This window comes from Strix uralensis, chromosome 19, assembly GCF_047716275.1.
Source record: "Strix uralensis isolate ZFMK-TIS-50842 chromosome 19, bStrUra1, whole genome shotgun sequence".
NCBI classification, from domain to species: Eukaryota; Metazoa; Chordata; class Aves; order Strigiformes; family Strigidae; genus Strix; species Strix uralensis.
Genome location: NC_133990.1, coordinates 2,141,297 through 2,280,898, shown reverse-complemented (window position 1 = coordinate 2,280,898; position 139,602 = coordinate 2,141,297). Strand labels below are relative to the sequence as shown.

Sequence of the window (139,602 nt, the reverse complement as noted above, 5' to 3'; positions counted from 1 at the left end):
CCATAGGCCTTGAACCAAAGCCTGAACCATAGACCTCAAACCAGAGTTGACTTCTGAGTGAACGTTCTGACCAGCATAATTTCAGCATGAAATATGACCATGGCAATATCCTCTGAAAACTATAGATAAAGAATATATATTTTTGGACCCTAAGCCAGTTTTTTCCTAGAAGACAGGATCTCCTTGGATGTGCCCAGGATCCTGGCCAGATCTGGGATGCACCCGAGTGAAGTGAAGCCAATCTACCAGATGTTTTCGTGCCTTTTTTTTTTTTTTTTTTTTTTTTATGATATGTTTGTTAAACTATATAAAAGCAGGACCCTCTCACAGTGAAGATGGAGACCTCACCTGTGGGTGGACGCACTGCGTAGGACTTCGCAGTTGCTGGGAGTGGTTCTCTGATCCTTCGCTGTGACGGGGCTCCCCAGCTGAAGCACGGATCTGGATGATGGTAAAGTACTGGAGCAACTGGTGATGTATCTTTCTTAATCACTATTGTTAACTTTATGTAGTAATGATCAGGTGCATTACCTTGCTTGTTCTTTATCAGGGGCATCACCTTACTTATTCTTTCTGCTGCTTTAAACTAAAGTAAAATAAGCTTATCTTTTTAACTTGGTGTCTGTGTCCTTTCTGTTGACCCTGTCAATTGGCAAAATGAGAGGTCAAGACTGGAGGTAGCCAGGGCTGCAGCAATCATGCCCTTGTGCAATTCTCAGTCTTGAGGGGTACAGGATGGGTAAAAAATAGAGTGAGAACCCTAAACCTCAGAAAGGCAAACTTTCAGCTGTTTAGGGTGCTAGTGCATGAGATGCCTTGGGAAACTGCCCTCAGAGATAAAGGAACAAGTGAGAGCTGGGAGATATTTAAAGACATTTTTCTTAGGGTGCAAGAGCTCAATCCCAATGTGCAAGAAGTCAGGAAGGGGAGGCAGAAGGCCAGGTTACTAAATCAAGACCTCTTAGCCAAACTAAAACACAAAACCAAAATGCATAGACAGTAGAGGCAGGGATACACTTCCTGGGGATTTTATAGGGATATGATCTGGGAGTGCAGGGATGGCATCAGGAAAGCCAAGGCACAGCTGGAGCTGAACTTGGCTAGGGACATAAAAAAATAACAAGGGTTTCTTCAGGTATGTAGGACAAGAAAGGAAGATGAAAAAACTGTACCCACCCCCTCAATGGACCCCAAGTAAGAGAAACAGGATACCTGGCTACAGTCAACATGGAGAAGGCTGAGGTACTCAACAGATTTTTTGCCTCAGTCTTCACTGACAAGAGCTCTAGCCATGCTGCCCAATTCACAGAATCCAAAGGCAGGAACTGGGAGAAAGAACTGCCCACTGTAGGAACAGATGAAGTTTGAGGTCATCTAAGGAATCCAAAGGTGCACAATTGTGTCCATGGGACCTGATGAGATGCATCCACAGGTCCTCAGGGAACTGGTGGATGAAATGGCTGAGCCACTATCCATCATATTTGAGAAGTCATGGCAGACAAGTGAAGCTCCCACTGACTGGAAAAGGGGAAATATAACTCCCATTTTTAAAAAGGGAAAAAAGGAAGACCCGGGGAACTATAGGCCAATCAGTCTCACCTCTGTGTCCACCAAGAACATGGAGAAGAACCTCCTGGAAACTATGCCAGGGCACATGGAAAATAAGGTGATTGGTGACAGCTTCACTAGGGTGAAGACACACACAAGACTGGCTTCACTAAGGGCAAATGGTGCCTGATGAATTTGGTGGCCTTCTACAATGGGGTTATAGTGCTGGTGGATGAGGGAAGACCAACTGATGTCATCTACCTGGACTTGTGCAAAGCGTTTGATACTGTTTCACGCAGCGTTCTTGTCTCTAAAATGGAGAGACATGGATTTGATGGCTGGACCACTTGGTACATAAGGGATTGGCTCGATGGTCACACTGAAAGAGTTGCAGTCAACAGCTCGATGTCCAAGTGGAAAGCAGTGATGAGTGGCATTCCTTGGGGGTTGGCGTTGGGGCGAGTATTATTAAACATCTTTGTGGGAGACATGGACAATGGGATTGAGTGCACCCTCAGCAAGTCTTCCGATGACATCAAGCTGTGTGATGCGGTTGACACGCTGGAGGGAAGGGATGTGCCATCCAGAGGGACCTGGACAGGCTGGAGAGGTGGGACCTCATGCAAACCTCATGAAGTTCAACAAGGCCAAGTACAAGGTCCTGCATATGGGTCGAGGCAATCCCAAGCACAAATACAGGCTGCGTAAAGAGTGAATTGAGAGCAGTCCTGTGGAGAAGGACTTGGGAGCAGTAGTGGATGGAAAACTAACTACAAGACAGCAATGTGCACTCACAGCTCATAAAGCCAACCGTACCCTGGGCTGCATCTAGAGAAGTGTGGCCAGCAGGTGGAGGGAGTGGATTCTCTCCCTCTACTCCACTCTAGTGAGACCTGCCCCTGCAGTGCTGTGTCCAGCTCTGGGACCCCCAACATCAGAAGGACATGGACCTGCTCAAGTAGGTCCAGAGGAGGTCCACAAAGATGCTCAGGGGGCTGGAGCATCTTCCCTGTGAGGACAGGCTGAGAGAGTTGGAGGTGTTCAGCCTAGAGAAGCGATTGCTCCCTGGAGACCTTATGGCCTTCCAGTACTTAAAGTGGGCTACAGGAAAGGTGGGGAGGGGCTCTTTATCAGAGGATGTAGACATAGGATGAGGGGTAATGGTTTTAAACTGAAAGAGGGTAGATTTAGATAAGATATAAGGAAGAAATTCTTCCCTGTGAGGGTGGTGAGGCACTGGAACAGGTTGCCCAGAGAAGCTGTGGCTGCCCCCTCCCTGGAAGGGTTCAAGACCAGGTTAGATGGGGCTTTGAGAAACCTGATGTAGTGGAAGGTGTCCCTGCCCATGGCAGGAGGGGTTGGGCCTAGATGATCCTTAAGGTCCCTTCCAACTCAAACCATTTCATTCTATTCTAAAATATTTTCTTTTTTCCCCAATGCAAAAAAAGCACATCATCAGTGGACTTAGTTTCTTTACCATTTCCAGTGCACATACATGTTCATTCAGACTGTTCAAATTATCGCAAAAAACTTCCTGGTCACTAAAAGGAACCCCCAAAACCATCACCACCAAAAAATCAAAAAACCCTGAAGTGGTTAAGGATTAGTGGGGATCATCTCACACCTGCTGACCCAGATAGAAATCTGTCGACACCTTCTGCCACATCTTCCAAACATGTTATGTGTGAGGAATGCTGACATCGATGAATCACAGAAATAAACCAAACAGCCCAGAAGCAGAACAACAGAGACCTGCACAATGAAAACCATGTTCAACATCAAGTAATGTCATAAATTCCTGTCCCCCTTTATACACAGTACACAGAGCTGTCCCACATGCAGTCTCGTTCTGTCTTTCTGTAAAAATGAAATAAAAACTGTTAATTTCAATATTAGACAAATTTTAGTCAGAGATATGAATACTACAAAGAGTTTAAAACAAATTCATACACACTGTAGAAACATGAGAATGTGATTAGTCAGTAAGAAGTGTTAAACTGAATTTGAGCTCCTCACCCTCTTTATTAGCTAATAATTTAATTCCAGTGTCCACATATGCCATCACTGTTGCAAATTTTTGTGTGACCAGGAAATACCCTGCTCACCCTCCGCACCCCATCAACTGTAAACCCTGTGGTGTCCCTGATGTCGGGCCCCGGGCCCCACGCCCCGCCACTGCCAGCACCAACAGGGTCAGGCCCACTGTGTGATGTGCAGTTATGGACAGGGCTATGGGAACGGGAACCACCCCCATAGATGCTTGGGCAGTACCAGGGGTGCCTGTGCCTTTTCATGTGAATTTTGGTGGTGTGGGAGTGGGAGTGCATCCACTGTGTGTGTGCGTGTCTGCGTGCACCCTGTGTGTTTATCCTGCCTGTGCATGCTCTTTGTGTGTGTGTGCGTGTGCATGGTACATGTGCACTGTGTGTCTGCACATCTTCTGAGTGTGCATGTTCATCCTGCATGTGTACATTGCACTTATGTGGTGCGTGTGTATTGCCTATGCATGTCTGTATGTATTGTTTGTGTGCAAACATCAAGCGTGCATGTATCAGTGATGTGTGCATACAGTGAGGGAGGTGGGTACACTGCTGATGATGCCCTTTGTGTGTGTAGTCATGCATGTGGTGTGTATGCACTCTGTGTGTTTGTGCTGTGTTTGTATATTTGTGTCCTCTGCATGCATTGTGTGAGTGCACACTGTGCATGTGTATGAATTGTGTGTCTTGTGCACATTAGATCTGTGTATTGCATGTGTTTGCACCGGATGTGTGGACCTGCAATGTGTGTGCACAGTGTGTGTGTGTGTGTCTGTGCACAGGACTAGGTTGTGCATTATGTGTTTGTATACATGCACTTTGGGAGTCTGTGTGCACAGGGTCTGTACGTATTTGTAAAAGGACATGGGACTGGCAAAAGCTTGTGAGCAGACTGTTGCATCCCTGGGATTGTCCTGGGAGCAATAAGGACCTGATGAAAAGACTAGGAGAAGGGCCTTGCTGGGCAGCATCATAAGTTCTGCCCCAACAACCCTGTTTCCAGCTTCACAAGCCATAGCTATCTGGATGTTTCTCTTCTCCTGTCCCTGTAGGTGTTGGGGACTTGAGCAGAGCTGAGGAGTGGTCTGGAGCAGTGGTGGAGAAACAGAGAGGGAGTCTTCAGAGCAGAAGGGAGCATGGCTACACATGCCTGGACCACAGCAAAGAGTTCAAGTAGCCAACCCACCTGGTTTCCCATGAAGAGATCCACATTGGTGAGCAGCCATGTACATGTGGGGGCTTCTGCAAATGCTCTGACCACAGCTCCTTTACCAGCACAGTGTTGTGTCCACGCAGGCAAGTGGCTGCATGCATGTGTGAACTGAGGCAGGGTGTTCACCTGTGCAGATGGCCGATGGCGAATAGTGGCTGCAGGTCACATGGCATATGCCTCACTGATGCTTCCATGCTGGGTAAACACAACCTGGTGCATGAAAAGCAGAGGCTGCACTGGTGTCTACAGTGAGGGAGGGGCTTTTGACATGGCTGTGCAACACTGCATGCATGCTAGTGAACAGCTATACAGTTGTGGAGAATGTGGGAAAGCCTTCAGGGTTGGTCTTGGCATTCCATGGTCAATGGCAGAGCCACTTTGGGGAGAAACCCTGCCTGTGCCTGCTGTGGCAAGTCGTTCACTTGCACCTGTGGCTCCACACCTCACCCAGCACTGTCTCCCCTTGAACTATGCAGGGATGTGTCCCCTTATCACATCCCCCTCAGATGAGGGAGACAAGTGGCTCAGATTCGCAAATCCCCAATGGAGCAGACAACGGTGAGACAAGTCTCAAAGTCCATTTATTAACTATCCACAATGTACTAATTGGACACACAATAATTGGCTAAGTATATAACAAGTTGTGGCAAGCAATACAGTATGCCTTGCATTTCTTAATGGTAGTAAAGGGGAAAAAGGAAAGGAGAGAGATAGAGGGAATAGGGAAATAGAGATCAGCCGTCTGGGTTTCTACGTTGATTCTGCCAGCGAGGGTTCCAGGAGGCATCCGTCTTCTTCAATTCACTTCACTCTCCGGACCACCCCCCCATTTTGCCCCCCCTTGATTTATGCACACTTTCCTTGGGCTTGTCCCCTAGGTTGACCCACATACCTACGTATCCCATGTATGTTTCATGGGATGATGTAATTAGCATGATCTTGTTAGTCTTTATTAGCATATTGAGGGGTGTTAACTTTAATATGCATTTTGTGGACAATGAATCAAAGGTCATTCAACGGACAGATGGCCCTTGAAATTTGTCCAGGTGCACCAGAGCAGAGCCGTCCTGTCTCCACAGGGCTCCCTCCACCAGCTGCATCCTGCGTTATTGGCGCAGCCTTATCAGCTTCGACCTCCACACCATCCACCTCATGACTATAGTTTCGTCTTGCGAGTGTTTGAGGCATTCCTTAGCTCAGAGGACTTCAACTTTTATCTCTTAGGCTGTTTTTCTCAGTCCGTGTTTCTCGCAGGCCTGGTTTTTCATCTCTCACACTGCTGGGGACAGAGGCATCACATTGCCCCATTGACAACCCCCGCCATCCCTCAGTGGCACACTTGTGTTTCCCTCAAGGAAGCCAGGTATTGAGGACCTCCCAATGACATCCAAGGGATGAAGGGGCCCCAGAGACCTCCTGCCCGCAAGGAACCCAGGATGCTTTGTGGTGGCTTGCTGTCATTCCCTGGTAAGTGCCACTCAGGGAACAGATGGTTGGAGACCCCCCACTGGCCCCCAGAGAACAGAGAAGCCAGCCATCCAGGATGTCCCCCGCTTTCATTGCCACCCCTGGCTCTGAGCTTCCCCTTGGGTAAGTCTGGCACCCTGGACTCCTCCCATTACTCCCCTGCCAGGAAACCTAGTTGTCCAGGACTTTATGCTGCTTCTGAAGGGAGCAATATGTCTTGGGCCCCCCACCTTCTCCACTACTGCTCTCCAGAAATGCTGAATGCCTTTCAGGGAACCCAGGTGTCTGAGACATGTTCCCCACAGTGTCTCCCAAGGATATAAGCCAGAGAAATAAATCACCCCTCAAGTTTCTCTTGTATTAACTTGCTTTGACTCCAGGGCAACTGGTTTCAGGGCCAGACAACCATCTCTGTTGGGGCTTGTACCAGACATGTATAGAGTCCTTCAGACACACTGCCTGCTCAGAGTCCCTTCCATCTGCCTCCGTCCTTGCCCTCCTCCTCTGCTGGTCCAGAAAGCAGCCAAGAGGCACTTCTAGGTAGACAGAAGGATGTCCCTCAGTGCTGTCAAAGAGCTGAGGGTCCATGCAGATGTCTCAATCTGTTTCCAGAGCAAAAGAAGAGGGTAGGACACCAAGCTAAGGTGATAGAAATGGCTGTGTTCATCACAGCAAGGACTCAGGATGTCTTTTGTGGCAGTGAGACATACCTGAGGCTCAAGGGTGACCAGAAGCATGTGGCAGATCCAGACTTCTCTGGGTTGCCTTAAATGTCACTGTTCTGTTAGAGCAGCTTGAGTGGCGCAGACTAAGTGTGTTCTTTAAGATAGTTCTCCAGCTTGCAAAGTCAAGATCTTCCATGGCTACAATGTGATCTTTATTTCCCTCCACATACATCCTCGCATGACATCCAGGAATTGTCATTCAAAGCTCCTCTATTGCCTGTTGGGCCAGAGCTGCTCTGTCCTTGTAGTTGGCTTCTGTCCTGATGTGAGTGAAGGCCCTGTAAGACGTACAATTGTCTGTGGTGAGCTCAGCTCTGTCCAGGGTGACTGCTAGCTTGGGTACAAACAGCATATCTCCAGGATACACATTCTAAATGTTCTGTCCACCACACCTTTTCCCCGGTGGGCTGAGACCACATGAACCTGTTTGTCTCTTGTGGGTTGTCTCCAAGGTCATCTCAGGATACTCCTCGTCCTGGGGGCTAAGAAATTATATCCTCCTTTGGGGACAAGACTGGGCTCGTCTTATGCTTCATGGAGGCCCTGCTGAGCTTCTCTTGTGTTACCTGACTGACAAGAGATGCACTAGTGGTGGACAGAGTAGAAGGCCTCATCTTGTTGAGGGGGTACAGGACTTATGGAGGTCTCTGCTCCAAGCCCATGTCAAAACAGGTGTCATCTGGACCAGATTGTCCAGGTCCTTGTGCAATCAATGGTTGGATATCTGTCTCCAAAGATGGGTATGGCACCATTTTGCTCCAGCATGTCAATGTGTCTTGTGTACTCGAGAGCCTCAAACTGGTCCCAGTATCCAGATGTGGCCTGTTCACACAGTGCTGTTCAGACACCAGTCCCCCAGATCAGATACTGGGTGGGCATGCAGTGCTAGGAGTGGGGGCTGTGGAACCCCTTTATTGGCCAGATCATTTCTGCCTGGTGACTGGCAGCCAGACAGGGCCTTGCTTTGGTGGCAGGGATGGCAGGTCCAAGGGAGCCCTGAATCCTGATTGTTCCTTGAGCACCTGCTGGGTGAGAAGACCTAAGAGGCCTCTGCAAGGTGGAAGAGGTGGGTACAGGGGGAATGTTGGTGCTCCCAGGAGCCTGGGCTCCTGGTTATCTGTGAGGCTGAGGCTTGGGGTCCTGGTCCCATCAGCCCATGTGACCCCTGATGCCAGCACCAGGTCCCACAAGGAGCACAACTTCCCTGCAGTACATGCTGTCATGTATGCCACCCCCACATGGCACCCATGTCCCTCACACCATGTCCCACTCCAGTGAATGTGCATCCCCTGCAGCACACACCCCCTGCACACTTCCCTTCCATTGCACATGTGTACACTGTTCCTCCTGCAGTCCAAGAGGTGGGGTGAAGAGGCAGAAGCCAGGCAGTGGCTGCAGGATCCCAGTACAGGGGCACCAGCAGACCCAAAGCTTGGGACAGGGACACCCCTGTTCTGCTCAGGGATTTGCCAGGGCAACCTGCAAGAGTAGCTCCCCAAACTTCAGGTGCAGACCTGGCCATGGGGTGGTGGGTGCTGTGCTGTCTGTGAACAGTGTCCTCTGTCAGGGGCACAATTGCCTGCACAGTGCCAAGGGGAGCTACTTCCAGGCCCCTCATTGTCCATGGAAACTGGCTCTGAAGGACTCTGTGGAATACAAGAGTTTGGTGGATTGGGGTATGGATAAAGACAAAATCCCAAAATGTACAAGCTGGTGCCAGTGAAGGATGCAAAGCAGCCCTTTGAACATTTATGGTGTGTCTTCCATAGGCAGCCTGAACAGAATGAACAGGCAGATGAGGCCCTTTACACACAGGTAATAGTAGCACCCCATTTTCAGCCCCTTGGTCATCATGGGGGACTTCAACAACCCAGGTATCTGCTGGAGGCAGAACACAGCAGAGCATTAGCAGTCCAGGAGGTTCCTGGAGTGCATCAGTGAGAATTTCCCTACCCAAATGATAGAAGAGATGATGAGAAGAGATAATCCACTGGACCTTATACTCACCAACAGGGAGATGCTAGTTGGGAATATGAAAGACAAAGGCAGCCTTGGCTGTATTGACCAAGAGATGGTGGAGTTCAGGATCCTGAAGGAAGGAGGAAGGAGGGTAAAAAGCAAGATCATAACACTGGACTTCAGGAGAGCAGTGCTTGACCTCTGCTTGGAAGAGTCCCATGTGATAAGGCCCTGGAGGGAAGAGGAGCCCAAGAAAGCTGGTTGATATTCAAGGATCACCACCTCCAAGCTCAAGAGCAGTCCATGCCAACAAGCAGATAGTCAGGCAAAAATGCCAGGATGTCTGCATAGATGAACAAGGAGCTCCTGGCAAAACTCAAACAAAAAAAGGCAGCATACAGAAGGTGGAAGCAGAGACAAGTAACCTGGGGGGAATATAAAGATGCTGGCCAAGCATGCAGGGATAAAATTAGGAAAACCAAAGTCCAATTGGGATTGAATCTTGCAAGAGATATCAAAGACAACAGAAAGAGCTTCTGTAAGAACACAGGTGACAAAAGGAAGACTAGGGAAAATGTGGGCCCATTGCTGAAGGTGGCCAGGGCCCTGGTGACACATGACATGGAAAAGGCCAAGGTTTTGAGTGCCACTTTCACCTCAATCTTTAGTAGGAAGACCAGTCTTCAGGAATCCCAGGCCCTGGAAACCAGGAGAAAGTCTGGAGCAAGGCAGATATAGCATTCATGGAAGAGGATTGGGTCAGGGAGTATTTGAACAAACTGAACATCCACAGCTCCATGAGCCCTGATAGGATGAAGTCACAAATGCTGAGGGAGCTGGCTGATGTCATTACAAGGCCACTTTCAATAATCTTTGAATGATCAGGGCTACTGGGAGACCTGCCTGAGCACTGGAGTAAAGCAAGTGTCATTCCTGTCTTCAAAAAGATTATGAAGGAGGACTCAGTGAATTATGGGCTGGGCAGCTTCACCTTGATCCCTGGGAAGGCAATGGATTAACTAATCCTAGAAACCATTTCCAGGCACATGAGGAACAAGAAAGTCATCAGGGGTAGTCAGCATAGCTTCACCAAGGTGTTTGATGAACTTGATGAATTTCTACAATACATGACTGGCCTGGTAGACAAAAGGAGAGCAGAGGATATTGTCTACCTTTACTTCAGGAAGGTTTTCAGTGGTGTCTTCCATAGGATCCTTATAGATGAGCTAATGAAGTCTGGACTGGATAAGCAGTGAGGTGGGTTGAAAACTGGCTGAATGGCTGAGCCCAGGGGGTGGTGATCAGTGACACAAAGTCACTGCTGGAGGACTGGAGGACTGTCCTCCAACTGGAGGACAACAATTAGCAGAGTACCCCAGGGGTCAGTACTGTGTCTGATCTTTTTTAACATCTTTATTAAAGATCTGAATGATAGGGCAGAGTGTGCCCTCAACAAGTTTGCAGATGACACAAAAACAGGAGTAGTGGCTGATATGCCAGAGAGTCATGCTGCCATCCAGACTGACCTTGAAGTCACTTTTTTTTCTGGACAAATGAGCTGACAGGAACCTCATGCAGTTCAACAAGGGGAACTGCAAAGTCCTGCACCTGGGGAGGAGGAACAACCCTCTGCACCAGTATATGCTGGGGGTCACCTAGTGGGAAAGCAGCTTTGCAGAAAAGGACTTGGTGTTCCTGCTGGATACCAAGTTAACCATGAGCCAGCAATGCGCCCTTGCTGCAAAGAAGGTTAACAGTCTCCTGGGCTGTATTAGGAGGAGTATTGCCAACAGGTCGAGAGAGATTATCATTCCCTTCTGCTCAGCGGTGGTGAGGTCATACCCAGAGTACTTGTTCAGTTCTGGGCTCCCCAGTACAAGAGAGACATGGACATACTGGAGAGAGTTCAGCAAAGGACCACCAAGGTGACTAAGGGACTGGAGCATCTCTGCTATGAGGAAAGGTTGAGGGAGCTGTGACTGTTCAGCCTGCAGAAGAGGAGGCTCATATCAGTGTATATAAATACCTGAAGGGAGGGTACAAAGAGGATGGAGCCTGCCTCTTTTCAGTAGTACCCAGTGACAGAACCAAAAGCAACAGGCACAAACTGAAACACAGAACGCTCCCTCTGAACATCAGGAAACACTTTTTCACTGTGAGGGTGACTGAGAACTGGCACAGGTTGCCCAGAGAGGCTGTGGAGTCTCCTTCCCTGGAGATATTCAAAAGCTGATAGATGTGACCCTGGGTAGCCTCTAGGTGGCTCTGCTTGAGCTGGGGTGTTGGACCAGATGGCCTCCAGACAGCCCTTCCAACTTCATCAGTCTTATAATTTTGTAAATCTGGTTTAGGAGAAATACAAAATCCAGGGCCCATATGCAGACTTGAAGTAAAGAGGTGGAAGTATTGTAAGGTCACCTCTGTTACTCCATCCTGCAATGGTCTAGTCTCTCTAGGAGGTCTAAACAGAGAAGAAGTCATCTTAGGTACAGGGAGCGATCACAGACGCACCTGACAATCTTGAAACAGCTGAACACCATCCCATCCATTTTTTGCTGTAATGCAGTGCCATTCCTAAAATAATTTTCTGTCCCTCAGCCCCAGCTCACTCTGTTATCTTTACACTTCTCCTGAGCTGACTCATCCCTTACAATAGCTCTATTTTTTAATTTCCCACACATATCCACCTGGGAAAGCATCCAGGAATCCACCCTCAAGGAGTGAGGTGACTCTTCCTCTATCCTACCCATAGTGCTCTGCTGTAGGGATTCATCAGGAGAATGGCTCAGTGAGTTGGGAAACAGTCATATTTCCTGAAGCTGAGCAAGAAATCTTGGGCTTAGATGTCAGCCTGAATACTTCACTTTGACTTTAGGGGACTGTCCTGGGAAGGCCAAGGAAGCAGGAGGTGAGATTGCTGTGGAGGGCTGCAGTAAGACTGAGTTCTTGATCACTCCAGCCTTGTCTGTGGTCTCTGTAACCTCTTGGGACAGGGCAGGTGACTGGGAAAGTTATTAGCTGGCTCACCTTAGAGACTGTTTCTTGCCTGTGTCTGATTCAATCAATGTGATTTAGAGTGCCAGTCATCTGACTCAGTGGAGATGTTTCCTTTATAGAGAGAAAAATGTCTCTGTGACTGCACTGACTAGACTTGCTATGAGTATACAGGGAACATCGATGCCCAGTATCCCCATTGACAATCCCCTTGCTCAAAGCAGGCTCAGATGAAGTTGCTTGGAGTCATGTCCAAGTGTATATTGAACATCTCCAAGGATGGCAACTCCACAACATGTCTGTGCAGCCTTTTTCAGGGTTTTGCAACTCTCCCAATAAAAACATTTTTTCCTTTTTATGTTTAAGGGAATCTCCTGTATCTCGGTTTTTGCTGATTATCTCTTGCCCTTTGATTAGTCACCACTGCAAAGAGTCTGCCTCATCCTCTTTGCTCTCCTAAATGAGGTATTTAAATACATTGATAACATGCTCCCTGACTCTTCTCTTTTCAAGGCTAAACAATCTCAGCTCTCTCAGCCTTTCCTTGTATGAAAATTGTTCCAACTGCTTAGTCATGTCTGTGACCCTGCTCTGGACTTGCTCCAGGATGACCGTGTCTGTCTCGTACTGGGGAGCAAAGAACTGTACGCAGCACTCCAGATGTGGTCTCACCAGTGCTGCACAGAGAGGAAGGTTCACCTTTCATGAACTCCTGGCAATGTTTTTCTTAATGCAGCCCAGGATATTTTTGGTCTTTGTTGCTGCAAGGACAGATTGTTAGCTAATGTCCACCAGGACCTCCAGCTCCTTTTCTACAAAGCTGCTTTCCAGGCAGCCTGCCCTTTGCATGTACTGATGCATGGGATTATTCCTGCCTAGGTGCAGGACTTCATCCTTACAGCTAATGAAGTTTCTGTTAGTCTGTTTCTCCAGCCTGTCATCTGGCCCTGTCCCAGACTTTCCTACTGATCTCATGAGCCTGGGATTCCTGAGGAAAAATCTTACCAATAAAGACCAAGACAAAGGAAGCATTCAGCATCTTAGGCTTCTCCATGTCCTTTTTCACCAGGTCATCTGCCCCGTTCAGCAGGAGGCCCACATTTTATTTAGTCTTCTTTTTGCTGCTGACAAACCTTTAGAAGCTCTTCTTGCTGGCCTTCAGTTCTCTCATCAAATTCATGTCCAGGTAGGCTTTAGCTTTCCTACCCCATAGCTGCACACTCAGACGATTGTCTATATATTCCTCATGGATGACCTGACACTGCTTTCTATTGTATGTTTCTGTTTCATATTTGAATTTTGGCAGGTCCGCCTTGTTCATCCATGCAGGCCTCCTACCACTTGTGCTTGTTTTCCTGCTTGTTGGGATGAACCTTTATTGAGTTTAGAGGAGGTGAACATTGAAAATCAACTGTCTCTTCTGGCTAAACTCTCTTTTCTCCAGGATGGTTTCTCATAGGATTCTTTTAAACAGAGGCCCTGAAGCCGCCAAATTCTGCTCTCTTGAATCACAGGATTAAGATCCCGATATTTGCCTTCTTTCCCAGTCTTGGGATCCTGAATTCCACTAGTTCATTGTCACTGCAGTTATGCTTACTTAAGGAAGAATATCTATCACTAATAGAAGCTGTCTGGTATAGCCATGTTTAAATTTCAACGTAACTTATTCTCATTTTTCACATGAAGTTGAAAAAAGGTGGGCTTAAAGTGAGTGTAAGTAAATCTCTTCCCTCTCTCTCATTGTCTCTTCTCTTGGATTGGTATTGATTTCAATGAAGGTAGGTCTAAATAATCCCTTCAACCTGCTCTGACTGACTAAAAGAGGAACAGGGTGTGCTGCAGGTGTGCAAACTTACACATTACTGAACTTGTTCAAAGCAAAGCAGCTCTGAACTACTAATGTCCTGTGTGGCTTTCAGCATCAGTGTTGTCTAGTTCACATCCTCTCATCATTCATGAAGAACAGTACATTGCAGCCTGGATCATGAATGCAGTGCCATCTTTCCAGGTGCTTTAATACGTCGTGCAGAAGGCTGCAGTTCGAAAACTGTCAAAACTATTAGAAATAGGTTTTAGTGTATTTTTTCCTCCTTATCAGCAATGGCAATATTGTATTCCTGGGCTGCACTGCATGGCTCAACTCTGTGCTGAGGGCTCATACCCTGCCAAGATACCTGTGGAGAAGACAGGGTGGAGGGCTGGTGGTGTAGCAGCACAGGGGGCTGTGGAGAACATGAGGATCACAACCATCTTGACCTTACCAGAGGTGTGGGTTAGGGTGTCAAAGGGGTTAAAACACGTGAAGAAATTTCAGCACAGGCCAGAAGCTTGCTGTGGAGTCACCAGCCAAGAATTGTGCCACTCAGGTGTGCCCACCAAGCCCTCAGACTAAACTAAATACCCACATGTTCTCTATGGATAAAAAGAAAAGCATGAGAGCAAACCATGGCCATGATTGCCTAAAGGTGTTGACAGCTTAGGAGCTCCAGAAGAAGTTTTAGCTGAAATCCAAATTAAATGAAGCAACGTCATGTTAAAGCAGTCAAAGTCCCTCCTCCTCCAGGGTGAAGTGTGGTGAAGGTTTCGAAGAGCCAGTCCTTTCTTAAGTGAAGGGCAGGGAGTGAAGATATCTCCCAGACAAGCTATCTTCACTCACAGAAAGTGGTGTCCCAGCAGCTTTCCCAGTTTGCTTTTTGTCCTTTCTAGTGTGAAATATTGGAATGTTGTCCATGAGCTGGGGCCGGAGAAGGGGCCCTGTGTATAAAATCATGGGGGGAGGGGAGGGAAGGGGAGGGAAGGGGAGGGAAGGAGAGAAGAGGCCAATGGTTATGGAAACAATCATAAAAAAACCCAAGGCCTTTTTAGGCCACAGAGCATTGTTAGGGCTGTGGCCACTGCTTCCTGCCCTAAAGTTTTCCCAGGCACTAACCCCAAACTGTCAGGAAAAACCTGTTCAGTCAGGGGTACATGCTGGCCCTCTCCATTCCCTTCACCCTTGCTTACGTGCTGCAAAATTCAAGCTCCCCCTGTGGCACCTTCTCCTGGGGAGGCAAGTCCTTGGCTGGGAGCCTGGAGGTGACTGGGGGACACACTGCTGGGCCTTACAGGGTGACCAGCCGAGCTGGGAGACAGCATGCCTGCTGTTCTTCAGCTGGAAAGACCTGTGTTGTGCTCTTGCCTGATGGAGAAGAAGACGAAAAGAGAAAAGCTGTGTCTGCCATCTCTGACAGGATGCTAGATCAGTTGCTGGAAGGGACGGCAGAGGGAGAGGAGAAGAAAGGCTGCAGCCTGTGTGCTGCTCCACATCTTCAGTCTGCACAGAGCGCTTGTTAGAGCACTTGTCCTTTAACCACCGGCCAAGAATTCAAGTTCCATTAAAACCTTCATCCTATTACATCCTATTACATGCTCTAACCAACGATGTTTGCCAAGCACCCAGTGCCAAAAATGCTGTGGGTAAGGGTGGAAGTTACATAAAGCCCTTCTGCTCTTCTCTCCCTCTGCCCTCCCTGCAAAGTGCAATTCAGGAACCTCACAGAGAGGTAAAAGCCAGGACAGAGAGATAAACGCCAGGACAGAGAAACCTTTTCTTGGCCCCTTGCCTTTCCCATTGGATGAGAGCATAACACAGCTCTTTCTACCTCAAGGCCAGCAGGCAGGCAGTGCTGTATCCATGCTGACCCAAGCTTAGATTGGCTGTCCAAGGTCAAACTGCACAAGAAATGCCTCAGAGAGCTTTGGTTTTGCTGAGGCTAAGCAAAGCTGAGGGGAAAGGAGAGAGCATGCCTCTCTACCTAGCTCAGCAGGCTTGGAGCACCCTGGGCACATGCCCAGAAACCCTTGAGGGCAGCATGCAGCTAACAAGGGCCTGACTAAGTTCCCAGACATCTTCCCCTTGGCATTGAGACTTAGCAGGAGGAGGCTCTGAGAGAGGCAGGTCTGAAGAACAAAAGAGGATCACAAGTCTATGCATGTTTCTCCTCAGCCACTTCCTTGTCAAATCAATTGAGGCAATTTCATACCTTTAAAACTAGAACAAAAAGGCCCAAATCAGGAAGACTGCACTCTGCAGCACTTTGGATTTGTTGTCTGGTTTTCTACTTCAGCTGCTTTAGGGCACTTGGCATAACCAGCAGCACAGAGCACTGGCAGATGTTCCCCTGGCTTCTTCACAGGTATTGTCAACGTGATAACTTCTGCTGAATCTACACAGACCCGTTCCCACAACATGCAGAAAATTATTCCTGCTTCAAGAGTGTGTGTGTGTGGCAAGCAGACTCAAGGTCCATGTATCCTTAGCTGAACAACCATCATTCCAATACTAAAAATCATGCCTGTAGTTCAAGAAGACCCTTGGCCAGGTGAAGACCCTTCCCCGAGCATGCATAGTAACAGAAGTATTGTGTCAGCAGTATTATAATTGTATGCAAATTACTAACAATCATCGTAGAGAGGATGATCTTGGAAAATTACTAACTCTGCAAGTTTTGTGTATAAATATAGCAGGAAAAGTCCTGTTGGTGTGCTTGATCTGTGGGAAACCACCGAGCACTTAGGTTTGTGCAACCCTAATAAGCAACAAGCAATAATAAACAATAACAAGCAATGTCTCTCCTCAGTGTGTGATTATAGACCTATTGCACACTGGGCGATGAATCTGCTTTTTAGACAACAGTCTGGATATCGGTCCTGCTCAAAGGAAGGCCAAAGGCTAAGCTCAATCAGGTTACTGAAGGCTTTGTGCAGCGGAGCTGTGAACGATTCGCAGGATGGAAACACTGCAGTCCCTCTGGGAACCTTCGGCTCCTATTGATCGACCTCTCTGGTAAGAGCACTTATTTTCTCATGCCCTTCCTGCAACTTGCAATCATTGCCTCTTGTCCCTTTGCTGTGCACATCTGAGAAGAGTCCGGTTCCACGCTCTCTCTGCTCTCTGTGGGCACCTGAAGGAAACCACATTGTCCTGTCCTCAGCTTTCTCTTTTCAAGGCTCAACAAATACCCTGGTGGGTTTTTGTTTGTAACTTAAGGGTGATCCCAGAGGGTCTGTCCAAACAGCCTCTTGTCGCATGCCATGTGCTCCAGGCTCCTTAGTCATCTTGATGACCTCCTCTAGTGGCTGACCACTTTGTCAGTGTCCTTCTTACACTGGTGGTAACAGAGCAGACACAAGACATGGAACATCAGGCTGAGAAAACCCAGAGTGGCAGAGGGGGTCAATGATCACTTCCTTTGACCTGCTGGTTGTGCTCTCCCTTTTGCAGCCACTCTGTGAGTGGCCTTCATTGCTGTGAGGGTGCACTGCTGACTCCAGCTCATCTCTGTGTTCACCAGGATGACTCAGATCCACTCCTGCAGGGCTGCAGCCTGGCCAGTCTGACTGTCCTGTACCATTCCGTGGGTTTCCTCTAAGTAGACTGCAGGATGTCACACCTGTGTTGCTGAACTTCGCAGGTGCCCTGTCAGCCCTCTCTTTTGGATTCCCAAAGCCTCCCTGAAGGGCAGCCCTCCCCTTGAGCATATCTTCTACCCCTTTGGATCTGCCCCAGATGACTGTTTGTTGTCCATGAACTTGCTGAGAGTGTTTTCTGCCCCATTGTCCAGACTGCTGCTGAAGACACAAAAGGGATCAGCATCAGGCTCAGCACCTGAGGAATGACACCTGTAACTTGGCCTGGAAAGCTGGAATGGTGTGCAGAAGTGCAGCAGCTGTAGCCAGCCCCAATTTCTCAGGACAGTTGGTGAGATCATCAGGCAGAGGCACGCCATGCACAAGGCACCTGTGGAACTGCTCCCTGCAGGTTGCTGTGGGGGCCAGAGGCCTCTGTGGGGAGAACAAGGGGAGAGGGCACATCTGGGTGTTTTGGAAGAGTGATCTGACTCTCAAGAAGGAGAGTCCAACCCTCCCCTGGGCCACTTGCGTGATCCTTGGAAGCAGGAAGGGTGATGGGAGTGTGGTTACAGGAGGGGCTGACACAGCCCTGACTGTGTGTCACGTCCCGCTCAGACGAGGGGGACAAGTGACTCAGATTTGCAAATCCCCAATGGAGCGGACAACAAGTCTCCAAGTCTAAACATTTATTAACTACTCACAATGTACTAATTGAACACACGATAGTTGGCTAAGTATATAGCAAGTTGTGGCAAGCAATATAATATGCCTTGCATTGCTTAATAGGAAAGGGAAAAGAGGGAGATAGAGGGAATGGGGAAACACAGATCACCGGTCTGGGTTTCTGCGCTGATCCCGCCGCTGAGGGTTCCGGGAGGCACAGGAGACATCCGTCTTTTTCGCTGGCATCCGTCTTCTTCGCTTCACTGCACTCTCTCTCCTCGGGCGTGCCACCCCCCCCGCCCCCCCTTCTTGATTTATATCCACTTTCCTTGGGTCCATCCCCTAGGTCGACCCACATACCTACGTATCCCATGTACGGGGAGGGGTGAGGTGTTTCATGGGATGATGTAATTAGCATGATCATGTTAGCCCTCGTTAGCATATTGAGGGGTGTTAACTTTAATATGCATTTTGTGGATAATGAAGCAAAGGTCATTCACCGGACAGATGGCCCTTGAAGTTTTGGCCAGGTGCACCAGAGCAGAGCCGTCCTGTCTTCACAGGGCTCCCTCCTCCAGTCCCATCTTGTGTTATTCGGGCAGCCTTATCAGCTTCGACCTCCACAGAATGCACCCTGTGACTCATAGTTTTGTCTTGCGAGTGTTTGAGGCATTTATTTGATCAGCCTCAACTCTTGCTTTCTCAGGCTGTTTTTCTTAGTTTCTCACAGGCCTGGTTTCTCGTCTCTCACATCCCACCCCGTGACTCAAACACTCCAAGTTCTTCTTTGACCATTGTGATCCCAAAAGTTATAGGGAAAAGGAAGACAGAAGGTGAGAGAGCATATAGCTAATTGCTGCAAGGCATACCATTAAAAGCAAAAATTTGCATAATATCACAATACTAATATTTACAAGCTATCTTCCCCACCCCGTGAGTCCTGAGGATCCCAGTGATGTGACCCATGACCCAGGGTTCCATCCATCAAACTAGTCCATCAGTCAATAAAAAGGTTCTCGCTTCCCGTTGTTGATCATCTTCATCATGGCACGGTCTCCTCTATAGAGGTGGTGGCATTGTGGATGATGATATAGCATTCTCCCTCAGTTAGATTCAGCACACTGCACAGTCCATGTTCCTTCAGCAATGCTAGCCAGATTCTGCAACGTCATCTTAGATGCTTGTTGGGTCTGCACCTTTAATTCCTTAAAGGCATATCTTGTTAGTACATATAATTGCTAAGTTAAATTTTCTAAAACTATTTGAGGTTACACAACGACATTATCAGGTCTATAAGGATTTAAATGGGAATACAATTTAATATTCAGGTACAATTCATTAATGCTTAATTTGTGGGATCAGACCCCTTCAACTAGTCTTTGATGACTGCATCTTGCTGTTGATGGATGTGGTGTTGTAAGGACCACATACAGTTATATGAGCTAGCACTGTGATCTGTTTGGTATTTGCAAGCACCAGTTTGCAGTCACAGGTGGCTCACAGGCTTCCTTTATTTTGGAGGTGATTCCCAATAAGGTAACTTAAGGCACAACTCCAGGTTAACCTTCTAATAAGTGAACTCATTAAATGTACCTGTAAAATTTCCTGGATTGTTGATTGTAATTGATTGGCAATGATTTATTCCACACTCAGCAGGTATGATTCCACAAATTATATAATAATGTAAGCAGATTACAAATAATAACTAGCCAATAATGCCTACAACCATTGAAAGTGCTAAAAGTAACATAGGTCTCCTGTTGTCCAGGATCAATGCTCTGTAAAACACATATATACATGACAAAACAATGATGGTTAGAAAGAAGGGACAATCCACCTGGTATTGATGCGGTATTCTTTCCCATGGGCATCAGTAGCCACCCATGAACAAATATTGATGGGAGTTTTTAGGGTTAGGGGTACTTGCCCCACGGTGGGCAAGTCTACTAGAACAGGTTGTCCAGGATAATGGAGCGGGTTTGCAGGGTCTTTAGTCTCTTTTTTCCTGGCGAGTATGGACAGAGGCTTAGGACAGAACGCGGTAAGTCGTGGGCACCCATTAATTCCCCACCGGCTGTTTATCTTCATTACTGCGTCTGACACCCGTTGTGGCCATCCTGGTTCGAGGGGTTTTAGGGCCTGCTTTAACAGTCCATTGGTGCGTTCCACAATTCCATTTGCTTGGGGATAGTATGGAGTATGGAAAATCCACTGAATTCCTTCATCTTGAGCCCACTCCTGAACCACCCCGGCAGTAAAGTGACTACCGTTGTCTGATTGGATCGATTTGGGCTTAGGCAAGTAGCTAAACCAACGTTTTAATCCCTTCACCGTATTTTCTGCAGTTGCTCGAGATACAGCTTCTGCTTGAGTTAGGCCTGATACTATTTCCACCCCCACCAATACATAACGTTTTCCCTCAGAGAGCCGGAAAGGGCCAATATAATCCACCTGCCAGGTGTCCCATAGTCCCTTGTTGTCCCTTAGGTGTAGGGGTTGGTCCTTAAGAGGGTTGTGCTCTCCCAGCCGAGTACGACATAGACTACACGCTGAAATAATGGTATTGCACAATTCCCTGGTTACGGACCATCCCCTGCTTATCGCTTCTTTAAACAAATCTTTGCTTCCTGAATGACCCCGCTTTACATGCAGCCATTCCAGTAAGTGTTCCCATTTCTCCTCCTCACCCTCACCTTCTGTAGCAGTTCTCATCAAACGAGTCATTGAATCCACCTGGTTGTTTAGCAGGTGGGCAGGGTGATTTCCTGACTGGTGTGCAGCAACCCATCCTACTAAAAAGGACTTCCGTTTTGCAATGTTTAAGATTTCCTCCCACTTTTCACGCTGCCACACTGGTACCCGATTTACTTCCCAGTGGTTTTGTTCCCAAAATGTAAGCCATTCGGTACATCCCTTGAATACGGCATAGGAGTCTGTGTAAATAAATACTGGTTCTGTAGTCTCAGCTTCTTTAACAATCACGCTCCATACCGCTGTTAACTCTCCCACCTGAGCACTTCCCTCACCCTCTGTTATGATTCGGTCCCCCGAGTCAACATGCAGTGCTACTGCTCGGTATTTCCATACCTTTCCCTCTCTTCTAGAAGATGCATCGGTGAACCATACATTCTTTAGATGGGTTTCAAATGGGGGAGCAGGTTTTATGTATGAGGGAGGAGGTTCAGGGTGGTCAGAAGGTGGATCTTGTATTTTGAGCACTTTGGGTGCCCCCTCCTCTATCTGATATGTGTGGCAGTAATGATCTAATTGTGCATACCACTTCCTCACTGTGTCTCGCTGCGCAACCCCCACAGGAGGGGGGGTTCCGGCCAGTACTGGTTTCAGGACCTTAAAGGGTCCTCGTAGAATGATTAGTTGCTGCCTTATGATTTTTTCAGCTTCCTGCAAAGCTAGGGTAACCACAAAAAGACCCTTCTCCCAGATCGAGTAACGCTTTTCTGCATCTTTGAAACTGCGCGAATGAAACCCCATAGGGCGAGTGGTACCCTCCGGCCCACGTTGCCACATATGTATGGATAGTCCATGAATTGCAAAACCCCACTCAATTTGGAATGGATCTGTTGGATGTATCGGCCCTAAAGCCTGATATACTCCAGCCTCAAAGATTAACAGCTTTAAGGCTTCTTCATGGACAGGAGTCCAGTCCCAAGTAGCCCTTTTGCGTGTCAAATCATATAAAGGACGAGCTATGATGGAAAAATCGGGAATATGTTTCCTCCAAAATACCAGCAAGCCTAAGGCATGTTGCAGCTCCTTCTTATTTTCAGGGCTCTTTACTTCTTCCAGGGTAGTTAAAGTTTCTGGGGGAATACACACTGTTCCTCCCCGCCACCAAATACCCAGAAACTTTACCTCAGAGGATGGGAGTTGTACCTTTTCAGCTGGAATTTGGAGCCCTAAATTTTCTAGGTGGGTGATTATCTCTGTCTGGGTCTGTCCCACTGCAGCAGCATCAGAGCCACCAATCAGAACATCGTCAATATATTGATATATCCTGACCCCTTCCCTTGGAGGGATTTGAGCAAGCTCCTGTGCTAGTGCATAATGAGCGATGGTCGGCGAATGGCAGTATCCCTGGGGGAGACGTGTAAAAGTAAATTGCACGCCTTCCCATGTAAAGGCAAAGCGATCTCTGTCTGCCTCCTGTATGGGGACCATAAAGAACATATCTTTCACATCAATAGTTGCTAAGATCTGGTGGGCTTGTTCCTGTATGGTTGCAATCAGTTCAGCTATGTTAGGCACTGCAGCTGTTAGAGGACCTGTATTGGCATTTAATCGCCGATAGTCAATTGTCAGACGCCACTTTCCGTTAGGTTTACGGACTGGCCACACTGGGGAATTATAGGGTGAGTGAGTTGGAACGATTATCCCTTGCTCCCGCAGCTCTGCTATTACCGGAGTGATCCCCTCCCTTGCACCTAACGGTAAGGCGTAAGGTTTCACATTAACAGTTTTAGAAGGAGGAAGCGCAGGCGCTTGCTGTAGAAGTCTTATAGAGGCAGTTGGGGACCCAAATTTCCATTCCCTTCCTTTTGAATCCACCCAAGCTTGTCCCTTCAATAGGTCAAGTCCCAGGATATTTGTGGGGAAATTTCCCAGGATCATCATAGCCTCTGTTGCAGTTTCATTCCCAGGTAACCAGCATTTCACCCGAGCAGTCGGCTGTGGCTTAGAGTCCCCGAAAACATCTGTAACCCAGATCTGCTTTTTGTCAGCAATTATGCCATTCCGCTTGGCAACCTCAGTTTGGAGTGCTGAAATCTGAGCACCCGTATCTACTAGAAACGTAACTGGAGTTTTAAAGGGACCGAGCGGAAAGGTAATCAACAAGTCTCCTTTAGTATTCTCTGTGAGCCTCCTTAAGTGGACCCACCCGCCATCCCCCGGCTCACTTACTGGGGATGGCGCATCCAGTTTCCCGACCCTAAATCAATCAAGTCTTCTTCAGGGGCAGTTGGTGTTTGAGAAGCAATTACCACCATCTCGTTAGTTTCCAGCTCTGTCCCTCCCTTTGCTCGAAAGGTCCACTCGGTTGGGGGGGGCAGCTTTCTTTTGTCTTTCCAGGCTCGAATGAGCTTTTCTAAAACTGTAGTAGGCATACCATCCATTAACTCTCGGGGAATCCCCTGTCCAATTCCCTCAGTCCACAAGAGGTTTCTCTTTGTTCTTAAAACTTGCGGAGGGGAAGGAGGCGGATTTTCCTGCTGTTCCACTCTGCGTACCGAGGGCTTAGGTTTACCCGTTCCCCTGGTAAGGCCCATTCTCCGGCCATAGTTTATTAAGTCCTGAGCTATCTCTCCCCAGGTCATGGCTTCTCCCCCCGCCCGTCTCCCCCCTCGCGGGGCTAATGCATTCCGCAAACGATCTTGTAATTGTACTGCATGTGATTTCAAAGAGTCCGGCAAACCCCGAATCAGGGGAGTCATTTGATCAGGGTTAGCAATTAATAGCATTGGGGAAGGCTGCTGCGGAACCAAACGCCTGTCATGCATTAATTGGAGACAAGCAGCCTTCTGCAGACTTTCAGTCAAATGATTTACGGTTGGGGTCTCAATACATACTGGATCCCCCCTTTCCAAGGGGTTCAGACCCCCAGCCCAATAAGCAGCTCGTTGAGTTAACGACCACGGCTCTCTCTGGTCATCAGTAACTAAGAAAACCCCTGGCCCCCAGTATCCCTGGGCCTCATCTTCTGATAACAAAATTCGGTCACCACCAGTCAAAGATACCCTCCACACGCATTCAGTCTCAGTTTCCTGAGCTCGTCTGGTATATTTCTCCTGAATTTTTGCAAGCTCAGTCGCTGGATATGGTGTAGTTCGAATGGTGACCTGCGGAGCTCTTCCACCCTGACCCTCGGTGGTCTCCATTTTAATTAATGGTCTTAAATTTGCCCCCTCATTTTCGGGGTAAAAAATTTCTCGGCTTATCTCTAAATCCTTTGTTGGATACAAGGGTCTGGCTGCTGCTTTTGCCAGACTCGTAACTCCCTGTTCACTATCCGGAACAGAGCCGAAATCTGTTCGGTTGCAGGTTTCTTGTTCATTCCTCTCTTTTTCGGACCGTGAGATTTTTTCTCGGTCCAAGGCATCTAACAGAGCCATGTGAAATCGCTGAGAGGTGTTATGCTCATCAGCTAATTGGCTTTTCAGAACTTCAGTTTGCTCTTGCCAGAGTTTAGCTTTTTGTTCAGTAACTTTACGTTCCTCAACCAATTGATCCTGGAGAGCTTTTACCAGATCTTGTAAGGATTTGATCATTTCCCCTTCTAATTGTTTCTTAACATGTTTATCTTTTTGGGCTGCAGTCAGTGCTGCCCCTAATACAGCGCACACTACAGCTTTTCCTTTGCCTGGTCGCGACCCTTGCAGCCCCGCAAGTACATTAATATAGCTTGCCACTGCTTCTGGATTATGCCAATTATCGTGGGCCCAAACCTCTACTAAAGGAGGAGGACAAGCCTTATACTCCTTCAGTTTCTCAAAAATAGGGGAGCAGTCAAGCACCGACATTTCCTGGCCAGTCATGGCTTGCCACTGCTCGAACCTCTCCTGGCTTAGAGCTGAGAGGTCACTTCCCAATTCTCCCTGTCCTTATTGGATAGAGAATCGGTATCCCTCCGACCCTTTCCCAGCGTATAGCTGAGGGGCCAATTCCCAGTTCTCCCTGTCCGAGTTGGTCGGATAGAGAACCAGTATCTCATAAGACTTTCCGACACCGAAGGGGATCCTGCCGACTACGCCAATTTTAATGTCACGTCCCGCTCAGACGAGGGGGACAAGTGACTCAGATTCGCAAATCCCCAATGGAGCGGACAACAAGTCTCCAAGTCTAAACATTTATTAACTACTCACAATGTACTAATTGAACACACGATAGTTGGCTAAGTATATAGCAAGTTGTGGCAAGCAATATAATATGCCTTGCATTGCTTAATAGGAAAGGGAAAAGAGGGAGATAGAGGGAATGGGGAAACACAGATCACCGGTCTGGGTTTCTGCGCTGATCCCGCCGCTGAGGGTTCCGGGAGGCACAGGAGACATCCGTCTTTTTCGCTGGCATCCGTCTTCTTCGCTTCACTGCACTCTCTCTCCTCGGGGCGTGCCACCCCCCCCCCCCCCCCTTCTTGATTTATACCCACTTTCCTTGGGTCCATCCCCTAGGTCGACCCACATACCTACGTATCCCATGTACGGGGCGGGGTAAGGTGTTTCATGGGATGATGTAATTAGCATGATCATGTTAGCCCTCGTTAGCATATTGAGGGGTGTTAACTTTAATACGCATTTTGTGGATAATGAAGCAAAGGTCATTCACCGGACAGATGGCCCTTGAAGTTTTGGCCAGGTGCACCAGAGCAGAGCCGTCCTGTCTTCACAGGGCTCCCTCCTCCAGTCCCATCTTGTGTTATTCGGGCAGCCTTATCAGCTTCGACCTCCACAGAATGCACCCTGTGACTCATAGTTTTGTCTTGCGAGTGTTTGAGGCATTTCTTTGATCAGCCTCAACTTTTGCTTTCTCAGGCTGTTTTTCTTAGTTTCTCACAGGCCTGGTTTCTCGTCTCTCACACTGTGGCAGAGCCACGGCTTAATTGCAGGGGCAGGACAGCCAGGCCTTCCCTGTATGTCCTGGTTTAGCTAGGATAAGGTTAAGTTTCCCCAGCAGTGGGGGGGAAGCTCTAGCCGTGTTATTCAATACCATGCTGACGTCATCTCCTGGCGCCCAAGCGCGGGAGCGCGGGAGAATCGGGGAGCGCGTGCATTTATGCTATCTCTCTGCTCTCACTGCTGTATCAGTACATATCTTGCTCTGTTCCTTGTTATTACTGTTACTGTTATTGTTATTGTTGTTGTTTGTTTTGTTGCTGTTGCACTGTTGTATTAAACCTCTCCTTATCTCAGCCCCGGGGCTTTGTATTTCACTCCCTTTGTGGGGGAGGGGCAGCGGCTGCATGGTCTCAGACCCGGGCAGGGACTAAACCACCACACTGTACTATCCTCAGTCCTCATTCCCTACATCCTTTGGGCACTCAGGGAGTGAGTGTCCAAGCCCAGGGAAGGGCTCAGCACCATTTTCTGTGAATGTCTACACGCCTCTGGTGCCCATCTCCTTCCCCCTCAAGCAGAATCCTGAGCTCCCAGGCAGGAGCCCTCTCTCCCTCTGGTGCTCTCAGGCCGTGTCCTGAGTCTCTGTTGAGTGCTCTAGAAAAGCACTGGCACTCGTCCCTTTTCAGCTTCTCCTGGCATGTGGTTGTGCTGGGGTCTGCCCCCCTGTGGCTGGGGGCTCTCCATCCCTGGGGGTGTGAAGGTCTGGTCTCCCCCCAACTTGGTGCGCCAGTACTCAGGATTTGCACTTCCTCTGCACCAGCCTGAGCTTCATTCCCAGACAGTGACAAGGGTCCTTTTGTCATGCAGGATTTCACCCTTCTCTGTGAGAGGTGTTGCCCAAATTTGGCTCAGGTGTCACAGCCTTGCTCCTGGTGTCAGCAGGCTTTTAACACTGTTAGCTGCAGATCACTCTCCTGCTCTGATGCACAAGAAAACCAGCTTCCCAGCTTTTTGGTCTCTGGGCTGGGAGAGACTGGGGGAGGCCTCTGGACCTTCCCCACAAGGGGCTTAGTGCAGTGGGGGAACATGTGTGTCAGGATTCAGCCTGGGAAAGGTTCTGCCCTGCTCACATGGCCCTCACAAGCAGGACCCTGCTACAGGCACCTTGAAGAGCAGCACCTAACTTGGGCGTCCCTCTCTGGCCCCTACCATGATCCTTCTGCCTTCACTTCGTTCCTCCCTTGGAGGCCTGGCTGGCTGCTGCCTCCTCTTGGCTGCATCTTGGCCCTCACTGCACGTTTCCTGCTCTGCACTGCAGATCCCTTGCCTGCCTCACTAAATGGGTCCTGGTTCCACCCCTCTGTGCTACAGGCCCTCAGTCACTGGGAAGGACCCAGCCTTCTGTGCTCCTCCTCCAGCCTGCTTGTCTGTCATGGTTTGAGCCCAGAGGGAAACTGAGCACCACACAACCATTCACTCACCCCTTCCCCCCCAGCGCTGGGAAGGAGAAAATGAATCAAAAAGGCTCAGGAATCAAGATAAGGACAGAGAGGGATGGCTCACCCATTAAGGTCACAGGCAAAAGACAGACTCGTTAGGGAAAGAAAAAGAACACCACTTTAATTCAAGACACTAACAACAGTAACACTTAACAGACAGAAAGGGACAGTGAGAAGTGTTACCATATCTTAAAAAAGCACCACCCCTGCCCCTCCGTCTTCCTGGGTTCACTTTTTTCCCCCGATATCTCTACCTCCTCCCCTCAGTGGCACAGGGCAGGGGATGGGGGGTGCAGTCAGTCTGCCACTTCTCCCTGCAAAGGAGGGAGGGAAGCACTCTTCTGCATTCTTCCCCCTGCTCCACATGGCATCCCTCTCACAGGAGACAGTCATCCATAAACTTCCTCCATCATGAGTCCTCCCCACAAGATGCATTCTTCTCAAGATGCTCCGGCGTGGGTCACGGACTCGTGCTGCAGTCCTCCCAGTGTCAAACCACAACAGCGGGGGCGTCTTCTTCCCATAGGTACCTGGGGGTCCTCCACAGGCTGCAGGTAAATCTCTGCCTCCCCTGTGACTTCCATGGGTGGGGGGGGGGTGGGGGGGTGGCCCTGCTGTCTCACCATGGGATATGGGGGGGTGAATCTCTGCTCCGGCACACCTCCTCTCCTTCCTCCTCCTTCCTTCCACTGACCTTGGAGTTTGCATAGCTGTCCTTGTCGTTACTCCTTCTCACCAGTCCCCCAACCCCCTCTCAGGTTCCTCTTCTTAAATACGTTATCGCAGAGGTGCAGCCACTGTCACTAATTGGCTCGGCCTTGGCCAGAGACAAGTCTGACTTGGAGTCGGGGGAGCTTTTGAGAAGCTTCTCACAGGGGACCACCACTGTAACCCCCTCCCCCGCTAGCAAAAAACCCCTCCACACAAACCCAGCACACCACCTCTCCATCATGTGCTTCTCTAAAGGAGCACAGAAGGGCACTGGGCTTTTGTGTCCTGCCCTCTAACCTCTCATGTGTTTTCCTCTGTGTCCCCAGGGACCAGAAATGCCTTGTGAGCAGAAATGTTCACAGCAAAAATGAAGGTCCCAAGGGTCATCTACATTCAGTCCTTGTCAGGGGTAGGATTCAAACCAACCCCACCAAGAGACTTTGACCTTAAGCCAACACCTCTGACCTGCCCTTGGCTGGACTGCATGAGTGAACAACAGACCTTCTGAGGCCTCTCCTCGGGAGCACAGCAGTGTGTGTCCCGCTGGTGAGGTGTGAGATATGTGCTAGGTTTCCCAATGGCAAAGAGGTGTGGAAGGGCTGTTCCCTTCCCTTTCACAAAAGCAAAAACCGTTGAGACCAACCATCCATCCTCGCCCAAAGTGCCCTGGGCTGCCACTCCCTCCAGTAAGGACTTGACTCTTTCAGTGCAGGAGCAAAGGGGAACAAAGAGGCAGGCCTTTTACTATCTGCTTTGAAGGGACACCTCGGCCTTCTGGGCTGGAATTTTGCCCCTCAGTTTTCCACACCAGCATGGGTTTCTGTAGGCATTGCAGCTTGGTTGTGCCAGCAGTTTTCTTGTCCCAACAGTTTTGTTGTGCCTACAGATGTAGATTGTGACGGATGCACTTGACTCCTTAACCCAACTAGCCATAGTTTGCTACAGGCTCCAAAGGAGATAAAGACCTAAGCCATAATTGTGCCAAGAACTTTTCTAGTTCCAATCTGTTCTCTGGAAACCCACGAAGGAACAGAGTGGCACGGTGAGCATCGATGCACGTGAGCTTGGAACACTGATCACGCAATTAGCGCAGGAAGAGCGGGTGGCTTTTCCAAGCCTCATTTATCAAAGAACAAAGAAAGTTGTGCGTACAAGGAATCTCATGCATACCTTTTCCATGACATCTAATTTGGCTACAAGCCAACTACTTTATTCCATAAATAGGACAGCCTAAGTGAGCCTTCTTTGATCTCTCCCTGCTAAGCAAATTGCTGCCTGGCGGTGATCTCCCCTTGAGCTGGGACACCTCTGAAGCTTGCTCCCAAGGCAGAGAGACCTCTTACCAGCTGCTGAGCTTTGGTATTATACCATAACCTTGTATTATAGAACACTAAGATTCCGCATTGATAAATTTGATTCTGTATTGGTAACTTTGAATCATTGTTATGTCCTTTGTGCAGTAAGTAATAGAGTGAACGTTGCCATTGAACTTTGTTAAGTTGCACATTTGCAACATCATATTTCAATAAAACCACTTTTGCTGGTATCTTTGGTGGTGGTTCTTTAAGTGGTCTAAATCGACCATTTGCAACACAGAGTCACACATCATGGAGACAAAGAGGAGAAGTGTGAAGTTCCTGCACAGTTGCTCTTTTACAGTCTTAGAGGGTTGTCCTGGTTTTGTCTGGGACAGAGTTAATTTTCTTCCTAGTGGCTGGTACAGGGCTGTGTTTTGGATTTAGTGTGAGAATTATGTTGATAAGACACTGATGTTTTTGTTGTTGCTAAGTAGCACTTAGGATAAGTCAAGGATTTTTCAGTGCCCCATGCTCTGCCAGCAAGCAGGTGTACAAGAAGCTGGGAGGGAGCAGAGCCAGGACAGCTGACCCCAACTAGCCAAAGGGCTATTCCATACCACAGAACATCATGCGCAGTATAGAAATTGTGCGGGGAGTGGGCTGGGAGGGGAGGATTGCAGATTGCGTGTTAGTCAGCGGGTGGTGAGCAATTGCATTGTGCATCACTTACCTTTTCGTGGGTTTTCTTTCTCTCCCTTTCTGTTACATTCCTTTTCATCATTATCATTATAATTATCAATATTATTATTAAACTTTATTATTACTACTGTTGTTACTATTTTTTTTTTTTTTTTAATGTATTAAAGTGTTCTTATGTCAACCCACGAGTTGTAGTTTTTTTCAATTGTCTTCCCCGTCCCACTGGGAAGGGGGATGAGTGAGCAAGCAGTTGTGTTGTGCTTAGTTGCTGGCTAGGGTTAAACTATAACAAGGGTTCACAGAGCTGGGGTGGGATACTGGGCAAGAGTGGAGTGATGTCGTGGATGTAAAGAAGCTCTTTAGAAACAAGGAGAAGGGAAGACAGAGGAGGGTGACTATGCTTCCTGCAAGGAACTTGCGACAGTGCACAGAGCTTTCCGATGGAGTGCCTGAGGAATCCTTCAAGAGCCCGTTTTCAGGATTGGAGGGGAGGCCACCTGGTAAAGAGGAGGCTAAGGAGCAGAATAATGAAGCTGGGAGCTCATGAGGGCCTTGAAGTTTAAAGATTCAAACTTCAAGAGGAGTTTGACTGGTTCAGGGTACTGTTAGGCAGGATCCTTTGTCAACTAGACTCACACGCAGACGCAAAATGGCCCTATGTTGTCTCTGGTGGTTGGCCAGGTGTCATGTCCCGCTCAGACGAGGGAGACAAGTGACCCAGATTCGCAAATCCCCAATGGAGCGGACAACAAGTCTCCAAGTCCAAACATTTATTAACTACCCACAATGTACTAATTGAACACACGATAATTGGCTAAGTATATAGCAAGTTGTGGAAAGCAATAGAATATGCCTTGCATTTCTTAATGGAAAAGGGAAAAGAGGGAGAGACAGAGAATGGGGAAATACAGATCAGCACTCTGGGTTTCTGTGCTGATCCCACCAGTGAGGGTTCCAGGAGGCAGCAGTTTTTTCGATGCCACCTGTCTTCTCCGCTTCACTGCACTCTCAGGGTCCCCCTCTTTCTTTCCCCCCCCTTGATTTATACGGACTTTCCTTGGGTCCGTCCCCTAGGTTGACCCACGTACCTACATATCCCATGTACAGGGAGGGGTAAGGTGTTTCATGGGATGCTGTAATTAGCATGATCATGTTAGCCTTCATTAGCATATTGAGGGGTGTTAACTTTAATATGCACTTCGTGGACAATGAATCAAAGGTCATTCAACGGACAGATGGCCCTTGAAATTTGTCCAGATGCACCAGAGCAGAGCCCTCCTGTCTCCACAGGGCTCCCTCCTCCAGCTACATATTGCGTTATGCGGGCAGCCTTATCAGCTTGGACCTCCACAGAATGCACCCTGTGACTCATAGTTTTGTCTTGCGACTATTTGAGGCATTTCTTTGATCAGCTTCAACTTTTGCTTTCTCAGGCTGTTTTTCTTAGTTTATCACAGGCCTGGTTTCTTGTCTCTCACACCAGGACCCTCTGGTGCCTCCTGTAGCCAACGCCCTCTGTGACCTCATCCTGAGGGGCACACACCCACACGTGGCTCCCAAGCCGCTTTACCCACTCGCTGCCTCAGCTGGCTTGATACTTGAGAGCAGTCACACACTGACTTGCATACCCTCACACGCTTCACTTGCTGGCAGCACATTATTTCCACTCACCCTGGTCTGTCCAGGTGCCGGCACCCCAGACAAGCAGTGCCGACGACCTCCGGTCCCACTCCAGTGACTGGCACCACTGAGACCGGAACCACGGCCACCTGTGGTTTGGCTCCAGTTGCTGGCCCCTAGACTTCCATACGCACACATGCACACAGATCAGAGAGCCCCTCACCAGGGAAAGTCGTTAGGAATAGAGCTTAAGAAGAAGACAGGACAGGCTGCACTGATCAGAAGCAGGGCACGTCCAGGCAAACATCCTGAACAGCAAGTAGTTCTTGAGGGACAGCCATGTTATCCCATCTTCCCTCTAGTTTCCTCACGTTTCTTCCTCCCAAGACCACCCTGAACCCTCCCTTCTCCCACCTCTGCTTCCTCCCACAAACACGCCATACCGAGTCTCGTGCTGTGCTGTGCTGCTCTTCCCCTGCACTCATCACAGTCTTCCAGTACCTAAAGGCAGCTACAAAGACGACGCACACTCCCTCTTAACAAAGAGCCACACGGAGAGAAGAGGGAGCAAGCGGGAGAGGTTTCGCCTTCATACAAGGAAGACATATTTTACAGTGAGAACAATCATTCACTACAACAACCCCCCCAGGGACGTGGTAGAATTCTGGTGACAGGAGGTTTTCAAGATGCAATTGGACAGGGCGCTAGATAATCTCATCTGGGCTCCCTTTCCTGCAAAACGTTGGGCTAGATGATCTTTGGGGGTCCCTATCAGTCGGGGCAATTCTATGATTCTGTGGCAATTCCGGCTCCCTTCATGCTTTATGTCGTGGCTTTCGAGGTGTGCCGATGAGTAATGGGGCTCCTTCCAGAAGAGCTGAAGAGCTCTCCCCCCTGCCAAGCTGGCCTTGTCTCCATTGTTATAGGCTGTCAGGGGCGAAACCCGGCAGCTATGGAAAAATCCGTAGCTGTAGCAAGGGAGGAACTCTCTTGGACAGTCCGCTGGTTGGGATTGGAGAAGAAGGGAGAATGAAACACGGCTCTCTAGCAAAGCTGTGATGCCCAGTGTCTTTAATGAGAAAATCAAAGGAAAATGGAAAAGGCGAGAGCTGAAGCAATGCATGTTGGAGGCCGAGAAAAGCTCAGAGAAGTGCTGCCATCGGAAGGAAAACTTCCACGCCAGGCATGCTTCCTGTGCAACTCCCCCTCAAGGCTCTGGCAGTCACGTATGCCCTAGATGCATTGCTACGGAAGGAAGGTGGAGGTGTTTGATGGGGAGCGTAAGGTAAAGCAGAGCAAGAGGGGGAAAGAGAGAGGCTTCCTTGGGAAGAGACAGAAGGTCGCTCCCTCGGGGCTGGCTCCTGGACTTTCCTCGAGGCCCCTGGTACTTCACCACGGGCAAGCGATCCACGGGCTTCAGCATAAGAGATTGCCCCGTCCCAGAGGCCCGCAGAGCCCGCGGCCCAGACCGGACCACCCAAAGCCGCCCAGCCCCAGGGAGCCCCCAGAAGCGATGGGCACACTGGCAGCGCTGAGGGAGCTCCCCACGGCAGCCGACGCGGTGGATCCCACGGCTGTGCTCTGAGGGAAGGAGCTGAGGATTGGGCCCGGCAGCGTCACCATCACTGGCGAGGGCTGGATTGCAACGCTGGAGTCGGCGCACCGGATGACGCAGGGCTCGTTGCAGCTGTTGGCAAGAGGGGTTGGGCCGCAGGTGGCTGGCAGGCACGGGCTGTAGCACGACATGTCTTGCAGAGGGAGGCGACCCTGCAAGACCGGGAGGGAGCAGAGGGCATTAGCTGTCGGGCCCTTTCAGACCCCCAGCTTGGCTCCTCCGAGAACAAACCAGTGGCTGGCCGCTCAGCGGATAGAGATTTGGGATGGGGTCTGCATTGGGTATTTGCTAGTAATTGAAGGGTGATCCGAGAGGGTCCGTCAAAACATAATGAAGCTTCCCCTGTCCAAGTCAAGCTCCCTCGCAGTCTATACCTCAGCTGGCCTTGCCACGCCCAGGCATGCCTGCCCCATGGAGGCCCTCTGCTACCTCCGGTGACTCCATTACCAAGGGGATGTCTGCAGGCTGTGAGGATATTTCACAACACTCCTTCTGCTCAGCCCTGGAAATTTGGTAGGGAAGGTGCCCCAGAGAGAGTCCTCAGTAAGCCCCCTCCCGCCGTGAGGAAATGGATGCCAGGTTTTCCAGACGGGTGGAGCGTAGCCTTGGTGCTGTGGCCTTGGTCAGGGAACGATTTTCTACTGCACACCAAGAGGCTCCCTCTTCCTGGCATCGGGCTCTGTACTTCCTGATCATCCATCAGCCCTTGTACAAGCATCAATTTGTTCACTCACAAATGGGTCTCCTTCTCCCTGCCCCCACCCTCAAGACCCCTCGTCTTGTCAGGTCAGGCTCCTCTCACCCACATCTTTCAGGAGGGGACATGTCTGAGTAAAACGCAACAGGGCTCCTGAAGACAGCAGCCACTACGGAAGAAGACGTCTATGGTGGGACTAGCTCTCCTGTGGAAGCTTCTCGTCATGCCAACAGTGCAAAAGGAGCATTGCTGAACTGCGGATACAGCCCTCTCCACAAAATCTGTCCTGCCAACCGAGGAGACAAGAGGCAAAATGAACTGACACTTACCAACTTCAGAGAGCAGGGGAAGGCACGAGGAGACGACAGAGGAGCTGGCAGTTGGGCATGCTTTTATACTGCGGCCCAGAGCCCCAGGGGAGCTGAAAAATGCCACAAACATGAAGCATGTTGAGAAACAGCAATTTGGACTTCTCACACCTATGCTGGTAGATGAAAGACATGCCTCCGTTGCCTGAAATGCGTGCCTCCCTTTTCATCCTGGGTAGCACTGACGTGATTTTGTTGATAGCAATTATGTTTCTTCCCCAGACCAACGCTCCTTTGAGGTCTCATTCCAGTAGCTGGTGAAGCCTTGCAGCAGATTCAGGCCATGAGTAGGTGATGTACACGTCCTGCCCTTCCTGGGGAACGTGGCCCCACTTAGATAGGAATTTTCCTGTGGGGTACACATGAAGGCCACTCAGAAGGGTCTCTCTTTGATGGCATGACACCGACCCTGAGCAACACCAGTGCCTGCCGCCTATGGAGTTGCTCGGAGCCCAGCCAAGCCTCTGCAGGATGGCTGTTCTACTGGGGGACAGAGAGAGGAGGAGACTCTGATCCCCAGAGTGTTTGGAAGGTCATGGTCAAACAAGGCCCTCCTGCACTCTGGACCAAAACCCCATTGTGTGCAGGGATGGGGACACGGAGGTCATTGCTGGAGTGGCTCAGGGTACTCGGTGGCAGACGTCTGCTCCCCTCGGGCCTCGGTGATGCACACCATGCAAAGGGGGCCCAGCAGTTCAGCTGTTGTCCTCAGTCAGGAAAGGCCAGTTCTCTGGGAACTGCAGAGCCCTTGCCTTGCCTGCCAGGACTTTACTCATTACTCTCCTGAGGAGAAACAACGGCCCTGGAGAGCGATGAAGGAGCCTGCTGACTCAGGCCTGAAAGCGAGCCATCACCAAGTGGACCTGTTTGCTTCGGCACAGTCTTCCCAAACAACACTCACCTTTGCATCATTGCCTGCTGGCTTGTTCAGGTCACTGACCCAGAGGGTCTGGCTTGTTTTCCCTGGCTCAGGGATGGATTGGCACATTCGGGGCCCTTTAATTGCAAGGTGGCACCAGCAGACCACCTTGGAGTCACCTGTGAGTCACCAAATAGTGCTGAGGCACTGCGAGAGACCTCAGCTCCACCTCGGTGCACATCATCCATGCACTGGCATCAGGGAATCCGGGGGAAATGGATTCAGACCTGCCCAGGACCCTAGGTGCAACCTCGTGTCCACGTTCCTGCAGAAATGCAGCTTTGTGTACAGTGTTGTCATGGCTGTTAGCATCTTGCCCAACCACTTGGTGACTCCTTGAAATCCTGGGTGAAATCCTCCTTGGTGAAATGGCAGCCAAGGGAAGGACAGCACGGACGTGCCCTGACGTTCCCACTCCCAGACGTTTCTGGAGCACGGTCCAAACCGAGGAAAGTTTCCGCCCGTAAGTGTCCAGGGCCTGGGGAGCCTGCTTCTTTGATGGACCGGTGTGACAGACCACCAGACTGAGGCTGCAGCCTCTGAGCGGCAGCAGATGGTGCTCCCTGCTACCCTACGAGACACAGAGGAGACCTTGCCTGTCCGGAGAGGTGTGGCGGGAGCTCAAAGGCCAGGCGTGTGTTGCCAGCCCTGAGAGCTGCCTGGAAAAAGCCTCTGCCTGCCCGTGCCGCTTGGGCAGATGGGCCATGCTCTCACCCGGGCGGCCGTACCGTTTGGGGAAAGGGTCTTAGAAGGGGGATGTTGTCTTCTCCTGCAAAACGTTGATGGCTCTGACTCACTTCTGCCGTCGCTTGCAGCAGGGCCATGCTCTGGGGCTGTTGTGCCATCCTGATGGGACGGGAGACCCAGTGCCACAGCTCACAGTGGAAACGTGCTCACTCCGGACAGGCAGAAACAGGTCCCAGCAGTCAGCATGGCACCAGGGTGGGTGGCAGTCACCCGTGCCTCTTCCAGGTGGAACTGGAAGTGCACTGACAAAACAGCCAGTGATGCTCCCTCCTGAAAGGCTCTGAGGCTCTCTGAGGAATTTGCGAGGCACTTGGTCCCCAGTGTGTCCTCAGCTGAAGAGCAGGGAAGTGGTTGCCTATATCTTCCAGCCCCCCAAAGCCCTGAGACTGGCCCTCAGAGACGTGGCCCATCCCCACAGAAGGGGCACGGGTTGCCCACAGCAAACTCTGCAGGGGAAGATGCCAGCAGGGACCATCCCTGAGGGAAACTCCCTGCATGGGACGCCCTGCCCTGTGGCTGCTCTGTTCCCGGCCGGTGCACTAATGTGCCGACGCGGAAGTCTCGGACACAACGTAGACTACCAATGTGATCAAGTTGATGCCACTTTATTAAAGGTTACACAGCAATTTATACTCTATCTCAAACTTCACGCGCCGCTATCTTATTGCTAATAGGCTAAAGCTGCTTGTTCACGCGCCCTTTTGCCCCCTATGATTGGTCCCGGTGTGGCGTCCACGCGATGCTCTCCCCCCAGGTAGACCCCGTGTTTTCGACATTCCAACATCTTTATCTCTTGGGAAGGAATGTAGTTTCTCAGGCTGTCTCGGCCTTGTTTTTGTCCTTGAACACAGCTGCAGCTTGTTGTTACAGTGAGGCCCCTCGGTTTGGATCGCTCATAATATGTCCGTTATTTTCCAGCCATTCCACACTAATGGATGAGCGCTCAAACTACTGATGAGCACCAGCAAATGCCAAAGGCCGCGGTGGGTAAGCAGAGAAGTTGGGTACAGCCCTGCTGCTCCCGCCTCTCTGCTCTGCCTTGTGGCAACTGAGAGGTCGTGCAAACAGGAGCAGGCACCAGGACAGACACTCTGCTCCTCACGTAGCTTCCTTTGTCACCAGACAGGAGCATGACACAGCCCGTCACAGCTCTGCTACAGCAGGCAGCGAGGGCCATCGCTGGGCTGCTCTCCTCCTTGGCCTGCCATCCTGCCTCCACTGCCAGATGCGGGAAGGCTGGGGAGGCATTCCTCTACCACATGAGGAGCCTGGCATTTGCTGTGCCCAAGCAAAGCTGAGGCAGCAGCAGAGGGCACGTGCATCCACCTGCCACAGCAGGCGCGTGGTAACACCTGAGGGCAGGAAGCGGACAGCACAGGCCCATCCTTGCTCCGCAACATGCCTTCTGCTTTGAACTGCAGCCACAAGAGCACTTGTCCTTTCCAGGGCTGGCAAGGTGACCGAAAGCAAAATGCACCCTCAGTCAAATGCCTATGAGTTTCCTCCTCAGCCCCTGTGACCTTGCGTCCTTGGGGCTGACTACCCACTTTGAGAATGAGAATTCTGAGAAGGAGAAACAGTCACACCGGGCCTTAGCTCATTGCTGAGCCCTCCCATGGCCGTGCAAGGCCTTGTGTTTCTCAGGGTCAGCCTCAGCCCTTCAACAGGAGACCCACGTGAGTGGCCTTCATCACGAGTGCTCCACGCCTGAAGCCCAGACTGAGAGTGGTACTCACGTTCCCCAGCAAGGATGTGCACAACCCACACACAAGGCCTGGAGCTACTGAAACCCTTCCCTGGGAAGTGGCATGGGACCTCAAATGACCGTTGCTTTGAGGAGCCAGCAACTAATGCATCACTGTGCTCTCACCCAATAGGGAAACACAGGCCGGGCCTTTCAGATGAAAGGGACAAGTTCTTCATCTGTGGGCTGTGCTTTGCAAGCCTCAAATTGCTGTTTGTTAACGTGCTTCACAAAGAAGGTGTGTTCCAGGTCTCCCGAGGCGCTGGCTCACCATATAAAAAGCCCGGGCCACTCCAAGCCCTTCCATCCACGTCTCTTCCCTTGCTCTCCACATTGAACCTGGTAAGTCTGAACTCACTGCTTCTCTTCGTGCTGGCAGGATTTCTGTCAACGGGACTGCTTCCCTTCTGTGCGGGGTCCTTCTGATACGTGGTCCAGGCTTGAAAATACACTGTGCTTCCCTCTTCTGGGAGGTGAGCTGGCGAGGGAAGAGGGAAAGCTTTCTTCCCTCCTGAGAGGGAGTCATTTGGGCTCTTTTGTAGCAGTGGCTCTGCTGAAATCTGAGGCTGCACGACCAGTACCGTCCAAGGGGTCACCAGGTGCTTCCTCCCCCATGCATGGCACAGCGACCGGCCTTGGTCACTCTTGGCATGCAAAGGAACTTCCCAGGGAGATGTGGCCCTGGCCAGCCACTGGTTTGTTCTCGGAGGAGCCAAGCTGGGGGTCTGAAAGGGCCCGACAGCTAATGCCCTCTGCTCCCTCCCGGTCTTGCAGGGTCGCCTCCCTCTGCAAGACATGTCGTGCTACAGCCCGTGCCTGCCAGCCACCTGCGGCCCAACCCCGCTTGCCAACAGCTGCAACGAGCCCTGCGTCATCCGGTGCGCCGACTCCAGCGTTGCGATCCAGCCCTCGCCAGTGATGGTGACGCTGCCGGGCCCAATCCTCAGCTCCTTCCCTCAGAGCACAGCCGTGGGATCCACCGCGTCGGCTGCCGTGGGGAGCTCCCTCAGCGCTGCCAGTGTGCCCATCGCTTCTGGGGGCTCCCTGGGGCTGGGCGGCTTTGGGTGGTCCGGTCTGGGCCGCGGGCTCTGCGGGCCTCTGGGACGGGGCAATCTCTTATGCTGAAGCCCGTGGATCGCTTGCCCGTGGTGAAGTACCAGGGGCCTCGAGGAAAGTCCAGGAACCAGCCCCGAGGGAGCGGCCTTCCGTCTCTTCCCAAGGAAGCCTCTCTCTTTCCCCCTCTTGCTCTGCTTTACCTTACGCTCCCCATCAAACACCTCCACCTTCCTTCCGTAGCAATGCATCTAGAGCATACGTGACTGCCAGAGCCTTGAGGGGGAGTTGCACAGGAAGCATGCCTGGCGTGGAAGTTTTCCTTCCGATGGCAGCACTTCTCTGAGCTTTTCTCGGCCTCCAACATGCATTGCTTCAGCTCTCGCCTTTTCCATTTTCCTTTGATTTTCTCATTAAAGCCATTGGGCATCACAGCTTTGCTAGAGAGCCGTGTTTCATTCTCCCTTCTTCTCCAATCCCAACCAGCGGACTGTCCAAGAGAGTTCCTCCCTTGCTACAGCTACGGATTTTTCCATAGCTGCCGGGTTTCGCCCCTGACAGCCTATAACAATGGAGACAAGGCCAGCTTGGCGGGGGGGAGAGCTCTTCAGCTCTTCTGGAAGGAGCCCCATTACTCATCGGCACACCTCGAAAGCCACAGCACAAAGCATGGAGGGAGCCCGAATTTTCTGTTGGATGTCCCTGTGCTGCATTGATTACAGCAGAGACTCAACAGGCTGCTGCATTAATGAGAGGCAGTGGTGGCCCTGGCTGCTTTGTTAGAAAAGCCTTTGTTAAGAACCCAGAAAGCGAATCCCAGGAATTTTTCACATCTGCCTCATGCAGTGCCAGCGCTCTGGCGAAGGAGCTTGGCAGAGCATTGCGTTTCCCAGGCCATTGCTCCCTGCTGCCATGGGCTCCTGACGCGGAGGCAACACTGAATCTGCCAGTCTCTCCTTGTTCAAATATCTCCACAATTACAGGCCCATGGGGTGGGCTGGGGCTGGAGAAACTATTCAGAGTGACCAGGGTGCAAGCGGCTCTGGTGCCAGCCCCCAAGGCTGTGCACTGCTCCCCTTCCTCAAGGACGGGAATTAAGCAGGTGGAGGAGAAAGAGGCTCCCAGGGCCCTGCCTTTGGTGTCCATCCCACGGTGCACAATCCCATGCCCACCTTTCTGTTATCCACCAGGGGCAGCGAGGCTGGCTTCTGCACCATTTCCCCCAGCCCAGGGTCTGACCTTCAATGTACAGAGAGGTGTGGGCTCAGGGGACCAGCGCAGCGGTTTACGCTCTCTGCAGCACCGCAGCTCTGGCAGGTGAAAAGGGGAGTTGTGTGCAGTGGGGACGGTGCCGCTCAGCTCCCTCATCGTTCCTGACTGTTAGCTGTGCTGGGAGAGAAGCAGCCTGTGATGAGAGCCTGGGTGAGCACCAGGGGGAACAGCACAGAGAAGCCACGGCCAAGCCTGAGGCACATGCTCTGTCCTGGTGAAAAGTCCAGCAGTCAAGTGTGAGGGACTCCTGTCCGTAGGAGCTGGTGGTATGCTTCCAGAACGTGAGGGCAAGGTGGCTGGTGACAATTTAGCCTCAAAGTCAGGCTCAACTCCTTTGCGGGCACTGAGCCACGCCTGGGTCACTGTCCCGTGTTCCTTCCCAGGAAGGAGTGTGGAGCTCTGCTCTCCAGACATTTGCTGATGTGAATGCTGGGACCTGTTTCCCAGAGGTCCCCAGAGCTCAGCCCAGCTCTCGGGACAGTGGACCAGTCCCAAGAGGCACAAGCTGGAGGCTGCCTTTTTCTCTCCCATGGCAAACAGTGTAAGAAGGTGTAAGCGTTAGGAGCAGGGGCAGGAGCTGGGGCTGGAGCAGGAACAAGAGCAGCAGGAGCAGGAGCAGCAAGATCAGGAGCAGTGGCAGTGCCAGCGGCAGCAGCGGCAGGAGCAGCAGCAGCATGCGGACGAGGTGGCCGAGTGGTGAAGGCGATGGACTGCTAATCCATTGTGCTCTGCACGCGTGGGTTCGAATCCCATCCTCGTCGGTCAGCCCAACAGTGGCCAAAGTTGCTGAGTGTGAGGAGCTTGACGTGTGCCCCCCAAGCTTCTGTTTTGAGATGAGAGCTGACTGAACAGAAATAGCAAGGTTTTGAAGTGGCTCAGCACGGACACACTTCAACCTCTTCTGTCTCCGCATAGGCGAGAGGAACCGGAAGGGATAGAAGGAAGAGCCGGGGAACTCACAGGACCGTCAGCCTCCCCTCAGTCCCTGGGAAGATGATGGAGCAAAACATCCTGGAAGTAGTTTCCAAACCTAGTGTCGTGGTTTAAACCCGGCCGGCAGCCAGGCACCACGCAGCCATTCAGTCACCCTCCCCTGCCCAGGGCATGGGGGAGAGAATTGGAGGGGTAGACGTAGGGAGACTTGTAGGTTTAATAATTGAAAAAAAAGAGACTACTACTACCGGTATTATGAAATACAAACAGGTAATGCGCAATCCGATTGCTCACCACCCGCCAACTGATACCCGGCCCGTCTTGGCTGGGTTCGGCTTGACTGCAGACTTCACTCTCTGCGCTTTTCCCTGCTTCCCACGTGCCGCCCATCACTGCTCACCCTGTCGGCTCCCATGGTCGCAATCCCAAAAGCGAGAGAGAACCCTCCTCCTTCCCAGCCGCCCCTCCTTTACATACTGAGCAAGGCATCACATGATATGGAACACTCCATTTACCGATCCGGGTCCAGCATTCTGGCTGTGCTCCCCCCCAAGCTCAAGAAAAATTAACTCTGTCCCAGCCAAAACCAGGACAGTCTCCACCTCTTATTCCATACCATTTGCATTATGCTCAGGTTCCCAATACGTTCTAAAGTAATCACCATCCCTTTCCCTGGTCCCAGGTGTCTACACACAGATATCACTCTCTTAGTCTATGGGCCATCCTTCCAAAATGTGTACTGAGTTCATTTAGTTCATAACTTTGGGTTCCATTTGTCATGACAGTCTTTTAAGGCTGGAGGGATGAGGCGGATTTGGCTCAGTCAGTGGAGCGCGTGACTTTGGATGTGGCAGGAGGATGGCACGTAGTCTCTGCTACAGTTGGAGCTCACTGTTGATGTGTCTGGCGCGGGCCATGCTCACAGTCTACGTGCGGGTCGATCTCAAGGATGTTGCTGGGCACCAGCTGCTGAAATCTGTCCTGACTCTACCAAAGTTCATCTCTTTTTTTCATTAATGTGATGCCATCAGTTCAGTATGTATCAACCATAGCGATGACGCTATGCAATAACTGGGTTATTCGACAGTTAACATCGTACAGTTCAATTCATTGTCTGTTTTCACATAAAATCCAATCCCCTTGAGGCGCACATCGGACTTGCCCGTCCTTCCACATTAGCCACCGTGTGCACCCAGGTCCTTGGGCAAAACTAATCCCACGCATGGGTTTACCTTTACCCGAAGCAGGAATAACCCAGACTGTCTGCCCCAGCATGTTTTTAATGCGCACTGCAGAGACCTTATCCCCATCTACAGTACGAAGAAGGTTTGACTGAGCAGGGCCAGACTGGTTGGCAGATCCTCTAGTATTGACTAACCAGGTGCATTTCGCTAAGTGCATGTACCAGTGTTTGAAAGTTCCACCACCCATTGTTCTCTGTAGTTTTTAGCAACCCATTGCACCGCTCAGTTTTCCCAGAGGCTGGTGCAGGAGAGGGGCTGTGATACACCCACTCAATGCCATGTCCTTTGGCCTAAGCGTCTATGAGATTATTTTGGAAATGAGTCCCATTATCTGATTCAATTCTCTCTGGGGTGCCATGCCACCACAAGACTTGCTTCTCAAGGCCTAAAATAGTGTTCCGGGCAGTGGCGTGGGGCACAGCACACGTTTACAACCATCCGGTGGCTGCTTCCACCACTGTGAGCACATAGCCTTTGCCATGCTGAGTTTGTGTGAGTGGGATATAATCAATCTGCCAGGCCAACCCGTATTTAGATTTTAACCATCGTCCTCCATGCCAAAGGGGTTTTAACCGTTTGGCTTGCTTGATTGCACACGTCTCACATCCATGGACGGATAACCTGTGCAGTGGTGTCCGTGGTTAAGTCCACCTCTCGGTCACGAGTCCATCTATACGTTGCATCCCTTCCCTGAGGGCCTGAGGAGTCATGGGCCTGGCGAGCCATAAATTTTTCATCCTTACGTTGCCCGTCCAGATCCACTTGAGCCACCTTAATCTTAGCAGCTTGATCCACCTGTTGCTCTTTCTGATGTTCTTCAGTGGCCTGGCTCTTGGGTACATGAGCACCTACACGACGTACTTTCACAACCAAGTTCTCTACCCGAGCAGCAATATCTCGTAGTGGGTCTCCAGAAACCCTCAAAGCCTAAGAAAGCTAGCGTTTCCTTTGGTTTGTCTGCGGGGACATAACTGCTATTTTATCAGTCAACTCCATTGGAATCTGACAATGTCCATCTTGCCATTTTATTCCTAAAAACTGAATCTCCTGTGCAGGTCCCTTGATCTTACCCCGCTTTATGACAAAACCAGCTCTCAGAAGGATTTGGACTATTTTCTCTCCTTTCTCAAAAACTTCTCCTGCTGTATTACCCCATTACAATGATGTCATCAAGGCATCGCAGGTGTTCCAGGGCTTCAACCTCTTCCAGTGCAGGCTGGATCAGTCCACAGCAAATGGTGGGGCTGTGATTCCGCCCCTGGGGCAGCTGACTGGCAGGTGCATTGGACACCCCTCCAGGTGAAAGCAAACTGTGGCCTGCACTATGCTGACAGAGGGATGGAGAAGAATGCTTTAGCAATATCAGTCGTGGCCTATGCTTGGCTGCCTTCGACTCTAGTTCGTATTGAAGCTCTAGCATGTCCGGCATGGCAGCGCTCAGCGGTGGCGTGACTTCGTTCAGGCCACGATAGTCTACTGTCAGTCTCCACTCTCCATTAGACTTTCACACTGGCCCTATGGGGCTGTTAGAGGGGGGGAGAGAGTCTTGTTGATCACTCCTCGTCTCTCTAGGTTATGGACAGGAATTACGGAGTCTCGGCTGGTGCGATATTGTTGTCGGTGCACTGTTGTAGTAGCGATTGGCACCCGTTGTTCTTCAACCCTCAGCAATCCCACAACAGAGGGGTCCTCTGAGAGACCCGGCAACGCAGACAGCTGTTTGACTTCCTCTGTCTCCAAGGCAGCTATACCAAAAGCCCACCGATTGGGTCCTTAAAATACCCTGTCCTGAGATAATCTATACCAAGAATGCATGGCGCTTCTGGGACGGTCACGATGGGGTGCTTTTGCCACTCATTCGCAGTTAGGCTCACCTCGGCCTCCAACACAGTCAGCTGTTGAGACCCCTCTTGAAATACCAATGGTTTCTGCCCCTTTAAAATGGGATGGCATCAGGGTGCGTTGGGCACCAGTGTCCACTAGAGCCTTATACTGCTGTGGGTGGAATGTGCCAAGCCATCGAATCCACACAGGCCAATAAACTCGATTGTTCCTGTCCTCCACGTGGCTGGAGGTAGGGTCCCTCTAACGTTGGTCATAGTATCCACTATCGACGAATGGGTTAGAGCTGCAGCAGGAGCAGGAACAGGAGCAGCAAGAGCAGGAGCAGCGGCAGAACCAGTGGCAGCAGCAGTGGCAGGAGCAGCAGCAAGAGCAGGACAAGCAGCAGCAGGAGCGGTGGCAGCGGCAGCCAAGTGCTCCAGCAGGGTCAGCTTGAGCTGGTTGCTTAGGACATCGTCCAGCTGGGTTTTGAGTATCTCCAAGGATGGAGACTCCACAACCTCTCTGGGCAGCCTGGTCTGCTGTTTGACCCCCCTCTTGGTAAGGAAGTGTTTTCTTGCCTTGAGCTGGGACTTCATGTGTTTCAATTTGTGCCCACTCCCACTCGTGCTGCCAGTTGGTACTTCTGAGAAGTGATTATGGCTCCCTCTTCATTCCCTTCCATCAGGTATGGGAAGAATCCCAGCTCTCACAGCCTCCCCTCAAATTTCAGACACACCAAGCCCTTAACCAGTTTTGTGACAAAGCAGGGAAGACCTGTGTGGAGGCAGGAGTAGCCAGCAGCTAGCCATGCCACCAAGAGATGTGCTGTATCGCGTGGTCAGGAGCGACTTGGCAGGGGTCAGAGGACAGGAATGATCCTGCGTGGTTATGAAAGACACAGAGGTGGCCGGAGCCTCTTCCTGCCCACACGACCACCCCTCTCTTACACACACTTGCACTTCTGCCTCTCTGGCCACCTGCCTCCCTTTCCCAATCCCTGGACATCTCCTTGGGATATCTCTTCCCCACGACCATGGACACCTTGATCTCCCCACCCTGCTCTCCTCTGGGTGCACTTCCCAGTACTTTTGCACTTCCAAGGATGCCTTGTGGTTGCTGGAGTTCAGCACCTGTGAGCAGCGTACCTGGACGTGGCTGCATGGAAGCAAGATGCGAGGAGAAGAGCCTGGGGTTTGGCCAAGGGGCTCAGAGATCAGAATGCTGCTGACCCCACCCCTCTACCCAACCCCCCGCCAGCCTCACGTATCCCTAAGGCCTGGGAGGCAGGTAAAGGGGACCACTGCCGCCATTGACAGCCCAGTTGGGTCTGAATCCGGGGGGAGAGTCTGTGGGAGATGAGAAAGGGGCTGCCTGCTGTGGAGAGGTCAGCTTCTTCATAGGCACCGTAATCTCACCTGCATTCATCTCACCCCAGCCTCAGAGAAGAGAAGCAGAGCAGAACTCTTCCTCATCGACAGGCGAGCTTGGCGGTTTGGAGAGCCCAGAAGGATCCCTTTCTGTTCAGTGGCTGCTGAACCCAGGAGCCCAGCAGAGCTCAGGCTCAGGCTGCCACAGCTCCATGGCCCCTGGCCCAGCCATCAGCGAGGCTGAGCATGCCTCCCAGGAGGCACACACACACAAATCCATGTGTACGACACATATAACACATGGCCGACCACACCGATCAACCCAGGCAGGAACACACAGCACTCAACAGAGGGCACCGAGAGCCTCGTCCAGGTCCCCTTCTGGCTGATCACGATGAAGGACTGTGAGTGGGACAATATTACACACATGTACAACGTGGATCACTCCAGCAGCTGGACTGAGACACCCCGTCCACCCTGTAGCTGGTCCCTGGCTCCGGTGGGCCTGGTGGTGTGGTTTCACTCCAGGCGGCAAGTAAACACCACGCAGCCGCTCACTCACTGCCCGCACCGGTGCGATGGGGGAGTGGATCGGAAGGGTAAAAGTCCTGGGTCGAGATAAAGACAGATTAATAGATAAAGCAAAAGCCGCGCACGCAAGAAGAACAAAGCAAGGAATTCATTCACTCCTTGCATCGACAGGCAGGTATCTATCTCCAGGAGAGCAGGCCTCCATCATGGTTACTTGGGAAGACAAACGCCATAACTCCAAACATCTCCTCCATTCCTTCTTCTTCCCACAGATTTATGTGCTGAGCGTGACGTCATATGGTATGGAATATCCCTTTGGTCAGTTGGGGTCAGCTGTCCCGGTTGTGACCCCGGCCATCTTTTTGTGCAGCCCCAAGCCTACTGGCTGGTGGGCTGGTGTGAGAGGCAGAAAAGGCCTGGACTCTGTGTAAGCACTGCTCGGCAACGACAACAACACCTCTCTATTATCAACACCGTTTTCAGCACAAATCCCAAACGCAGCCCCATACCAGCTACTATGAAGAAAATTACCTCTATGCCCAAACCAGCACACCTTGACACCCTGGTCATTCTGGCAGCCAGCTCCTCCGGTTCTCTTGGCCCCAGAGACATGCACGCAGACACGAAATGGCCTTATGATGTCTCTGGTGGTTGGCCAGGACCCTCTGGTGCCTCCTGTAGCCAACGCCCTCTGTGACCTCATCCTGAGGGGCACACACCCACACGTGGCTCCCAAGCCGCTTTACCCACTCGCTGCCTCAGCTGGCTTGATACTTGAGAGCAGTCACACACTGACTTGCATACCCTCACACGCTTCACTTGCTGGCAGCACATTATTTCCACTCACCCTGGTCTGTCCAGGTGCCGGCACCCCAGACAAGCAGTGCCGACGACCTCCGGTCCCACTCCAGTGACTGGCACCACTGAGACCGGAACCACGGCCACCTGTGGTTTGGCTCCAGTTGCTGGCCCCTAGACTTCCATACGCACACATGCACACAGATCAGAGAGCCCCTCACCAGGGAAAGTCGTTAGGAATAGAGCTTAAGAAGAAGACAGGACAGGCTGCACTGATCAGAAGCAGGGCACGTCTGTGAGAGACGAGAAACCAGGCCTGTGAGAAACTGAGAAAAACAGCCTGAGAAAGCAAGAGTTGAGGCTGATCAAATAAATGCCTCAAACACTCGCAAGACAAAACTATGAGTCACAGGGTGCATTCTGTGGAGGTCGAAGCTGATAAGGCTGCCCGAATAACACAAGATGGGACTGGAGGAGGGAGCCCTGTGAAGACAGGACGGCTCTGCTCTGGTGCACCTGGCCAAAACTTCAAGGGCCATCTGTCCGGTGAATGACCTTTGCTTCATTATCCACGACATGCATATTAAAGTTAACACCCCTCAATATGCTAACGAGAGCTAACATGATCATGCTAATTACATCATCCCATGAAACACCTCACCCCTCCCCATACATGGGATACGTAGGTATGTGGGTCGACCTAGGGGATGGACCCAAGGAAAGTGGGTATAAATCAAGAAGGGGGGGTGGGGGGGGGTGGCGCGCACTGAGGAGAGAGAGTGCAGTGAAGCGAAGAAAACGGATGCCAGTGAAAAAGACGGATGTCTCCTGTGCCTCTCGGAACCCTCGTCGGCAGGATCAGCGCAGAAACCCAGACCGGTGATCTGTATTTCCCCATTCCCTCTATCTCCCTCTTTTCCCTTTCCTATTAAGAAATGCAAGGCATATTATATTGCTTGCCACAACTTGCTATATACTTAGCCAACTATCGTGTGTTCAATTAGTACATTGTGAGTAGTTAATAAATGTTTAGACTTGGAGACTTGTTGTCCGCTCCATTGGGGATTTGCGAATCTGAGTCACTTGTCCCCCTCGTCTGAGCGGGACGTGACATTAAAATTGGCGTAGTCGGCAGGATCCCCTTCGGTGTCGGAAAGTCTTATGAGATACTGGTTCTCTATCCGACCAACTCGGACAGGGAGAACTGGGAATTGGCCCCTCAGCTATACGCTGGGAAAGGGTCGGAGGGATACCGATTCTCTATCCAATAAGGACAGGGAGAATTGGGAAGTGACCTCTCAGCTCTAAGCCAGGAGAGGTTCGAGCAGTGGCAAGCCATGACTGGCCAGGAAATGTCGGTGCTTGACTGCTCCCCTATTTTTGAGAAACTGAAGGAGTATAAGGCTTGTCCTCCTCCTTTAGTAGAGGTTTGGGCCCACGATAATTGGCATAATCCAGAAGCAGTGGCAAGCTATATTAATGTACTTGCGGGGCTGCAAGGGTCGCGACCAGGCAAAGGAAAAGCTGTAGTGTGCGCTGTATTAGGGGCAGCACTGACTGCAGCCCAAAAAGATAAACATGTTAAGAAACAATTAGAAGGGGAAATGATCAAATCCTTACAAGATCTGGTAAAAGCTCTCCAGGATCAATTGGTTGAGGAACGTAAAGTTACTGAACAAAAAGCTAAACTCTGGCAAGAGCAAACTGAAGTTCTGAAAAGCCAATTAGCTGATGAGCATAACACCTCTCAGCGATTTCACATGGCTCTGTTAGATGCCTTGGACCGAGAAAAAATCTCACGGTCCGAAAAAGAGAGGAATGAACAAGAAACCTGCAACCGGACAGATTTCGGCTCTGTTCCGGATAGTGAACAGGGAGTTACGAGTCTGGCAAAAGCAGCAGCCAGACCCTTGTATCCAACAAAGGATTTAGAGATAAGCCGAGAAATTTTTTACCCCGAAAATGAGGGGGCAAATTTAAGACCATTAATTAAAACGGAGACCACCGAGGGTCAGGGTGGAAGAGCTCCACAGGTCACCATTCGAACTACACCATATCCAGCGACTGAGCTTGCAAAAATTCAGGAGAAATATACCAGACAAGCTCAGGAAACTGAGACTGAATACGTGTGGAGGGTATCTTTGACTGGTGGCGACCGAATTTTGTTATCAGAAGATGAGGCCCAGGGATACTGGGGGCCAGGGGTTTTCTTAGTTACTGATGACCAGAGAGAGCCGTGGTCGTTAACTCAACGAGCTGCTTATTGGGCTGGGGGTCTGGACCCCTTGGAAAGGGGGGATCCAGTATGTATTGAGACCCCAACCGTAAATCATTTGACTGAAAGTCTGCAGAAGGCTGCTTGTCTCCAATTAATGCATGACAGGCGTTTGGTTCCGCAGCAGCCTTCCCCAATGCTATTAATTGCTAACCCTGATCAAATGACTCCCCTGATTCGGGGTTTGCCGGACTCTTTGAAATCACATGCAGTACAATTACAAGATCGTTTGCGGAATGCATTAGCCCCGCGAGGGGGGAGACGGGCGGGGGGAGAAGCCATGACCTGGGGAGAGATAGCTCAGGACTTAATAAACTATGGCCGGAGAATGGGCCTTACCAGGGGAACGGGTAAACCTAAGCCCTCGGTACGCAGAGTGGAACAGCAGGAAAATCCGCCTCCTTCCCCTCCGCAAGTTTTAAGAGCAAAGAGAAACCTTTTGTGGACTGAGGGAATTGGACAGGGGATTCCCCGAGAGTTAATGGATGGTATGCGTACTACAGTTTTAGAAAAGCTCATTCGAGCCTGGAAAGACAAAAGAAAGCTGCCCCCCCCAACCGAGTGGACCTTTCGAGCAAAGGGAGGGACAGAGCTGGAAACTAACGAGATGGTGGTAATTGCTTCTCAAACACCAACTGCCCCTGAAGAAGACTTGATTGATTTAGGGTCGGGAAACTGGATGCGCCATCCCCAGTAAGTGAGCCGGGGGATGGCGGGTGGGTCCACTTAAGGAGGCTCACAGAGAATACTAAAGGAGACTTGTTGATTACCTTTCTGCTCGGTCCCTTTAAAACTCCAGTTACGTTTCTAGTAGATACGGGTGCTCAGATTTCAGCACTCCAAACTGAGGTTGCCAAGCGGAATGGCATAATTGCTGACAAAAAGCAGATCTGGGTTACAGATGTTTTCGGGGACTCTAAGCCACAGCCGACTGCTCGGGTGAAATGCTGGTTACCTGGGAATGAAACTGCAACAGAGGCTATGATGATCCTGGGAAATTTCCCCACAAATATCCTGGGACTTGACCTATTGAAGGGACAAGCTTGGGTGGATTCAAAAGGAAGGGAATGGAAATTTGGGTCCCCAACTGCCTCTATAAGACTTCTACAGCAAGCGCCTGCGCTTCCTCCTTCTAAAACTGTTAATGTGAAACCTTACGCCTTACCGTTAGGTGCAAGGGAGGGGATCACTCCGGTAATAGCAGAGCTGCGGGAGCAAGGGATAATCGTTCCAACTCACTCACCCTATAATTCCCCAGTGTGGCCAGTCCGTAAACCTAACGGAAAGTGGCATCTGACAATTGACTATCGGCGATTAAATGCCAATACAGGTCCTCTAACAGCTGCAGTACCTAACATAGCTGAACTGATTGCAACCATACAGGAACAAGCCCACCAGATCTTAGCAACTATTGATGTGAAAGATATGTTCTTTATGGTCCCCATACAGGAGGCAGACAGAGATCGCTTTGCCTTTACATGGGAAGGCGTGCAATTTACTTTTACACGTCTCCCCCAGGGATACTGCCATTCGCCGACCATCGCTCATTATGCACTAACACAGGAACTTGCTCAAATCCCTCCAAGGGAAGGGGTCAGGATATATCAATATATTGACGATGTTCTGATTGGTGGCTCTGATGCTGCTGCAGTGGGACAGACCCAGACAGAGATAATCACCCACCTAGAAAATTTAGGGCTCCAAATTCCAGCTGAACAGGTACAACTCCCATCCTCTGAGGTAAAGTTTCTGGGTATTTGGTGGCGGGGAGGAACAGTGTGTATTCCCCCAGAAACTTTAACTACCCTGGAAGAAGTAAAGAGCCCTGAAAATAAGAAGGAGCTGCAACATGCCTTAGGCTTGCTGGTATTTTGGAGGAAACATATTCCTGATTTTTCCATCATAGCTCGTCCTTTATATGATTTGACACGCAAAAGGGCTACTTGGGACTGGACTCCTGTCCATGAAGAAGCCTTAAAGCTGTTAATCTTTGAGGCTGGAGTATATCAGGCTTTAGGGCCGATACATCCAACAGATCCATTCCAAATTGAGTGGGGTTTTGCAATTCATGGACTATCCATACATATGTGGCAACGTGGGTCGGAGGGTACCACTCGCCCTATAGGGTTTCATTCACGCAGTTTCAAAGATGCAGAAAAGCGTTACTCGATCTGGGAGAAGGGTCTTTTTGTGGTTACCCTAGCTTTGCAGGAAGCTGAAAAAATCATAAGGCAGCAACTAATCATTCTACGAGGACCCTTTAAGGTCCTGAAACCAGTACTGGCCGGAACCCCCCCTCCTGTGGGGGTTGCGCAGCGAGACACAGTGAGGAAGTGGTATGCACAATTAGATCATTACTGCCACACATATCAGATAGAGGAGGGGGCACCCAAAGTGCTCAAAATACAAGATCCACCTTCTGACCACCCTGAACCTCCTCCCTCATACATAAAACCTGCTCCCCCATTTGAAACCCATCTAAAGAATGTATGGTTCACCGATGCATCTTCTAGAAGAGAGGGAAAGGTATGGAAATACCGAGCAGTAGCACTGCATGTTGACTCGGGGGACCGAATCATAACAGAGGGTGAGGGAAGTGCTCAGGTGGGAGAGTTAACAGCGGTATGGAGCGTGATTGTTAAAGAAGCTGAGACTACAGAACCAGTATTTATTTACACAGACTCCTATGCCGTATTCAAGGGATGTACCGAATGGCTTACATTTTGGGAACAAAACCACTGGGAAGTAAATCGGGTACCAGTGTGGCAGCGTGAAAAGTGGGAGGAAATCTTAAACATTGCAAAACGGAAGTCCTTTTTAGTAGGATGGGTGGCTGCACACCAGTCAGGAAATCACCCTGCCCACCTGCTAAACAACCAGGTGGATTCAATGACTCGTTTGATGAGAACTGCTACAGAAGGTGAGGGTGAGGAGGAGAAATGGGAACACTTACTGGAATGGCTGCATGTAAAGCGGGGTCATTCAGGAAGCAAAGATTTGTTTAAAGAAGCGATAAGCAGGGGATGGTCCGTAACCAGGGAATTGTGCAATACCATTATTTCAGCGTGTAGTCTATGTCGTACTCGGCTGGGAGAGCACAACCCTCTTAAGGACCAACCCCTACACCTAAGGGACAACAAGGGACTATGGGACACCTGGCAGGTGGATTATATTGGCCCTTTCCGGCTCTCTGAGGGAAAACGTTATGTATTGGTGGGGGTGGAAATAATATCAGGCCTAACTCAAGCAGAAGCTGTATCTCGAGCAACTGCAGAAAATACGGTGAAGGGATTAAAACGTTGGTTTAGCTACTTGCCTAAGCCCAAATCGATCCAATCAGACAACGGTAGTCACTTTACTGCCGGGGTGGTTCAGGAGTGGGCTCAAGATGAAGGAATTCAGTGGATTTTCCATACTCCATACTATCCCCAAGCAAATGGAATTGTGGAACGCACCAATGGACTGTTAAAGCAGGCCCTAAAACCCCTCGAACCAGGATGGCCACAACGGGTGTCAGACGCAGTAATGAAGATAAACAGCCGGTGGGGAATTAATGGGTGCCCACGACTTACCGCGTTCTGTCCTAAGCCTCTGTCCATACTCGCCAGGAAAAAAGAGACTAAAGACCCTGCAAACCCGCTCCATTATCCTGGACAACCTGTTCTAGTAGACTTGCCCACCGTGGGGCAAGTACCCCTAACCCTAAAAACTCCCATCAATATTTGTTCATGGGTGGCTACTGATGCCCATGGGAAAGAATACCGCATCAATACCAGGTGGATTGTCCCTTCTTTCTAACCATCATTGTTTTGTCATGTATATATGTGTTTTACAGAGCATTGATCCTGGACAACAGGAGACCTATGTTACTTTTAGCACTTTCAATGGTTGTAGGCATTATTGGCTAGTTATTATTTGTAATCTGCTTACATTATTATATAATTTGTGGAATCATACCTGCTGAGTGTGGAATAAATCATTGCCAATCAATTACAATCAACAATCCAGGAAATTTTACAGGTACATTTAATGAGTTCACTTATTAGAAGGTTAACCTGGAGTTGTGCCTTAAGTTACCTTATTGGGAATCACCTCCAAAATAAAGGAAGCCTGTGAGCCACCTGTGACTGCAAACTGGTGCTTGCAAATACCAAACAGATCACAGTGCTAGCTCATATAACTGTATGTGGTCCTTACAACACCACATCCATCAACAGCAAGATGCAGTCATCAAAGACTAGTTGAAGGGGTCTGATCCCACAAATTAAGCATTAATGAATTGTACCTGAATATTAAATTGTATTCCCATTTAAATCCTTATAGACCTGATAATGTCGTTGTGTAACCTCAAATAGTTTTAGAAAATTTAACTTAGCAATTATATGTACTAACAAGATATGCCTTTAAGGAATTAAAGGTGCAGACCCAACAAGCATCTAAGATGACGTTGCAGAATCTGGCTAGCATTGCTGAAGGAACATGGACTGTGCAGTGTGCTGAATCTAACTGAGGGAGAATACTATATCATCATCCACAATGCCACCACCTCTATAGAGGAGACCGTGCCATGATGAAGATGATCAACAATGGGAAGTGAGAACCTTTTTATTGACTGATGGACTAGTTTGATGGATGGAACCCTGGGTCATGGATCACATCACTGGGATCCTCAGGACTCACGGGGTGGGGAAGATGGCTTGTAAATATTAGTATTGTGATATTATGTAAATTTTTGCTTTTAATGGTATGCCTTGCAGCAATTAGCTATATGCTCTCTCACCTTCTGTCTTCCTTTTCCCTATACCTTTTGGGATCACAATGGTCAAAGAAGAACTTGGAGTGTTTGAGTCACGGGGTGGGATGTGAGAGACGAGAAACCAGGCCTGTGAGAAACTAAGAAAAACAGCCTGAGAAAGCAAAAGTTGAGGCTGATCAAATAAATGCCTCAAACACTCGCAAGACAAAACTATGAGTCACAGGGTGCATTCTGTGGAGGTCGAAGCTGATAAGGCTGCCCGAATAACACAAGATGGGACTGGAGGAGGGAGCCCTGTGAAGACAGGACGGCTCTGCTCTGGTGCACCTGGCCAAAACTTCAAGGGCCATCTGTCCGGTGAATGACCTTTGCTTCATTATCCACGACATGCATATTAAAGTTAACACCCCTCAATATGCTAACGAGAGCTAACATGATCATGCTAATTACATCATCCCATGAAACACCTCACCCCTCCCCGTACATGGGATACGTAGGTATGTGGGTCGACCTAGGGGATGGACCCAAGGAAAGTGGGTATAAATCAAGAAGGGGGGGTGGGGGGGGGTGGCGCGCACTGAGGAGAGAGAGTGCAGTGAAGCGAAGAAGACGGATGCCAGTGAAAAAGACGGATGTCTCCTGTGCCTCTCGGAACCCTCGTCGGCAGGATCAGCGCAGAAACCCAGACCGGTGATCTGTATTTCCCCATTCCCTCTATCTCCCTCTTTTCCCTTTCCTATTAAGAAATGCAAGGCATATTATATTGCTTGCCACAACTTGCTATATACTTAGCCAACTATCGTGTGTTCAATTAGTACATTGTGAGTAGTTAATAAATGTTTAGACTTGGAGACTTGTTGTCCGCTCCATTGGGGATTTGCGAATCTGAGTCACTTGTCCCCCTCGTCTGAGCGGGACGTGACAACGTCCAGGCAAACATCCTGAACAGCAAGTAGTTCTTGAGGGACAGCCATGTTATCCCATCTTCCCTCTAGTTTCCTCACGTTTCTTCCTCCCAAGACCACCCTGAACCCTCCCTTCTCCCACCTCTGCTTCCTCCCACAAACACGCCATACCGAGTCTCGTGCTGTGCTGTGCTGCTCTTCCCCTGCACTCATCACAGTCTTCCAGTACCTAAAGGCAGCTACAAAGACGACGCACACTCCCTCTTAACAAAGAGCCACACGGAGAGAAGAGGGAGCAAGCGGGAGAGGTTTCGCCTTCATACAAGGAAGACATATTTTACAGTGAGAACAATCATTCACTACAACAACCCCCCCAGGGACGTGGTAGAATTCTGGTGACAGGAGGTTTTCAAGATGCAATTGGACAGGGCGCTAGATAATCTCATCTGGGCTCCCTTTCCTGCAAAACGTTGGGCTAGATGATCTTTGGGGGTCCCTATCAGTCGGGGCAATTCTATGATTCTGTGGCAATTCCGGCTCCCTTCATGCTTTATGTCGTGGCTTTCGAGGTGTGCCGATGAGTAATGGGGCTCCTTCCAGAAGAGCTGAAGAGCTCTCCCCCCTGCCAAGCTGGCCTTGTCTCCATTGTTATAGGCTGTCAGGGGCGAAACCCGGCAGCTATGGAAAAATCCGTAGCTGTAGCAAGGGAGGAACTCTCTTGGACAGTCCGCTGGTTGGGATTGGAGAAGAAGGGAGAATGAAACACGGCTCTCTAGCAAAGCTGTGATGCCCAATGTCTTTAATGAGAAAATCAAAGGAAAATGGAAAAGGCGAGAGCTGAAGCAATGCATGTTGGAGGCCGAGAAAAGCTCAGAGAAGTGCTGCCATCGGAAGGAAAACTTCCACGCCAGGCATGCTTCCTGTGCAACTCCCCCTCAAGGCTCTGGCAGTCACGTATGCCCTAGATGCATTGCTACGGAAGGAAGGTGGAGGTGTTTGATGGGGAGCGTAAGGTAAAGCAGAGCAAGAGGGGGAAAGAGAGAGGCTTCCTTGGGAAGAGACGGAAGGCCGCTCCCTCGGGGCTGGCTCCTGGACTTTCCTCGAGGCCCCTGGTACTTCACCACGGGCAAGCGATCCACGGGCTTCAGCATAAGAGATTGCCCCGTCCCAGAGGCCCGCAGAGCCCGCGGCCCAGACCGGACCACCCAAAGCCGCCCAGCCCCAGGGAGCCCCCAGAAGCGATGGGCACACTGGCAGCGCTGAGGGAGCTCCCCACGGCAGCCGACGCGGTGGATCCCACGGCTGTGCTCTGAGGGAAGGAGCTGAGGATTGGGCCCGGCAGCGTCACCATCACTGGCGAGGGCTGGATCGCAACGCTGGAGTCGGCGCACCGGATGACGCAGGGCTCGTTGCAGCTGTTGGCAAGCGGGGTTGGGCCGCAGGTGGCTGGCAGGCACGGGCTGTAGCACGACATGTCTTGCAGAGGGAGGCGACCCTGCAAGACCGGGAGGGAGCAGAGGGCATTAGCTGTCGGGCCCTTTCAGACCCCCAGCTTGGCTCCTCCGAGAACAAACCAGTGGCTGGCCGCTCAGCGGATAGAGATTTGGGATGGGGTCTGCATTGGGTATTTGCTAGTAATTGAAGGGTGATCCGAGAGGGTCCGTCAAAACATAATGAAGCTTCCCCTGTCCAAGTCAAGCTCCCTCGCAGTCTATACCTCAGCTGGCCTTGCCACGCCCAGGCATGCCTGCCCCATGGAGGCCCTCTGCTACCTCCGGTGACTCCATTACCAAGGGGATGTCTGCAGGCTGTGAGGATATTTCACAACACTCCTTCTGCTCAGCCCTGGAAATTTGGTAGGGAAGGTGCCCCAGAGAGAGTCCTCAGTAAGCCCCCTCCCGCCGTGAGGAAATGGATGCCAGGTTTTCCAGACGGGTGGAGCGTAGCCTTGGTGCTGTGGCCTTGGTCAGGGAACGATTTTCTACTGCACACCAAGAGGCTCCCTCTTCCTGGCATCGGGCTCTGTACTTCCTGATCATCCATCAGCCCTTGTACAAGCATCAATTTGTTCACTCACAAATGGGTCTCCTTCTCCCTGCCCCCACCCTCAAGACCCCTCGTCTTGTCAGGTCAGGCTCCTCTCACCCACATCTTTCAGGAGGGGACATGTCTGAGTAAAACGCAACAGGGCTCCTGAAGACAGCAGCCACTACGGAAGAAGACGTCTATGGTGGGACTAGCTCTCCTGTGGAAGCTTCTCGTCATGCCAACAGTGCAAAAGGAGCATTGCTGAACTGCGGATACAGCCCTCTCCACAAAATCTGTCCTGCCAACCGAGGAGACAAGAGGCAAAATGAACTGACACTTACCAACTTCAGAGAGCAGGGGAAGGCACGAGGAGACGACAGAGGAGCTGGCAGTTGGGCATGCTTTTATACTGCGGCCCAGAGCCCCAGGGGAGCTGAAAAATGCCACAAACATGAAGCATGTTGAGAAACAGCAATTTGGACTTCTCACACCTATGCTGGTAGATGAAAGACATGCCTCCGTTGCCTGAAATGCGTGCCTCCCTTTTCATCCTGGGTAGCACTGACGTGATTTTGTTGATAGCAATTATGTTTCTTCCCCAGACCAACGCTCCTTTGAGGTCTCATTCCAGTAGCTGGTGAAGCCTTGCAGCAGATTCAGGCCATGAGTAGGTGATGTACACGTCCTGCCCTTCCTGGGGAACGTGGCCCCACTTAGATAGGAATTTTCCTGTGGGGTACACATGAAGGCCACTCAGAAGGGTCTCTCTTTGATGGCATGACACCGACCCTGAGCAACACCAGTGCCTGCCGCCTATGGAGTTGCTCGGAGCCCAGCCAAGCCTCTGCAGGATGGCTGTTCTACTGGGGGACAGAGAGAGGAGGAGACTCTGATCCCCAGAGTGTTTGGAAGGTCATGGTCAAACAAGGCCCTCCTGCACTCTGGACCAAAACCCCATTGTGTGCAGGGATGGGGACACGGAGGTCATTGCTGGAGTGGCTCAGGGTACTCGGTGGCAGACGTCTGCTCCCCTCGGGCCTCGGTGATGCACACCATGCAAAGGGGGCCCAGCAGTTCAGCTGTTGTCCTCAGTCAGGAAAGGCCAGTTCTCTGGGAACTGCAGAGCCCTTGCCTTGCCTGCCAGGACTTTACTCATTACTCTCCTGAGGAGAAACAACGGCCCTGGAGAGCGATGAAGGAGCCTGCTGACTCAGGCCTGAAAGCGAGCCATCACCAAGTGGACCTGTTTGCTTCGGCACAGTCTTCCCAAACAACACTCACCTTTGCATCATTGCCTGCTGGCTTGTTCAGGTCACTGACCCAGAGGGTCTGGCTTGTTTTCCCTGGCTCAGGGATGGATTGGCACATTCGGGGCCCTTTAATTGCAAGGTGGCACCAGCAGACCACCTTGGAGTCACCTGTGAGTCACCAAATAGTGCTGAGGCACTGCGAGAGACCTCAGCTCCACCTCGGTGCACATCATCCATGCACTGGCATCAGGGAATCCGGGGGAAATGGATTCAGACCTGCCCAGGACCCTAGGTGCAACCTCGTGTCCACGTTCCTGCAGAAATGCAGCTTTGTGTACAGTGTTGTCATGGCTGTTAGCATCTTGCCCAACCACTTGGTGACTCCTTGAAATCCTGGGTGAAATCCTCCTTGGTGAAATGGCAGCCAAGGGAAGGACAGCACGGACGTGCCCTGACGTTCCCACTCCCAGACGTTTCTGGAGCACGGTCCAAACCGAGGAAAGTTTCCGCCCGTAAGTGTCCAGGGCCTGGGGAGCCTGCTTCTTTGATGGACCGGTGTGACAGACCACCAGACTGAGGCTGCAGCCTCTGAGCGGCAGCAGATGGTGCTCCCTGCTACCCTACGAGACACAGAGGAGACCTTGCCTGTCCGGAGAGGTGTGGCGGGAGCTCAAAGGCCAGGCGTGTGTTGCCAGCCCTGAGAGCTGCCTGGAAAAAGCCTCTGCCTGCCCGTGCCGCTTGGGCAGATGGGCCATGCTCTCACCCGGGCGGCCGTACCGTTTGGGGAAAGGGTCTTAGAAGGGGGATGTTGTCTTCTCCTGCAAAACGTTGATGGCTCTGACTCACTTCTGCCGTCGCTTGCAGCAGGGCCATGCTCTGGGGCTGTTGTGCCATCCTGATGGGACGGGAGACCCAGTGCCACAGCTCACAGTGGAAACGTGCTCACTCCGGACAGGCAGAAACAGGTCCCAGCAGTCAGCATGGCACCAGGGTGGGTGGCAGTCACCCGTGCCTCTTCCAGGTGGAACTGGAAGTGCACTGACAAAACAGCCAGTGATGCTCCCTCCTGAAAGGCTCTGAGGCTCTCTGAGGAATTTGCGAGGCACTTGGTCCCCAGTGTGTCCTCAGCTGAAGAGCAGGGAAGTGGTTGCCTATATCTTCCAGCCCCCCAAAGCCCTGAGACTGGCCCTCAGAGACGTGGCCCATCCCCACAGAAGGGGCACGGGTTGCCCACAGCAAACTCTGCAGGGGAAGATGCCAGCAGGGACCATCCCTGAGGGAAACTCCCTGCATGGGACGCCCTGCCCTGTGGCTGCTCTGTTCCCGGCCGGTGCACTAATGTGCCGACGCGGAAGTCTCGGACACAACGTAGACTACCAATGTGATCAAGTTGATGCCACTTTATTAAAGGTTACACAGCAATTTATACTCTATCTCAAACTTCACGCGCCGCTATCTTATTGCTAATAGGCTAAAGCTGCTTGTTCACGCGCCCTTTTGCCCCCTATGATTGGTCCCGGTGTGGCGTCCACGCGATGCTCTCCCCCCAGGTAGACCCCGTGTTTTCGACATTCCAACATCTTTATCTCTTGGGAAGGAATGTAGTTTCTCAGGCTGTCTCGGCCTTGTTTTTGTCCTTGAACACAGCTGCAGCTTGTTGTTACAGTGAGGCCCCTCGGTTTGGATCGCTCATAATATGTCCGTTATTTTCCAGCCATTCCACACTAATGGATGAGCGCTCAAACTACTGATGAGCACCAGCAAATGCCAAAGGCCGCGGTGGGTAAGCAGAGAAGTTGGGTACAGCCCTGCTGCTCCCGCCTCTCTGCTCTGCCTTGTGGCAACTGAGAGGTCGTGCAAACAGGAGCAGGCACCAGGACAGACACTCTGCTCCTCACGTAGCTTCCTTTGTCACCAGACAGGAGCATGACACAGCCCGTCACAGCTCTGCTACAGCAGGCAGCGAGGGCCATCGCTGGGCTGCTCTCCTCCTTGGCCTGCCATCCTGCCTCCACTGCCAGATGCGGGAAGGCTGGGGAGGCATTCCTCTACCACATGAGGAGCCTGGCATTTGCTGTGCCCAAGCAAAGCTGAGGCAGCAGCAGAGGGCACGTGCATCCACCTGCCACAGCAGGCGCGTGGTAACACCTGAGGGCAGGAAGCGGACAGCACAGGCCCATCCTTGCTCCGCAACATGCCTTCTGCTTTGAACTGCAGCCACAAGAGCACTTGTCCTTTCCAGGGCTGGCAAGGTGACCGAAAGCAAAATGCACCCTCAGTCAAATGCCTATGAGTTTCCTCCTCAGCCCCTGTGACCTTGCGTCCTTGGGGCTGACTACCCACTTTGAGAATGAGAATTCTGAGAAGGAGAAACAGTCACACCGGGCCTTAGCTCATTGCTGAGCCCTCCCATGGCCGTGCAAGGCCTTGTGTTTCTCAGGGTCAGCCTCAGCCCTTCAACAGGAGACCCACGTGAGTGGCCTTCATCACGAGTGCTCCACGCCTGAAGCCCAGACTGAGAGTGGTACTCACGTTCCCCAGCAAGGATGTGCACAACCCACACACAAGGCCTGGAGCTACTGAAACCCTTCCCTGGGAAGTGGCATGGGACCTCAAATGACCGTTGCTTTGAGGAGCCAGCAACTAATGCATCACTGTGCTCTCACCCAATAGGGAAACACAGGCCGGGCCTTTCAGATGAAAGGGACAAGTTCTTCATCTGTGGGCTGTGCTTTGCAAGCCTCAAATTGCTGTTTGTTAACGTGCTTCACAAAGAAGGTGTGTTCCAGGTCTCCCGAGGCGCTGGCTCACCATATAAAAAGCCCGGGCCACTCCAAGCCCTTCCATCCACGTCTCTTCCCTTGCTCTCCACATTGAACCTGGTAAGTCTGAACTCACTGCTTCTCTTCGTGCTGGCAGGATTTCTGTCAACGGGACTGCTTCCCTTCTGTGCGGGGTCCTTCTGATACGTGGTCCAGGCTTGAAAATACACTGTGCTTCCCTCTTCTGGGAGGTGAGCTGGCGAGGGAAGAGGGAAAGCTTTCTTCCCTCCTGAGAGGGAGTCATTTGGGCTCTTTTGTAGCAGTGGCTCTGCTGAAATCTGAGGCTGCACGACCAGTACCGTCCAAGGGGTCACCAGGTGCTTCCTCCCCCATGCATGGCACAGCGACCGGCCTTGGTCACTCTTGGCATGCAAAGGAACTTCCCAGGGAGATGTGGCCCTGGCCAGCCACTGGTTTGTTCTCGGAGGAGCCAAGCTGGGGGTCTGAAAGGGCCCGACAGCTAATGCCCTCTGCTCCCTCCCGGTCTTGCAGGGTCGCCTCCCTCTGCAAGACATGTCGTGCTACAGCCCGTGCCTGCCAGCCACCTGCGGCCCAACCCCGCTTGCCAACAGCTGCAACGAGCCCTGCGTCATCCGGTGCGCCGACTCCAGCGTTGCGATCCAGCCCTCGCCAGTGATGGTGACGCTGCCGGGCCCAATCCTCAGCTCCTTCCCTCAGAGCACAGCCGTGGGATCCACCGCGTCAGCTGCCGTGGGGAGCTCCCTCAGCGCTGCCAGTGTGCCCATCGCTTCTGGGGGCTCCCTGGGGCTGGGCGGCTTTGGGTGGTCCGGTCTGGGCCGCGGGCTCTGCGGGCCTCTGGGACGGGGCAATCTCTTATGCTGAAGCCCGTGGATCGCTTGCCCGTGGTGAAGTACCAGGGGCCTCGAGGAAAGTCCAGGAACCAGCCCCGAGGGAGCGGCCTTCCGTCTCTTCCCAAGGAAGCCTCTCTCTTTCCCCCTCTTGCTCTGCTTTACCTTACGCTCCCCATCAAACACCTCCACCTTCCTTCCGTAGCAATGCATCTAGAGCATACGTGACTGCCAGAGCCTTGAGGGGGAGTTGCACAGGAAGCATGCCTGGCGTGGAAGTTTTCCTTCCGATGGCAGCACTTCTCTGAGCTTTTCTCGGCCTCCAACATGCATTGCTTCAGCTCTCGCCTTTTCCATTTTCCTTTGATTTTCTCATTAAAGCCATTGGGCATCACAGCTTTGCTAGAGAGCCGTGTTTCATTCTCCCTTCTTCTCCAATCCCAACCAGCGGACTGTCCAAGAGAGTTCCTCCCTTGCTACAGCTACGGATTTTTCCATAGCTGCCGGGTTTCGCCCCTGACAGCCTATAACAATGGAGACAAGGCCAGCTTGGCGGGGGGGAGAGCTCTTCAGCTCTTCTGGAAGGAGCCCCATTACTCATCGGCACACCTCGAAAGCCACAGCACAAAGCATGGAGGGAGCCCGAATTTTCTGTTGGATGTCCCTGTGCTGCATTGATTACAGCAGAGACTCAACAGGCTGCTGCATTAATGAGAGGCAGTGGTGGCCCTGGCTGCTTTGTTAGAAAAGCCTTTGTTAAGAACCCAGAAAGCGAATCCCAGGAATTTTTCACATCTGCCTCATGCAGTGCCAGCGCTCTGGCGAAGGAGCTTGGCAGAGCATTGCGTTTCCCAGGCCATTGCTCCCTGCTGCCATGGGCTCCTGACGCGGAGGCAACACTGAATCTGCCAGTCTCTCCTTGTTCAAATATCTCCACAATTACAGGCCCATGGGGTGGGCTGGGGCTGGAGAAACTATTCAGAGTGACCAGGGTGCAAGCGGCTCTGGTGCCAGCCCCCAAGGCTGTGCACTGCTCCCCTTCCTCAAGGACGGGAATTAAGCAGGTGGAGGAGAAAGAGGCTCCCAGGGCCCTGCCTTTGGTGTCCATCCCACGGTGCACAATCCCATGCCCACCTTTCTGTTATCCACCAGGGGCAGCGAGGCTGGCTTCTGCACCATTTCCCCCAGCCCAGGGTCTGACCTTCAATGTACAGAGAGGTGTGGGCTCAGGGGACCAGCGCAGCGGTTTACGCTCTCTGCAGCACCGCAGCTCTGGCAGGTGAAAAGGGGAGTTGTGTGCAGTGGGGACGGTGCCGCTCAGCTCCCTCATCGTTCCTGACTGTTAGCTGTGCTGGGAGAGAAGCAGCCTGTGATGAGAGCCTGGGTGAGCACCAGGGGGAACAGCACAGAGAAGCCACGGCCAAGCCTGAGGCACATGCTCTGTCCTGGTGAAAAGTCCAGCAGTCAAGTGTGAGGGACTCCTGTCCGTAGGAGCTGGTGGTATGCTTCCAGAACGTGAGGGCAAGGTGGCTGGTGACAATTTAGCCTCAAAGTCAGGCTCAACTCCTTTGCGGGCACTGAGCCACGCCTGGGTCACTGTCCCGTGTTCCTTCCCAGGAAGGAGTGTGGAGCTCTGCTCTCCAGACATTTGCTGATGTGAATGCTGGGACCTGTTTCCCAGAGGTCCCCAGAGCTCAGCCCAGCTCTCGGGACAGTGGACCAGTCCCAAGAGGCACAAGCTGGAGGCTGCCTTTTTCTCTCCCATGGCAAACAGTGTAAGAAGGTGTAAGCGTTAGGAGCAGGGGCAGGAGCTGGGGCTGGAGCAGGAACAAGAGCAGCAGGAGCAGGAGCAGCAAGATCAGGAGCAGTGGCAGTGCCAGCGGCAGCAGCGGCAGGAGCAGCAGCAGCATGCGGACGAGGTGGCCGAGTGGTGAAGGCGATGGACTGCTAATCCATTGTGCTCTGCACGCGTGGGTTCGAATCCCATCCTCGTCGGTCAGCCCAACAGTGGCCAAAGTTGCTGAGTGTGAGGAGCTTGACGTGTGCCCCCCAAGCTTCTGTTTTGAGATGAGAGCTGACTGAACAGAAATAGCAAGGTTTTGAAGTGGCTCAGCACGGACACACTTCAACCTCTTCTGTCTCCGCATAGGCGAGAGGAACCGGAAGGGATAGAAGGAAGAGCCGGGGAACTCACAGGACCGTCAGCCTCCCCTCAGTCCCTGGGAAGATGATGGAGCAAAACATCCTGGAAGTAGTTTCCAAACCTAGTGTCGTGGTTTAAACCCGGCCGGCAGCCAGGCACCACGCAGCCATTCAGTCACCCTCCCCTGCCCAGGGCATGGGGGAGAGAATTGGAGGGGTAGACGTAGGGAGACTTGTAGGTTTAATAATTGAAAAAAAAGAGACTACTACTACCGGTATTATGAAATACAAACAGGTAATGCGCAATCCGATTGCTCACCACCCGCCAACTGATACCCGGCCCGTCTTGGCTGGGTTCGGCTTGACTGCAGACTTCACTCTCTGCGCTTTTCCCTGCTTCCCACGTGCCGCCCATCACTGCTCACCCTGTCGGCTCCCATGGTCGCAATCCCAAAAGCGAGAGAGAACCCTCCTCCTTCCCAGCCGCCCCTCCTTTACATACTGAGCAAGGCATCACATGATATGGAACACTCCATTTACCGATCCGGGTCCAGCATTCTGGCTGTGCTCCCCCCCAAGCTCAAGAAAAATTAACTCTGTCCCAGCCAAAACCAGGACAGTCTCCACCTCTTATTCCATACCATTTGCATTATGCTCAGGTTCCCAATACGTTCTAAAGTAATCACCATCCCTTTCCCTGGTCCCAGGTGTCTACACACAGATATCACTCTCTTAGTCTATGGGCCATCCTTCCAAAATGTGTACTGAGTTCATTTAGTTCATAACTTTGGGTTCCATTTGTCATGACAGTCTTTTAAGGCTGGAGGGATGAGGCGGATTTGGCTCAGTCAGTGGAGCGCGTGACTTTGGATGTGGCAGGAGGATGGCACGTAGTCTCTGCTACAGTTGGAGCTCACTGTTGATGTGTCTGGCGCGGGCCATGCTCACAGTCTACGTGCGGGTCGATCTCAAGGATGTTGCTGGGCACCAGCTGCTGAAATCTGTCCTGACTCTACCAAAGTTCATCTCTTTTTTTCATTAATGTGATGCCATCAGTTCAGTATGTATCAACCATAGCGATGACGCTATGCAATAACTGGGTTATTCGACAGTTAACATCGTACAGTTCAATTCATTGTCTGTTTTCACATAAAATCCAATCCCCTTGAGGCGCACATCGGACTTGCCCGTCCTTCCACATTAGCCACCGTGTGCACCCAGGTCCTTGGGCAAAACTAATCCCACGCATGGGTTTACCTTTACCCGAAGCAGGAATAACCCAGACTGTCTGCCCCAGCATGTTTTTAATGCGCACTGCAGAGACCTTATCCCCATCTACAGTACGAAGAAGGTTTGACTGAGCAGGGCCAGACTGGTTGGCAGATCCTCTAGTATTGACTAACCAGGTGCATTTCGCTAAGTGCATGTACCAGTGTTTGAAAGTTCCACCACCCATTGTTCTCTGTAGTTTTTAGCAACCCATTGCACCGCTCAGTTTTCCCAGAGGCTGGTGCAGGAGAGGGGCTGTGATACACCCACTCAATGCCATGTCCTTTGGCCTAAGCGTCTATGAGATTATTTTGGAAATGAGTCCCATTATCTGATTCAATTCTCTCTGGGGTGCCATGCCACCACAAGACTTGCTTCTCAAGGCCTAAAATAGTGTTCCGGGCAGTGGCGTGGGGCACAGCACACGTTTACAACCATCCGGTGGCTGCTTCCACCACTGTGAGCACATAGCCTTTGCCATGCTGAGTTTGTGTGAGTGGGATATAATCAATCTGCCAGGCCAACCCGTATTTAGATTTTAACCATCGTCCTCCATGCCAAAGGGGTTTTAACCGTTTGGCTTGCTTGATTGCACACGTCTCACATCCATGGACGGATAACCTGTGCAGTGGTGTCCGTGGTTAAGTCCACCTCTCGGTCACGAGTCCATCTATACGTTGCATCCCTTCCCTGAGGGCCTGAGGAGTCATGGGCCTGGCGAGCCATAAATTTTTCATCCTTACGTTGCCCGTCCAGATCCACTTGAGCCACCTTAATCTTAGCAGCTTGATCCACCTGTTGCTCTTTCTGATGTTCTTCAGTGGCCTGGCTCTTGGGTACATGAGCACCTACACGACGTACTTTCACAACCAAGTTCTCTACCCGAGCAGCAATATCTCGTAGTGGGTCTCCAGAAACCCTCAAAGCCTAAGAAAGCTAGCGTTTCCTTTGGTTTGTCTGCGGGGACATAACTGCTATTTTATCAGTCAACTCCATTGGAATCTGACAATGTCCATCTTGCCATTTTATTCCTAAAAACTGAATCTCCTGTGCAGGTCCCTTGATCTTACCCCGCTTTATGACAAAACCAGCTCTCAGAAGGATTTGGACTATTTTCTCTCCTTTCTCAAAAACTTCTCCTGCTGTATTACCCCATTACAATGATGTCATCAAGGCATCGCAGGTGTTCCAGGGCTTCAACCTCTTCCAGTGCAGGCTGGATCAGTCCACAGCAAATGGTGGGGCTGTGATTCCGCCCCTGGGGCAGCTGACTGGCAGGTGCATTGGACACCCCTCCAGGTGAAAGCAAACTGTGGCCTGCACTATGCTGACAGAGGGATGGAGAAGAATGCTTTAGCAATATCAGTCGTGGCCTATGCTTGGCTGCCTTCGACTCTAGTTCGTATTGAAGCTCTAGCATGTCCGGCATGGCAGCGCTCAGCGGTGGCGTGACTTCGTTCAGGCCACGATAGTCTACTGTCAGTCTCCACTCTCCATTAGACTTTCACACTGGCCCTATGGGGCTGTTAGAGGGGGGGAGAGAGTCTTGTTGATCACTCCTCGTCTCTCTAGGTTATGGACAGGAATTACGGAGTCTCGGCTGGTGCGATATTGTTGTCGGTGCACTGTTGTAGTAGCGATTGGCACCCGTTGTTCTTCAACCCTCAGCAATCCCACAACAGAGGGGTCCTCTGAGAGACCCGGCAACGCAGACAGCTGTTTGACTTCCTCTGTCTCCAAGGCAGCTATACCAAAAGCCCACCGATTGGGTCCTTAAAATACCCTGTCCTGAGATAATCTATACCAAGAATGCATGGCGCTTCTGGGACGGTCACGATGGGGTGCTTTTGCCACTCATTCGCAGTTAGGCTCACCTCGGCCTCCAACACAGTCAGCTGTTGAGACCCCTCTTGAAATACCAATGGTTTCTGCCCCTTTAAAATGGGATGGCATCAGGGTGCGTTGGGCACCAGTGTCCACTAGAGCCTTATACTGCTGTGGGTGGAATGTGCCAAGCCATCGAATCCACACAGGCCAATAAACTCGATTGTTCCTGTCCTCCACGTGGCTGGAGGTAGGGTCCCTCTAACGTTGGTCATAGTATCCACTATCGACGAATGGGTTAGAGCTGCAGCAGGAGCAGGAACAGGAGCAGCAAGAGCAGGAGCAGCGGCAGAACCAGTGGCAGCAGCAGTGGCAGGAGCAGCAGCAAGAGCAGGACAAGCAGCAGCAGGAGCGGTGGCAGCGGCAGCCAAGTGCTCCAGCAGGGTCAGCTTGAGCTGGTTGCTTAGGACATCGTCCAGCTGGGTTTTGAGTATCTCCAAGGATGGAGACTCCACAACCTCTCTGGGCAGCCTGGTCTGCTGTTTGACCCCCCTCTTGGTAAGGAAGTGTTTTCTTGCCTTGAGCTGGGACTTCATGTGTTTCAATTTGTGCCCACTCCCACTCGTGCTGCCAGTTGGTACTTCTGAGAAGTGATTATGGCTCCCTCTTCATTCCCTTCCATCAGGTATGGGAAGAATCCCAGCTCTCACAGCCTCCCCTCAAATTTCAGACACACCAAGCCCTTAACCAGTTTTGTGACAAAGCAGGGAAGACCTGTGTGGAGGCAGGAGTAGCCAGCAGCTAGCCATGCCACCAAGAGATGTGCTGTATCGCGTGGTCAGGAGCGACTTGGCAGGGGTCAGAGGACAGGAATGATCCTGCGTGGTTATGAAAGACACAGAGGTGGCCGGAGCCTCTTCCTGCCCACACGACCACCCCTCTCTTACACACACTTGCACTTCTGCCTCTCTGGCCACCTGCCTCCCTTTCCCAATCCCTGGACATCTCCTTGGGATATCTCTTCCCCACGACCATGGACACCTTGATCTCCCCACCCTGCTCTCCTCTGGGTGCACTTCCCAGTACTTTTGCACTTCCAAGGATGCCTTGTGGTTGCTGGAGTTCAGCACCTGTGAGCAGCGTACCTGGACGTGGCTGCATGGAAGCAAGATGCGAGGAGAAGAGCCTGGGGTTTGGCCAAGGGGCTCAGAGATCAGAATGCTGCTGACCCCACCCCTCTACCCAACCCCCCGCCAGCCTCACGTATCCCTAAGGCCTGGGAGGCAGGTAAAGGGGACCACTGCCGCCATTGACAGCCCAGTTGGGTCTGAATCCGGGGGGAGAGTCTGTGGGAGATGAGAAAGGGGCTGCCTGCTGTGGAGAGGTCAGCTTCTTCATAGGCACCGTAATCTCACCTGCATTCATCTCACCCCAGCCTCAGAGAAGAGAAGCAGAGCAGAACTCTTCCTCATCGACAGGCGAGCTTGGCGGTTTGGAGAGCCCAGAAGGATCCCTTTCTGTTCAGTGGCTGCTGAACCCAGGAGCCCAGCAGAGCTCAGGCTCAGGCTGCCACAGCTCCATGGCCCCTGGCCCAGCCATCAGCGAGGCTGAGCATGCCTCCCAGGAGGCACACACACACAAATCCATGTGTACGACACATATAACACATGGCCGACCACACCGATCAACCCAGGCAGGAACACACAGCACTCAACAGAGGGCACCGAGAGCCTCGTCCAGGTCCCCTTCTGGCTGATCACGATGAAGGACTGTGAGTGGGACAATATTACACACATGTACAACGTGGATCACTCCAGCAGCTGGACTGAGACACCCCGTCCACCCTGTAGCTGGTCCCTGGCTCCGGTGGGCCTGGTGGTGTGGTTTCACTCCAGGCGGCAAGTAAACACCACGCAGCCGCTCACTCACTGCCCGCACCGGTGCGATGGGGGAGTGGATCGGAAGGGTAAAAGTCCTGGGTCGAGATAAAGACAGATTAATAGATAAAGCAAAAGCCGCGCACGCAAGAAGAACAAAGCAAGGAATTCATTCACTCCTTGCATCGACAGGCAGGTATCTATCTCCAGGAGAGCAGGCCTCCATCATGGTTACTTGGGAAGACAAACGCCATAACTCCAAACATCTCCTCCATTCCTTCTTCTTCCCACAGATTTATGTGCTGAGCGTGACGTCATATGGTATGGAATATCCCTTTGGTCAGTTGGGGTCAGCTGTCCCGGTTGTGACCCCGGCCATCTTTTTGTGCAGCCCCAAGCCTACTGGCTGGTGGGCTGGTGTGAGAGGCAGAAAAGGCCTGGACTCTGTGTAAGCACTGCTCGGCAACGACAACAACACCTCTCTATTATCAACACCGTTTTCAGCACAAATCCCAAACGCAGCCCCATACCAGCTACTATGAAGAAAATTACCTCTATGCCCAAACCAGCACACCTTGACACCCTGGTCATTCTGGCAGCCAGCTCCTCCGGTTCTCTTGGCCCCAGAGACATGCACGCAGACACGAAATGGCCTTATGATGTCTCTGGTGGTTGGCCAGGACCCTCTGGTGCCTCCTGTAGCCAACGCCCTCTGTGACCTCATCCTGAGGGGCACACACCCACACGTGGCTCCCAAGCCGCTTTACCCACTCGCTGCCTCAGCTGGCTTGATACTTGAGAGCAGTCACACACTGACTTGCATACCCTCACACGCTTCACTTGCTGGCAGCACATTATTTCCACTCACCCTGGTCTGTCCAGGTGCCGGCACCCCAGACAAGCAGTGCCGACGACCTCCGGTCCCACTCCAGTGACTGGCACCACTGAGACCGGAACCACGGCCACCTGTGGTTTGGCTCCAGTTGCTGGCCCCTAGACTTCCATACGCACACATGCACACAGATCAGAGAGCCCCTCACCAGGGAAAGTCGTTAGGAATAGAGCTTAAGAAGAAGACAGGACAGGCTGCACTGATCAGAAGCAGGGCACGTCTGTGAGAGACGAGAAACCAGGCCTGTGAGAAACTGAGAAAAACAGCCTGAGAAAGCAAGAGTTGAGGCTGATCAAATAAATGCCTCAAACACTCGCAAGACAAAACTATGAGTCACAGGGTGCATTCTGTGGAGGTCGAAGCTGATAAGGCTGCCCGAATAACACAAGATGGGACTGGAGGAGGGAGCCCTGTGAAGACAGGACGGCTCTGCTCTGGTGCACCTGGCCAAAACTTCAAGGGCCATCTGTCCGGTGAATGACCTTTGCTTCATTATCCACGACATGCATATTAAAGTTAACACCCCTCAATATGCTAACGAGAGCTAACATGATCATGCTAATTACATCATCCCATGAAACACCTCACCCCTCCCCATACATGGGATACGTAGGTATGTGGGTCGACCTAGGGGATGGACCCAAGGAAAGTGGGTATAAATCAAGAAGGGGGGGTGGGGGGGGGTGGCGCGCACTGAGGAGAGAGAGTGCAGTGAAGCGAAGAAAACGGATGCCAGTGAAAAAGACGGATGTCTCCTGTGCCTCTCGGAACCCTCGTCGGCAGGATCAGCGCAGAAACCCAGACCGGTGATCTGTATTTCCCCATTCCCTCTATCTCCCTCTTTTCCCTTTCCTATTAAGAAATGCAAGGCATATTATATTGCTTGCCACAACTTGCTATATACTTAGCCAACTATCGTGTGTTCAATTAGTACATTGTGAGTAGTTAATAAATGTTTAGACTTGGAGACTTGTTGTCCGCTCCATTGGGGATTTGCGAATCTGAGTCACTTGTCCCCCTCGTCTGAGCGGGACGTGACATTAAAATTGGCGTAGTCGGCAGGATCCCCTTCGGTGTCGGAAAGTCTTATGAGATACTGGTTCTCTATCCGACCAACTCGGACAGGGAGAACTGGGAATTGGCCCCTCAGCTATACGCTGGGAAAGGGTCGGAGGGATACCGATTCTCTATCCAATAAGGACAGGGAGAATTGGGAAGTGACCTCTCAGCTCTAAGCCAGGAGAGGTTCGAGCAGTGGCAAGCCATGACTGGCCAGGAAATGTCGGTGCTTGACTGCTCCCCTATTTTTGAGAAACTGAAGGAGTATAAGGCTTGTCCTCCTCCTTTAGTAGAGGTTTGGGCCCACGATAATTGGCATAATCCAGAAGCAGTGGCAAGCTATATTAATGTACTTGCGGGGCTGCAAGGGTCGCGACCAGGCAAAGGAAAAGCTGTAGTGTGCGCTGTATTAGGGGCAGCACTGACTGCAGCCCAAAAAGATAAACATGTTAAGAAACAATTAGAAGGGGAAATGATCAAATCCTTACAAGATCTGGTAAAAGCTCTCCAGGATCAATTGGTTGAGGAACGTAAAGTTACTGAACAAAAAGCTAAACTCTGGCAAGAGCAAACTGAAGTTCTGAAAAGCCAATTAGCTGATGAGCATAACACCTCTCAGCGATTTCACATGGCTCTGTTAGATGCCTTGGACCGAGAAAAAATCTCACGGTCCGAAAAAGAGAGGAATGAACAAGAAACCTGCAACCGGACAGATTTCGGCTCTGTTCCGGATAGTGAACAGGGAGTTACGAGTCTGGCAAAAGCAGCAGCCAGACCCTTGTATCCAACAAAGGATTTAGAGATAAGCCGAGAAATTTTTTACCCCGAAAATGAGGGGGCAAATTTAAGACCATTAATTAAAACGGAGACCACCGAGGGTCAGGGTGGAAGAGCTCCACAGGTCACCATTCGAACTACACCATATCCAGCGACTGAGCTTGCAAAAATTCAGGAGAAATATACCAGACAAGCTCAGGAAACTGAGACTGAATACGTGTGGAGGGTATCTTTGACTGGTGGCGACCGAATTTTGTTATCAGAAGATGAGGCCCAGGGATACTGGGGGCCAGGGGTTTTCTTAGTTACTGATGACCAGAGAGAGCCGTGGTCGTTAACTCAACGAGCTGCTTATTGGGCTGGGGGTCTGGACCCCTTGGAAAGGGGGGATCCAGTATGTATTGAGACCCCAACCGTAAATCATTTGACTGAAAGTCTGCAGAAGGCTGCTTGTCTCCAATTAATGCATGACAGGCGTTTGGTTCCGCAGCAGCCTTCCCCAATGCTATTAATTGCTAACCCTGATCAAATGACTCCCCTGATTCGGGGTTTGCCGGACTCTTTGAAATCACATGCAGTACAATTACAAGATCGTTTGCGGAATGCATTAGCCCCGCGAGGGGGGAGACGGGCGGGGGGAGAAGCCATGACCTGGGGAGAGATAGCTCAGGACTTAATAAACTATGGCCGGAGAATGGGCCTTACCAGGGGAACGGGTAAACCTAAGCCCTCGGTACGCAGAGTGGAACAGCAGGAAAATCCGCCTCCTTCCCCTCCGCAAGTTTTAAGAGCAAAGAGAAACCTTTTGTGGACTGAGGGAATTGGACAGGGGATTCCCCGAGAGTTAATGGATGGTATGCGTACTACAGTTTTAGAAAAGCTCATTCGAGCCTGGAAAGACAAAAGAAAGCTGCCCCCCCCAACCGAGTGGACCTTTCGAGCAAAGGGAGGGACAGAGCTGGAAACTAACGAGATGGTGGTAATTGCTTCTCAAACACCAACTGCCCCTGAAGAAGACTTGATTGATTTAGGGTCGGGAAACTGGATGCGCCATCCCCAGTAAGTGAGCCGGGGGATGGCGGGTGGGTCCACTTAAGGAGGCTCACAGAGAATACTAAAGGAGACTTGTTGATTACCTTTCTGCTCGGTCCCTTTAAAACTCCAGTTACGTTTCTAGTAGATACGGGTGCTCAGATTTCAGCACTCCAAACTGAGGTTGCCAAGCGGAATGGCATAATTGCTGACAAAAAGCAGATCTGGGTTACAGATGTTTTCGGGGACTCTAAGCCACAGCCGACTGCTCGGGTGAAATGCTGGTTACCTGGGAATGAAACTGCAACAGAGGCTATGATGATCCTGGGAAATTTCCCCACAAATATCCTGGGACTTGACCTATTGAAGGGACAAGCTTGGGTGGATTCAAAAGGAAGGGAATGGAAATTTGGGTCCCCAACTGCCTCTATAAGACTTCTACAGCAAGCGCCTGCGCTTCCTCCTTCTAAAACTGTTAATGTGAAACCTTACGCCTTACCGTTAGGTGCAAGGGAGGGGATCACTCCGGTAATAGCAGAGCTGCGGGAGCAAGGGATAATCGTTCCAACTCACTCACCCTATAATTCCCCAGTGTGGCCAGTCCGTAAACCTAACGGAAAGTGGCATCTGACAATTGACTATCGGCGATTAAATGCCAATACAGGTCCTCTAACAGCTGCAGTACCTAACATAGCTGAACTGATTGCAACCATACAGGAACAAGCCCACCAGATCTTAGCAACTATTGATGTGAAAGATATGTTCTTTATGGTCCCCATACAGGAGGCAGACAGAGATCGCTTTGCCTTTACATGGGAAGGCGTGCAATTTACTTTTACACGTCTCCCCCAGGGATACTGCCATTCGCCGACCATCGCTCATTATGCACTAACACAGGAACTTGCTCAAATCCCTCCAAGGGAAGGGGTCAGGATATATCAATATATTGACGATGTTCTGATTGGTGGCTCTGATGCTGCTGCAGTGGGACAGACCCAGACAGAGATAATCACCCACCTAGAAAATTTAGGGCTCCAAATTCCAGCTGAACAGGTACAACTCCCATCCTCTGAGGTAAAGTTTCTGGGTATTTGGTGGCGGGGAGGAACAGTGTGTATTCCCCCAGAAACTTTAACTACCCTGGAAGAAGTAAAGAGCCCTGAAAATAAGAAGGAGCTGCAACATGCCTTAGGCTTGCTGGTATTTTGGAGGAAACATATTCCTGATTTTTCCATCATAGCTCGTCCTTTATATGATTTGACACGCAAAAGGGCTACTTGGGACTGGACTCCTGTCCATGAAGAAGCCTTAAAGCTGTTAATCTTTGAGGCTGGAGTATATCAGGCTTTAGGGCCGATACATCCAACAGATCCATTCCAAATTGAGTGGGGTTTTGCAATTCATGGACTATCCATACATATGTGGCAACGTGGGTCGGAGGGTACCACTCGCCCTATAGGGTTTCATTCACGCAGTTTCAAAGATGCAGAAAAGCGTTACTCGATCTGGGAGAAGGGTCTTTTTGTGGTTACCCTAGCTTTGCAGGAAGCTGAAAAAATCATAAGGCAGCAACTAATCATTCTACGAGGACCCTTTAAGGTCCTGAAACCAGTACTGGCCGGAACCCCCCCTCCTGTGGGGGTTGCGCAGCGAGACACAGTGAGGAAGTGGTATGCACAATTAGATCATTACTGCCACACATATCAGATAGAGGAGGGGGCACCCAAAGTGCTCAAAATACAAGATCCACCTTCTGACCACCCTGAACCTCCTCCCTCATACATAAAACCTGCTCCCCCATTTGAAACCCATCTAAAGAATGTATGGTTCACCGATGCATCTTCTAGAAGAGAGGGAAAGGTATGGAAATACCGAGCAGTAGCACTGCATGTTGACTCGGGGGACCGAATCATAACAGAGGGTGAGGGAAGTGCTCAGGTGGGAGAGTTAACAGCGGTATGGAGCGTGATTGTTAAAGAAGCTGAGACTACAGAACCAGTATTTATTTACACAGACTCCTATGCCGTATTCAAGGGATGTACCGAATGGCTTACATTTTGGGAACAAAACCACTGGGAAGTAAATCGGGTACCAGTGTGGCAGCGTGAAAAGTGGGAGGAAATCTTAAACATTGCAAAACGGAAGTCCTTTTTAGTAGGATGGGTGGCTGCACACCAGTCAGGAAATCACCCTGCCCACCTGCTAAACAACCAGGTGGATTCAATGACTCGTTTGATGAGAACTGCTACAGAAGGTGAGGGTGAGGAGGAGAAATGGGAACACTTACTGGAATGGCTGCATGTAAAGCAGGGTCATTCAGGAAGCAAAGATTTGTTTAAAGAAGCGATAAGCAGGGGATGGTCCGTAACCAGGGAATTGTGCAATACCATTATTTCAGCGTGTAGTCTATGTCGTACTCGGCTGGGAGAGCACAACCCTCTTAAGGACCAACCCCTACACCTAAGGGACAACAAGGGACTATGGGACACCTGGCAGGTGGATTATATTGGCCCTTTCCGGCTCTCTGAGGGAAAACGTTATGTATTGGTGGGGGTGGAAATAATATCAGGCCTAACTCAAGCAGAAGCTGTATCTCGAGCAACTGCAGAAAATACGGTGAAGGGATTAAAACGTTGGTTTAGCTACTTGCCTAAGCCCAAATCGATCCAATCAGACAACGGTAGTCACTTTACTGCCGGGGTGGTTCAGGAGTGGGCTCAAGATGAAGGAATTCAGTGGATTTTCCATACTCCATACTATCCCCAAGCAAATGGAATTGTGGAACGCACCAATGGACTGTTAAAGCAGGCCCTAAAACCCCTCGAACCAGGATGGCCACAACGGGTGTCAGACGCAGTAATGAAGATAAACAGCCGGTGGGGAATTAATGGGTGCCCACGACTTACCGCGTTCTGTCCTAAGCCTCTGTCCATACTCGCCAGGAAAAAAGAGACTAAAGACCCTGCAAACCCGCTCCATTATCCTGGACAACCTGTTCTAGTAGACTTGCCCACCGTGGGGCAAGTACCCCTAACCCTAAAAACTCCCATCAATATTTGTTCATGGGTGGCTACTGATGCCCATGGGAAAGAATACCGCATCAATACCAGGTGGATTGTCCCTTCTTTCTAACCATCATTGTTTTGTCATGTATATATGTGTTTTACAGAGCATTGATCCTGGACAACAGGAGACCTATGTTACTTTTAGCACTTTCAATGGTTGTAGGCATTATTGGCTAGTTATTATTTGTAATCTGCTTACATTATTATATAATTTGTGGAATCATACCTGCTGAGTGTGGAATAAATCATTGCCAATCAATTACAATCAACAATCCAGGAAATTTTACAGGTACATTTAATGAGTTCACTTATTAGAAGGTTAACCTGGAGTTGTGCCTTAAGTTACCTTATTGGGAATCACCTCCAAAATAAAGGAAGCCTGTGAGCCACCTGTGACTGCAAACTGGTGCTTGCAAATACCAAACAGATCACAGTGCTAGCTCATATAACTGTATGTGGTCCTTACAACACCACATCCATCAACAGCAAGATGCAGTCATCAAAGACTAGTTGAAGGGGTCTGATCCCACAAATTAAGCATTAATGAATTGTACCTGAATATTAAATTGTATTCCCATTTAAATCCTTATAGACCTGATAATGTCGTTGTGTAACCTCAAATAGTTTTAGAAAATTTAACTTAGCAATTATATGTACTAACAAGATATGCCTTTAAGGAATTAAAGGTGCAGACCCAACAAGCATCTAAGATGACGTTGCAGAATCTGGCTAGCATTGCTGAAGGAACATGGACTGTGCAGTGTGCTGAATCTAACTGAGGGAGAATACTATATCATCATCCACAATGCCACCACCTCTATAGAGGAGACCGTGCCATGATGAAGATGATCAACAATGGGAAGTGAGAACCTTTTTATTGACTGATGGACTAGTTTGATGGATGGAACCCTGGGTCATGGATCACATCACTGGGATCCTCAGGACTCACGGGGTGGGGAAGATGGCTTGTAAATATTAGTATTGTGATATTATGTAAATTTTTGCTTTTAATGGTATGCCTTGCAGCAATTAGCTATATGCTCTCTCACCTTCTGTCTTCCTTTTCCCTATACCTTTTGGGATCACAATGGTCAAAGAAGAACTTGGAGTGTTTGAGTCACGGGGTGGGATGTGAGAGACGAGAAACCAGGCCTGTGAGAAACTAAGAAAAACAGCCTGAGAAAGCAAAAGTTGAGGCTGATCAAATAAATGCCTCAAACACTCGCAAGACAAAACTATGAGTCACAGGGTGCATTCTGTGGAGGTCGAAGCTGATAAGGCTGCCCGAATAACACAAGATGGGACTGGAGGAGGGAGCCCTGTGAAGACAGGACGGCTCTGCTCTGGTGCACCTGGCCAAAACTTCAAGGGCCATCTGTCCGGTGAATGACCTTTGCTTCATTATCCACGACATGCATATTAAAGTTAACACCCCTCAATATGCTAACGAGAGCTAACATGATCATGCTAATTACATCATCCCATGAAACACCTCACCCCTCCCCATACATGGGATACGTAGGTATGTGGGTCGACCTAGGGGATGGACCCAAGGAAAGTGGGTATAAATCAAGAAGGGGGGGTGGGGGGGGGTGGCGCGCACTGAGGAGAGAGAGTGCAGTGAAGCGAAGAAGACGGATGCCAGTGAAAAAGACGGATGTCTCCTGTGCCTCTCGGAACCCTCGTCGGCAGGATCAGCGCAGAAACCCAGACCGGTGATCTGTATTTCCCCATTCCCTCTATCTCCCTCTTTTCCCTTTCCTATTAAGAAATGCAAGGCATATTATATTGCTTGCCACAACTTGCTATATACTTAGCCAACTATCGTGTGTTCAATTAGTACATTGTGAGTAGTTAATAAATGTTTAGACTTGGAGACTTGTTGTCCGCTCCATTGGGGATTTGCGAATCTGAGTCACTTGTCCCCCTCGTCTGAGCGGGACGTGACAACGTCCAGGCAAACATCCTGAACAGCAAGTAGTTCTTGAGGGACAGCCATGTTATCCCATCTTCCCTCTAGTTTCCTCACGTTTCTTCCTCCCAAGACCACCCTGAACCCTCCCTTCTCCCACCTCTGCTTCCTCCCACAAACACGCCATACCGAGTCTCGTGCTGTGCTGTGCTGCTCTTCCCCTGCACTCATCACAGTCTTCCAGTACCTAAAGGCAGCTACAAAGACGACGCACACTCCCTCTTAACAAAGAGCCACACGGAGAGAAGAGGGAGCAAGCGGGAGAGGTTTCGCCTTCATACAAGGAAGACATATTTTACAGTGAGAACAATCATTCACTACAACAACCTCCCCAGGGACGTGGTAGAATTCTGGTGACAGGAGGTTTTCAAGATGCAATTGGACAGGGCGCTAGATAATCTCATCTGGGCTCCCTTTCCTGCAAAACGTTGGGCTAGATGATCTTTGGGGGTCCCTATCAGTCGGGGCAATTCTATGATTCTGTGGCAATTCCGGCTCCCTTCATGCTTTATGTCGTGGCTTTCGAGGTGTGCCGATGAGTAATGGGGCTCCTTCCAGAAGAGCTGAAGAGCTCTCCCCCCTGCCAAGCTGGCCTTGTCTCCATTGTTATAGGCTGTCAGGGGCGAAACCCGGCAGCTATGGAAAAATCCGTAGCTGTAGCAAGGGAGGAACTCTCTTGGACAGTCCGCTGGTTGGGATTGGAGAAGAAGGGAGAATGAAACACGGCTCTCTAGCAAAGCTGTGATGCCCAATGTCTTTAATGAGAAAATCAAAGGAAAATGGAAAAGGCGAGAGCTGAAGCAATGCATGTTGGAGGCCGAGAAAAGCTCAGAGAAGTGCTGCCATCGGAAGGAAAACTTCCACGCCAGGCATGCTTCCTGTGCAACTCCCCCTCAAGGCTCTGGCAGTCACGTATGCCCTAGATGCATTGCTACGGAAGGAAGGTGGAGGTGTTTGATGGGGAGCGTAAGGTAAAGCAGAGCAAGAGGGGGAAAGAGAGAGGCTTCCTTGGGAAGAGACGGAAGGCCGCTCCCTCGGGGCTGGCTCCTGGACTTTCCTCGAGGCCCCTGGTACTTCACCACGGGCAAGCGATCCACGGGCTTCAGCATAAGAGATTGCCCCGTCCCAGAGGCCCGCAGAGCCCGCGGCCCAGACCGGACCACCCAAAGCCGCCCAGCCCCAGGGAGCCCCCAGAAGCGATGGGCACACTGGCAGCGCTGAGGGAGCTCCCCACGGCAGCCGACGCGGTGGATCCCACGGCTGTGCTCTGAGGGAAGGAGCTGAGGATTGGGCCCGGCAGCGTCACCATCACTGGCGAGGGCTGGATCGCAACGCTGGAGTCGGCGCACCGGATGACGCAGGGCTCGTTGCAGCTGTTGGCAAGCGGGGTTGGGCCGCAGGTGGCTGGCAGGCACGGGCTGTAGCACGACATGTCTTGCAGAGGGAGGCGACCCTGCAAGACCGGGAGGGAGCAGAGGGCATTAGCTGTCGGGCCCTTTCAGACCCCCAGCTTGGCTCCTCCGAGAACAAACCAGTGGCTGGCCGCTCAGCGGATAGAGATTTGGGATGGGGTCTGCATTGGGTATTTGCTAGTAATTGAAGGGTGATCCGAGAGGGTCCGTCAAAACATAATGAAGCTTCCCCTGTCCAAGTCAAGCTCCCTCGCAGTCTATACCTCAGCTGGCCTTGCCACGCCCAGGCATGCCTGCCCCATGGAGGCCCTCTGCTACCTCCGGTGACTCCATTACCAAGGGGATGTCTGCAGGCTGTGAGGATATTTCACAACACTCCTTCTGCTCAGCCCTGGAAATTTGGTAGGGAAGGTGCCCCAGAGAGAGTCCTCAGTAAGCCCCCTCCCGCCGTGAGGAAATGGATGCCAGGTTTTCCAGACGGGTGGAGCGTAGCCTTGGTGCTGTGGCCTTGGTCAGGGAACGATTTTCTACTGCACACCAAGAGGCTCCCTCTTCCTGGCATCGGGCTCTGTACTTCCTGATCATCCATCAGCCCTTGTACAAGCATCAATTTGTTCACTCACAAATGGGTCTCCTTCTCCCTGCCCCCACCCTCAAGACCCCTCGTCTTGTCAGGTCAGGCTCCTCTCACCCACATCTTTCAGGAGGGGACATGTCTGAGTAAAACGCAACAGGGCTCCTGAAGACAGCAGCCACTACGGAAGAAGACGTCTATGGTGGGACTAGCTCTCCTGTGGAAGCTTCTCGTCATGCCAACAGTGCAAAAGGAGCATTGCTGAACTGCGGATACAGCCCTCTCCACAAAATCTGTCCTGCCAACCGAGGAGACAAGAGGCAAAATGAACTGACACTTACCAACTTCAGAGAGCAGGGGAAGGCACGAGGAGACGACAGAGGAGCTGGCAGTTGGGCATGCTTTTATACTGCGGCCCAGAGCCCCAGGGGAGCTGAAAAATGCCACAAACATGAAGCATGTTGAGAAACAGCAATTTGGACTTCTCACACCTATGCTGGTAGATGAAAGACATGCCTCCGTTGCCTGAAATGCGTGCCTCCCTTTTCATCCTGGGTAGCACTGACGTGATTTTGTTGATAGCAATTATGTTTCTTCCCCAGACCAACGCTCCTTTGAGGTCTCATTCCAGTAGCTGGTGAAGCCTTGCAGCAGATTCAGGCCATGAGTAGGTGATGTACACGTCCTGCCCTTCCTGGGGAACGTGGCCCCACTTAGATAGGAATTTTCCTGTGGGGTACACATGAAGGCCACTCAGAAGGGTCTCTCTTTGATGGCATGACACCGACCCTGAGCAACACCAGTGCCTGCCGCCTATGGAGTTGCTCGGAGCCCAGCCAAGCCTCTGCAGGATGGCTGTTCTACTGGGGGACAGAGAGAGGAGGAGACTCTGATCCCCAGAGTGTTTGGAAGGTCATGGTCAAACAAGGCCCTCCTGCACTCTGGACCAAAACCCCATTGTGTGCAGGGATGGGGACACGGAGGTCATTGCTGGAGTGTCTCAGGGTACTCGGTGGCAGACGTCTGCTCCCCTCGGGCCTCGGTGATGCACACCATGCAAAGGGGGCCCAGCAGTTCAGCTGTTGTCCTCAGTCAGGAAAGGCCAGTTCTCTGGGAACTGCAGAGCCCTTGCCTTGCCTGCCAGGACTTTACTCATTACTCTCCTGAGGAGAAACAACGGCCCTGGAGAGCGATGAAGGAGCCTGCTGACTCAGGCCTGAAAGCGAGCCATCACCAAGTGGACCTGTTTGCTTCGGCACAGTCTTCCCAAACAACACTCACCTTTGCATCATTGCCTGCTGGCTTGTTCAGGTCACTGACCCAGAGGGTCTGGCTTGTTTTCCCTGGCTCAGGGATGGATTGGCACATTCGGGGCCCTTTAATTGCAAGGTGGCACCAGCAGACCACCTTGGAGTCACCTGTGAGTCACCAAATAGTGCTGAGGCACTGCGAGAGACCTCAGCTCCACCTCGGTGCACATCATCCATGCACTGGCATCAGGGAATCCGGGGGAAATGGATTCAGACCTGCCCAGGACCCTAGGTGCAACCTCGTGTCCACGTTCCTGCAGAAATGCAGCTTTGTGTACAGTGTTGTCATGGCTGTTAGCATCTTGCCCAACCACTTGGTGACTCCTTGAAATCCTGGGTGAAATCCTCCTTGGTGAAATGGCAGCCAAGGGAAGGACAGCACGGACGTGCCCTGACGTTCCCACTCCCAGACGTTTCTGGAGCACGGTCCAAACCGAGGAAAGTTTCCGCCCGTAAGTGTCCAGGGCCTGGGGAGCCTGCTTCTTTGATGGACCGGTGTGACAGACCACCAGACTGAGGCTGCAGCCTCTGAGCGGCAGCAGATGGTGCTCCCTGCTACCCTACGAGACACAGAGGAGACCTTGCCTGTCCGGAGAGGTGTGGCGGGAGCTCAAAGGCCAGGCGTGTGTTGCCAGCCCTGAGAGCTGCCTGGAAAAAGCCTCTGCCTGCCCGTGCTGCTTGGGCAGATGGGCCACGCTCTCACCCGGGCAGACGTACCGTTTGGGGAAAGGGTCTTAGAAGGGGGATGTTGTCTTCTCCTGCAAAACGTTGATGGCTCTGACTCACTTCTGCCGTCGCTTGCAGCAGGGCCATGCTCTGGGGCTGTTGTGCCATCCTGATGGGACGGGAGACCCAGTGCCACAGCTCACAGTGGAAACGTGCTCACTCCGGACAGGCAGAAACAGGTCCCAGCAGTCAGCATGGCACCAGGGTGGGCGGCAGTCACCCGTGCCTCTTCCAGGTGGAACTGGAAGTGCACTGACAAAACAGCCAGTGATGCTCCCTCCTGAAAGGCTCTGAGGCTCTCTGAGGAATTTGCGAGGCACTTGGTCCCCAGTGTGTCCTCAGCTGAAGAGCGGAGAAGTGGTTGCCTATATCTTCCAGCCCCCCAAAGCCCTGAGACTATCCCTCAGAGACGTGGCCCATCCCCACAGAAGGGGCACGGGTTGCCCACAGCAAACTCTGCAGGGGAAGATGCCAGCAGGGACCATCCCTGAGGGAAACTCCCTGCATGGGACGCCCTGCCCTGTGGCTGCTCTGTTCCCGGCCGGTGCACTAATGGATGAGCGCTCAAACTACTGATGAGCACCAGCAAATGCCAAAGGCCGCGGTGGGTAAGCAGAGAAGTTGGGTACAGCCCTGCTGCTCCCGCCTCAATGATCTGCCTTGTGGCAACTGAGAGGTCGTGCAAACAGGAGCAGGCACCAGGACACACTCTGCTCCTCACGTAGCTTCCTTTGTCACCAGACAGGAGCATGACACAGCCCGTCACAGCTCTGCTACAGCAGGCAGCGAGGGCCATCGCTGGGCTGCTCTCCTCCTTGGCCTGCCATCCTGTCTCCACTGCCAGATGCGGGAAGGCTGGGGAGGCATTCCTCTACCACATGAGGAGCCTGGCATTTGCTGTGCCCAAGCAAAGCTGAGGCAGCAGCAGAGGGCACGTGCATCCACCTGCCACAGCAGGCGCGTGGTAACACCTGAGGGCAGGAAGCGGACAGCACAGGCCCATCCTTGCTCCGCAACATGCCTTCTGCTTTGAACTGCAGCCACAAGAGCACTTGTCCTTTCCAGGGCTGGCAAGGTGACCGAAAGCAAAATGCACCCTCAGTCAAATGCCTATGAGTTTCCTCCTCAGCCCCTGTGACCTTGCGTCCTTGGGGCTGACTACCCACTTTGAGAATGAGAATTCTGAGAAGGAGAAACAGTCACACCGGGCCTTAGCTCATTGCTGAGCCCTCCCATGGCCGTGCAAGGCCTTGTGTTTCTCAGGGTCAGCCTCAGCCCTTCAACAGGAGACCCACGTGAGTGGCCTTCATCACGAGTGCTCCACGCCTGAAGCCCAGACTGAGAGTGGTACTCACGTTCCCCAGCAAGGATGTGCACAACCCACACACAAGGCCTGGAGCTACTGAAACCCTTCCCTGGGAAGTGGCATGGGACCTCAAATGACCGTTGCTTTGAGGAGCCAGCAACTAATGCATCACTGTGCTCTCACCCAATAGGGAAACACAGGCCGGGCCTTTCAGATGAAAGGGACAAGTTCTTCATCTGTGGGCTGTGCTTTGCAAGCCTCAAATTGCTGTTTGTTAACGTGCTTCACAAAGAAGGTGTGTTCCAGGTCTCCCGAGGCGCTGGCTCACCATATAAAAAGCCCGGGCCACTCCAAGCCCTTCCATCCACGTCTCTTCCCTTGCTCTCCACATTGAACCTGGTAAGTCTGAACTCACTGCTTCTCTTCGTGCTGGCAGGATTTCTGTCAACGGGACTGCTTCCCTTCTGTGCGGGGTCCTTCTGATACGTGGTCCAGGCTTGAAAATACACTGTGCTTCCCTCTTCTGGGAGGTGAGCTGGCGAGGGAAGAGGGAAAGCTTTCTTCCCTCCTGAGAGGGAGTCATTTGGGCTCTTTTGTAGCAGTGGCTCTGCTGAAATCTGAGGCTGCACGACCAGTACCGTCCAAGGGGTCACCAGGTGCTTCCTCCCCCATGCATGGCACAGCGACCGGCCTTGGTCACTCTTGGCATGCAAAGGAACTTCCCAGGGAGATGTGGCCCTGGCCAGCCACTGGTTTGTTCTCGGAGGAGCCAAGCTGGGGGTCTGAAAGGGCCCGACAGCTAATGCCCTCTGCTCCCTCCCGGTCTTGCAGGGTCGCCTCCCTCTGCAAGACATGTCGTGCTACAGCCCGTGCCTGCCAGCCACCTGCGGCCCAACCCCGCTTGCCAACAGCTGCAACGAGCCCTGCGTCATCCGGTGCGCCGACTCCAGCGTTGCGATCCAGCCCTCGCCAGTGATGGTGACGCTGCCGGGCCCAATCCTCAGCTCCTTCCCTCAGAGCACAGCCGTGGGATCCACCGCGTCGGCTGCCGTGGGGAGCTCCCTCAGCGCTGCCAGTGTGCCCATCGCTTCTGGGGGCTCCCTGGGGCTGGGCGGCTTTGGGTGGTCCGGTCTGGGCCGCGGGCTCTGCGGGCCTCTGGGACGGGGCAATCTCTTATGCTGAAGCCCGTGGATCGCTTGCCCGTGGTGAAGTACCAGGGGCCTCGAGGAAAGTCCAGGAACCAGCCCCGAGGGAGCGGCCTTCCGTCTCTTCCCAAGGAAGCCTCTCTCTTTCCCCCTCTTGCTCTGCTTTACCTTACGCTCCCCATCAAACACCTCCACCTTCCTTCCGTAGCAATGCATCTAGGGCATACGTGACTGCCAGAGCCTTGAGGGGGAGTTGCACAGGAAGCATGCCTGGCGTGGAAGTTTTCCTTCCGATGGCAGCACTTCTCTGAGCTTTTCTCGGCCTCCAACATGCATTGCTTCAGCTCTCGCCTTTTCCATTTTCCTTTGATTTTCTCATTAAAGCCATTGGGCATCACAGCTTTGCTAGAGAGCCGTGTTTCATTCTCCCTTCTTCTCCAATCCCAACCAGCGGACTGTCCAAGAGAGTTCCTCCCTTGCTACAGCTACGGATTTTTCCATAGCTGCCGGGTTTCGCCCCTGACAGCCTATAACAATGGAGACAAGGCCAGCTTGGCGGGGGGGAGAGCTCTTCAGCTCTTCTGGAAGGAGCCCCATTACTCATCGGCACACCTCGAAAGCCACGACATAAAGCATGAAGGGAGCCGGAATTGCCACAGAATCATAGAATTGCCCCGACTGATAGGGACCCCCAAAGATCATCTAGCCCAACGTTTTGCAGGAAAGGGAGCCCAGATGAGATTATCTAGCGCCCTGTCCAATTGCATCTTGAAAACCTCCTGTCACCAGAATTCTACCACGTCCCTGGGGAGGTTGTTGTAGTGAATGATTGTTCTCACTGTAAAATATGTCTTCCTTGTATGAAGGCGAAACCTCTCCCGCTTGCTCCCTCTTCTCTCCGTGTGGCTCTTTGTTAAGAGGGAGTGTGCGTCGTCTTTGTAGCTGCCTTTAGGTACTGGAAGACTGTGATGAGTGCAGGGGAAGAGCAGCACAGCACAGCACGAGACTCGGTATGGCGTGTTTGTGGGAGGAAGCAGAGGTGGGAGAAGGGAGGGTTCAGGGTGGTCTTGGGAGGAAGAAACGTGAGGAAACTAGAGGGAAGATGGGATAACATGGCTGTCCCTCAAGAACTACTTGCTGTTCAGGATGTTTGCCTGGACGTGCCCTGCTTCTGATCAGTGCAGCCTGTCCTGTCTTCTTCTTAAGCTCTATTCCTAACGACTTTCCCTGGTGAGGGGCTCTCTGATCTGTGTGCATGTGTGCGTATGGAAGTCTAGGGGCCAGCAACTGGAGCCAAACCACAGGTGGCCGTGGTTCCGGTCTCAGTGGTGCCAGTCACTGGAGTGGGACCGGAGGTCGTCGGCACTGCTTGTCTGGGGTGCCGGCACCTGGACAGACCAGGGTGAGTGGAAATAATGTGCTGCCAGCAAGTGAAGCGTGTGAGGGTATGCAAGTCAGTGTGTGACTGCTCTCAAGTATCAAGCCAGCTGAGGCAGCGAGTGGGTAAAGCGGCTTGGGAGCCACGTGTGGGTGTGTGCCCCTCAGGATGAGGTCACAGAGGGCGTTGGCTACAGGAGGCACCAGAGGGTCCTGGCCAACCACCAGAGACATCATAAGGCCATTTCGTGTCTGCGTGCATGTCTCTGGGGCCAAGAGAACCGGAGGAGCTGGCTGCCAGAATGACCAGGGTGTCAAGGTGTGCTGGTTTGGGCATAGAGGTAATTTTCTTCATAGTAGCTGGTATGGGGCTGCGTTTGGGATTTGTGCTGAAAACGGTGTTGATAATAGAGAGGTGTTGTTGTCGTTGCCGAGCAGTGCTTACACAGAGTCCAGGCCTTTTCTGCCTCTCACACCAGCCCACCAGCCAGTAGGCTTGGGGCTGCACAAAAAGATGGCCGGGGTCACAACCGGGACAGCTGACCCCAACTGACCAAAGGGATATTCCATACCATATGACGTCACGCTCAGCACATAAATCTGTGGGAAGAAGAAGGAATGGAGGAGATGTTTGGAGTTATGGCGTTTGTCTTCCCAAGTAACCATGATGGAGGCCTGCTCTCCTGGAGATAGATACCTGCCTGTCGATGCAAGGAGTGAATGAATTCCTTGCTTTGTTCTTCTTGCGTGCGCGGCTTTTGCTTTATCTATTAATCTGTCTTTATCTCGACCCAGGACTTTTACCCTTCCGATCCACTCCCCCATCGCACCGGTGCGGGCAGTGAGTGAGCGGCTGCGTGGTGTTTACTTGCCGCCTGGAGTGAAACCACACCACCAGGCCCACCGGAGCCAGGGACCAGCTACAGGGTGGACGGGGTGTCTCAGTCCAGCTGCTGGAGTGATCCACGTTGTACATGTGTGTAATATTGTCCCACTCACAGTCCTTCATCGTGATCAGCCAGAAGGGGACCTGGACGAGGCTCTCGGTGCCCTCTGTTGAGTGCTGTGTGTTCCTGCCTGGGTTGATCGGTGTGGTCGGCCATGTGTTATATGTGTCGTACACATGGATTTGTGTGTGTGTGCCTCCTGGGAGGCATGCTCAGCCTCGCTGATGGCTGGGCCAGGGGCCATGGAGCTGTGGCAGCCTGAGCCTGAGCTCTGCTGGGCTCCTGGGTTCAGCAGCCACTGAACAGAAAGGGATCCTTCTGGGCTCTCCAAACCGCCAAGCTCGCCTGTCGATGAGGAAGAGTTCTGCTCTGCTTCTCTTCTCTGAGGCTGGGGTGAGATGAATGCAGGTGAGATTACGGTGCCTATGAAGAAGCTGACCTCTCCACAGCAGGCAGCCCCTTTCTCATCTCCCACAGACTCTCCCCCCGGATTCAGACCCAACTGGGCTGTCAATGGCGGCAGTGGTCCCCTTTACCTGCCTCCCAGGCCTTAGGGATACGTGAGGCTGGCGGGGGGTTGGGTAGAGGGGTGGGGTCAGCAGCATTCTGATCTCTGAGCCCCTTGGCCAAACCCCAGGCTCTTCTCCTCGCATCTTGCTTCCATGCAGCCACGTCCAGGTACGCTGCTCACAGGTGCTGAACTCCAGCAACCACAAGGCATCCTTGGAAGTGCAAAAGTACTGGGAAGTGCACCCAGAGGAGAGCAGGGTGGGGAGATCAAGGTGTCCATGGTCGTGGGGAAGAGATATCCCAAGGAGATGTCCAGGGATTGGGAAAGGGAGGCAGGTGGCCAGAGAGGCAGAAGTGCAAGTGTGTGTAAGAGAGGGGTGGTCGTGTGGGCAGGAAGAGGCTCCGGCCACCTCTGTGTCTTTCATAACCACGCAGGATCATTCCTGTCCTCTGACCCCTGCCAAGTCGCTCCTGACCACGCGATACAGCACATCTCTTGGTGGCATGGCTAGCTGCTGGCTACTCCTGCCTCCACACAGGTCTTCCCTGCTTTGTCACAAAACTGGTTAAGGGCTTGGTGTGTCTGAAATTTGAGGGGAGGCTGTGAGAGCTGGGATTCTTCCCATACCTGATGGAAGGGAATGAAGAGGGAGCCATAATCACTTCTCAGAAGTACCAACTGGCAGCACGAGTGGGAGTGGGCACAAATTGAAACACATGAAGTCCCAGCTCAAGGCAAGAAAACACTTCCTTACCAAGAGGGGGGTCAAACAGCAGACCAGGTTGCCCAGAGAGGTTGTGGAGTCTCCATCCTTGGAGATACTCAAAACCCAGCTGGACGATGTCCTAAGCAACCAGCTCAAGCTGACCCTGCTGGAGCACTTGGCTGCCGCTGCCACCGCTCCTGCTGCTGCTTGTCCTGCTCTTGCTGCTGCTCCTGCCACTGCTGCTGCCACTGGTTCTGCCGCTGCTCCTGCTCTTGCTGCTCCTGTTCCTGCTCCTGCTGCAGCTCTAACCCATTCGTCGATAGTGGATACTATGACCAACGTTAGAGGGACCCTACCTCCAGCCACGTGGAGGACAGGAACAATCGAGTTTATTGGCCTGTGTGGATTCGATGGCTTGGCACATTCCACCCACAGCAGTATAAGGCTCTAGTGGACACTGGTGCCCAACGCACCCTGATGCCATCCCATTTTAAAGGGGCAGAAACCATTGGTATTTCAAGAGGGGTCTCAACAGCTGACTGTGTTGGAGGCCGAGGTGAGCCTAACTGCGAATGAGTGGCAAAAGCACCCCATCGTGACCGTCCCAGAAGCGCCATGCATTCTTGGTATAGATTATCTCAGGACAGGGTATTTTAAGGACCCAATCGGTGGGCTTTTGGTATAGCTGCCTTGGAGACAGAGGAAGTCAAACAGCTGTCTGCGTTGCCGGGTCTCTCAGAGGACCCCTCTGTTGTGGGATTGCTGAGGGTTGAAGAACAACGGGTGCCAATCGCTACTACAACAGTGCACCGACAACAATATCGCACCAGCCGAGACTCCGTAATTCCTGTCCATAACCTAGAGAGACGAGGAGTGATCAACAAGACTCTCTCCCCCCCTCTAACAGCCCCATAGGGCCAGTGTGAAAGTCTAATGGAGAGTGGAGACTGACAGTAGACTATCGTGGCCTGAACGAAGTCACGCCACCGCTGAGCGCTGCCATGCCGGACATGCTAGAGCTTCAATACGAACTAGAGTCGAAGGCAGCCAAGCATAGGCCACGACTGATATTGCTAAAGCATTCTTCTCCATCCCTCTGTCAGCATAGTGCAGGCCACAGTTTGCTTTCACCTGGAGGGGTGTCCAATGCACCTGCCAGTCAGCTGCCCCAGGGGCGGAATCACAGCCCCACCATTTGCTGTGGACTGATCCAGCCTGCACTGGAAGAGGTTGAAGCCCTGGAACACCTGCGATGCCTTGATGACATCATTGTAATGGGGTAATACAGCAGGAGAAGTTTTTGAGAAAGGAGAGAAAATAGTCCAAATCCTTCTGAGAGCTGGTTTTGTCATAAAGCGGGGTAAGATCAAGGGACCTGCACAGGAGATTCAGTTTTTAGGAATAAAATGGCAAGATGGACATTGTCAGATTCCAATGGAGTTGACTGATAAAATAGCAGTTATGTCCCCGCAGACAAACCAAAGGAAACGCTAGCTTTCTTAGGCTTTGAGGGTTTCTGGAGACCCACTACGAGATATTGCTGCTCGGGTAGAGAACTTGGTTGTGAAAGTACGTCGTGTAGGTGCTCATGTACCCAAGAGCCAGGCCACTGAAGAACATCAGAAAGAGCAACAGGTGGATCAAGCTGCTAAGATTAAGGTGGCTCAAGTGGATCTGGACGGGCAACGTAAGGATGAAAAATTTATGGCTCGCCAGGCCCATGACTCCTCAGGCCCTCAGGGAAGGGATGCAACGTATAGATGGACTCGTGACCGAGAGGTGGACTTAACCACGGACACCACTGCACAGGTTATCCGTCCATGGATGTGAGACGTGTGCAATCAAGCAAGCCAAACGGTTAAAACCCCTTTGGCATGGAGGACGATGGTTAAAATCTAAATACGGGTTGGCCTGGCAGATTGATTATATCCCACTCACACAAACTCAGCATGGCAAAGGCTATGTGCTCACAGTGGTGGAAGCAGCCACCGGATGGTTGTAAACGTGTGCTGTGCCCCACGCCACTGCCCGGAACACTATTTTAGGCCTTGAGAAGCAAGTCTTGTGGTGGCATGGCACCCCAGAGAGAATTGAATCAGATAATGGGACTCATTTCCAAAATAATCTCATAGACGCTTAGGCCAAAGGACATGGCATTGAGTGGGTGTATCACAGCCCCTCTCCTGCACCAGCCTCTGGGAAAACTGAGCGGTGCAATGGGTTGCTAAAAACTACAGAGAACAATGGGTGGTGGAACTTTCAAACACTGGTACATGCACTTAGCGAAATGCACCTGGTTAGTCAATACTAGAGGATCTGCCAACCAGTCTGGCCCTGCTCAGTCAAACCTTCTTCGTACTGTAGATGGGGATAAGGTCTCTGCAGTGCGCATTAAAAACATGCTGGGGCAGACAGTCTGGGTTATTCCTGCTTCGGGTAAAGGTAAACCCATGCGTGGGATTAGTTTTGCCCAAGGACCTGGGTGCACACAGTGGCTAATGTGGAAGGACGGGCAAGTCCGATGTGCGCCTCAAGGGGATTGGATTTTATGTGAAAACAGACAATGAATTGAACTGTACGATGTTAACTGTCGAATAACCCAGTTATTGCATAGCGTCATCGCTATGGTTGATACATACTGAACTGATGGCATCACATTAATGAAAAAAAGAGATGAACTTTGGTAGAGTCAGGACAGATTTCAGCAGCTGGTGCCCAGCAACATCCTTGAGATCGACCCGCACGTAGACTGTGAGCATGGCCCGCGCCAGACACATCAACAGTGAGCTCCAACTGTAGCAGAGACTACGTGCCATCCTCCTGCCACATCCAAAGTCACGCGCTCCACTGACTGAGCCAAATCCGCCTCATCCCTCCAGCCTTAAAAGACTGTCATGACAAATGGAACCCAAAGTTATGAACTAAATGAACTCAGTACACATTTTGGAAGGATGGCCCATAGACTAAGAGAGTGATATCTGTGTGTAGACACCTGGGACCAGGGAAAGGGATGGTGATTACTTTAGAACATATTGGGAACCTGAGCATAATGCAAATGGTATGGAATAAGAGGTGGAGACTGTCCTGGTTTTGGCTGGGACAGAGTTAATTTTTCTTGAGCTTGGGGGGGAGCACAGCCAGAATGCTGGACCCGGATCGGTAAATGGAGTGTTCCATATCATGTGATGCCTTGCTCAGTATGTAAAGGAGGGGCGGCTGGGAAGGAGGAGGGTTCTCTCTCGCTTTTGGGATTGCGACCATGGGAGCCGACAGGGTGAGCAGTGATGGGCGGCACGTGGGAAGCAGGGAAAAGCGCAGAGAGTGAAGTCTGCAGTCAAGCCGAACCCAGCCAAGACGGGCCGGGTATCAGTTGGTGGGTGGTGAGCAATCGGATTGCGCATTACCTGTTTGTATTTCATAATATCGGTAGTAGTAGTCTCTTTCTTTTCAATTATTAAACCTACAAGTCTCCCTACTTCTACCCCTCCAATTCTCTCCCCCATGCCCTGGGCAGGGGAGGGTGACTGAATGGCTGCGTGGTGCCTGGCTGCCGGCCGGGTTTAAACCACGACACTAGGTTTGGAAACTACTTCCAGGATGTTTTGCTCCATCATCTTCCCAGGGACTGAGGGGAGGCTGACGGTCCTGTGAGTTCCCCGGCTCTTCCTTCTATCCCTTCCGGTTCCTCTCGCCTATGTGGAGACAGAAGAGGTTGAAGTGTGTCCGTGCTGAGCCACTTCAAAACCTTGCTATTTCTGTTCAGTCAGCTCTCATCTCAAAACAGAAGCTTGGGGGGCACACGTCAAGCTCCTCACACTCAGCAACTTTGGCCACTGTTGGGCTGACCGACGAGGATGGGATTCGAACCCACGCGTGCAGAGCACAATGGATTAGCAGTCCATCGCCTTCACCACTCGGCCACCTCGTCCGCATGCTGCTGCTGCTCCTGCCGCTGCTGCCGCTGGCACTGCCACTGCTCCTGATCTTGCTGCTCCTGCTCCTGCTGCTCTTGTTCCTGCTCCAGCCCCAGCTCCTGCCCCTGCTCCTAACGCTTACACCTTCTTACACTGTTTGCCATGGGAGAGAAAAAGGCAGCCTCCAGCTTGTGCCTCTTGGGACTGGTCCACTGTCCCGAGAGCTGGGCTGAGCTCTGGGGACCTCTGGGAAACAGGTCCCAGCATTCACATCAGCAAATGTCTGGAGAGCAGAGCTCCACACTCCTTCCTGGGAAGGAACACGGGACAGTGACCCAGGCGTGGCTCAGTGCCCGCAAAGGAGTTGAGCCTGACTTTGAGGCTAAATTGTCACCAGCCACCTTGCCCTCACGTTCTGGAAGCATACCACCAGCTCCTACGGACAGGAGTCCCTCACACTTGACTGCTGGACTTTTCACCAGGACAGAGCATGTGCCTCAGGCTTGGCCGTGGCTTCTCTGTGCTGTTCCCCCTGGTGCTCACCCAGGCTCTCATCACAGGCTGCTTCTCTCCCAGCACAGCTAACAGTCAGGAACGATGAGGGAGCTGAGCGGCACCGTCCCCACTGCACACAACTCCCCTTTTCACCTGCCAGAGCTGCGGTGCTGCAGAGAGCGTAAACCGCTGCGCTGGTCCCCTGAGCCCACACCTCTCTGTACATTGAAGGTCAGACCCTGGGCTGGGGGAAATGGTGCAGAAGCCAGCCTCGCTGCCCCTGGTGGATAACAGAAAGGTGGGCATGGGATTGTGCACCGTGGGATGGACACCAAAGGCAGGGCCCTGGGAGCCTCTTTCTCCTCCACCTGCTTAATTCCCGTCCTTGAGGAAGGGGAGCAGTGCACAGCCTTGGGGGCTGGCACCAGAGCCGCTTGCACCCTGGTCACTCTGAATAGTTTCTCCAGCCCCAGCCCACCCCATGGGCCTGTAATTGTAGAGATATTTGAACAAGGAGAGACTGGCAGATTCAGTGTTGCCTCCGCGTCAGGAGCCCATGGCAGCAGGGAGCAATGGCCTGGGAAACGCAATGCTCTGCCAAGCTCCTTCGCCAGAGCGCTGGCACTGCATGAGGCAGATGTGAAAAATTCCTGGGATTCGCTTTCTGGGTTCTTAACAAAGGCTTTTCTAACAAAGCAGCCAGGGCCACCACTGCCTCTCATTAATGCAGCAGCCTGTTGAGTCTCTGCTGTAATCAATGCAGCACAGGGACATCCAACAGAAAATTCGGGCTCCCTCCATGCTTTGTGCTGTGGCTTTCGAGGTGTGCCGATGAGTAATGGGGCTCCTTCCAGAAGAGCTGAAGAGCTCTCTCCCCCACCAAACTGGCCTTGTCTCCATTGTTATAGGCTGTCAGGGGCGAAACCCGGCAGCTATGGAAAAATCCGTAGCTGTAGCAAGGGAGGAACTCTCTTGGACAGTCCGCTGGTTGGGATTGGAGAAGAGGGGAGAATGAAACACGGCTCTCTAGCAAAACTGTGATGCCCAATGTCTTTAATGAGAAAATCAAAGGAAAATGGAAAAGGCGAGAGCTGAAGCAATGCATGTTGGAGGCTGAGAAAAGCTCAGAGAAGTGCTGCCATCGGAAGGAAAACTTCCACGCCAGGCATGTTTCCTGTGCAACTCCCCCTCAAGGCTCTGGCAGTCACGTATGCTCTAGATGCATTGCTACGGAAGGAAGGTGGAGGTGTTTGATGGGGAGCGTAAGGTAAAGCAGAGCAAGAGGGGGAAAGAGAGAGGCTTCCTTGGGAAGAGACGGAAGGCCGCTCCCTCGGGGCTGGTTCCTGGACTTTCCTCGAGGCCCCTGGTGCTCCATCACGGGCAAGCGATCCACGGGCTTCAGCATAAGAGATTGCCCCGTCCCAGAGGCCCGCAGAGCCCGCGGCCCAGACCGGACCACCCAAAGCCGCCCAGCCCCAGGGAGCCCCCAGAAGCGATGGGCACACTGGCAGCGCTGAGGGAGCTCCCCACGGCAGCCGACGCGGTGGATCCCACGGCTGTGCTCTGAGGGAAGGAGCTGAGGATTGGGCCCGGCAGCGTCACCATCACTGGCGAGGGCTGGATCGCAACGCTGGAGTCGGCGCACCGGATGACGCAGGGCTCGTTGCAGCTGTTGGCAAGCGGGGTTGGGCCGCAGGTGGCTGGCAGGCACGGGCTGTAGCACGACATGTCTTGCAGAGGGAGGCGACCCTGCAAGACCGGGAGGGAGCAGAGGGCATTAGCTGTCGGGCCCTTTCAGACCCCCAGCTTGGCTCCTCCGAGAACAAACCAGTGGCTGGCCAGGGCCACATCTCCCTGGGAAGTTCCTTTGCATGCCAAGAGTGACCAAGGCCGGTCGCTGTGCCATGCATGGGGGAGGAAGCACCTGGTGACCCCTTGGACGGTACTGGTCGTGCAGCCTCAGATTTCAGCAGAGCCACTGCTACAAAAGAGCCCAAATGACTCCCTCTCAGGAGGGAAGAAAGCTTTCCCTCTTCCCTCGCCAGCTCACCTCCCAGAAGAGGGAAGCACAGTGTATTTTCAAGCCTGGACCACGTATCAGAAGGACCCCGCACAGAAGGGAAGCAGTCCCGTTGACAGAAATCCTGCCAGCACGAAGAGAAGCAGTGAATTCAGACTTACCAGGTTCAATGTGGAGAGCAAGGGAAGAGACGTGGATGGAAGGGCTTGGAGTGGCCCGGGCTTTTTATATGGTGAGCCAGCGCCTCGGGAGACCTGGAACACACCTTCTTTGTGAAGCACGTTAACAAACAGCAATTTGAGGCTTGCAAAGCACAGCCCACAGATGAAGAACTTGTCCCTTTCATCTGAAAGGCCCGGCCTGTGTTTCCCTATTGGGTGAGAGCACAGTGATGCATTAGTTGCTGGCTCCTCAAAGCAACGGTCATTTGAGGTCCCATGCCACTTCCCAGGGAAGGGTTTCAGTAGCTCCAGGCCTTGTGTGTGGGTTGTGCACATCCTTGCTGGGGAACGTGAGTACCACTCTCAGTCTGGGCTTCAGGCGTGGAGCACTCGTGATGAAGGCCACTCACGTGGGTCTCCTGTTGAAGGGCTGAGGCTGACCCTGAGAAACACAAGGCCTTGCACGGCCATGGGAGGGCTCAGCAATGAGCTAAGGCCCGGTGTGACTGTTTCTCCTTCTCAGAATTCTCATTCTCAAAGTGGGTAGTCAGCCCCAAGGACGCAAGGTCACAGGGGCTGAGGAGGAAACTCATAGGCATTTGACTGAGGGTGCATTTTGCTTTCGGTCACCTTGCCAGCCCTGGAAAGGACAAGTGCTCTTGTGGCTGCAGTTCAAAGCAGAAGGCATGTTGCGGAGCAAGGATGGGCCTGTGCTGTCCGCTTCCTGCCCTCAGGTGTTACCACGCGCCTGCTGTGGCAGGTGGATGCACGTGCCCTCTGCTGCTGCCTCAGCTTTGCTTGGGCACAGCAAATGCCAGGCTCCTCATGTGGTAGAGGAATGCCTCCCCAGCCTTCCCGCATCTGGCAGTGGAGGCAGGATGGCAGGCCAAGGAGGAGAGCAGCCCAGCGATGGCCCTCGCTGCCTGCTGTAGCAGAGCTGTGACGGGCTGTGTCATGCTCCTGTCTGGTGACAAAGGAAGCTACGTGAGGAGCAGAGTGTCTGTCCTGGTGCCTGCTCCTGTTTGCACGACCTCTCAGTTGCCACAAGGCAGAGCAGAGAGGCGGGAGCAGCAGGGCTGTACCCAACTTCTCTGCTTACCCACCGCGGCCTTTGGCATTTGCTGGTGCTCATCAGTAGTTTGAGCGCTCATCCATTAGTGTGGAATGGCTGGAAAATAACGGACATATTATGAGCGATCCAAACCGAGGGGCCTCACTGTAACAACAAGCTGCAGCTGTGTTCAAGGACAAAAACAAGGCCGAGACGGCCTGAGAAACTACATTCCTTCCCAAGAGATAAAGATGTTGGAATGTCGAAAACACGGGGTCTACCTGGGGGGAGAGCATCGCGTGGACGCCACACCGGGACCAATCATAGGGGGCAAAAGGGCGCGTGAACAAGCAGCTTTAGCCTATTAGCAATAAGATAGCGGCGCGTGAAGTTTGAGATAGAGTATAAATTGCTGTGTAACCTTTAATAAAGTGGCATCAACTTGATCACATTGGTAGTCTACGTTGTGTCCGAGACTTCCGCGTCGGCACATTAGTGCACCGGCCGGGAACAGAGCAGCCACAGGGCAGGGCGTCCCATGCAGGGAGTTTCCCTCAGGGATGGTCCCTGCTGGCATCTTCCCCTGCAGAGTTTGCTGTGGGCAACCCGTGCCCCTTCTGTGGGGATGGGCCACGTCTCTGAGGGCCAGTCTCAGGGCTTTGGGGGGCTGGAAGATATAGGCAACCACTTCCCTGCTCTTCAGCTGAGGACACACTGGGGACCAAGTGCCTCGCAAATTCCTCAGAGAGCCTCAGAGCCTTTCAGGAGGGAGCATCACTGGCTGTTTTGTCAGTGCACTTCCAGTTCCACCTGGAAGAGGCACGGGTGGCTGCCACCCACCCTGGTGCCATGCTGACTGCTGGGACCTGTTTCTGCCTGTCCGGAGTGAGCACGTTTCCACTGTGAGCTGTGGCACTGGGTCTCCCGTCCCATCAGGATGGCACAACAGCCCCAGAGCATGGCCCTGCTGCAAGCGACGGCAGAAGTGAGTCAGAGCCATCAACGTTTTGCAGGAGAAGACAACATCCCCCTTCTAAGACCCTTTCCCCAAACGGTACGGCCACCCGGGTGAGAGCGTGGCCCATCTGCCCAAGCAGCACGGGCAGGCAGAGGCTTTTTCCAGGCAGCTCTCAGGGCTGGCAACACACGCCTGGCCTTTGAGCTCCCGCCACACCTCTCCGGACAGGCAAGGTCTCCTCTGTGTCTCGTAGGGTAGCAGGGAGCACCATCTGCTGCCGCTCAGAGGCTGCGGCCTCAGTCTGGTGGTCTGTCACACCGGTCCATCAAAGAAGCAGGCTCCCCAGGCCCTGGACACTTACGGGCGGAAACTTTCCTCGGTTTGGACCGTGCTCCAGAAACGTCTGGGAGTGGGAACGTCAGGGCACGTCCGTGCTGTCCTTCCCTTGGCTGCCATTTCACCAAGGAGGATTTCACCCAGGATTTCAAGGAGTCACCAAGTGGTTGGGCAAGATGCTAACAGCCATGACAACACTGTACACAAAGCTGCATTTCTGCAGGAACGTGGACACGAGGTTGCACCTAGGGTCCTGGGCAGGTCTGAATCCATTTCCCCCGGATTCCCTGATGCCAGTGCATGGATGATGTGCACCGAGGTGGAGCTGAGGTCTCTCGCAGTGCCTCAGCACTATTTGGTGACTCACAGGTGACTCCAAGGTGGTCTGCTGGTGCCACCTTGCAATTAAAGGGCCCCGAATGTGCCAATCCATCCCTGAGCCAGGGAAAACAAGCCAGACCCTCTGGGTCAGTGACCTGAACAAGCCAGCAGGCAATGATGCAAAGGTGAGTGTTGTTTGGGAAGACTGTGCCGAAGCAAACAGGTCCACTTGGTGATGGCTCGCTTTCAGGCCTGAGTCAGCAGGCTCCTTCATCGCTCTCCAGGGCCGTTGTTTCTCCTCAGGAGAGTAATGAGTAAAGTCCTGGCAGGCAAGGCAAGGGCTCTGCAGTTCCCAGAGAACTGGCCTTTCCTGACTGAGGACAACAGCTGAACTGCTGGGCCCCCTTTGCATGGTGTGCATCACCGAGGCCCGAGGGGAGCAGACGTCTGCCACCGAGTACCCTGAGCCACTCCAGCAATGACCTCCGTGTCCCCATCCCTGCACACAATGGGGTTTTGGTCCAGAGTGCAGGAGGGCCTTGTTTGACCATGACCTTCCAAACACTCTGGGGATCAGAGTCTCCTCCTCTCTCTGTCCCCCAGTAGAACAGCCATCCTGCAGAGGCTTGGCTGGGCTCCGAGCAACTCCATAGGCGGCAGGCACTGGTGTTGCTCAGGGTCGGTGTCATGCCATCAAAGAGAGACCCTTCTGAGTGGCCTTCATGTGTACCCCACAGGAAAATTCCTATCTAAGTGGGGCCACGTTCCCCAGGAAGGGCAGGACGTGTACATCACCTACTCATGGCCTGAATCTGCTGCAAGGCTTCACCAGCTACTGGAATGAGACCTCAAAGGAGCGTTGGTCTGGGGAAGAAACATAATTGCTATCAACAAAATCACGTCAGTGCTACCCAGGATGAAAAGGGAGGCACGCATTTCAGGCAACGGAGGCATGTCTTTCATCTACCAGCATAGGTGTGAGAAGTCCAAATTGCTGTTTCTCAACATGCTTCATGTTTGTGGCATTTTTCAGCTCCCCTGGGGCTCTGGGCCGCAGTATAAAAGCATGCCCAACTGCCAGCTCCTCTGTCGTCTCCTCGTGCCTTCCCCTGCTCTCTGAAGTTGGTAAGTGTCAGTTCATTTTGCCTCTTGTCTCCTCGGTTGGCAGGACAGATTTTGTGGAGAGGGCTGTATCCGCAGTTCAGCAATGCTCCTTTTGCACTGTTGGCATGACGAGAAGCTTCCACAGGAGAGCTAGTCCCACCATAGACGTCTTCTTCCGTAGTGGCTGCTGTCTTCAGGAGCCCTGTTGCGTTTTACTCAGACATGTCCCCTCCTGAAAGATGTGGGTGAGAGGAGCCTGACCTGACAAGACGAGGGGTCTTGAGGGTGGGGGCAGGGAGAAGGAGACCCATTTGTGAGTGAACAAATTGATGCTTGTACAAGGGCTGATGGATGATCAGGAAGTACAGAGCCCGATGCCAGGAAGAGGGAGCCTCTTGGTGTGCAGTAGAAAATCGTTCCCTGACCAAGGCCACAGCACCAAGGCTACGCTCCACCCGTCTGGAAAACCTGGCATCCATTTCCTCACGGCGGGAGGGGGCTTACTGAGGACTCTCTCTGGGGCACCTTCCCTACCAAATTTCCAGGGCTGAGCAGAAGGAGTGTTGTGAAATATCCTCACAGCCTGCAGACATCCCCTTGGTAATGGAGTCACCGGAGGTAGCAGAGGGCCTCCATGGGGCAGGCATGCCTGGGCGTGGCAAGGCCAGCTGAGGTATAGACTGCGAGGGAGCTTGACTTGGACAGGGGAAGCTTCATTATGTTTTGACGGACCCTCTCGGATCACCCTTCAATTACTAGCAAATACCCAATGCAGACCCCATCCCAAATCTCTATCCGCTGAGCGGCCAGCCACTGGTTTGTTCTCGGAGGAGCCAAGCTGGGGGTCTGAAAGGGCCCGACAGCTAATGCCCTCTGCTCCCTCCCGGTCTTGCAGGGTCGCCTCCCTCTGCAAGACATGTCGTGCTACAGCCCGTGCCTGCCAGCCACCTGCGGCCCAACCCCTCTTGCCAACAGCTGCAACGAGCCCTGCGTCATCCGGTGCACCGACTCCAGCGTTGCGATCCAGCCCTCGCCAGTGATGGTGACGCTGCCGGGCCCAATCCTCAGCTCCTTCCCTCAGAGCACAGCCGTGGGATCCACCGCGTCGGCTGCCGTGGGGAGCTCCCTCAGCGCTGCCAGTGTGCCCATCGCTTCTGGGGGCTCCCTGGGGCTGGGCGGCTTTGGGTGGTCCGGTCTGGGCCGCGGGCTCTGCGGGCCTCTGGGACGGGGCAATCTCTTATGCTGAAGCCCGTGGATCGCTTGCCCGTGGTGAAGTACCAGGGGCCTCGAGGAAAGTCCAGGAGCCAGCCCCGAGGGAGCGACCTTCCGTCTCTTCCCAAGGAAGCCTCTCTCTTTCCCCCTCTTGCTCTGCTTTACCTTACGCTCCCCATCAAACACCTCCACCTTCCTTCCGTAGCAATGCATCTAGGGCATACGTGACTGCCAGAGCCTTGAGGGGGAGTTGCACAGGAAGCATGCCTGGCGTGGAAGTTTTCCTTCCGATGGCAGCACTTCTCTGAGCTTTTCTCGGCCTCCAACATGCATTGCTTCAGCTCTCGCCTTTTCCATTTTCCTTTGATTTTCTCATTAAAGACACTGGGCATCACAGCTTTGCTAGAGAGCCGTGTTTCATTCTCCCTTCTTCTCCAATCCCAACCAGCGGACTGTCCAAGAGAGTTCCTCCCTTGCTACAGCTACGGATTTTTCCATAGCTGCCGGGTTTCGCCCCTGACAGCCTATAACAATGGAGACAAGGCCAGCTTGGCAGGGGGGAGAGCTCTTCAGCTCTTCTGGAAGGAGCCCCATTACTCATCGGCACACCTCGAAAGCCACGACATAAAGCATGAAGGGAGCCGGAATTGCCACAGAATCATAGAATTGCCCCGACTGATAGGGACCCCCAAAGATCATCTAGCCCAACGTTTTGCAGGAAAGGGAGCCCAGATGAGATTATCTAGCGCCCTGTCCAATTGCATCTTGAAAACCTCCTGTCACCAGAATTCTGCCACGTCCCTGGGGAGGTTGTTGTAGTGAATGATTGTTCTCACTGTAAAATATGTCTTCCTTGTATGAAGGCGAAACCTCTCCCGCTTGCTCCCTCTTCTCTCCGTGTGGCTCTTTGTTAAGAGGGAGTGTGCGTCGTCTTTGTAGCTGCCTTTAGGTACTGGAAGACTGTGATGAGTGCAGGGGAAGAGCAGCACAGCACAGCACGAGACTCGGTATGGCGTGTTTGTGGGAGGAAGCAGAGGTGGGAGAAGGGAGGGTTCAGGGTGGTCTTGGGAGGAAGAAACGTGAGGAAACTAGAGGGAAGATGGGATAACATGGCTGTCCCTCAAGAACTACTTGCTGTTCAGGATGTTTGCCTGGACGTGCCCTGCTTCTGATCAGTGCAGCCTGTCCTGTCTTCTTCTTAAGCTCTATTCCTAACGACTTTCCCTGGTGAGGGGCTCTCTGATCTGTGTGCATGTGTGCGTATGGAAGTCTAGGGGCCAGCAACTGGAGCCAAACCACAGGTGGCCGTGGTTCCGGTCTCAGTGGTGCCAGTCACTGGAGTGGGACCGGAGGTCGTCGGCACTGCTTGTCTGGGGTGCCGGCACCTGGACAGACCAGGGTGAGTGGAAATAATGTGCTGCCAGCAAGTGAAGCGTGTGAGGGTATGCAAGTCAGTGTGTGACTGCTCTCAAGTATCAAGCCAGCTGAGGCAGCGAGTGGGTAAAGCGGCTTGGGAGCCACGTGTGGGTGTGTGCCCCTCAGGATGAGGTCACAGAGGGCGTTGGCTACAGGAGGCACCAGAGGGTCCTGGCCAACCACCAGAGACATCATAAGGCCATTTCGTGTCTGCGTGCATGTCTCTGGGGCCAAGAGAACCGGAGGAGCTGGCTGCCAGAATGACCAGGGTGTCAAGGTGTGCTGGTTTGGGCATAGAGGTAATTTTCTTCATAGTAGCTGGTATGGGGCTGCGTTTGGGATTTGTGCTGAAAACGGTGTTGATAATAGAGAGGTGTTGTTGTCGTTGCCGAGCAGTGCTTACACAGAGTCCAGGCCTTTTCTGCCTCTCACACCAGCCCACCAGCCAGTAGGCTTGGGGCTGCACAAAAAGATGGCCGGGGTCACAACCGGGACAGCTGACCCCAACTGACCAAAGGGATATTCCATACCATATGACGTCACGCTCAGCACATAAATCTGTGGGAAGAAGAAGGAATGGAGGAGATGTTTGGAGTTATGGCGTTTGTCTTCCCAAGTAACCATGATGGAGGCCTGCTCTCCTGGAGATAGATACCTGCCTGTCGATGCAAGGAGTGAATGAATTCCTTGCTTTGTTCTTCTTGCGTGCGCGGCTTTTGCTTTATCTATTAATCTGTCTTTATCTCGACCCAGGACTTTTACCCTTCCGATCCACTCCCCCATCGCACCGGTGCGGGCAGTGAGTGAGCGGCTGCGTGGTGTTTACTTGCCGCCTGGAGTGAAACCACACCACCAGGCCCACCGGAGCCAGGGACCAGCTACAGGGTGGACGGGGTGTCTCAGTCCAGCTGCTGGAGTGATCCACGTTGTACATGTGTGTAATATTGTCCCACTCACAGTCCTTCATCGTGATCAGCCAGAAGGGGACCTGGACGAGGCTCTCGGTGCCCTCTGTTGAGTGCTGTGTGTTCCTGCCTGGGTTGATCGGTGTGGTCGGCCATGTGTTATATGTGTCGTACACATGGATTTGTGTGTGTGTGCCTCCTGGGAGGCATGCTCAGCCTCGCTGATGGCTGGGCCAGGGGCCATGGAGCTGTGGCAGCCTGAGCCTGAGCTCTGCTGGGCTCCTGGGTTCAGCAGCCACTGAACAGAAAGGGATCCTTCTGGGCTCTCCAAACCGCCAAGCTCGCCTGTCGATGAGGAAGAGTTCTGCTCTGCTTCTCTTCTCTGAGGCTGGGGTGAGATGAATGCAGGTGAGATTACGGTGCCTATGAAGAAGCTGACCTCTCCACAGCAGGCAGCCCCTTTCTCATCTCCCACAGACTCTCCCCCCGGATTCAGACCCAACTGGGCTGTCAATGGCGGCAGTGGTCCCCTTTACCTGCCTCCCAGGCCTTAGGGATACGTGAGGCTGGCGGGGGGTTGGGTAGAGGGGTGGGGTCAGCAGCATTCTGATCTCTGAGCCCCTTGGCCAAACCCCAGGCTCTTCTCCTCGCATCTTGCTTCCATGCAGCCACGTCCAGGTACGCTGCTCACAGGTGCTGAACTCCAGCAACCACAAGGCATCCTTGGAAGTGCAAAAGTACTGGGAAGTGCACCCAGAGGAGAGCAGGGTGGGGAGATCAAGGTGTCCATGGTCGTGGGGAAGAGATATCCCAAGGAGATGTCCAGGGATTGGGAAAGGGAGGCAGGTGGCCAGAGAGGCAGAAGTGCAAGTGTGTGTAAGAGAGGGGTGGTCGTGTGGGCAGGAAGAGGCTCCGGCCACCTCTGTGTCTTTCATAACCACGCAGGATCATTCCTGTCCTCTGACCCCTGCCAAGTCGCTCCTGACCACGCGATACAGCACATCTCTTGGTGGCATGGCTAGCTGCTGGCTACTCCTGCCTCCACACAGGTCTTCCCTGCTTTGTCACAAAACTGGTTAAGGGCTTGGTGTGTCTGAAATTTGAGGGGAGGCTGTGAGAGCTGGGATTCTTCCCATACCTGATGGAAGGGAATGAAGAGGGAGCCATAATCACTTCTCAGAAGTACCAACTGGCAGCACGAGTGGGAGTGGGCACAAATTGAAACACATGAAGTCCCAGCTCAAGGCAAGAAAACACTTCCTTACCAAGAGGGGGGTCAAACAGCAGACCAGGTTGCCCAGAGAGGTTGTGGAGTCTCCATCCTTGGAGATACTCAAAACCCAGCTGGACGATGTCCTAAGCAACCAGCTCAAGCTGACCCTGCTGGAGCACTTGGCTGCCGCTGCCACCGCTCCTGCTGCTGCTTGTCCTGCTCTTGCTGCTGCTCCTGCCACTGCTGCTGCCACTGGTTCTGCCGCTGCTCCTGCTCTTGCTGCTCCTGTTCCTGCTCCTGCTGCAGCTCTAACCCATTCGTCGATAGTGGATACTATGACCAACGTTAGAGGGACCCTACCTCCAGCCACGTGGAGGACAGGAACAATCGAGTTTATTGGCCTGTGTGGATTCGATGGCTTGGCACATTCCACCCACAGCAGTATAAGGCTCTAGTGGACACTGGTGCCCAACGCACCCTGATGCCATCCCATTTTAAAGGGGCAGAAACCATTGGTATTTCAAGAGGGGTCTCAACAGCTGACTGTGTTGGAGGCCGAGGTGAGCCTAACTGCGAATGAGTGGCAAAAGCACCCCATCGTGACCGTCCCAGAAGCGCCATGCATTCTTGGTATAGATTATCTCAGGACAGGGTATTTTAAGGACCCAATCGGTGGGCTTTTGGTATAGCTGCCTTGGAGACAGAGGAAGTCAAACAGCTGTCTGCGTTGCCGGGTCTCTCAGAGGACCCCTCTGTTGTGGGATTGCTGAGGGTTGAAGAACAACGGGTGCCAATCGCTACTACAACAGTGCACCGACAACAATATCGCACCAGCCGAGACTCCGTAATTCCTGTCCATAACCTAGAGAGACGAGGAGTGATCAACAAGACTCTCTCCCCCCCTCTAACAGCCCCATAGGGCCAGTGTGAAAGTCTAATGGAGAGTGGAGACTGACAGTAGACTATCGTGGCCTGAACGAAGTCACGCCACCGCTGAGCGCTGCCATGCCGGACATGCTAGAGCTTCAATACGAACTAGAGTCGAAGGCAGCCAAGCATAGGCCACGACTGATATTGCTAAAGCATTCTTCTCCATCCCTCTGTCAGCATAGTGCAGGCCACAGTTTGCTTTCACCTGGAGGGGTGTCCAATGCACCTGCCAGTCAGCTGCCCCAGGGGCGGAATCACAGCCCCACCATTTGCTGTGGACTGATCCAGCCTGCACTGGAAGAGGTTGAAGCCCTGGAACACCTGCGATGCCTTGATGACATCATTGTAATGGGGTAATACAGCAGGAGAAGTTTTTGAGAAAGGAGAGAAAATAGTCCAAATCCTTCTGAGAGCTGGTTTTGTCATAAAGCGGGGTAAGATCAAGGGACCTGCACAGGAGATTCAGTTTTTAGGAATAAAATGGCAAGATGGACATTGTCAGATTCCAATGGAGTTGACTGATAAAATAGCAGTTATGTCCCCGCAGACAAACCAAAGGAAACGCTAGCTTTCTTAGGCTTTGAGGGTTTCTGGAGACCCACTACGAGATATTGCTGCTCGGGTAGAGAACTTGGTTGTGAAAGTACGTCGTGTAGGTGCTCATGTACCCAAGAGCCAGGCCACTGAAGAACATCAGAAAGAGCAACAGGTGGATCAAGCTGCTAAGATTAAGGTGGCTCAAGTGGATCTGGACGGGCAACGTAAGGATGAAAAATTTATGGCTCGCCAGGCCCATGACTCCTCAGGCCCTCAGGGAAGGGATGCAACGTATAGATGGACTCGTGACCGAGAGGTGGACTTAACCACGGACACCACTGCACAGGTTATCCGTCCATGGATGTGAGACGTGTGCAATCAAGCAAGCCAAACGGTTAAAACCCCTTTGGCATGGAGGACGATGGTTAAAATCTAAATACGGGTTGGCCTGGCAGATTGATTATATCCCACTCACACAAACTCAGCATGGCAAAGGCTATGTGCTCACAGTGGTGGAAGCAGCCACCGGATGGTTGTAAACGTGTGCTGTGCCCCACGCCACTGCCCGGAACACTATTTTAGGCCTTGAGAAGCAAGTCTTGTGGTGGCATGGCACCCCAGAGAGAATTGAATCAGATAATGGGACTCATTTCCAAAATAATCTCATAGACGCTTAGGCCAAAGGACATGGCATTGAGTGGGTGTATCACAGCCCCTCTCCTGCACCAGCCTCTGGGAAAACTGAGCGGTGCAATGGGTTGCTAAAAACTACAGAGAACAATGGGTGGTGGAACTTTCAAACACTGGTACATGCACTTAGCGAAATGCACCTGGTTAGTCAATACTAGAGGATCTGCCAACCAGTCTGGCCCTGCTCAGTCAAACCTTCTTCGTACTGTAGATGGGGATAAGGTCTCTGCAGTGCGCATTAAAAACATGCTGGGGCAGACAGTCTGGGTTATTCCTGCTTCGGGTAAAGGTAAACCCATGCGTGGGATTAGTTTTGCCCAAGGACCTGGGTGCACACGGTGGCTAATGTGGAAGGACGGGCAAGTCCGATGTGCGCCTCAAGGGGATTGGATTTTATGTGAAAACAGACAATGAATTGAACTGTACGATGTTAACTGTCGAATAACCCAGTTATTGCATAGCGTCATCGCTATGGTTGATACATACTGAACTGATGGCATCACATTAATGAAAAAAAGAGATGAACTTTGGTAGAGTCAGGACAGATTTCAGCAGCTGGTGCCCAGCAACATCCTTGAGATTGACCCGCACGTAGACTGTGAGCATGGCCCGCGCCAGACACATCAACAGTGAGCTCCAACTGTAGCAGAGACTACGTGCCATCCTCCTGCCACATCCAAAGTCACGCGCTCCACTGACTGAGCCAAATCCGCCTCATCCCTCCAGCCTTAAAAGACTGTCATGACAAATGGAACCCAAAGTTATGAACTAAATGAACTCAGTACACATTTTGGAAGGATGGCCCATAGACTAAGAGAGTGATATCTGTGTGTAGACACCTGGGACCAGGGAAAGGGATGGTGATTACTTTAGAACGTATTGGGAACCTGAGCATAATGCAAATGGTATGGAATAAGAGGTGGAGACTGTCCTGGTTTTGGCTGGGACAGAGTTAATTTTTCTTGAGCTTGGGGGGGAGCACAGCCAGAATGCTGGACCCGGATCGGTAAATGGAGTGTTCCATATCATGTGATGCCTTGCTCAGTATGTAAAGGAGGGGCGGCTGGGAAGGAGGAGGGTTCTCTCTCGCTTTTGGGATTGCGACCATGGGAGCCGACAGGGTGAGCAGTGATGGGCGGCACGTGGGAAGCAGGGAAAAGCGCAGAGAGTGAAGTCTGCAGTCAAGCCGAACCCAGCCAAGACGGGCCGGGTATCAGTTGGTGGGTGGTGAGCAATCGGATTGCGCATTACCTGTTTGTATTTCATAATATCGGTAGTAGTAGTCTCTTTCTTTTCAATTATTAAACCTACAAGTCTCCCTACTTCTACCCCTCCAATTCTCTCCCCCATGCCCTGGGCAGGGGAGGGTGACTGAATGGCTGCGTGGTGCCTGGCTGCCGGCCGGGTTTAAACCACGACACTAGGTTTGGAAACTACTTCCAGGATGTTTTGCTCCATCATCTTCCCAGGGACTGAGGGGAGGCTGACGGTCCTGTGAGTTCCCCGGCTCTTCCTTCTATCCCTTCCGGTTCCTCTCGCCTATGTGGAGACAGAAGAGGTTGAAGTGTGTCCGTGCTGAGCCACTTCAAAACCTTGCTATTTCTGTTCAGTCAGCTCTCATCTCAAAACAGAAGCTTGGGGGGCACACGTCAAGCTCCTCACACTCAGCAACTTTGGCCACTGTTGGGCTGACCGACGAGGATGGGATTCGAACCCACGCGTGCAGAGCACAATGGATTAGCAGTCCATCGCCTTCACCACTCGGCCACCTCGTCCGCATGCTGCTGCTGCTCCTGCCGCTGCTGCCGCTGGCACTGCCACTGCTCCTGATCTTGCTGCTCCTGCTCCTGCTGCTCTTGTTCCTGCTCCAGCCCCAGCTCCTGCCCCTGCTCCTAACGCTTACACCTTCTTACACTGTTTGCCATGGGAGAGAAAAAGGCAGCCTCCAGCTTGTGCCTCTTGGGACTGGTCCACTGTCCCGAGAGCTGGGCTGAGCTCTGGGGACCTCTGGGAAACAGGTCCCAGCATTCACATCAGCAAATGTCTGGAGAGCAGAGCTCCACACTCCTTCCTGGGAAGGAACACGGGACAGTGACCCAGGCGTGGCTCAGTGCCCGCAAAGGAGTTGAGCCTGACTTTGAGGCTAAATTGTCACCAGCCACCTTGCCCTCACGTTCTGGAAGCATACCACCAGCTCCTACGGACAGGAGTCCCTCACACTTGACTGCTGGACTTTTCACCAGGACAGAGCATGTGCCTCAGGCTTGGCCGTGGCTTCTCTGTGCTGTTCCCCCTGGTGCTCACCCAGGCTCTCATCACAGGCTGCTTCTCTCCCAGCACAGCTAACAGTCAGGAACGATGAGGGAGCTGAGCGGCACCGTCCCCACTGCACACAACTCCCCTTTTCACCTGCCAGAGCTGCGGTGCTGCAGAGAGCGTAAACCGCTGCGCTGGTCCCCTGAGCCCACACCTCTCTGTACATTGAAGGTCAGACCCTGGGCTGGGGGAAATGGTGCAGAAGCCAGCCTCGCTGCCCCTGGTGGATAACAGAAAGGTGGGCATGGGATTGTGCACCGTGGGATGGACACCAAAGGCAGGGCCCTGGGAGCCTCTTTCTCCTCCACCTGCTTAATTCCCGTCCTTGAGGAAGGGGAGCAGTGCACAGCCTTGGGGGCTGGCACCAGAGCCGCTTGCACCCTGGTCACTCTGAATAGTTTCTCCAGCCCCAGCCCACCCCATGGGCCTGTAATTGTGGAGATATTTGAACAAGGAGAGACTGGCAGATTCAGTGTTGCCTCCGCGTCAGGAGCCCATGGCAGCAGGGAGCAATGGCCTGGGAAACGCAATGCTCTGCCAAGCTCCTTCGCCAGAGCGCTGGCACTGCATGAGGCAGATGTGAAAAATTCCTGGGATTCGCTTTCTGGGTTCTTAACAAAGGCTTTTCTAACAAAGCAGCCAGGGCCACCACTGCCTCTCATTAATGCAGCAGCCTGTTGAGTCTCTGCTGTAATCAATGCAGCACAGGGACATCCAACAGAAAATTCGGGCTCCCTCCATGCTTTGTGCTGTGGCTTTCGAGGTGTGCCGATGAGTAATGGGGCTCCTTCCAGAAGAGCTGAAGAGCTCTCTCCCCCACCAAACTGGCCTTGTCTCCATTGTTATAGGCTGTCAGGGGCGAAACCCGGCAGCTATGGAAAAATCCGTAGCTGTAGCAAGGGAGGAACTCTCTTGGACAGTCCGCTGGTTGGGATTGGAGAAGAGGGGAGAATGAAACACGGCTCTCTAGCAAAACTGTGATGCCCAATGTCTTTAATGAGAAAATCAAAGGAAAATGGAAAAGGCGAGAGCTGAAGCAATGCATGTTGGAGGCTGAGAAAAGCTCAGAGAAGTGCTGCCATCGGAAGGAAAACTTCCACGCCAGGCATGTTTCCTGTGCAACTCCCCCTCAAGGCTCTGGCAGTCACGTATGCTCTAGATGCATTGCTACGGAAGGAAGGTGGAGGTGTTTGATGGGGAGCGTAAGGTAAAGCAGAGCAAGAGGGGGAAAGAGAGAGGCTTCCTTGGGAAGAGACGGAAGGCCGCTCCCTCGGGGCTGGTTCCTGGACTTTCCTCGAGGCCCCTGGTGCTCCATCATGGGCAAGCGATCCACGGGCTTCAGCATAAGAGATTGCCCCGTCCCAGAGGCCCGCAGAGCCCGCGGCCCAGACCGGACCACCCAAAGCCGCCCAGCCCCAGGGAGCCCCCAGAAGCGATGGGCACACTGGCAGCGCTGAGGGAGCTCCCCACGGCAGCCGACGCGGTGGATCCCACGGCTGTGCTCTGAGGGAAGGAGCTGAGGATTGGGCCCGGCAGCGTCACCATCACTGGCGAGGGCTGGATCGCAACGCTGGAGTCGGCGCACCGGATGACGCAGGGCTCGTTGCAGCTGTTGGCAAGCGGGGTTGGGCCGCAGGTGGCTGGCAGGCACGGGCTGTAGCACGACATGTCTTGCAGAGGGAGGCGACCCTGCAAGACCGGGAGGGAGCAGAGGGCATTAGCTGTCGGGCCCTTTCAGACCCCCAGCTTGGCTCCTCCGAGAACAAACCAGTGGCTGGCCAGGGCCACATCTCCCTGGGAAGTTCCTTTGCATGCCAAGAGTGACCAAGGCCGGTCGCTGTGCCATGCATGGGGGAGGAAGCACCTGGTGACCCCTTGGACGGTACTGGTCGTGCAGCCTCAGATTTCAGCAGAGCCACTGCTACAAAAGAGCCCAAATGACTCCCTCTCAGGAGGGAAGAAAGCTTTCCCTCTTCCCTCGCCAGCTCACCTCCCAGAAGAGGGAAGCACAGTGTATTTTCAAGCCTGGACCACGTATCAGAAGGACCCCGCACAGAAGGGAAGCAGTCCCGTTGACAGAAATCCTGCCAGCACGAAGAGAAGCAGTGAGTTCAGACTTACCAGGTTCAATGTGGAGAGCAAGGGAAGAGACGTGGATGGAAGGGCTTGGAGTGGCCCGGGCTTTTTATATGGTGAGCCAGCGCCTCGGGAGACCTGGAACACACCTTCTTTGTGAAGCACGTTAACAAACAGCAATTTGAGGCTTGCAAAGCACAGCCCACAGATGAAGAACTTGTCCCTTTCATCTGAAAGGCCCGGCCTGTGTTTCCCTATTGGGTGAGAGCACAGTGATGCATTAGTTGCTGGCTCCTCAAAGCAACGGTCATTTGAGGTCCCATGCCACTTCCCAGGGAAGGGTTTCAGTAGCTCCAGGCCTTGTGTGTGGGTTGTGCACATCCTTGCTGGGGAACGTGAGTACCACTCTCAGTCTGGGCTTCAGGCGTGGAGCACTCGTGATGAAGGCCACTCACGTGGGTCTCCTGTTGAAGGGCTGAGGCTGACCCTGAGAAACACAAGGCCTTGCACGGCCATGGGAGGGCTCAGCAATGAGCTAAGGCCCGGTGTGACTGTTTCTCCTTCTCAGAATTCTCATTCTCAAAGTGGGTAGTCAGCCCCAAGGACGCAAGGTCACAGGGGCTGAGGAGGAAACTCATAGGCATTTGACTGAGGGTGCATTTTGCTTTCGGTCACCTTGCCAGCCCTGGAAAGGACAAGTGCTCTTGTGGCTGCAGTTCAAAGCAGAAGGCATGTTGCGGAGCAAGGATGGGCCTGTGCTGTCCGCTTCCTGCCCTCAGGTGTTACCACGCGCCTGCTGTGGCAGGTGGATGCACGTGCCCTCTGCTGCTGCCTCAGCTTTGCTTGGGCACAGCAAATGCCAGGCTCCTCATGTGGTAGAGGAATGCCTCCCCAGCCTTCCCGCATCTGGCAGTGGAGGCAGGATGGCAGGCCAAGGAGGAGAGCAGCCCAGCGATGGCCCTCGCTGCCTGCTGTAGCAGAGCTGTGACGGGCTGTGTCATGCTCCTGTCTGGTGACAAAGGAAGCTACGTGAGGAGCAGAGTGTCTGTCCTGGCGCCTGCTCCTGTTTGCACGACCTCTCAGTTGCCACAAGGCAGAGCAGAGAGGCGGGAGCAGCAGGGCTGTACCCAACTTCTCTGCTTACCCACCGCGGCCTTTGGCATTTGCTGGTGCTCATCAGTAGTTTGAGCGCTCATCCATTAGTGTGGAATGGCTGGAAAATAACGGACATATTATGAGCGATCCAAACCGAGGGGCCTCACTGTAACAACAAGCTGCAGCTGTGTTCAAGGACAAAAACAAGGCCGAGACGGCCTGAGAAACTACATTCCTTCCCAAGAGATAAAGATGTTGGAATGTCGAAAACACGGGGTCTACCTGGGGGGAGAGCATCGCGTGGACGCCACACCGGGACCAATCATAGGGGGCAAAAGGGCGCGTGAACAAGCAGCTTTAGCCTATTAGCAATAAGATAGCGGCGCGTGAAGTTTGAGATAGAGTATAAATTGCTGTGTAACCTTTAATAAAGTGGCATCAACTTGATCACATTGGTAGTCTACGTTGTGTCCGAGACTTCCGCGTCGGCACATTAGTGCACCGGCCGGGAACAGAGCAGCCACAGGGCAGGGCGTCCCATGCAGGGAGTTTCCCTCAGGGATGGTCCCTGCTGGCATCTTCCCCTGCAGAGTTTGCTGTGGGCAACCCGTGCCCCTTCTGTGGGGATGGGCCACGTCTCTGAGGGCCAGTCTCAGGGCTTTGGGGGGCTGGAAGATATAGGCAACCACTTCCCTGCTCTTCAGCTGAGGACACACTGGGGACCAAGTGCCTCGCAAATTCCTCAGAGAGCCTCAGAGCCTTTCAGGAGGGAGCATCACTGGCTGTTTTGTCAGTGCACTTCCAGTTCCACCTGGAAGAGGCACGGGTGGCTGCCACCCACCCTGGTGCCATGCTGACTGCTGGGACCTGTTTCTGCCTGTCCGGAGTGAGCACGTTTCCACTGTGAGCTGTGGCACTGGGTCTCCCGTCCCATCAGGATGGCACAACAGCCCCAGAGCATGGCCCTGCTGCAAGCGACGGCAGAAGTGAGTCAGAGCCATCAACGTTTTGCAGGAGAAGACAACATCCCCCTTCTAAGACCCTTTCCCCAAACGGTACGGCCGCCCGGGTGAGAGCGTGGCCCATCTGCCCAAGCAGCACGGGCAGGCAGAGGCTTTTTCCAGGCAGCTCTCAGGGCTGGCAACACACGCCTGGCCTTTGAGCTCCCGCCACACCTCTCCGGACAGGCAAGGTCTCCTCTGTGTCTCGTAGGGTAGCAGGGAGCACCATCTGCTGCCGCTCAGAGGCTGCAGCCTCAGTCTGGTGGTCTGTCACACCGGTCCATCAAAGAAGCAGGCTCCCCAGGCCCTGGACACTTACGGGCGGAAACTTTCCTCGGTTTGGACCGTGCTCCAGAAACGTCTGGGAGTGGGAACGTCAGGGCACGTCCGTGCTGTCCTTCCCTTGGCTGCCATTTCACCAAGGAGGATTTCACCCAGGATTTCAAGGAGTCACCAAGTGGTTGGGCAAGATGCTAACAGCCATGACAACACTGTACACAAAGCTGCATTTCTGCAGGAACGTGGACACGAGGTTGCACCTAGGGTCCTGGGCAGGTCTGAATCCATTTCCCCCGGATTCCCTGATGCCAGTGCATGGATGATGTGCACCGAGGTGGAGCTGAGGTCTCTCGCAGTGCCTCAGCACTATTTGGTGACTCACAGGTGACTCCAAGGTGGTCTGCTGGTGCCACCTTGCAATTAAAGGGCCCCGAATGTGCCAATCCATCCCTGAGCCAGGGAAAACAAGCCAGACCCTCTGGGTCAGTGACCTGAACAAGCCAGCAGGCAATGATGCAAAGGTGAGTGTTGTTTGGGAAGACTGTGCCGAAGCAAACAGGTCCACTTGGTGATGGCTCGCTTTCAGGCCTGAGTCAGCAGGCTCCTTCATCGCTCTCCAGGGCCGTTGTTTCTCCTCAGGAGAGTAATGAGTAAAGTCCTGGCAGGCAAGGCAAGGGCTCTGCAGTTCCCAGAGAACTGGCCTTTCCTGACTGAGGACAACAGCTGAACTGCTGGGCCCCCTTTGCATGGTGTGCATCACCGAGGCCCGAGGGGAGCAGACGTCTGCCACCGAGTACCCTGAGACACTCCAGCAATGACCTCCGTGTCCCCATCCCTGCACACAATGGGGTTTTGGTCCAGAGTGCAGGAGGGCCTTGTTTGACCATGACCTTCCAAACACTCTGGGGATCAGAGTCTCCTCCTCTCTCTGTCCCCCAGTAGAACAGCCATCCTGCAGAGGCTTGGCTGGGCTCCGAGCAACTCCATAGGCGGCAGGCACTGGTGTTGCTCAGGGTCGGTGTCATGCCATCAAAGAGAGACCCTTCTGAGTGGCCTTCATGTGTACCCCACAGGAAAATTCCTATCTAAGTGGGGCCACGTTCCCCAGGAAGGGCAGGACGTGTACATCACCTACTCATGGCCTGAATCTGCTGCAAGGCTTCACCAGCTACTGGAATGAGACCTCAAAGGAGCGTTGGTCTGGGGAAGAAACATAATTGCTATCAACAAAATCACGTCAGTGCTACCCAGGATGAAAAGGGAGGCACGCATTTCAGGCAACGGAGGCATGTCTTTCATCTACCAGCATAGGTGTGAGAAGTCCAAATTGCTGTTTCTCAACATGCTTCATGTTTGTGGCATTTTTCAGCTCCCCTGGGGCTCTGGGCCGCAGTATAAAAGCATGCCCAACTGCCAGCTCCTCTGTCGTCTCCTCGTGCCTTCCCCTGCTCTCTGAAGTTGGTAAGTGTCAGTTCATTTTGCCTCTTGTCTCCTCGGTTGGCAGGACAGATTTTGTGGAGAGGGCTGTATCCGCAGTTCAGCAATGCTCCTTTTGCACTGTTGGCATGACGAGAAGCTTCCACAGGAGAGCTAGTCCCACCATAGACGTCTTCTTCCGTAGTGGCTGCTGTCTTCAGGAGCCCTGTTGCGTTTTACTCAGACATGTCCCCTCCTGAAAGATGTGGGTGAGAGGAGCCTGACCTGACAAGACGAGGGGTCTTGAGGGTGGGGGCAGGGAGAAGGAGACCCATTTGTGAGTGAACAAATTGATGCTTGTACAAGGGCTGATGGATGATCAGGAAGTACAGAGCCCGATGCCAGGAAGAGGGAGCCTCTTGGTGTGCAGTAGAAAATCGTTCCCTGACCAAGGCCACAGCACCAAGGCTACGCTCCACCCGTCTGGAAAACCTGGCATCCATTTCCTCACGGCGGGAGGGGGCTTACTGAGGACTCTCTCTGGGGCACCTTCCCTACCAAATTTCCAGGGCTGAGCAGAAGGAGTGTTGTGAAATATCCTCACAGCCTGCAGACATCCCCTTGGTAATGGAGTCACCGGAGGTAGCAGAGGGCCTCCATGGGGCAGGCATGCCTGGGCGTGGCAAGGCCAGCTGAGGTATAGACTGCGAGGGAGCTTGACTTGGACAGGGGAAGCTTCATTATGTTTTGACGGACCCTCTCGGATCACCCTTCAATTACTAGCAAATACCCAATGCAGACCCCATCCCAAATCTCTATCCGCTGAGCGGCCAGCCACTGGTTTGTTCTCGGAGGAGCCAAGCTGGGGGTCTGAAAGGGCCCGACAGCTAATGCCCTCTGCTCCCTCCCGGTCTTGCAGGGTCGCCTCCCTCTGCAAGACATGTCGTGCTACAGCCCGTGCCTGCCAGCCACCTGCGGCCCAACCCCTCTTGCCAACAGCTGCAACGAGCCCTGCGTCATCCGGTGCGCCGACTCCAGCGTTGCGATCCAGCCCTCGCCAGTGATGGTGACGCTGCCGGGCCCAATCCTCAGCTCCTTCCCTCAGAGCACAGCCGTGGGATCCACCGCGTCGGCTGCCGTGGGGAGCTCCCTCAGCGCTGCCAGTGTGCCCATCGCTTCTGGGGGCTCCCTGGGGCTGGGCGGCTTTGGGTGGTCCGGTCTGGGCCGCGGGCTCTGCGGGCCTCTGGGACGGGGCAATCTCTTATGCTGAAGCCCGTGGATCGCTTGCCCGTGGTGAAGTACCAGGGGCCTCGAGGAAAGTCCAGGAGCCAGCCCCGAGGGAGCGACCTTCCGTCTCTTCCCAAGGAAGCCTCTCTCTTTCCCCCTCTTGCTCTGCTTTACCTTACGCTCCCCATCAAACACCTCCACCTTCCTTCCGTAGCAATGCATCTAGGGCATACGTGACTGCCAGAGCCTTGAGGGGGAGTTGCACAGGAAGCATGCCTGGCGTGGAAGTTTTCCTTCCGATGGCAGCACTTCTCTGAGCTTTTCTCGGCCTCCAACATGCATTGCTTCAGCTCTCGCCTTTTCCATTTTCCTTTGATTTTCTCATTAAAGCCATTGGGCATCACAGCTTTGCTAGAGAGCCGTGTTTCATTCTCCCTTCTTCTCCAATCCCAACCAGCGGACTGTCCAAGAGAGTTCCTCCCTTGCTACAGCTACGGATTTTTCCATAGCTGCCGGGTTTCGCCCCTGACAGCCTATAACAATGGAGACAAGGCCAGCTTGGCAGGGGGGAGAGCTCTTCAGCTCTTCTGGAAGGAGCCCCATTACTCATCGGCACACCTCGAAAGCCACAGCACAAAGCATGAAGGGAGCCGGAATTGCCACAGAATCATAGAATTGCCCCGACTGATAGGGACCCCCAAAGATCATCTAGCCCAACGTTTTGCAGGAAAGGGAGCCCAGATGAGATTATCTAGCGCCCTGTCCAATTGCATCTTGAAAACCTCCTGTCACCAGAATTCTGCCACGTCCCTGGGGAGGTTGTTGTAGTGAATGATTGTTCTCACTGTAAAATATGTCTTCCTTGTATGAAGGCGAAACCTCTCCCGCTTGCTCCCTCTTCTCTCCGTGTGGCTCTTTGTTAAGAGGGAGTGTGCGTCGTCTTTGTAGCTGCCTTTAGGTACTGGAAGACTGTGATGAGTGCAGGGGAAGAGCAGCACAGCACAGCACGAGACTCGGTATGGCGTGTTTGTGGGAGGAAGCAGAGGTGGGAGAAGGGAGGGTTCAGGGTGGTCTTGGGAGGAAGAAACGTGAGGAAACTAGAGGGAAGATGGGATAACATGGCTGTCCCTCAAGAACTACTTGCTGTTCAGGATGTTTGCCTGGACGTGCCCTGCTTCTGATCAGTGCAGCCTGTCCTGTCTTCTTCTTAAGCTCTATTCCTAACGACTTTCCCTGGTGAGGGGCTCTCTGATCTGTGTGCATGTGTGCGTATGGAAGTCTAGGGGCCAGCAACTGGAGCCAAACCACAGGTGGCCGTGGTTCCGGTCTCAGTGGTGCCAGTCACTGGAGTGGGACCGGAGGTCGTCGGCACTGCTTGTCTGGGGTGCCGGCACCTGGACAGACCAGGGTGAGTGGAAATAATGTGCTGCCAGCAAGTGAAGCGTGTGAGGGTATGCAAGTCAGTGTGTGACTGCTCTCAAGTATCAAGCCAGCTGAGGCAGCGAGTGGGTAAAGCGGCTTGGGAGCCACGTGTGGGTGTGTGCCCCTCAGGATGAGGTCACAGAGGGCGTTGGCTACAGGAGGCACCAGAGGGTCCTGGCCAACCACCAGAGACATCATAAGGCCATTTCGTGTCTGCGTGCATGTCTCTGGGGCCAAGAGAACCGGAGGAGCTGGCTGCCAGAATGACCAGGGTGTCAAGGTGTGCTGGTTTGGGCATAGAGGTAATTTTCTTCATAGTAGCTGGTATGGGGCTGCGTTTGGGATTTGTGCTGAAAACGGTGTTGATAATAGAGAGGTGTTGTTGTCGTTGCCGAGCAGTGCTTACACAGAGTCCAGGCCTTTTCTGCCTCTCACACCAGCCCACCAGCCAGTAGGCTTGGGGCTGCACAAAAAGATGGCCGGGGTCACAACCGGGACAGCTGACCCCAACTGACCAAAGGGATATTCCATACCATATGACGTCACGCTCAGCACATAAATCTGTGGGAAGAAGAAGGAATGGAGGAGATGTTTGGAGTTATGGCGTTTGTCTTCCCAAGTAACCATGATGGAGGCCTGCTCTCCTGGAGATAGATACCTGCCTGTCGATGCAAGGAGTGAATGAATTCCTTGCTTTGTTCTTCTTGCGTGCGCGGCTTTTGCTTTATCTATTAATCTGTCTTTATCTCGACCCAGGACTTTTACCCTTCCGATCCACTCCCCCATCGCACCGGTGCGGGCAGTGAGTGAGCGGCTGCGTGGTGTTTACTTGCCGCCTGGAGTGAAACCACACCACCAGGCCCACCGGAGCCAGGGACCAGCTACAGGGTGGACGGGGTGTCTCAGTCCAGCTGCTGGAGTGATCCACGTTGTACATGTGTGTAATATTGTCCCACTCACAGTCCTTCATCGTGATCAGCCAGAAGGGGACCTGGACGAGGCTCTCGGTGCCCTCTGTTGAGTGCTGTGTGTTCCTGCCTGGGTTGATCGGTGTGGTCGGCCATGTGTTATATGTGTCGTACACATGGATTTGTGTGTGTGTGCCTCCTGGGAGGCATGCTCAGCCTCGCTGATGGCTGGGCCAGGGGCCATGGAGCTGTGGCAGCCTGAGCCTGAGCTCTGCTGGGCTCCTGGGTTCAGCAGCCACTGAACAGAAAGGGATCCTTCTGGGCTCTCCAAACCGCCAAGCTCGCCTGTCGATGAGGAAGAGTTCTGCTCTGCTTCTCTTCTCTGAGGCTGGGGTGAGATGAATGCAGGTGAGATTACGGTGCCTATGAAGAAGCTGACCTCTCCACAGCAGGCAGCCCCTTTCTCATCTCCCACAGACTCTCCCCCCGGATTCAGACCCAACTGGGCTGTCAATGGCGGCAGTGGTCCCCTTTACCTGCCTCCCAGGCCTTAGGGATACGTGAGGCTGGCGGGGGGTTGGGTAGAGGGGTGGGGTCAGCAGCATTCTGATCTCTGAGCCCCTTGGCCAAACCCCAGGCTCTTCTCCTCGCATCTTGCTTCCATGCAGCCACGTCCAGGTACGCTGCTCACAGGTGCTGAACTCCAGCAACCACAAGGCATCCTTGGAAGTGCAAAAGTACTGGGAAGTGCACCCAGAGGAGAGCAGGGTGGGGAGATCAAGGTGTCCATGGTCGTGGGGAAGAGATATCCCAAGGAGATGTCCAGGGATTGGGAAAGGGAGGCAGGTGGCCAGAGAGGCAGAAGTGCAAGTGTGTGTAAGAGAGGGGTGGTCGTGTGGGCAGGAAGAGGCTCCGGCCACCTCTGTGTCTTTCATAACCACGCAGGATCATTCCTGTCCTCTGACCCCTGCCAAGTCGCTCCTGACCACGCGATACAGCACATCTCTTGGTGGCATGGCTAGCTGCTGGCTACTCCTGCCTCCACACAGGTCTTCCCTGCTTTGTCACAAAACTGGTTAAGGGCTTGGTGTGTCTGAAATTTGAGGGGAGGCTGTGAGAGCTGGGATTCTTCCCATACCTGATGGAAGGGAATGAAGAGGGAGCCGTAATCACTTCTCAGAAGTACCAACTGGCAGCACGAGTGGGAGTGGGCACAAATTGAAACACATGAAGTCCCAGCTCAAGGCAAGAAAACACTTCCTTACCAAGAGGGGGGTCAAACAGCAGACCAGGCTGCCCAGAGAGGTTGTGGAGTCTCCATCCTTGGAGATACTCAAAACCCAGCTGGACGATGTCCTAAGCAACCAGCTCAAGCTGACCCTGCTGGAGCACTTGGCTGCCGCTGCCACCGCTCCTGCTGCTGCTTGTCCTGCTCTTGCTGCTGCTCCTGCCACTGCTGCTGCCACTGGTTCTGCCGCTGCTCCTGCTCTTGCTGCTCCTGTTCCTGCTCCTGCTGCAGCTCTAACCCATTCGTCGATAGTGGATACTATGACCAACGTTAGAGGGACCCTACCTCCAGCCACGTGGAGGACAGGAACAATCGAGTTTATTGGCCTGTGTGGATTCGATGGCTTGGCACATTCCACCCACAGCAGTATAAGGCTCTAGTGGACACTGGTGCCCAACGCACCCTGATGCCATCCCATTTTAAAGGGGCAGAAACCATTGGTATTTCAAGAGGGGTCTCAACAGCTGACTGTGTTGGAGGCCGAGGTGAGCCTAACTGCGAATGAGTGGCAAAAGCACCCCATCGTGACCGTCCCAGAAGCGCCATGCATTCTTGGTATAGATTATCTCAGGACAGGGTATTTTAAGGACCCAATCGGTGGGCTTTTGGTATAGCTGCCTTGGAGACAGAGGAAGTCAAACAGCTGTCTGCGTTGCCGGGTCTCTCAGAGGACCCCTCTGTTGTGGGATTGCTGAGGGTTGAAGAACAACGGGTGCCAATCGCTACTACAACAGTGCACCGACAACAATATCGCACCAGCCGAGACTCCGTAATTCCTGTCCATAACCTAGAGAGACGAGGAGTGATCAACAAGACTCTCTCCCCCCCTCTAACAGCCCCATAGGGCCAGTGTGAAAGTCTAATGGAGAGTGGAGACTGACAGTAGACTATCGTGGCCTGAACGAAGTCACGCCACCGCTGAGCGCTGCCATGCCGGACATGCTAGAGCTTCAATACGAACTAGAGTCGAAGGCAGCCAAGCATAGGCCACGACTGATATTGCTAAAGCATTCTTCTCCATCCCTCTGTCAGCATAGTGCAGGCCACAGTTTGCTTTCACCTGGAGGGGTGTCCAATGCACCTGCCAGTCAGCTGCCCCAGGGGCGGAATCACAGCCCCACCATTTGCTGTGGACTGATCCAGCCTGCACTGGAAGAGGTTGAAGCCCTGGAACACCTGCGATGCCTTGATGACATCATTGTAATGGGGTAATACAGCAGGAGAAGTTTTTGAGAAAGGAGAGAAAATAGTCCAAATCCTTCTGAGAGCTGGTTTTGTCATAAAGCGGGGTAAGATCAAGGGACCTGCACAGGAGATTCAGTTTTTAGGAATAAAATGGCAAGATGGACATTGTCAGATTCCAATGGAGTTGACTGATAAAATAGCAGTTATGTCCCCGCAGACAAACCAAAGGAAACGCTAGCTTTCTTAGGCTTTGAGGGTTTCTGGAGACCCACTACGAGATATTGCTGCTCGGGTAGAGAACTTGGTTGTGAAAGTACGTCGTGTAGGTGCTCATGTACCCAAGAGCCAGGCCACTGAAGAACATCAGAAAGAGCAACAGGTGGATCAAGCTGCTAAGATTAAGGTGGCTCAAGTGGATCTGGACGGGCAACGTAAGGATGAAAAATTTATGGCTCGCCAGGCCCATGACTCCTCAGGCCCTCAGGGAAGGGATGCAACGTATAGATGGACTCGTGACCGAGAGGTGGACTTAACCACGGACACCACTGCACAGGTTATCCGTCCATGGATGTGAGACGTGTGCAATCAAGCAAGCCAAACGGTTAAAACCCCTTTGGCATGGAGGACGATGGTTAAAATCTAAATACGGGTTGGCCTGGCAGATTGATTATATCCCACTCACACAAACTCAGCATGGCAAAGGCTATGTGCTCACAGTGGTGGAAGCAGCCACCGGATGGTTGTAAACGTGTGCTGTGCCCCACGCCACTGCCCGGAACACTATTTTAGGCCTTGAGAAGCAAGTCTTGTGGTGGCATGGCACCCCAGAGAGAATTGAATCAGATAATGGGACTCATTTCCAAAATAATCTCATAGACGCTTAGGCCAAAGGACATGGCATTGAGTGGGTGTATCACAGCCCCTCTCCTGCACCAGCCTCTGGGAAAACTGAGCGGTGCAATGGGTTGCTAAAAACTACAGAGAACAATGGGTGGTGGAACTTTCAAACACTGGTACATGCACTTAGCGAAATGCACCTGGTTAGTCAATACTAGAGGATCTGCCAACCAGTCTGGCCCTGCTCAGTCAAACCTTCTTCGTACTGTAGATGGGGATAAGGTCTCTGCAGTGCGCATTAAAAACATGCTGGGGCAGACAGTCTGGGTTATTCCTGCTTCGGGTAAAGGTAAACCCATGCGTGGGATTAGTTTTGCCCAAGGACCTGGGTGCACACGGTGGCTAATGTGGAAGGACGGGCAAGTCCGATGTGCGCCTCAAGGGGATTGGATTTTATGTGAAAACAGACAATGAATTGAACTGTACGATGTTAACTGTCGAATAACCCAGTTATTGCATAGCGTCATCGCTATGGTTGATACATACTGAACTGATGGCATCACATTAATGAAAAAAAGAGATGAACTTTGGTAGAGTCAGGACAGATTTCAGCAGCTGGTGCCCAGCAACATCCTTGAGATCGACCCGCACGTAGACTGTGAGCATGGCCCGCGCCAGACACATCAACAGTGAGCTCCAACTGTAGCAGAGACTACGTGCCATCCTCCTGCCACATCCAAAGTCACGCGCTCCACTGACTGAGCCAAATCCGCCTCATCCCTCCAGCCTTAAAAGACTGTCATGACAAATGGAACCCAAAGTTATGAACTAAATGAACTCAGTACACATTTTGGAAGGATGGCCCATAGACTAAGAGAGTGATATCTGTGTGTAGACACCTGGGACCAGGGAAAGGGATGGTGATTACTTTAGAACGTATTGGGAACCTGAGCATAATGCAAATGGTATGGAATAAGAGGTGGAGACTGTCCTGGTTTTGGCTGGGACAGAGTTAATTTTTCTTGAGCTTGGGGGGGAGCACAGCCAGAATGCTGGACCCGGATCGGTAAATGGAGTGTTCCATATCATGTGATGCCTTGCTCAGTATGTAAAGGAGGGGCGGCTGGGAAGGAGGAGGGTTCTCTCTCGCTTTTGGGATTGCGACCATGGGAGCCGACAGGGTGAGCAGTGATGGGCGGCACGTGGGAAGCAGGGAAAAGCGCAGAGAGTGAAGTCTGCAGTCAAGCCGAACCCAGCCAAGACGGGCCGGGTATCAGTTGGCGGGTGGTGAGCAATCGGATTGCGCATTACCTGTTTGTATTTCATAATACCGGTAGTAGTAGTCTCTTTTTTTTCAATTATTAAACCTACAAGTCTCCCTACGTCTACCCCTCCAATTCTCTCCCCCATGCCCTGGGCAGGGGAGGGTGACTGAATGGCTGCGTGGTGCCTGGCTGCCGGCCGGGTTTAAACCACGACACTAGGTTTGGAAACTACTTCCAGGATGTTTTGCTCCATCATCTTCCCAGGGACTGAGGGGAGGCTGACGGTCCTGTGAGTTCCCCGGCTCTTCCTTCTATCCCTTCCGGTTCCTCTCGCCTATGCGGAGACAGAAGAGGTTGAAGTGTGTCCGTGCTGAGCCACTTCAAAACCTTGCTATTTCTGTTCAGTCAGCTCTCATCTCAAAACAGAAGCTTGGGGGGCACACGTCAAGCTCCTCACACTCAGCAACTTTGGCCACTGTTGGGCTGACCGACGAGGATGGGATTCGAACCCACGCGTGCAGAGCACAATGGATTAGCAGTCCATCGCCTTCACCACTCGGCCACCTCGTCCGCATGCTGCTGCTGCTCCTGCCGCTGCTGCCGCTGGCACTGCCACTGCTCCTGATCTTGCTGCTCCTGCTCCTGCTGCTCTTGTTCCTGCTCCAGCCCCAGCTCCTGCCCCTGCTCCTAACGCTTACACCTTCTTACACTGTTTGCCATGGGAGAGAAAAAGGCAGCCTCCAGCTTGTGCCTCTTGGGACTGGTCCACTGTCCCGAGAGCTGGGCTGAGCTCTGGGGACCTCTGGGAAACAGGTCCCAGCATTCACATCAGCAAATGTCTGGAGAGCAGAGCTCCACACTCCTTCCTGGGAAGGAACACGGGACAGTGACCCAGGCGTGGCTCAGTGCCCGCAAAGGAGTTGAGCCTGACTTTGAGGCTAAATTGTCACCAGCCACCTTGCCCTCACGTTCTGGAAGCATACCACCAGCTCCTACGGACAGGAGTCCCTCACACTTGACTGCTGGACTTTTCACCAGGACAGAGCATGTGCCTCAGGCTTGGCCGTGGCTTCTCTGTGCTGTTCCCCCTGGTGCTCACCCAGGCTCTCATCACAGGCTGCTTCTCTCCCAGCACAGCTAACAGTCAGGAACGATGAGGGAGCTGAGCGGCACCGCCCCACTGCACACAACTCCCCTTTTCACCTGCCAGAGCTGCGGTGCTGCAGAGAGCGTAAACCGCTGCGCTGGTCCCCTGAGCCCACACCTCTCTGTACATTGAAGGTCAGACCCTGGGCTGGGGGAAATGGTGCAGAAGCCAGCCTCGCTGCCCCTGGTGGATAACAGAAAGGTGGGCATGGGATTGTGCACCGTGGGATGGACACCAAAGGCAGGGCCCTGGGAGCCTCTTTCTCCTCCACCTGCTTAATTCCCGTCCTTGAGGAAGGGGAGCAGTGCACAGCCTTGGGGGCTGGCACCAGAGCCGCTTGCACCCTGGTCACTCTGAATAGTTTCTCCAGCCCCAGCCCACCCCATGGGCCTGTAATTGTGGAGATATTTGAACAAGGAGAGACTGGCAGATTCAGTGTTGCCTCCGCGTCAGGAGCCCATGGCAGCAGGGAGCAATGGCCTGGGAAACGCAATGCTCTGCCAAGCTCCTTCGCCAGAGCGCTGGCACTGCACGAGGCAGATGTGAAAAATTCCTGGGATTCGCTTTCTGGGTTCTTAACAAAGGCTTTTCTAACAAAGCAGCCAGGGCCACCACTGCCTCTCATTAATGCAGCAGCCTGTTGAGTCTCTGCTGTAATCAATGCAGCACAGGGACATCCAACAGAAAATTCGGGCTCCCTCCATGCTTTGTGCTGTGGCTTTCGAGGTGTGCCGATGAGTAATGGGGCTCCTTCCAGAAGAGCTGAAGAGCTCTCCCCCCCACCAAGCTGGCCTTGTCTCCATTGTTATAGGCTGTCAGGGGCGAAACCCGGCAGCTATGGAAAAATCCGTAGCTGTAGCAAGGGAGGAACTCTCTTGGACAGTCCGCTGGTTGGGATTGGAGAAGAAGGGAGAATGAAACACGGCTCTCTAGCAAAGCTGTGATGCCCAATGGCTTTAATGAGAAAATCAAAGGAAAATGGAAAAGGCGAGAGCTGAAGCAATGCATGTTGGAGGCCGAGAAAAGCTCAGAGAAGTGCTGCCATCGGAAGGAAAACTTCCACGCCAGGCATGCTTCCTGTGCAACTCCCCCTCAAGGCTCTGGCAGTCACGTATGCTCTAGATGCATTGCTACGGAAGGAAGGTGGAGGTGTTTGATGGGGAGCGTAAGGTAAAGCAGAGCAAGAGGGGGAAAGAGAGAGGCTTCCTTGGGAAGAGACGGAAGGCCGCTCCCTCGGGGCTGGTTCCTGGACTTTCCTCGAGGCCCCTGGTACTTCACCACGGGCAAGCGATCCACGGGCTTCAGCATAAGAGATTGCCCCGTCCCAGAGGCCCGCAGAGCCCGCGGCCCAGACCGGACCACCCAAAGCCGCCCAGCCCCAGGGAGCCCCCAGAAGCGATGGGCACACTGGCAGCGCTGAGGGAGCTCCCCACGGCAGCCGACGCGGTGGATCCCACGGCTGTGCTCTGAGGGAAGGAGCTGAGGATTGGGCCCGGCAGCGTCACCATCACTGGCGAGGGCTGGATCGCAACGCTGGAGTCGGCGCACCGGATGACGCAGGGCTCGTTGCAGCTGTTGGCAAGCGGGGTTGGGCCGCAGGTGGCTGGCAGGCACGGGCTGTAGCACGACATGTCTTGCAGAGGGAGGCGACCCTGCAAGACCGGGAGGGAGCAGAGGGCATTAGCTGTCGGGCCCTTTCAGACCCCCAGCTTGGCTCCTCCGAGAACAAACCAGTGGCTGGCCAGGGCCACATCTCCCTGGGAAGTTCCTTTGCATGCCAAGAGTGACCAAGGCCGGTCGCTGTGCCATGCATGGGGGAGGAAGCACCTGGTGACCCCTTGGACGGTACTGGTCGTGCAGCCTCAGATTTCAGCAGAGCCACTGCTACAAAAGAGCCCAAATGACTCCCTCTCAGGAGGGAAGAAAGCTTTCCCTCTTCCCTCGCCAGCTCACCTCCCAGAAGAGGGAAGCACAGTGTATTTTCAAGCCTGGACCACGTATCAGAAGGACCCCGCACAGAAGGGAAGCAGTCCCGTTGACAGAAATCCTGCCAGCACGAAGAGAAGCAGTGAGTTCAGACTTACCAGGTTCAATGTGGAGAGCAAGGGAAGAGACGTGGATGGAAGGGCTTGGAGTGGCCCGGGCTTTTTATATGGTGAGCCAGCGCCTCGGGAGACCTGGAACACACCTTCTTTGTGAAGCACGTTAACAAACAGCAATTTGAGGCTTGCAAAGCACAGCCCACAGATGAAGAACTTGTCCCTTTCATCTGAAAGGCCCGGCCTGTGTTTCCCTATTGGGTGAGAGCACAGTGATGCATTAGTTGCTGGCTCCTCAAAGCAACGGTCATTTGAGGTCCCATGCCACTTCCCAGGGAAGGGTTTCAGTAGCTCCAGGCCTTGTGTGTGGGTTGTGCACATCCTTGCTGGGGAACGTGAGTACCACTCTCAGTCTGGGCTTCAGGCGTGGAGCACTCGTGATGAAGGCCACTCACGTGGGTCTCCTGTTGAAGGGCTGAGGCTGACCCTGAGAAACACAAGGCCTTGCACGGCCATGGGAGGGCTCAGCAATGAGCTAAGGCCCGGTGTGACTGTTTCTCCTTCTCAGAATTCTCATTCTCAAAGTGGGTAGTCAGCCCCAAGGACGCAAGGTCACAGGGGCTGAGGAGGAAACTCATAGGCATTTGACTGAGGGTGCATTTTGCTTTCGGTCACCTTGCCAGCCCTGGAAAGGACAAGTGCTCTTGTGGCTGCAGTTCAAAGCAGAAGGCATGTTGCGGAGCAAGGATGGGCCTGTGCTGTCCGCTTCCTGCCCTCAGGTGTTACCACGCGCCTGCTGTGGCAGGTGGATGCACGTGCCCTCTGCTGCTGCCTCAGCTTTGCTTGGGCACAGCAAATGCCAGGCTCCTCATGTGGTAGAGGAATGCCTCCCCAGCCTTCCCGCATCTGGCAGTGGAGGCAGGATGGCAGGCCAAGGAGGAGAGCAGCCCAGCGATGGCCCTCGCTGCCTGCTGTAGCAGAGCTGTGACGGGCTGTGTCATGCTCCTGTCTGGTGACAAAGGAAGCTACGTGAGGAGCAGAGTGTCTGTCCTGGCGCCTGCTCCTGTTTGCACGACCTCTCAGTTGCCACAAGGCAGAGCAGAGAGGCGGGAGCAGCAGGGCTGTACCCAACTTCTCTGCTTACCCACCGCGGCCTTTGGCATTTGCTGGTGCTCATCAGTAGTTTGAGCGCTCATCCATTAGTGTGGAATGGCTGGAAAATAACGGACATATTATGAGCGATCCAAACCGAGGGGCCTCACTGTAACAACAAGCTGCAGCTGTGTTCAAGGACAAAAACAAGGCCGAGACGGCCTGAGAAACTACATTCCTTCCCAAGAGATAAAGATGTTGGAATGTCGAAAACACGGGGTCTACCTGGGGGGAGAGCATCGCGTGGACGCCACACCGGGACCAATCATAGGGGGCAAAAGGGCGCGTGAACAAGCAGCTTTAGCCTATTAGCAATAAGATAGCGGCGCGTGAAGTTTGAGATAGAGTATAAATTGCTGTGTAACCTTTAATAAAGTGGCATCAACTTGATCACATTGGTAGTCTACGTTGTGTCCGAGACTTCCGCGTCGGCACATTAGTGCACCGGCCGGGAACAGAGCAGCCACAGGGCAGGGCGTCCCATGCAGGGAGTTTCCCTCAGGGATGGTCCCTGCTGGCATCTTCCCCTGCAGAGTTTGCTGTGGGCAACCCGTGCCCCTTCTGTGGGGATGGGCCACGTCTCTGAGGGCCAGTCTCAGGGCTTTGGGGGGCTGGAAGATATAGGCAACCACTTCCCTGCTCTTCAGCTGAGGACACACTGGGGACCAAGTGCCTCGCAAATTCCTCAGAGAGCCTCAGAGCCTTTCAGGAGGGAGCATCACTGGCTGTTTTGTCAGTGCACTTCCAGTTCCACCTGGAAGAGGCACGGGTGGCTGCCACCCACCCTGGTGCCATGCTGACTGCTGGGACCTGTTTCTGCCTGTCCGGAGTGAGCACGTTTCCACTGTGAGCTGTGGCACTGGGTCTCCCGTCCCATCAGGATGGCACAACAGCCCCAGAGCATGGCCCTGCTGCAAGCGACGGCAGAAGTGAGTCAGAGCCATCAACGTTTTGCAGGAGAAGACAACATCCCCCTTCTAAGACCCTTTCCCCAAACGGTACGGCCGCCCGGGTGAGAGCGTGGCCCATCTGCCCAAGCAGCACGGGCAGGCAGAGGCTTTTTCCAGGCAGCTCTCAGGGCTGGCAACACACGCCTGGCCTTTGAGCTCCCGCCACACCTCTCCGGACAGGCAAGGTCTCCTCTGTGTCTCGTAGGGTAGCAGGGAGCACCATCTGCTGCCGCTCAGAGGCTGCAGCCTCAGTCTGGTGGTTTGTCACACCGGTCCATCAAAGAAGCAGGCTCCCCAGGCCCTGGACACTTACGGGCGGAAACTTTCCTCGGTTTGGACCGTGCTCCAGAAACGTCTGGGAGTGGGAACGTCAGGGCACGTCCGTGCTGTCCTTCCCTTGGCTGCCATTTCACCAAGGAGGATTTCACCCAGGATTTCAAGGAGTCACCAAGTGGTTGGGCAAGATGCTAACAGCCATGACAACACTGTACACAAAGCTGCATTTCTGCAGGAACGTGGACACGAGGTTGCACCTAGGGTCCTGGGCAGGTCTGAATCCATTTCCCCCGGATTCCCTGATGCCAGTGCATGGATGATGTGCACCGAGGTGGAGCTGAGGTCTCTCGCAGTGCCTCAGCACTATTTGGTGACTCACAGGTGACTCCAAGGTGGTCTGCTGGTGCCACCTTGCAATTAAAGGGCCCCGAATGTGCCAATCCATCCCTGAGCCAGGGAAAACAAGCCAGACCCTCTGGGTCAGTGACCTGAACAAGCCAGCAGGCAATGATGCAAAGGTGAGTGTTGTTTGGGAAGACTGTGCCGAAGCAAACAGGTCCACTTGGTGATGGCTCGCTTTCAGGCCTGAGTCAGCAGGCTCCTTCATCGCTCTCCAGGGCCGTTGTTTCTCCTCAGGAGAGTAATGAGTAAAGTCCTGGCAGGCAAGGCAAGGGCTCTGCAGTTCCCAGAGAACTGGCCTTTCCTGACTGAGGACAACAGCTGAACTGCTGGGCCCCCTTTGCATGGTGTGCATCACCGAGGCCCGAGGGGAGCAGACGTCTGCCACCGAGTACCCTGAGACACTCCAGCAATGACCTCCGTGTCCCCATCCCTGCACACAATGGGGTTTTGGTCCAGAGTGCAGGAGGGCCTTGTTTGACCATGACCTTCCAAACACTCTGGGGATCAGAGTCTCCTCCTCTCTCTGTCCCCCAGTAGAACAGCCATCCTGCAGAGGCTTGGCTGGGCTCCGAGCAACTCCATAGGCGGCAGGCACTGGTGTTGCTCAGGGTCGGTGTCATGCCATCAAAGAGAGACCCTTCTGAGTGGCCTTCATGTGTACCCCACAGGAAAATTCCTATCTAAGTGGGGCCACGTTCCCCAGGAAGGGCAGGACGTGTACATCACCTACTCATGGCCTGAATCTGCTGCAAGGCTTCACCAGCTACTGGAATGAGACCTCAAAGGAGCGTTGGTCTGGGGAAGAAACATAATTGCTATCAACAAAATCACGTCAGTGCTACCCAGGATGAAAAGGGAGGCACGCATTTCAGGCAACGGAGGCATGTCTTTCATCTACCAGCATAGGTGTGAGAAGTCCAAATTGCTGTTTCTCAACATGCTTCATGTTTGTGGCATTTTTCAGCTCCCCTGGGGCTCTGGGCCGCAGTATAAAAGCATGCCCAACTGCCAGCTCCTCTGTCGTCTCCTCGTGCCTTCCCCTGCTCTCTGAAGTTGGTAAGTGTCAGTTCATTTTGCCTCTTGTCTCCTCGGTTGGCAGGACAGATTTTGTGGAGAGGGCTGTATCCGCAGTTCAGCAATGCTCCTTTTGCACTGTTGGCATGACGAGAAGCTTCCACAGGAGAGCTAGTCCCACCATAGACGTCTTCTTCCGTAGTGGCTGCTGTCTTCAGGAGCCCTGTTGCGTTTTACTCAGACATGTCCCCTCCTGAAAGATGTGGGTGAGAGGAGCCTGACCTGACAAGACGAGGGGTCTTGAGGGTGGGGGCAGGGAGAAGGAGACCCATTTGTGAGTGAACAAATTGATGCTTGTACAAGGGCTGATGGATGATCAGGAAGTACAGAGCCCGATGCCAGGAAGAGGGAGCCTCTTGGTGTGCAGTAGAAAATCGTTCCCTGACCAAGGCCACAGCACCAAGGCTACGCTCCACCCGTCTGGAAAACCTGGCATCCATTTCCTCACGGCGGGAGGGGGCTTACTGAGGACTCTCTCTGGGGCACCTTCCCTACCAAATTTCCAGGGCTGAGCAGAAGGAGTGTTGTGAAATATCCTCACAGCCTGCAGACATCCCCTTGGTAATGGAGTCACCGGAGGTAGCAGAGGGCCTCCATGGGGCAGGCATGCCTGGGCGTGGCAAGGCCAGCTGAGGTATAGACTGCGAGGGAGCTTGACTTGGACAGGGGAAGCTTCATTATGTTTTGACGGACCCTCTCGGATCACCCTTCAATTACTAGCAAATACCCAATGCAGACCCCATCCCAAATCTCTATCCGCTGAGCGGCCAGCCACTGGTTTGTTCTCGGAGGAGCCAAGCTGGGGGTCTGAAAGGGCCCGACAGCTAATGCCCTCTGCTCCCTCCCGGTCTTGCAGGGTCGCCTCCCTCTGCAAGACATGTCGTGCTACAGCCCGTGCCTGCCAGCCACCTGCGGCCCAACCCCTCTTGCCAACAGCTGCAACGAGCCCTGCGTCATCCGGTGCGCCGACTCCAGCGTTGCAATCCAGCCCTCGCCAGTGATGGTGACGCTGCCGGGCCCAATCCTCAGCTCCTTCCCTCAGAGCACAGCCGTGGGATCCACCGCGTCGGCTGCCGTGGGGAGCTCCCTCAGCGCTGCCAGTGTGCCCATCGCTTCTGGGGGCTCCCTGGGGCTGGGCGGCTTTGGGTGGTCCGGTCTGGGCCGCGGGCTCTGCGGGCCTCTGGGACGGGGCAATCTCTTATGCTGAAGCCCGTGGATCGCTTGCCCGTGGTGAAGTACCAGGGGCCTCGAGGAAAGTCCAGGAGCCAGCCCCGAGGGAGCGACCTTCTGTCTCTTCCCAAGGAAGCCTCTCTCTTTCCCCCTCTTGCTCTGCTTTACCTTACGCTCCCCATCAAACACCTCCACCTTCCTTCCGTAGCAATGCATCTAGGGCATACGTGACTGCCAGAGCCTTGAGGGGGAGTTGCACAGGAAGCATGCCTGGCGTGGAAGTTTTCCTTCCGATGGCAGCACTTCTCTGAGCTTTTCTCGGCCTCCAACATGCATTGCTTCAGCTCTCGCCTTTTCCATTTTCCTTTGATTTTCTCATTAAAGACACTGGGCATCACAGCTTTGCTAGAGAGCCGTGTTTCATTCTCCCTTCTTCTCCAATCCCAACCAGCGGACTGTCCAAGAGAGTTCCTCCCTTGCTACAGCTACGGATTTTTCCATAGCTGCCGGGTTTCGCCCCTGACAGCCTATAACAATGGAGACAAGGCCAGCTTGGCAGGGGGGAGAGCTCTTCAGCTCTTCTGGAAGGAGCCCCATTACTCATCGGCACACCTCGAAAGCCACGACATAAAGCATGAAGGGAGCCGGAATTGCCACAGAATCATAGAATTGCCCCGACTGATAGGGACCCCCAAAGATCATCTAGCCCAACGTTTTGCAGGAAAGGGAGCCCAGATGAGATTATCTAGCGCCCTGTCCAATTGCATCTTGAAAACCTCCTGTCACCAGAATTCTGCCACGTCCCTGGGGAGGTTGTTGTAGTGAATGATTGTTCTCACTGTAAAATATGTCTTCCTTGTATGAAGGCGAAACCTCTCCCGCTTGCTCCCTCTTCTCTCCGTGTGGCTCTTTGTTAAGAGGGAGTGTGCGTCGTCTTTGTAGCTGCCTTTAGGTACTGGAAGACTGTGATGAGTGCAGGGGAAGAGCAGCACAGCACAGCACGAGACTCGGTATGGCGTGTTTGTGGGAGGAAGCAGAGGTGGGAGAAGGGAGGGTTCAGGGTGGTCTTGGGAGGAAGAAACGTGAGGAAACTAGAGGGAAGATGGGATAACATGGCTGTCCCTCAAGAACTACTTGCTGTTCAGGATGTTTGCCTGGACGTGCCCTGCTTCTGATCAGTGCAGCCTGTCCTGTCTTCTTCTTAAGCTCTATTCCTAACGACTTTCCCTGGTGAGGGGCTCTCTGATCTGTGTGCATGTGTGCGTATGGAAGTCTAGGGGCCAGCAACTGGAGCCAAACCACAGGTGGCCGTGGTTCCGGTCTCAGTGGTGCCAGTCACTGGAGTGGGACCGGAGGTCGTCGGCACTGCTTGTCTGGGGTGCCGGCACCTGGACAGACCAGGGTGAGTGGAAATAATGTGCTGCCAGCAAGTGAAGCGTGTGAGGGTATGCAAGTCAGTGTGTGACTGCTCTCAAGTATCAAGCCAGCTGAGGCAGCGAGTGGGTAAAGCGGCTTGGGAGCCACGTGTGGGTGTGTGCCCCTCAGGATGAGGTCACAGAGGGCGTTGGCTACAGGAGGCACCAGAGGGTCCTGGCCAACCACCAGAGACATCATAAGGCCATTTCGTGTCTGCGTGCATGTCTCTGGGGCCAAGAGAACCGGAGGAGCTGGCTGCCAGAATGACCAGGGTGTCAAGGTGTGCTGGTTTGGGCATAGAGGTAATTTTCTTCATAGTAGCTGGTATGGGGCTGCGTTTGGGATTTGTGCTGAAAACGGTGTTGATAATAGAGAGGTGTTGTTGTCGTTGCCGAGCAGTGCTTACACAGAGTCGAGGCCTTTTCTGCCACTCACACCAGCCCACCAGCCAGTAGGCTTGGGGCTGCACAAAAAGATGGCCGGGGTCACAACCGGGACAGCTGACCCCAACTGACCAAAGGGATATTCCATACCATATGACGTCACGCTCAGCACATAAATCTGTGGGAAGAAGAAGGAATGGAGGAGATGTTTGGAGTTATGGCGTTTGTCTTCCCAAGTAACCATGATGGAGGCCTGCTCTCCTGGAGATAGATACCTGCCTGTCGATGCAAGGAGTGAATGAATTCCTTGCTTTGTTCTTCTTGCGTGCGCGGCTTTTGCTTTATCTATTAATCTGTCTTTATCTCGACCCAGGACTTTTACCCTTCCGATCCACTCCCCCATCGCACCGGTGCGGGCAGTGAGTGAGCGGCTGCGTGGTGTTTACTTGCCGCCTGGAGTGAAACCACACCACCAGGCCCACCGGAGCCAGGGACCAGCTACAGGGTGGACGGGGTGTCTCAGTCCAGCTGCTGGAGTGATCCACGTTGTACATGTGTGTAATATTGTCCCACTCACAGTCCTTCATCGTGATCAGCCAGAAGGGGACCTGGACGAGGCTCTCGGTGCCCTCTGTTGAGTGCTGTGTGTTCCTGCCTGGGTTGATCGGTGTGGTCGGCCATGTGTTATATGTGTCGTACACATGGATTTGTGTGTGTGTGCCTCCTGGGAGGCATGCTCAGCCTCGCTGATGGCTGGGCCAGGGGCCATGGAGCTGTGGCAGCCTGAGCCTGAGCTCTGCTGGGCTCCTGGGTTCAGCAGCCACTGAACAGAAAGGGATCCTTCTGGGCTCTCCAAACCGCCAAGCTCGCCTGTCGATGAGGAAGAGTTCTGCTCTGCTTCTCTTCTCTGAGGCTGGGGTGAGATGAATGCAGGTGAGATTACGGTGCCTATGAAGAAGCTGACCTCTCCACAGCAGGCAGCCCCTTTCTCATCTCCCACAGACTCTCCCCCCGGATTCAGACCCAACTGGGCTGTCAATGGCGGCAGTGGTCCCCTTTACCTGCCTCCCAGGCCTTAGGGATACGTGAGGCTGGCGGGGGGTTGGGTAGAGGGGTGGGGTCAGCAGCATTCTGATCTCTGAGCCCCTTGGCCAAACCCCAGGCTCTTCTCCTCGCATCTTGCTTCCATGCAGCCACGTCCAGGTACGCTGCTCACAGGTGCTGAACTCCAGCAACCACAAGGCATCCTTGGAAGTGCAAAAGTACTGGGAAGTGCACCCAGAGGAGAGCAGGGTGGGGAGATCAAGGTGTCCATGGTCGTGGGGAAGAGATATCCCAAGGAGATGTCCAGGGATTGGGAAAGGGAGGCAGGTGGCCAGAGAGGCAGAAGTGCAAGTGTGTGTAAGAGAGGGGTGGTCGTGTGGGCAGGAAGAGGCTCCGGCCACCTCTGTGTCTTTCATAACCACGCAGGATCATTCCTGTCCTCTGACCCCTGCCAAGTCGCTCCTGACCACGCGATACAGCACATCTCTTGGTGGCATGGCTAGCTGCTGGCTACTCCTGCCTCCACACAGGTCTTCCCTGCTTTGTCACAAAACTGGTTAAGGGCTTGGTGTGTCTGAAATTTGAGGGGAGGCTGTGAGAGCTGGGATTCTTCCCATACCTGGTGGAAGGGAATGAAGAGGGAGCCATAATCACTTCTCAGAAGTACCAACTGGCAGCACGAGTGGGAGTGGGCACAAATTGAAACACATGAAGTCCCAGCTCAAGGCAAGAAAACACTTCCTTACCAAGAGGGGGGTCAAACAGCAGACCAGGCTGCCCAGAGAGGTTGTGGAGTCTCCATCCTTGGAGATACTCAAAACCCAGCTGGACGATGTCCTAAGCAACCAGCTCAAGCTGACCCTGCTGGAGCACTTGGCTGCCGCTGCCACCGCTCCTGCTGCTGCTTGTCCTGCTCTTGCTGCTGCTCCTGCCACTGCTGCTGCCACTGGTTCTGCCGCTGCTCCTGCTCTTGCTGCTCCTGTTCCTGCTCCTGCTGCAGCTCTAACCCATTCGTCGATAGTGGATACTATGACCAACGTTAGAGGGACCCTACCTCCAGCCACGTGGAGGACAGGAACAATCGAGTTTATTGGCCTGTGTGGATTCGATGGCTTGGCACATTCCACCCACAGCAGTATAAGGCTCTAGTGGACACTGGTGCCCAACGCACCCTGATGCCATCCCATTTTAAAGGGGCAGAAACCATTGGTATTTCAAGAGGGGTCTCAACAGCTGACTGTGTTGGAGGCCGAGGTGAGCCTAACTGCGAATGAGTGGCAAAAGCACCCCATCGTGACCGTCCCAGAAGCGCCATGCATTCTTGGTATAGATTATCTCAGGACAGGGTATTTTAAGGACCCAATCGGTGGGCTTTTGGTATAGCTGCCTTGGAGACAGAGGAAGTCAAACAGCTGTCTGCGTTGCCGGGTCTCTCAGAGGACCCCTCTGTTGTGGGATTGCTGAGGGTTGAAGAACAACGGGTGCCAATCGCTACTACAACAGTGCACCGACAACAATATCGCACCAGCCGAGACTCCGTAATTCCTGTCCATAACCTAGAGAGACGAGGAGTGATCAACAAGACTCTCTCCCCCCCTCTAACAGCCCCATAGGGCCAGTGTGAAAGTCTAATGGAGAGTGGAGACTGACAGTAGACTATCGTGGCCTGAACGAAGTCACGCCACCGCTGAGCGCTGCCATGCCGGACATGCTAGAGCTTCAATACGAACTAGAGTCGAAGGCAGCCAAGCATAGGCCACGACTGATATTGCTAAAGCATTCTTCTCCATCCCTCTGTCAGCATAGTGCAGGCCACAGTTTGCTTTCACCTGGAGGGGTGTCCAATGCACCTGCCAGTCAGCTGCCCCAGGGGCGGAATCACAGCCCCACCATTTGCTGTGGACTGATCCAGCCTGCACTGGAAGAGGTTGAAGCCCTGGAACACCTGCGATGCCTTGATGACATCATTGTAATGGGGTAATACAGCAGGAGAAGTTTTTGAGAAAGGAGAGAAAATAGTCCAAATCCTTCTGAGAGCTGGTTTTGTCATAAAGCGGGGTAAGATCAAGGGACCTGCACAGGAGATTCAGTTTTTAGGAATAAAATGGCAAGATGGACATTGTCAGATTCCAATGGAGTTGACTGATAAAATAGCAGTTATGTCCCCGCAGACAAACCAAAGGAAACGCTAGCTTTCTTAGGCTTTGAGGGTTTCTGGAGACCCACTACGAGATATTGCTGCTCGGGTAGAGAACTTGGTTGTGAAAGTACGTCGTGTAGGTGCTCATGTACCCAAGAGCCAGGCCACTGAAGAACATCAGAAAGAGCAACAGGTGGATCAAGCTGCTAAGATTAAGGTGGCTCAAGTGGATCTGGACGGGCAACGTAAGGATGAAAAATTTATGGCTCGCCAGGCCCATGACTCCTCAGGCCCTCAGGGAAGGGATGCAACGTATAGATGGACTCGTGACCGAGAGGTGGACTTAACCACGGACACCACTGCACAGGTTATCCGTCCATGGATGTGAGACGTGTGCAATCAAGCAAGCCAAACGGTTAAAACCCCTTTGGCATGGAGGACGATGGTTAAAATCTAAATACGGGTTGGCCTGGCAGATTGATTATATCCCACTCACACAAACTCAGCATGGCAAAGGCTATGTGCTCACAGTGGTGGAAGCAGCCACCGGATGGTTGTAAACGTGTGCTGTGCCCCACGCCACTGCCCGGAACACTATTTTAGGCCTTGAGAAGCAAGTCTTGTGGTGGCATGGCACCCCAGAGAGAATTGAATCAGATAATGGGACTCATTTCCAAAATAATCTCATAGACGCTTAGGCCAAAGGACATGGCATTGAGTGGGTGTATCACAGCCCCTCTCCTGCACCAGCCTCTGGGAAAACTGAGCGGTGCAATGGGTTGCTAAAAACTACAGAGAACAATGGGTGGTGGAACTTTCAAACACTGGTACATGCACTTAGCGAAATGCACCTGGTTAGTCAATACTAGAGGATCTGCCAACCAGTCTGGCCCTGCTCAGTCAAACCTTCTTCGTACTGTAGATGGGGATAAGGTCTCTGCAGTGCGCATTAAAAACATGCTGGGGCAGACAGTCTGGGTTATTCCTGCTTCGGGTAAAGGTAAACCCATGCGTGGGATTAGTTTTGCCCAAGGACCTGGGTGCACACGGTGGCTAATGTGGAAGGACGGGCAAGTCCGATGTGCGCCTCAAGGGGATTGGATTTTATGTGAAAACAGACAATGAATTGAACTGTACGATGTTAACTGTCGAATAACCCAGTTATTGCATAGCGTCATCGCTATGGTTGATACATACTGAACTGATGGCATCACATTAATGAAAAAAAGAGATGAACTTTGGTAGAGTCAGGACAGATTTCAGCAGCTGGTGCCCAGCAACATCCTTGAGATCGACCCGCACGTAGACTGTGAGCATGGCCCGCGCCAGACACATCAACAGTGAGCTCCAACTGTAGCAGAGACTACGTGCCATCCTCCTGCCACATCCAAAGTCACGCGCTCCACTGACTGAGCCAAATCCGCCTCATCCCTCCAGCCTTAAAAGACTGTCATGACAAATGGAACCCAAAGTTATGAACTAAATGAACTCAGTACACATTTTGGAAGGATGGCCCATAGACTAAGAGAGTGATATCTGTGTGTAGACACCTGGGACCAGGGAAAGGGATGGTGATTACTTTAGAACGTATTGGGAACCTGAGCATAATGCAAATGGTATGGAATAAGAGGTGGAGACTGTCCTGGTTTTGGCTGGGACAGAGTTAATTTTTCTTGAGCTTGGGGGGGAGCACAGCCAGAATGCTGGACCCGGATCGGTAAATGGAGTGTTCCATATCATGTGATGCCTTGCTCAGTATGTAAAGGAGGGGCGGCTGGGAAGGAGGAGGGTTCTCTCTCGCTTTTGGGATTGCGACCATGGGAGCCGACAGGGTGAGCAGTGATGGGCGGCACGTGGGAAGCAGGGAAAAGCGCAGAGAGTGAAGTCTGCAGTCAAGCCGAACCCAGCCAAGACGGGCCGGGTATCAGTTGGCGGGTGGTGAGCAATCGGATTGCGCATTACCTGTTTGTATTTCATAATATCGGTAGTAGTAGTCTCTTTTTTTTCAATTATTAAACCTACAAGTCTCCCTACGTCTACCCCTCCAATTCTCTCCCCCATGCCCTGGGCAGGGGAGGGTGACTGAATGGCTGCGTGGTGCCTGGCTGCCGGCCGGGTTTAAACCACGACACTAGGTTTGGAAACTACTTCCAGGATGTTTTGCTCCATCATCTTCCCAGGGACTGAGGGGAGGCTGACGGTCCTGTGAGTTCCCCGGCTCTTCCTTCTATCCCTTCCGGTTCCTCTCGCCTATGCGGAGACAGAAGAGGTTGAAGTGTGTCCGTGCTGAGCCACTTCAAAACCTTGCTATTTCTGTTCAGTCAGCTCTCATCTCAAAACAGAAGCTTGGGGGGCACACGTCAAGCTCCTCACACTCAGCAACTTTGGCCACTGTTGGGCTGACCGACGAGGATGGGATTCGAACCCACGCGTGCAGAGCACAATGGATTAGCAGTCCATCGCCTTCACCACTCGGCCACCTCGTCCGCATGCTGCTGCTGCTCCTGCCGCTGCTGCCGCTGGCACTGCCACTGCTCCTGATCTTGCTGCTCCTGCTCCTGCTGCTCTTGTTCCTGCTCCAGCCCCAGCTCCTGCCCCTGCTCCTAACGCTTACACCTTCTTACACTGTTTGCCGTGGGAGAGAAAAAGGCAGCCTCCAGCTTGTGCCTCTTGGGACTGGTCCACTGTCCCGAGAGCTGGGCTGAGCTCTGGGGACCTCTGGGAAACAGGTCCCAGCATTCACATCAGCAAATGTCTGGAGAGCAGAGCTCCACACTCCTTCCTGGGAAGGAACACGGGACAGTGACCCAGGCGTGGCTCAGTGCCCGCAAAGGAGTTGAGCCTGACTTTGAGGCTAAATTGTCACCAGCCACCTTGCCCTCACGTTCTGGAAGCATACCACCAGCTCCTACGGACAGGAGTCCCTCACACTTGACTGCTGGACTTTTCACCAGGACAGAGCATGTGCCTCAGGCTTGGCCGTGGCTTCTCTGTGCTGTTCCCCCTGGTGCTCACCCAGGCTCTCATCACAGGCTGCTTCTCTCCCAGCACAGCTAACAGTCAGGAACGATGAGGGAGCTGAGCGGCACCGTCCCCACTGCACACAACTCCCCTTTTCACCTGCCAGAGCTGCGGTGCTGCAGAGAGCGTAAACCGCTGCGCTGGTCCCCTGAGCCCACACCTCTCTGTACATTGAAGGTCAGACCCTGGGCTGGGGGAAATGGTGCAGAAGCCAGCCTCGCTGCCCCTGGTGGATAACAGAAAGGTGGGCATGGGATTGTGCACCGTGGGATGGACACCAAAGGCAGGGCCCTGGGAGCCTCTTTCTCCTCCACCTGCTTAATTCCCGTCCTTGAGGAAGGGGAGCAGTGCACAGCCTTGGGGGCTGGCACCAGAGCCGCTTGCACCCTGGTCACTCTGAATAGTTTCTCCAGCCCCAGCCCACCCCATGGGCCTGTAATTGTGGAGATATTTGAACAAGGAGAGACTGGCAGATTCAGTGTTGCCTCCGCGTCAGGAGCCCATGGCAGCAGGGAGCAATGGCCTGGGAAACGCAATGCTCTGCCAAGCTCCTTCGCCAGAGCGCTGGCACTGCACGAGGCAGATGTGAAAAATTCCTGGGATTCGCTTTCTGGGTTCTTAACAAAGGCTTTTCTAACAAAGCAGCCAGGGCCACCACTGCCTCTCATTAATGCAGCAGCCTGTTGAGTCTCTGCTGTAATCAATGCAGCACAGGGACATCCAACAGAAAATTCGGGCTCCCTCCATGCTTTGTGCTGTGGCTTTCGAGGTGTGCCGATGAGTAATGGGGCTCCTTCCAGAAGAGCTGAAGAGCTCTCCCCCCTGCCAAGCTGGCCTTGTCTCCATTGTTATAGGCTGTCAGGGGCGAAACCCGGCAGCTATGGAAAAATCCGTAGCTGTAGCAAGGGAGGAACTCTCTTGGACAGTCCGCTGGTTGGGATTGGAGAAGAAGGGAGAATGAAACACGGCTCTCTAGCAAAGCTGTGATGCCCAGTGTCTTTAATGAGAAAATCAAAGGAAAATGGAAAAGGCGAGAGCTGAAGCAATGCATGTTGGAGGCCGAGAAAAGCTCAGAGAAGTGCTGCCATCGGAAGGAAAACCTCCATGCCAGGCATGCTTCCTGTGCAACTCCCCCTCAAGGCTCTGGCAGTCACGTATGCCCTAGATGCATTGCTACGGAAGGAAGGTGGAGGTGTTTGATGGGGAGCGTAAGGTAAAGCAGAGCAAGAGGGGGAAAGAGAGAGGCTTCCTTGGGAAGAGACGGAAGGTCGCTCCCTCGGGGTTGGTTCCTGGACTTTCCTCGAGGCCCCTGGTACTTCACCACAGGCAAGCGATCCACGGGCTTCAGCATAAGAGATTGCCCCGTCCCAGAGGCCCGCAGAGCCCGCGGCCCAGACCGGACCACCCAAAGCCGCCCAGCCCCAGGGAGCCCCCAGAAGCGATGGGCACACTGGCAGCGCTGAGGGAGCTCCCCACGGCAGCCGACGCGGTGGATCCCACGGCTGTGCTCTGAGGGAAGGAGCTGAGGACTGGGCCCGGCAGCGTCACCATCACTGGCGAGGGCTGGATCGCAACGCTGGAGTCGGCGCACCGGATGACGCAGGGCTCGTTGCAGCTGTTGGCAAGAGGGGTTGGGCCGCAGGTGGCTGGCAGGCACGGGCTGTAGCACGACATGTCTTGCAGAGGGAGGCGACCCTGCAAGACCGGGAGGGAGCAGAGGGCATTAGCTGTCGGGCCCTTTCAGACCCCCAGCTTGGCTCCTCCGAGAACAAACCAGTGGCTGGCCAGGGCCACATCTCCCTGGGAAGTTCCTTTGCATGCCAAGAGTGACCAAGGCCGGTCGCTGTGCCATGCATGGGGGAGGAAGCACCTGGTGACCCCTTGGACGGTACTGGTCGTGCAGCCTCAGATTTCAGCAGAGCCACTGCTACAAAAGAGCCCAAATGACTCCCTCTCAGGAGGGAAGAAAGCTTTCCCTCTTCCCTCGCCAGCTCACCTCCCAGAAGAGGGAAGCACAGTGTATTTTCAAGCCTGGACCACGTATCAGAAGGACCCCGCACAGAAGGGAAGCAGTCCCGTTGACAGAAATCCTGCCAGCACGAAGAGAAGCAGTGAGTTCAGACTTACCAGGTTCAATGTGGAGAGCAAGGGAAGAGACGTGGATGGAAGGGCTTGGAGTGGCCCGGGCTTTTTATATGGTGAGCCAGCGCCTCGGGAGACCTGGAACACACCTTCTTTGTGAAGCACGTTAACAAACAGCAATTTGAGGCTTGCAAAGCACAGCCCACAGATGAAGAACTTGTCCCTTTCATCTGAAAGGCCCGGCCTGTGTTTCCCTATTGGGTGAGAGCACAGTGATGCATTAGTTGCTGGCTCCTCAAAGCAACGGTCATTTGAGGTCCCATGCCACTTCCCAGGGAAGGGTTTCAGTAGCTCCAGGCCTTGTGTGTGGGTTGTGCACATCCTTGCTGGGGAACGTGAGTACCACTCTCAGTCTGGGCTTCAGGCGTGGAGCACTCGTGATGAAGGCCAC

General features: G+C 52.9%; 11 protein-coding genes and 6 non-coding genes across 17 annotated transcripts; 7 read left to right on the top strand and 10 right to left on the bottom strand.

Annotated features, from left to right (window-relative positions):
• Positions 1–38,282: 38,282 nt before the first annotated feature.
• LOC141952140 (beta-keratin-related protein) lies at positions 38,283–38,612 on the top strand. Its single transcript, XM_074889224.1, has one exon. It carries the CDS (start codon positions 38,283–38,285, stop codon positions 38,610–38,612), a length of 330 nt encoding a protein of 109 aa, XP_074745325.1.
• A 1,879-nt stretch (positions 38,613–40,491) lies between these two features.
• Positions 40,492–40,573, top strand: TRNAS-GCU (transfer RNA serine (anticodon GCU)). The gene has a single exon. It is a non-coding gene; the product is annotated as a tRNA-Ser (tRNA).
• Positions 40,574–55,589: 15,016 nt separating this feature from the next.
• On the bottom strand, positions 55,590–55,919 carry LOC141952141 (beta-keratin-related protein). The gene has a single exon (XM_074889226.1). It carries the CDS (start codon positions 55,917–55,919, stop codon positions 55,590–55,592), a length of 330 nt encoding a protein of 109 aa, XP_074745327.1.
• A 5,139-nt stretch (positions 55,920–61,058) lies between these two features.
• On the top strand, positions 61,059–61,388 carry LOC141952122 (beta-keratin-related protein). The gene has a single exon (XM_074889189.1). The coding sequence runs from the start codon at positions 61,059–61,061 to the stop codon at positions 61,386–61,388; it is 330 nt and encodes a 109-aa protein (XP_074745290.1).
• Positions 61,389–63,267: 1,879 nt separating this feature from the next.
• TRNAS-GCU (transfer RNA serine (anticodon GCU)) lies at positions 63,268–63,349 on the top strand. The gene has a single exon. It is a non-coding gene; the product is annotated as a tRNA-Ser (tRNA).
• A 15,016-nt stretch (positions 63,350–78,365) lies between these two features.
• Positions 78,366–78,695, bottom strand: LOC141952111 (beta-keratin-related protein). The gene has a single exon (XM_074889153.1). It carries the CDS (start codon positions 78,693–78,695, stop codon positions 78,366–78,368), a length of 330 nt encoding a protein of 109 aa, XP_074745254.1.
• Positions 78,696–83,443: 4,748 nt separating this feature from the next.
• Positions 83,444–83,773, top strand: LOC141952110 (beta-keratin-related protein). The gene has a single exon (XM_074889152.1). The coding sequence runs from the start codon at positions 83,444–83,446 to the stop codon at positions 83,771–83,773; it is 330 nt and encodes a 109-aa protein (XP_074745253.1).
• A 7,350-nt stretch (positions 83,774–91,123) lies between these two features.
• TRNAS-GCU (transfer RNA serine (anticodon GCU)) lies at positions 91,124–91,205 on the bottom strand. The gene has a single exon. It is a non-coding gene; the product is annotated as a tRNA-Ser (tRNA).
• A 1,879-nt stretch (positions 91,206–93,084) lies between these two features.
• LOC141952107 (beta-keratin-related protein) lies at positions 93,085–93,414 on the bottom strand. Its single transcript, XM_074889149.1, has one exon. The coding sequence runs from the start codon at positions 93,412–93,414 to the stop codon at positions 93,085–93,087; it is 330 nt and encodes a 109-aa protein (XP_074745250.1).
• Positions 93,415–98,553: 5,139 nt separating this feature from the next.
• Positions 98,554–98,883, top strand: LOC141952062 (beta-keratin-related protein-like). The gene has a single exon (XM_074889085.1). The coding sequence runs from the start codon at positions 98,554–98,556 to the stop codon at positions 98,881–98,883; it is 330 nt and encodes a 109-aa protein (XP_074745186.1).
• Positions 98,884–106,233: 7,350 nt separating this feature from the next.
• TRNAS-GCU (transfer RNA serine (anticodon GCU)) lies at positions 106,234–106,315 on the bottom strand. Its single transcript has one exon. It is a non-coding gene; the product is annotated as a tRNA-Ser (tRNA).
• Positions 106,316–108,194: 1,879 nt separating this feature from the next.
• LOC141952063 (beta-keratin-related protein) lies at positions 108,195–108,524 on the bottom strand. Its single transcript, XM_074889087.1, has one exon. The coding sequence runs from the start codon at positions 108,522–108,524 to the stop codon at positions 108,195–108,197; it is 330 nt and encodes a 109-aa protein (XP_074745188.1).
• Positions 108,525–113,663: 5,139 nt separating this feature from the next.
• On the top strand, positions 113,664–113,993 carry LOC141952053 (beta-keratin-related protein). The gene has a single exon (XM_074889071.1). The coding sequence runs from the start codon at positions 113,664–113,666 to the stop codon at positions 113,991–113,993; it is 330 nt and encodes a 109-aa protein (XP_074745172.1).
• Positions 113,994–121,343: 7,350 nt separating this feature from the next.
• Positions 121,344–121,425, bottom strand: TRNAS-GCU (transfer RNA serine (anticodon GCU)). Its single transcript has one exon. It is a non-coding gene; the product is annotated as a tRNA-Ser (tRNA).
• Positions 121,426–123,303: 1,878 nt separating this feature from the next.
• Positions 123,304–123,633, bottom strand: LOC141952041 (beta-keratin-related protein). Its single transcript, XM_074889044.1, has one exon. The coding sequence runs from the start codon at positions 123,631–123,633 to the stop codon at positions 123,304–123,306; it is 330 nt and encodes a 109-aa protein (XP_074745145.1).
• A 12,819-nt stretch (positions 123,634–136,452) lies between these two features.
• On the bottom strand, positions 136,453–136,534 carry TRNAS-GCU (transfer RNA serine (anticodon GCU)). Its single transcript has one exon. It is a non-coding gene; the product is annotated as a tRNA-Ser (tRNA).
• A 1,879-nt stretch (positions 136,535–138,413) lies between these two features.
• LOC141952203 (beta-keratin-related protein-like) lies at positions 138,414–138,743 on the bottom strand. Its single transcript, XM_074889384.1, has one exon. It carries the CDS (start codon positions 138,741–138,743, stop codon positions 138,414–138,416), a length of 330 nt encoding a protein of 109 aa, XP_074745485.1.
• Between the last annotated feature and the right edge of the window lie 859 nt (positions 138,744–139,602).

Bases quoted from the DNA above. Each gene is read 5' to 3' on its own strand.
- LOC141952122 (XM_074889189.1), top strand. From the start codon at position 61,059: ATGTCGTGCTACAGCCCGTGCCTGCCAGCCACCTGCGGCCCAACCCCG.
- LOC141952141 (XM_074889226.1), bottom strand. From the start codon at position 55,919: ATGTCGTGCTACAGCCCGTGCCTGCCAGCCACCTGCGGCCCAACCCCG.
- LOC141952111 (XM_074889153.1), bottom strand. From the start codon at position 78,695: ATGTCGTGCTACAGCCCGTGCCTGCCAGCCACCTGCGGCCCAACCCCG.
- LOC141952053 (XM_074889071.1), top strand. From the start codon at position 113,664: ATGTCGTGCTACAGCCCGTGCCTGCCAGCCACCTGCGGCCCAACCCCT.
- LOC141952041 (XM_074889044.1), bottom strand. From the start codon at position 123,633: ATGTCGTGCTACAGCCCGTGCCTGCCAGCCACCTGCGGCCCAACCCCG.
- LOC141952063 (XM_074889087.1), bottom strand. From the start codon at position 108,524: ATGTCGTGCTACAGCCCGTGCCTGCCAGCCACCTGCGGCCCAACCCCG.
- LOC141952110 (XM_074889152.1), top strand. From the start codon at position 83,444: ATGTCGTGCTACAGCCCGTGCCTGCCAGCCACCTGCGGCCCAACCCCG.
- LOC141952203 (XM_074889384.1), bottom strand. From the start codon at position 138,743: ATGTCGTGCTACAGCCCGTGCCTGCCAGCCACCTGCGGCCCAACCCCT.
- LOC141952140 (XM_074889224.1), top strand. From the start codon at position 38,283: ATGTCGTGCTACAGCCCGTGCCTGCCAGCCACCTGCGGCCCAACCCCG.
- LOC141952107 (XM_074889149.1), bottom strand. From the start codon at position 93,414: ATGTCGTGCTACAGCCCGTGCCTGCCAGCCACCTGCGGCCCAACCCCG.
- LOC141952062 (XM_074889085.1), top strand. From the start codon at position 98,554: ATGTCGTGCTACAGCCCGTGCCTGCCAGCCACCTGCGGCCCAACCCCT.